This window comes from Melanaphis sacchari, unplaced genomic scaffold (genome assembly GCF_002803265.2).
Source record: "Melanaphis sacchari strain LSU unplaced genomic scaffold, SCAv2.0 Contig40_pilon_pilon, whole genome shotgun sequence".
NCBI lineage: Eukaryota > Metazoa > Arthropoda > Insecta > Hemiptera > Aphididae > Melanaphis > Melanaphis sacchari.
In genome coordinates, this window is record NW_020271264.1 from 2,625,245 (window position 1) to 2,769,423 (window position 144,179).

At 27.9% G+C, this 144,179-nt stretch overlaps 11 protein-coding genes across 20 annotated transcripts; 5 read left to right on the forward strand and 6 right to left on the reverse strand.

The window, feature by feature from the left end:
• Positions 1–6,500: 6,500 nt before the first annotated feature.
• On the reverse strand, positions 6,501–14,249 carry LOC112597318. 7 transcript variants are annotated; one of them, XM_025343306.1, is made up of 19 exons: positions 14,129–14,249; positions 13,454–13,582; positions 12,565–12,664; positions 12,365–12,504; positions 12,011–12,071; positions 11,823–11,953; positions 11,360–11,754; positions 10,518–10,816; positions 10,175–10,359; positions 9,818–10,104; positions 9,647–9,749; positions 9,432–9,522; positions 8,672–8,770; positions 8,198–8,394; positions 7,938–8,137; positions 7,597–7,843; positions 7,311–7,496; positions 6,973–7,186; positions 6,799–6,896 (listed from the first exon to the last, which is right to left on the reverse strand). In XM_025343306.1, the coding sequence occupies exons 3-19, from the start codon at positions 12,626–12,628 to the stop codon at positions 6,799–6,801; spliced, it is 2,997 nt and encodes a 998-aa protein (XP_025199091.1). In that variant the 5' UTR covers positions 12,629–12,664; positions 13,454–13,582; positions 14,129–14,249. The 7 variants fall into 7 exon arrangements, with proteins under 7 accessions (XP_025199094.1, XP_025199095.1, XP_025199097.1 ...); XM_025343310.1 differs by lacking the exons at positions 13,454–13,582; positions 14,129–14,249 and adding an exon at positions 6,502–6,677 and having other exon boundaries at positions 6,774–6,896; positions 12,565–12,628; XM_025343307.1 differs by lacking the exon at positions 13,454–13,582.
• A 1,522-nt stretch (positions 14,250–15,771) lies between these two features.
• LOC112597355 (dynactin subunit 2) lies at positions 15,772–20,165 on the reverse strand. Its single transcript, XM_025343371.1, has 8 exons — positions 19,950–20,165; positions 19,483–19,557; positions 18,950–19,086; positions 18,773–18,881; positions 17,956–18,104; positions 16,957–17,170; positions 16,326–16,611; positions 15,772–16,187 (listed from the first exon to the last, which is right to left on the reverse strand). Exons 1-8 carry the CDS (start codon positions 19,986–19,988, stop codon positions 15,988–15,990), a joined length of 1,209 nt encoding a protein of 402 aa, XP_025199156.1. The 5' UTR covers positions 19,989–20,165; the 3' UTR covers positions 15,772–15,987.
• A 2,887-nt stretch (positions 20,166–23,052) lies between these two features.
• On the forward strand, positions 23,053–25,817 carry LOC112597316 (COP9 signalosome complex subunit 6). The gene is made up of 3 exons (XM_025343304.1): positions 23,053–23,548; positions 23,617–24,056; positions 25,436–25,817. Exons 1-3 carry the CDS (start codon positions 23,240–23,242, stop codon positions 25,644–25,646), a joined length of 960 nt encoding a protein of 319 aa, XP_025199089.1. The 5' UTR covers positions 23,053–23,239; the 3' UTR covers positions 25,647–25,817.
• Positions 25,818–26,094: 277 nt separating this feature from the next.
• On the reverse strand, positions 26,095–35,337 carry LOC112597315 (protein Fe65 homolog). 3 transcript variants are annotated; one of them, XM_025343301.1, is made up of 16 exons: positions 35,136–35,337; positions 32,027–32,170; positions 29,633–29,909; positions 29,380–29,544; positions 29,075–29,259; positions 28,901–29,013; positions 28,535–28,656; positions 28,258–28,450; positions 28,054–28,181; positions 27,947–27,952; positions 27,673–27,839; positions 27,490–27,594; positions 27,224–27,423; positions 26,976–27,155; positions 26,698–26,895; positions 26,095–26,636 (listed from the first exon to the last, which is right to left on the reverse strand). In XM_025343301.1, exons 2-15 carry the CDS (start codon positions 32,136–32,138, stop codon positions 26,719–26,721), a joined length of 2,130 nt encoding a protein of 709 aa, XP_025199086.1. In that variant the 5' UTR covers positions 32,139–32,170; positions 35,136–35,337; the 3' UTR covers positions 26,095–26,636; positions 26,698–26,718. The 3 variants fall into 3 exon arrangements, with proteins under 3 accessions (XP_025199086.1, XP_025199088.1, XP_025199087.1); XM_025343303.1 differs by lacking the exon at positions 35,136–35,337 and adding an exon at positions 34,891–34,918; XM_025343302.1 differs by lacking the exon at positions 35,136–35,337 and adding an exon at positions 34,132–34,453.
• A 9,047-nt stretch (positions 35,338–44,384) lies between these two features.
• On the forward strand, positions 44,385–53,528 carry LOC112597373 (protein kinase C and casein kinase substrate in neurons protein 1). Of its 2 annotated transcripts, XM_025343396.1 has the most exons (9): positions 44,388–44,955; positions 50,863–51,241; positions 51,387–51,575; positions 51,644–51,870; positions 51,930–52,050; positions 52,236–52,349; positions 52,509–52,639; positions 52,972–53,150; positions 53,243–53,528. In XM_025343396.1, exons 2-9 carry the CDS (start codon positions 50,879–50,881, stop codon positions 53,350–53,352), a joined length of 1,434 nt encoding a protein of 477 aa, XP_025199181.1. In that variant the 5' UTR covers positions 44,388–44,955; positions 50,863–50,878; the 3' UTR covers positions 53,353–53,528. The 2 variants fall into 2 exon arrangements, with proteins under 2 accessions (XP_025199182.1, XP_025199181.1); XM_025343397.1 differs by lacking the exon at positions 52,236–52,349 and having other exon boundaries at positions 44,385–44,955.
• Positions 53,529–56,806: 3,278 nt separating this feature from the next.
• Positions 56,807–62,048, reverse strand: LOC112597393 (peroxisomal membrane protein PEX16). The gene is made up of 6 exons (XM_025343430.1): positions 61,777–62,048; positions 61,446–61,716; positions 58,437–58,600; positions 58,237–58,337; positions 57,298–57,401; positions 56,807–57,199 (listed from the first exon to the last, which is right to left on the reverse strand). Exons 1-6 carry the CDS (start codon positions 61,901–61,903, stop codon positions 56,953–56,955), a joined length of 1,014 nt encoding a protein of 337 aa, XP_025199215.1. The 5' UTR covers positions 61,904–62,048; the 3' UTR covers positions 56,807–56,952.
• LOC112597394 (protein Mpv17-like) lies at positions 59,902–61,041 on the forward strand. Its single transcript, XM_025343432.1, has 3 exons — positions 59,902–60,392; positions 60,456–60,790; positions 60,850–61,041. Exons 1-3 carry the CDS (start codon positions 60,320–60,322, stop codon positions 60,985–60,987), a joined length of 546 nt encoding a protein of 181 aa, XP_025199217.1. The 5' UTR covers positions 59,902–60,319; the 3' UTR covers positions 60,988–61,041.
• Positions 62,049–71,741: 9,693 nt separating the features above from the next.
• On the forward strand, positions 71,742–81,882 carry LOC112597387. The gene is made up of 9 exons (XM_025343424.1): positions 71,742–72,031; positions 72,423–72,544; positions 72,622–72,845; positions 73,790–74,055; positions 74,135–74,337; positions 74,409–74,533; positions 77,852–78,018; positions 78,126–78,327; positions 79,693–81,882. The coding sequence occupies exons 1-9, from the start codon at positions 71,953–71,955 to the stop codon at positions 80,036–80,038; spliced, it is 1,734 nt and encodes a 577-aa protein (XP_025199209.1). The 5' UTR covers positions 71,742–71,952; the 3' UTR covers positions 80,039–81,882.
• A 6,438-nt stretch (positions 81,883–88,320) lies between these two features.
• LOC112597405 lies at positions 88,321–97,460 on the reverse strand. Its single transcript, XM_025343449.1, has 2 exons — positions 96,831–97,460; positions 88,321–89,023 (listed from the first exon to the last, which is right to left on the reverse strand). Exons 1-2 carry the CDS (start codon positions 97,114–97,116, stop codon positions 88,878–88,880), a joined length of 432 nt encoding a protein of 143 aa, XP_025199234.1. The 5' UTR covers positions 97,117–97,460; the 3' UTR covers positions 88,321–88,877.
• Positions 97,461–108,043: 10,583 nt separating this feature from the next.
• Positions 108,044–109,163, reverse strand: LOC112597404. Its single transcript, XM_025343448.1, has 2 exons — positions 109,112–109,163; positions 108,044–109,030 (listed from the first exon to the last, which is right to left on the reverse strand). Exons 1-2 carry the CDS (start codon positions 109,113–109,115, stop codon positions 108,438–108,440), a joined length of 597 nt encoding a protein of 198 aa, XP_025199233.1. The 5' UTR covers positions 109,116–109,163; the 3' UTR covers positions 108,044–108,437.
• Positions 109,164–136,658: 27,495 nt separating this feature from the next.
• Positions 136,659–140,330, forward strand: LOC112597402 (cyclin-dependent kinase inhibitor 1B-like). Its single transcript, XM_025343447.1, has 2 exons — positions 136,659–137,653; positions 139,523–140,330. The coding sequence occupies exons 1-2, from the start codon at positions 137,182–137,184 to the stop codon at positions 139,672–139,674; spliced, it is 624 nt and encodes a 207-aa protein (XP_025199232.1). The 5' UTR covers positions 136,659–137,181; the 3' UTR covers positions 139,675–140,330.
• Positions 140,331–144,179: the final 3,849 nt, after the last annotated feature.

Consider the following 144,179-nt stretch of genomic DNA (forward strand, 5'->3'; position numbering starts at 1 on the left):
AATAAATATATATATGTGTGTATACCATTGCAACAACTTATTATATTTTAACATTTCATGAAAAAGTAAATTTATTTGAACATGGATATATAGGTGTATTTAATCCTATGGTCCATAAGTCCTAGTAAGATAGAACAATTGATACCGCACTCCCTAAACCTAATAGAATGCAACTTAATATACAAAGTTTTTTTTCACTTGTTTTGTACTAAAAATTATACTTTCAATTATAAGTTCATGTTTAAAAACGTAGTCATCTAACGTTACACTCGTTAAATTTTACAATAAACATGTCATTCATGCAAAAATTAATCGAAATCGTAATTATAACACTATATTGAAATCAAAGAAAATTGTTCAACGTATGTTTAATGTATAAAACGAATATAATTTATCTTTTTCTGCCAGTAATATTTATATTAACTAATAATTATTGGTTAAGTTTATTATCACTTATAATTATTAATTAACATAAATCATAAATTATGTTCTCTAGATTTAACTATAACAATTTTAGTTGTAAGTAACACATATTTATATATATCTATAAGTTAAAACAGAAAATACCTTCAAAAGAAACTATATACTCGTATATTAAATAATATACGTTATTGAATAAAAAAAAAAAAAAATGAATATTAAAATTCTACAAAATGTTATTAAAAAGACATTCGTATTGTTTGAACTTAATAAAAATAAATAAGTAACTTTATAATTAAATCGAGTTTTTTAATTATACACAGGTGGGTACATTTATATATATGTATTATACAAGAATTAACGATGATTTGACTTAGTAAGTATTAAGAATAGTGACATCCAGAAATTGTTAAACACTGATTTAGAACTAATTGATTACTTTTTCTTTATCTATACAATCTATGAGATTATTTTCTTACTATTTGTAATAAAGCCAAACTATTACAAGACTTTTTGGCCCATATTATTGTTCTAAGATTAGTTTTCAGGCACGGTAAACATAAAATACCCTTTTTAAATGAGGGCTGTTAGTGGGAATTGGTTTAAATGTTAAAGGCTAAAATATAATGTTTAAGACTTTGTTAAATATCAAAAGTTGATTTAACTTCATTACTTGCTATATATAATCACATATTTTGTTAATTTTTTTCATAAAAACTTCATTAAATAGTAATAATTAAAAAATGTTGCATTGCTGCTTATTATTTACTTCTTTACTAGATAATTATATATTATTATAATCTAGTAAATTTAAGTAGTAAGCATTTTGTTAAGTTTAAAAATATATGTCTTATACATATGCAAATAAATATAATAGTATGAACATAGATAAGCATACTTATAATACATAATATTAAACTAATATAGACTTGTTGTCATTATTCTAAATTAATCAATTACATTTCTATTGAAAATAACTAATAAGATTTTTATTATATTGACAATTTACAATATTATAAGTTATAACAAAGTTTATTAAATTTCATAGAAATAAATAATTACATACAAATGTATAATAAATAATTACATGGTTTGAAAAATAGCAGTAAAAAAAAAAAAAATACAATAATATAATGTAAAAAATTCAAAACATTTATAAATATATTATAAAAAAAAATTGATAAAAAATTTCTAAAAAATTGATAGTCATTCGCCTAATGTGCAAAAATATATATTTTAATAAATACAGTCAAAAAATTGTTTGTTATAAAAATTATTTACATTTCATGATTATAAATAACATGATCAATCATATAATACAAAAAATATCTTATAATAGTGGTATAGAAAAAATATATATAATAACAATAAACAAAATCGAAAAAAGCCTATTATAACAATTGTCATAATTATGTGCATTTAATTTATAAAAAAAAAAAAAAAAAAAGTGGTTAAATGAATTCGTTAAGACCATGAAAATTGTTTGTTTTATTTTCAATTGGACTAACGTTTCATAAACATTACATCCAATATCTCTTGAACAACAAATAAAATGCAATATGTTTGAGTTGTTTATTATTTTTTCGGAGAGAATATGTATAAATATTGCATATGAAATTTGTTCGATTTCTACAATTTTTACACTTATAAAACCTACAGATAAATAAAGAGTAAAGAACTATATTATACCACAGAATAATTTCGTCCTTTTATATATGTAGTTTATAATTTTATAAATTTATTTATTTTGTACTCTAAATCACCAAAGTTAGTTATTTAAGCAATTCCTTGTATAGTAATTAATAATATTATGATTTATTGTCATATACAATACCATGTCAATACTACTCACTGCGTCACTACGAATTGGAATACAATTTAGATAGCATTATTGTACAAATTATATATAAAAATGAATGAAAAATGTATTCCTATAGTTTTTTTGTTAATAAACCGTCATCTCTTAAATTCTTCAACAGCGTTTTCTTTGATTGTTAGAACGTTTCCAATTAGCCGGTCTTGAATAAGGAAATTAATAAATCTACTTGATACTATTTACTTCAACGACCAATATGTTTGTTTAGCTTCTATTTCTTTAATAATTGAATAAAATAGTTCACTTTGAGTGTGAAGAAATTGAAACATAAACAAAGGTAAAAGACGGTTTTAAAATATCAGGACATTTGTTATCAGTAGGGCTAGGATTTATATGTATTTATGCTACCAAAATACGTACATAAATATGTGTTAAAACACTCAAAATATGTATTTTACTAATATGATTTATTTATTAATATTTAATTATTTAATATATTCATATGAGTTACTAATGAAACAAATTATATTTTAAATAGTAAAATTATTAAGAAAATGAAAAAAATATAAAAAAAAAAAATTGAAAAAAATTAATTATCTTGATTATATTTATGATCACACGATTTTTTTTAAATTTTCAAATTCATAAGACCTTCGATTTGGTCGTAAAACTGCTTTATAACAACTAAATAATCCTTCGACGTCTACTAATGTTTTGACAGTATTGCATTTTGACTATGTCTGAAAAAGTAAGTTCTACATTCAATGAAAATTCAGGAGAACGTCCATTGCAGAGAATATTTTTAATAGCTATTAATAAATCATAAATGAACAAATTTTCGAAATGTGTAGGAAAAAATGGAATTATTGAGAAATATGTAAAAACATGTACTTATGGCAAAATATGTAAAAATATGTAAAATAAAATATAGTTCATTTTATTGGATATCCATTAAAATGAATTTATCACTTATCTAAATTTATTTTTCAAGTCACAGTAAAAAAAAAGTATTTACATGTAAATCCGACCCCTAGTTATCAGAAAGAAAATATATGACTTTAATATTTTATTCACTGAAACTGTTTTGATTCTACACCTACCTACATAATAAATAAAAGGACGATAAAACAAAATTCAAGACGTTTTTAATATATTTTAATCATTTCACAAGACATCGAACACTTGATGAAAAAACGAGATGTCTAAAAACCCTAGATAAATTGAAAAGGGTAGGTGGGTCAATCAAATTATTCGAACTGCCTATCTCAAATGCAATTGGCGCCACTGACGTCATCTGAGTCCGGAGTCGGCAGGATATGAAGTCTGTCCGTAATTTCTATTTTAGGTAATACTGCTGGGGCGGACTGGGTAGGCACCGGCCCAGTGGGCAAATTTTGGAAAGCAGTCCATAACATAAAAAATAGCTCTCCCTGCATTTGAAAAATGTCCTATACACGTTATAAAAATGTACCTTTATATTAATAAAAACGTATGTCATAAAAAATAGTATATTCTATTAGCTAAAAAAAAAATTCAATTATGATGATTAGATTTATAGTTAGACATATAATCTAATTACAGTGTATTTTAGTGAGCTTTGAAATTAAAATTTTAATGAATTGATGATTAATAAATCTTATGATTGGGAAATAAATTATAGAAAGTAAAAAAAAAAAAAAAAATAAGGAATATTTTAACATGATTTTAAACTAATTTAATTGTATTTGTATTTAAAATATATAATTAATTAATAGTAAGTACAGAATAATTAAAAACTAATAATTACTGTCATAAACTCATAAAAATAACTACACACTGCACAGAACTAAGTACTCAGCTACACAAGATAATTTACATTTACTAAATCTATAGGCCAATTATTTAATAATTATTGCTTATCGAGTCACGAATGAGTGTCATAATATTATAAAAATACATTGGCGGTGTTTTTGACCATCTTTTAGGAAAACCCGTAATTATTGTTTTTAAATTATATAACATGAACAACTACAAATTACCACGAGTTTGTCATTACGGTGTATTTACAAAATGTTGGAGGCCGTCGAATGAAGTAAAGGCCCGCGTTATTTAAGTGACATCTACAAACTTTATTGATTTGTAAATCTACACATATATATATATCTACATATATAATATTGTCATCATCTATAAGCCTAATGCTCTTGTCTAATAATTTTTCCGTAAACTGTACTAAATACCGCAATAAGCGTGCTGTTTATTTATCTTTCACCACTTCCATAATATATCCAATAATAAAAAATACCTACATAATAAATACACAGACCGGCCCAGTCCACCCCTGGGTAATAGTATTCTTATTTACTCTAAATATATTTTATGAAAACATCAAATAAATATGTATATCATTATTGTAAGTAGGACAGGTAGGCACTTAATTAACCAAACAATATTTTAGTATTAAATAGTTTATCATAATTTTTATAATTATATAATTTTGTTTACTATCTAATACTAAAAAAAATTTATATTTAAAGTTTTATAGGATAATCTATGAGATCTTATATTTCTAATAAAATCCAACACACACAAGTCATATCTATTATTATTTTTACGTTTCTAACGAGCAGCGTAGGTATTTAGGAAGTTATAATACTGGTTCTAACTATTTCATTTCAAATAATTACTTCAATAAATACTGAAAGTTAAATGATTTATGTACATAATAACATTCATAATATAATATCGTATCCGTTATCAGAATAATAATACACGGTGTCAGCTTTTCGGTTGTCGAGTTGTTAGACATAGGTTCACTACCTCTATTAATTATTCATCAATTCATCACTGAAATCAAATTGAACACAATATTAATTTTTGTTACCGAACGAACTGAACCAGCAAAGCGATCTTATCGATTATATTTATTTTTACTTAGTAGACAAAGATGAAAGACCGATTTTATCAGGATTTTCCACCTACCCGTGGGCAACAAAATAAAAAATAAAAAATAGTTTTAAAAACAATTTTTATAATAATTACTTATGTATTAATGAATAAGAATTGAAAATTTAAATTTTCCTCTAGGTTTATAATTTTGAGAATTTTTTAATCTTATTACCATAATTGATATTGGAGGTTATCAATTTTGTTGTTTAAAAACAAACTTATGAGTTACATTTATTGCGTTTCTAAATGTTCTAATTTACATGACTAATTTTAGTACCAAATCATAAAACATTAAATTAACTATAGCAAATGAGTTAATTGAGATAGTTGAGTTATGAGAAAAAATATTTTACTATATATCAAGCGTATTAACACAAAGTTCTTCACCTCAATTAATTGTATTTTGTTTGTTTATACCTTCATCATTTAATTCTTGAATTAGGTATAGCATCTTTATCTTAAGAAAAATCAACATATTATTACTAAATTAGTTTCTTTACTTTTTATTGTCATGAATTCCTATTGTATAAGTAACCTAATTATTCACTTTTTTAAGTATTTTACATCTCTGTAATAGTCGAGCTGTCATAGTTGTAAACTAATAGCTAATAAAAATAAAAAAAAGTATTTTACATTTTCCTGTTCAAATCTTATATCCGTGTTTTTACGTCAGTAAGTGTGAGTGTAACATATAACTCATATAAGGTATTATTTATTTTGAGTGTGAATATAGCCAGAGAAATAATGTTTATGACAAGATAGAGCTAAAACACACAACTAAACAATTAAGTCTTGTGGATTAGTTAAATATACAAGAATATTAACTAACCATGTATTATGTATTCAGACAAATATTATCATGTAAACAAAATATATTTAAAATGTTCATACATTAAAAAAAAAATTCAAGTATAATATTTTTTTATTTCCAATTATGTACATGTATAAAAGATAACTTAGTTCAGATTTTATTTTAAAATATTTAGTATAAAATTAAAATAAATATATTTAATTAATAAAATCTAGTCTATATACATGAAAATTTTACATAACTGACTCCATTTGTTAAAATTAATGTATTTTAAATAATAATGGCTTTGATTTTTAAGTAACAACCAAAACCATGGTTATTTACATAAAATCTACAAGTGTTTATTTTTTTTATTTAAACAGGTGATTAAATAAAAAAAACTAATTCACTAAACATATTTCCAAAATAATTTAAAAAAAGACATTTTCATTATTTGTTAAAATAGTATTAACAATGATTAAGTTAAAAATTAAACCAATCAAAGTTAAGAAATGAAAATAAAAAAATGTTAAAGTTATCCTTAATATTGTAATTATACATATTTAATATCCCATTGGAATAATATTAACTTATTATTAGGTAAAATATATATCTAAAGTAGATATAAAGTATTGTTTACAATAACGAAACATTTCTTTGCTTCCTTCAATTTGAATCAGTCATACATAAAAGATTTTAAAAATCTTAAAATATAATGTCATACTGTTAATACAAATAAAATATAACAATGTATATTAATAATTGAGTTATTCAATATTGTTAAAAAATCTAAAAATAAAATTGGTATTGAAGGTTTACCATCAAAAGCATTCTATAATGTATACTATTTATCCATTTCTAAAGCAGCAAACTGCTCTTCGTCCATTTCAGTTACCATTAAATTACCATCAGGTAATTGCAACACAACTCTTCGTGGACCACCTATTTAAAAAAATAATTGTTTATAAGAAAAAAAAAAAATTAATTTCTAGACTAAAATGAAAAAAAAAAAACATGCCTGTAGGATTTGGCTCTCCGGCATCAACAATTTGTGCAACTAATTGATCTGATTCTTCTTGTATAACTTGAGGTTCTTGTGTAAAGTTTTCATTTGTTTGTATAACAACTTGACCTCCTTGTTCTGTTGCTGATACAGGTACATATTGACCGGTTTCATTATCTTTCATATACATATTTCCTGCATCATCAGTCACCAAATTTCCTAAGTCGAGCTAAAAAAATATATTCGTGAAATTATTATAGTATATAATCATGACAAATATTTAAATAAATATGATAATATAATAGATTGCTTCGAAGATCAGAGGATATTTATTTTTGTATGTATACACATACTTGATGTGGCATAAGTTGACCTACGGTATTGCCAAAATCATCCAATGCTAACATCCCTTCTTGATTTTGGTTGGTTTGCATCATACTATTACCATCTTCAGTAAGGTATACACACTGTTGGCCGTCTCCTTCATTTCCAGCTAATAACACTGTACCTCCACTAGCAGCTAACTGGGCAGCAGAAACCTAATAATATTTAAATATTTCAGAAAACCATGTTTAATTTTAACTGAATATTTGCACTAAATTGAATTGAATTATATTACTTTAAATTTAATATTTATACCTGATAGAGCATGCCATCATCTCCTGTTATAGTAATCATACTTTCAGTATCATCAGCAGACAATATTAATCGACCAGATTCATCTGTCAGTATAGCCTGTTGTCCAGGGAAGGGTTGAGAAATTTGTTGTTCATGTTGTTGTTGTTGTTGTTGTTGCTGATGTTGTTTTTGTTGTATTTTTCGAGCTGGAACGTTTAGAGAACTATGGGACTTAGTCATTCCAGAGCTCACATGTAGCGATTTATTACTAAAATGGATTGAAAAATATGTTCAGTTAATACCAACCAATTTATCTAATAGACAAAAGTCATGAATAATGATATACATATAAATAAGCATACCTATTATTATTGGGTCTTGAATTAGTTTTTTTCATACGTAAACCAGAGTTTGAAGCAGCTGGTATGTCTTTATAATTAACAAAACTTTGTCTGGTTTGATGATGTTGCATTTGAGGTGTACGATTTATGTTCACTTTTTCAGGTTCACCAATAGACATCATAGGATTTTGATTTCCTAAATGTCCAGTTCCAGGTTCCAACTAAAAAATAATAACAAATAAATAAATTATTTTTTTAATTAAATTAAAATAAATGCGTACTTTAATTATTGTTGGCAATGAAGAATTGTCATGTTGTCTACTCATTAAAGATGATTCATCAATAGTTATCATTGTTTTAGGGCTTGATGGTGGAGTAGGTTCTGGCGTTTTTTCGCCTTCAGCTTTCATTAATCTTTTTCCAGTTGTAGGACAAAGTGTTAATGGTCTATTTGGACTATTAGGTGGAATTGAAACGTCTGAAATGATTAATAAAATATAAATTTTGACTGTTAGTGTCATGACAAACTTTTGATGACAAACGTCATGATTATGCTTTACATAAAAGCCTATTTTTATATTGCGGCTGATAACCGCTGCTGTCGTGACCATAATGTTGCGTTTTCTAAAACTATTATTTACTAAAAATAAATAAGAATAATAACTATAATTTCTGAATCAAGATGTAAGTCATCAAAAATCTGTCAAAATGATAATGAAAAATTTTTTTAAAAAGAAAATCTAAATGTTAAGAACCTTCTGATGGGAAATGGTCCGACAGGCCGCCGTCATCAGTGTCGGATGCCGTGTCTTCCCAAAATTCTAACTGCTCTAGGGTGTTATAAGCGTAAGCACCTGGAAAATATTGGCCATGAACAGCAGCGATTAATTTCGCATACTTATAATTTGAGACTCCCACTATTTACAATAGCTTTTGTTTTTATGATATATTAATAGATTATATTGTTATCTAAAATAAATTAACATTATTTAATATTTAAGATGTTCAATAATAATAAACAAATGAATTATATACCTTATTAATTTAAATATTAAAAAATAATTAATTTAAATAATTTAGTACATATAACATAGACATTATTTAAAATATGGCCATAGGTACATGCATTAGGGTATAATTTATGGGCAAAATAAATCACATTGACAGGTCTAAGACCTTATTCATAATCCCTAAGGAATTATTTTAAGGAAGACCTACAATTTATTTTTAATTTTTATAACTAAAAAAAAAACATTTAGTTAGATATAATAACTGTCCCAGGTAGCCATAAAATTAAATAATATAGTAAATAATTAAAATCCAAAAATAAAAATTAGCAATTCAAAAATTATAGTACAGTACATAAAATATTTGATATACAACAAATAAAAACAAAAGCAGTCATTATTAATTTTCTTTTTTTTATTTGATAACCAAATCAGTAAATTATAAATAATGACAGTTTTATTTATAGGAAAATAATTATGTCAAATAAAATTAAAAAACAATAAATACCTTGTTGGACTACTCTGTTATTAAGAGTACGCCTAGGAACAAATGTCATATTACTATGATGAGGTTTCATCCCTGGAGAACCTTGGTGTTTCTAGGAAAAAAAATATGCATAGACATATAAATATTTAATATAATCAGGTAAAATGATAAATTTAACAGTATCTAGTATTATTTTTTTTTATCTAGTATTATATCAGTATCAATATCTTCTATACCTGAAGTAATGATTTTTCAATCTCTGGATTAGCAGCAGCAACTTTGTGTAAAAATGGTCTAGGCTTTACGGCGGCTTGGATTTTTGTAGTTGGAACAAACGGTCTAAATAATGTACAATATAATTTTAGTTTTTGATAGTAAATAGTAATTATTGAAAATAATTCACATACTTCTTAGCATAGGATTTCATTAAAGGAGATGACTGGTGTACAGTCTCTCTAGCTTTGGATAGGTCAAGAGTTTTTTTTGGAGGTTGTAGAGCTTGAGCTCCTTCAGCATAAACTACTTTGCCTTTTTTAGGATCATCCCTATTCTTCATCATCATCATCATAGTTTGAGTTTTGTCACTTACATTTAATCTAGTAAATCCTTCATTGTTAGAATATATATAAATGCCTGATTGTGGAACTTGATTAGTTTCTAATTTCATTAAACTCTTCACTGATGCTAAAGTTACCTAAAAATAATAAAATAATACATTTATAACAACTGAGAATTAAACTTAAAGTATTAAATAAATACATTACTTGAGTTAAATGAGGTGAAATTTGTAAGAAACCTACATCAGAATTCCTATGAAAATTATTAAAATGAGCTAGATGTGTTTTAATTTTTTTAACCCTATCTTCTCGTTTTGACACAGGAAATACTGATGTTCTTGTGATACTTCTTGAGACATTATACTTTATGCGCTCTTCCATTGTTAGTTGACCTAAAAATAATGTTAAAGTGAGTATATTATTTCTTAATAAGTAACAAATAATGTGTATACAATTGATAGATTTAGGTAAATATATATATATATATAAAGAAACATAAAAATAGTAGTATATAGTACATGTATAATAAATATTAATAAATTTAACTAACTTCTCATAGTAACTTTTCCATAAATTTGGTTAGGTTCTTCATTTTCACTAACTGATGCATTAGATTTATGCAATGATGGATCATCCCATTCTTCATCCTCAGAATCAGGATGAAAATATTTCTTCTTCAACACCGGAGTATCTTCGTCTTCTTCATCTTCTTCTAACATAATGTAATCACGTTTTAGAATGTTAGGTTGAGTAGATTTACTATCATTAACTTCTTCAGTGGCTTTCATTGTACCACACCAATATTTAACTTGATCCAATGCTTTTTGTTTACTGCTACGAACTGGTCTCCTATAACAAGATAATCAAATTTAATAAAAATAGTAAAAGAAAAGTCAAATCATTATTTTTCAAAAACCTAGAAACTAAAAAAACAATTTTAAACAAAATACTAATATATAGCTGATTCTTAATAAATGTAAACATTATTTAGTTTCAAGTATTTATAGTGAAATACTCGAAGTTTGAATAATAATTATAATAGCAGTTACAAAAACATATTCTGTTCATCATCAGGGTTTCAACAAGCTAACCAAATGATTAAATTTACAATAAAAAAAGAATATTGATTCCAATAATTGTAAACAATGAAAACAATTTAGATTATAATTATTTCAAACAGTTATTAACTTAAATATCTATTCAATTCCACAACTAATTAATTAATGAACAAGTATTAGGTGATATTAATCAATTTAATGGTTCACTCATATTAATGCATCAATCATAGACAACTATATTATGTTTATAAAGCTATTAACTCACAATAGATTAATTGTTTAGATTGATTTTACAACCCTTCATAAGTGAATTAAATAAAACTATTTATCTTACCCTGCTATTCCAATTTGTTCATTTTGTGCTTGTGGAGATACTTTAGGTTTAACAATACCTATATTTTGGATCTGTTCAATCTTTCGTGGGCGTCCAGGTCTCTTTCCTGAGGAAGAATTGGAACCATTTTTAACTAAGGAATCCTCATATTGTTTTATAAGATGGGTACAAGCACTCATATTATCTGCTGGCTCCCAAGTATTTTGCTCAGGAGGATAACCTTCCCACTTTAATAAATATTCAAATTGTCTTTTTTTCTGATTAAAGCGGCGGGCAACAACTCTTTCAACTACAAACTCTTGGCCTGAAGGAAATTCTCCACTAGGTTTCATAACAGCTGCTGGTGGCTGTTCTTCTAAATTGCCATTTGATGGACTTGGATCAAGTTTAATAACCTAAGATTAAACAAAATTATTAAAACACTTAATAAATAAAATAAAGTTAACAAAAAATGTAAGCTTACCTTTTCAGGAATATTTTTAGCTAACTCATCATTAGCATTTATAGTTTTGCCAGCTTGTATCCAACAGTTTTTAACACTTTCAGGTAGAACACACCACATTTGATAAACTTTCCATGCTTCTTGATTTTCTGCTATAAAATAACCAAAAAGCAATTAAACTTATACTATTATATGATGAATGTATATACCTATTTGTTTAGTTTGAGAGTTTTTCCATAATAAAAATCCAAGAATTTGGGGTTTGTTATCCTATAATAAAACATTTTAATTAAAATCATATAATACAAAATTTGTAACATAAAATAATAAAATTGAAGATTATAATTATTAATATTTATAATGATTGAATTATCATTTTTTGTTTTTTAAAAATATAATAATTAAATTAAAAACAAAATAAAACTTCAAAATAGATAATTTCATTCAAAAATTTTAATTTATGTGAAACTAATAAAAAATTTAAATTCATATAAAATATATAAGAAGTTGGTTGTACAACACATAAAAATTAACAATTTTAAATAAATAAATAAAAAAAGTACCGGGGTATTTTGGTCTCGAAATGCAGATATTTTTTTACATCCTCCAAGTTTATGATCTTGAAATTCTTCCACAAAATGAAATCCTATATGGCATAAACCACAAACCAACACGTCTACATTGGTAAGCTCTTGCTTAACAGCTATAAAAAAAAAAAAAAAAATTAATATAAATTAAATATTGTTAAAATGAAATAATTTACCACTTCCATCAGTTTCTACTTCATCGATTTTTGTAACTAGTGCTTCATCTACTTCAGTACTCATTATTGCTGAATGTAATTTCACATAGAAACCAAAATGCTATGCAATTTAAAAGGAATTACATTAAAATTGAATATATATCATAAATAAAAACATTTTAGTATTTAAAAGTTACTTTTATTTATACATATTAATAAGTTAAAAATTTAAATAATTTAAAAATTCAATGTTATTATTAATATAGTTACAAAATTGTTCTTAAAATAAGATAACTTTTTTAATAGTACTATTTGAGACACTAAAAACTTGATTAAATAATACATTTACCAGAATTGCTGGGTATCTTTGTTACAATTTTACCTAGTATCTATTTGTAGTTTAATTATTCATGAAAACATACACACTGAATATTTAAACTACTGTTACTACTACAGAAGAATTGTATTAAAGGTTTGCATATTATCAAACATAGAAATAACTTAAAATTTAAAAACCAACAAACATCAACAACAAAACAGAATATTTTATAACTATAGATTATACTAAAATTCAAAATTAATATAAACAGAATTTTAAATTTAAGTGATAAGATTAAAATAAATAAACGAACTATAAATTAATTTTCCAAAGTCACATTTAATTGTGGAATGACTATAATTTATTTATTAAACAATACATCACATAAAAGAAAAATCTAGAATTTTTTTGTATCATAATATAATATGTTAACTAGAAGATCTCAAAATCAACACCAGACAATATCTTTAACTAATTTTCAGCTGAAATTACGATTTTGAGTATTTATTAGAGAGCGTACAACACAGGAACATAAATAACAGATGGTAAACGATATGAGCAGATGACCGGTTGTCATTATATATTAATTACCTGTTAGAGATTACCGTTTTTCGTTTTGGTTTCCAAAGCGGCGGCGGAAGACGGTAGAGCGGGCTTTAATGTCTATGGATAAATGGCGCCATATTTTTACAACGGCTCTGGAGACTGGTGGTCGAGTTGCTGGGTGAAAAACGTTAAGCGACAACGGACGTTAGTAGTATCCGAATACAAGTTTTGAAATTCGCGCAAAAACACTGTTATCAAAAAAAGCTCGGAAGCTCGGGGGGGGAGAAAAAAAATCAACAAGAACGTCGAAGACTAGGTATCAACAAATTTTATAACCTAAATTTAATCGGAAATCTAAGAAATCCGAATAGAGAACGGGCCCGCGGATGAGAGAGAAAAGCGCGCACTCACGGCAAACGAGACACACGCACGCACGGACATAAGCAACACGCACGCACACACACACAATATCGCGTCCTTTTTTTTTTTTTATATATACACGTTATTATTTACTTGAAATATTTTCCCGGCCACTAAATAGCCGCCGCCGCCGCCGATTGACCAACTATCGTAAAACGGTACGCTCTGTGTTTAAGTTGGTGCCTACTTGTTCGTGGCGGGTAGCGCCCGAGAGGGATGATAAAATATTCCCAGAGATTGACGTGAATAAAAAATTGTCGATCGGCGGCGCTAACGTGCCAATCGATTTTTTGTACTTACTTAACTCGTGCGGGACGCAATTTTCGCAGATAAAAATTTATTCAAAATTCGTGTTGATACGAAACCGACGTCAAAATGGAGGACGAGGCGGTTGCGGTCGTTGTACATAGGTAGCGCCCGCGAGCGGAATGTTGTTCGCGCCGACTGACAAGCCCTCATTGGACTGCCGTGGTCACGTGACCGCTGCATCGATTCCTGGTCGTCGCCGTTTCGTAACGGACCCGCCGTCGCATACGCACGCACACCCTCACGTACATCACACACACGCACACACACATACACTCTAACACAAACGTACCAAACATCATGTCGGCGGCGTATACTATGCAGTATGCCGCGCATTAACGCTCACGCACGCGCACAAGCAAACAATGCACATGCGTTACTCCTCCCGCGACGCTTACCGCCGCCGTTTTGCTCTGTCGCCTTTGTCAATTATTGTCGTCGAGGTCCGCGTTTTATATTTTTACAATAAATTTTTTTTGCGCTCGTACCCACATGCCTACTATATAGTATATGGCACAACTGCTATAACAATAATAATTAGTAATTAGTAATTACTGATTACCGTGCGGCATACCATTATGCCATTATCATTATCGTTCGTCTGTTTTGTTTAAAAAAAAAATTTATCACAATAATAAAAAACGAATCGAAGTATACATTATTAGAATTACATTTCATTATCGTTTACACTTTGCCCAAGTATGCATCACACCCTAAAAAAAAAAATATTGATACACGATTGCTTACAAGTTGTAATTTTATGGATTACCTACTTATTATACCTGCAGCACACCTATAATAGTGTTTTTACTTTGCGTATTGTATCAATTCTTGTACTATCAGACCTGATCGTTTTTACAAAATTCACGACCTTTTAAACTGTACACGAACGCATTTATAATTATACATGACCCGTCATGTCGGCACTACATTTAGTTCAGAATGCGGTAGGGAACTATTTCTCGATGTTATAATAATGTTATTACACGACGTTGCTACTTGTTGATTTCTGTTTTATTTACTTACTATTTTACCATTCATATCCTCCTCAAATCGTAATAATTACAACTGCGGTTAACTCTTATAGTGCCTAATATGCCAGATAATTTTGTGTACCGATAATAATTCATAAAAAAAATTACCACTTGTTCATCATTGAAATTATTAATCATCAATAGTTAATTCTGCATTCATATTCTCTACACTTATTATTCAAGAAAATAATTAACGTACCTACTTAAATTATATTAATTTTTGTCTAGAATAATTAGTAATTGTTTAGGACTTGACAATTTATTAATAAGTAAAAGTATATAGGTACCAATTCATTCGCAGTACATATACCTATATTAAAACTTGTAGTTAACATACATGAAAGAAATTAATTTAAATTGATTCATTGAAACCAGCCTTGACTGCCTACTCTTAGTTCTCTTAAAACCGACTATATTCCATAATTACAACTGATTTTCATTGATCACATTTAAACATTTTAATAACTATTAATCGAATATAAAATAAATAAAGCATACAATATTATGATGATTAAATTATATGAAAACAAAATACATTATTTTTAAATAATTAATTAATTTAAAAAAAAAAACTGATTATACATAAATATTAATATAAAATAACAGCTATGAAATAGTTTATTTATTTTAGGCTTTGTAGTATTAAGAATAATTTTATGGTGTCTATTATTAAGCAAATTGACTATTTTAAAAAGCATACAAATCTGTACATGTTAAATTATACTTTAAAAAATAAAATGTTAATTATATCAATTTATAAAATTTATACTCTGATATAAACTTTATTTAGAAAATATTAAACTAAATTTAGTTTTAAGATTAAACTTCAGATTGCTTCAACTTTTCTGCCACAGCTTCCACTCGTGTGCATAAAGATTTCAAATTAGAATTCATTTTAACCATGTTTTGATTAATGTGAGATTCTATAGTTTTAAGAAACTCTTCGTTTTTTTCAATATTTTGAGCATTTTCTGTATGCTGAGCACTCAGGTTGCTAATTGTCATCACTAATTTTCCAACTGAAATAAAACATGATTTTATAAATATGTTTAAAAAATTGGGTAGTAAAATATTGGTCTATTTACATTAAGATCACAATTAAATATTTTTTAATTAAATAATTTCAGTGCTTCAAATAAACATTGCAATATAATCACCTTTTTGATGCAATGATTCTAATGCTACCATTCTTTGTAAAACTTCTGGTAATAAATGTGATTCTTGAGTTGCTTTTAAAATTATTTCATAAAGTTCATTAATTTTTTTATCTTTTTCAGGATCTTGAGAATCTAGTTTTGCAGCTGTTTGTTCAAGTTTGGGTAGTAAATTCGAGACTCTAGTATCTACTGCATCTAATTGAGTTGAATTAAGAACAGATAGCTGCCCTAATAATAATCGAACAGCCTCAATCAAACCACCACTCTCACAAACGCCTAAACGTTTCTGCAAAAATTTTTAATTAGAATCAGAAATTATCAATAGAACTGCTTAATAATTAAAATAATTATTTTTTTTTTGTATAAGCTATAATTGTCAACCATAAATTTAATTAAATATTTATTGTTAGCTTCAAATAACTTACAATTGATAAGCAATTAACACTCACTAGTCGGTAGTTAATTTAAATAAAAATTGCAAAAAAAACATTACAATTAAGTGACATGTTTTCTTTAGTTTTAGTTATTATAGATGTTATTTATAAAAGATAAAAAATATACGTAGAACTTCAACCACATGAAATGAGATTGACTCTTTAACTATTTTAACCAAAATAAACAATTTTCTTACAAGTGTTAAAGCACCAGTCCCAATTGTCGCTTCCAATTTACGCAAACGTTCTTCCAATCGAGAAATTTGAGAAACTTGATCAAGTTGTGCTCTGTTAGGTCTTATTAGCGCTTGGAAATTTAATGCCTCAGAAACAGTTTCTGTAGCAACTTGCGGTTTATCACTGCTTTCTGGACGTTTATTTAACAATTCAGTAATAGTTTCTACATACTTTCTAAAAGACATATTTAAACATAATTATTAATTAATAATAATGATCAAAGTAAAAAATTATTTATTGAAATGAGTATTAATGGTTAATATTGGAATTATTTTTCTAAAATGTAGTATACTTTTATATGTAATTATAAAAATAAATATTCTAAGTTTCATTGACATTTTTTTAGATACAAAAATCTTATAAATGGAGTTAACATTTTTAAAGACTTATTTTAATTTTAAATTTTTTTACACTTCTTCAATTTGCAAAAAAATTAATTTTCAAACAAAAACAATAATTTTAAATGTCAAACAATATTAATTTTAAGTTGATAAAATTAATGATTAATTTTGTCATTCTGTTTTCATTATGCTCTGTTATTATATTCCTCTACTGTAATTTACAATTTACTTTATTCTGTTTTTTCCTTTAATAAATTACCATAAATAATAATTTAAAAAAAACCCAATTATATTTTAAATGTTTTCTAGAGTTATACCTAAATAATAAAAAAAATTTCATTTTACTAGTAAGATTTTAGAAATAAGATAAAACAAGTTATTATTATTTTTAATGATATGTACAGCAATAAGAGTCTACAATTTAAATTATTATTTTTGTAGTGAATTTTGCTATATATTAATTTTAAAAAAAATAATATTAAAAACTGTAGTTTGCAGTGTTTGCATATTATATTATGAAACATTCATGTTTATTCATTGTTTGAGATTATCTGCATTTCTCTTGGTCTCATCTAATGCAGATAAAAGATGTTTCATTGAATTTTAAATTATACTTACTGTAAATTATTAATTTCAGATGTTCCTAATTTTTCTAATTGTTGTTCAAAAGACTTTTCTATATTTAATGTAGTCAGTTTCAGCATTACATCTTGTACTTGAGACCCTATATTAGTGCATGATTCCTCATCAAGATCGTTTTTATTTTCCTAAAAAAACAAAAAAAAATCTTATTAGTTATTTTCAGATCTATACATAGTAAAATAATAAGCAAAACTAAAAAATTTTTTACCATTAATCACGCAATTACCTACATTTTTTTTTTTAATATGAACACAGTTTTGGTTTAGTTTGGTTATATGATTTATATATATATATATTAATATTTTTTAGTAGAGAATTAGAGAATATATGGTCAGATTATGGAATCTTTATTTAGTGAGTTAATATCAATGGTACACTAAAATCTTTAAGAAAAAGATTTAGTAAGCTTCTTTTTTTAATATGAAATAATATATAGATGTAATTTATCAAGACATATTATGTTTGGAGGTTATTTGTTTTACATCGAATAAACAATAAACAATAACTTATTAATTTTGTATACTATGTTCAATAAATCAAAATAATAAGTTTAATATTTTAATTAACATAGATCTCATACTGATATTTGGACCATTACATTTAACACTTTTGTTTTTAGTATTTTTACTATTATTTTAAACAGCTGATAACAAAACCATAATTTATTAAGGTAAATATAATTATAATAAAAATAATATGATAAATAATTTTATGAACTTCTTAACCATGTGTAAAATGAAATATAATTAAGTAATATATTATATAATTAATGATAGTATAAAATAGAATTAACCTGCAAAGAACTTATTTCTTGAACTAATTCTTCAGTTTCCAACTTTAATCTATAATACTTTTGTAATGGCGTTTCTTTTTCTCCTTGTGCAGCTAATTCCCAAAGTTGACTTTAAATATTTAAAAAAATTGTATTAAATTAAAAGTATAGAGATTAATTAAACTAATAAATACTTACTTTGAATTATATCCTGTTTTTAATGATCTGCCTAATTTATCAGAAAAGTCTATATTATCTGAGTTGACAACTTTATCTTTAAAGTGTTTATAAGCTTCGGTTGGAACCAATTTAATACGTTCAATATCTTCGTTGTCCTTTATTAAATATTAAAGTTATATTAATTAACATGTTGTAATATTAGACTTAAGATTTGAATATATTTGTATATTATTTCTGGTTAATTTTACATGTTTTAATGGGTATTTTTAGACATACTCTTTAAGTCATCTTTTATGTAATTTAAATATTTTTACCCGTAAACATAATTAAAAGACCAATATTTCCTGACATTCATAATATTGTGTAATTTTGCTTATATTTAGAGGTTTTAAAAGGGTTCTTTTCCAAGAAAAATACTTTTTACTTGTATCAAATAAATAATTAAAAAATATAAAAATCATTAAAAATGTACAATAACAGAAAATCTGACTTAAGTTTCTGTCTTTCAATTCACATTCTTATAAATAACAGTATAACATATTAAATCTTACCTCTTCTGCATAATCAAGTTGTTGGTCATCTTCTGGCAATTCAAAAGTTTCATAGACATCAGGTTGGTCATAAGCCTTAAAATAAATAAATAATTTATTGTTTTATCTTGATATTAAAATAGTAATATTAGCGTAGGGAATAGAAAATGTTTGATCATAAATTGTATTTAAACTGTGCACTGATAGTTGTTTCAAGATGTATAATGTAACTTGAAATATTTTAGGTTTTAGTATACATTAAAATCACTCTAATTCTGTATAAAATATTTGAGATATAGCAAGTAATACTCATTAGACATATTTTGTTTTACGTTTAAAACATAAGAAGTAGGTAGCGTCATTTTAAAAATTTAATTTTCATCCAAATATTTATGTTTTTTATTATCTTCACAGATAATAGAATACATATCTAGAGTATTATAATATTGTGAACTGAGGATACAGGAAAATTAAAAATCTATACTTACAATTCCACTTAAATGAGCATATTTTGAATCAACTGCCATCTTTATAAAGTTTATGAAATTATTTAATAGTGACTATCTATTAAATTAGTAGTGACACGTACTACTTAAAACCAAAGTATGTGATACATAGATATAAGGTACTAATAGTTTTATCCATACATTCAATTTTTCAATACACAAGACTTACAATTACAAAGTATCGTAGATGTTATAGATAATGGAATAAGTGTTTTCATTATCTATATCTGTGCAAGGCGTATTGATATCAGTGATATCAATATTCAGGATCAACACACTTTAGGGGCACATTTAAAAAAACGCGCGGGCACAATCTGATATAGATTGCCTCAACGAGCGCTGATCAAGAGCGTACGCAGAAAAACAGTTTTGGAGCGTGTTTTTAAAATTAGTTATTGAAAAGCAAAACTTTTTTTTAATAAATAAAGAAATTACACAATAGGTATAATAGGAAATATGCCAATATAATAACCCGTGTACATCTCTAGCGCTAATTACTGTCTTTTGAAAATGAGCTAAACTCTATTAATTACCTATATTCTATGATACCGAGTGACGTGACATGAAAGTATAAAATTTAAGTAGTATTTCTTAAATAATAAACGAGTATGTATACACCTAAAGTCCTAAAGTATACTGGGTGACAGACATATAGGTACATTGATATGATGTGGAGGTCAGATCCTTCTAGTGTTTTTTACTTTTTAATAATAAGTTCTATAAGAAGTAAGAACGTAAAAAAAAAATGCATACAATATAGCGTTCTAAATGATGGTATAAAAAATAATCACAACAGACTATAGTTACATTTTTTATCTCCAGGCCTAAGGAAACTTGTCTAGTGTTTACGACCATTTGTATAAGTCTTACAGAAACGTTAAATAAATTCTTAAAACTTATTAAACAATATATAAATAAAATATATGTTTGGTCATAATTCCAAAAGAAGGTGCAGGGGTGTCAATAAAATGTCATTTAGAAAAAACTTAAAAATATTATATTACTATTCACATTTATAAGCTAAATATAGTTATTTCATTATGTAACATACGTAATAAATATTTTTCATATTATATGTAAAATATAAATACATAATATATGTATTTGGAAATCGTAAATTGTAATATAACAATTTGATTCAGTATTTATTGGTAGTTTAAGATTTAAGTATTTTAAATTTAATTTATTTCTAAAATATAGATAATAGAAGTAATAGAAATAATCATTGATTAGATATACAGTAAAACGCAATAATTACTAAATCATGTAATGATTAGTATTTAGTTAATATTGCGATAAAATATTAGTAATTTGTGTAAAGTGTAAAAATTTAAAATACCATCACTGTGGTCTGTCAGTCTATGAGAATATTGCAATAACAATATGATATTATGATAGTTAAATAACTATTGCTATCCTCTGACTTCTGTCAGTTAGTCACAACTTTTAATTCACAAGTTAGTAGTTACAATATCGTGATAAAGATTTACCACTGTCAAACACAAAGATAGTCAGATGTATGAAATAATTTATTTCATAACATTTGATTTTGGGAATTGAGTCGCCCAAAATTATTTTGAAATAAATTAATGACTGTTGTTAGGGGAATTATAAGCAGCGCCGGATTGAGAAGAAATTACTTACCGGGCTGTCCACCTAGACCGGCCCAAGTTCCTAAACAATTTTTTTCTTAACCTATCAAATTTTATTAGTATATAACAAGATTTAATTTATAGACCCTTAATGTAAATACAAGCACTACTATTTCTTTCTCTAATTTTAAATCAAACATTTAAACACTAGGTATTATGTTTTTTTATTAGTTTATAGCTGTCATTATATCAAGATAACGATTTTTATCATAGATTACATATTTACATTTTAGAATCACATTTTTGTCTTTTGATGTAAAATAAACTATGGATAAGATATTTCCATTTTCCATTGATTCAAAATATCATCAAACCGGCCCAAATCTTTCGGATTTCTAATGGCCCACCGGGGTTTTCCCGGTAGCCCGTCGGCTCAATCCGGGCCTGATTATAAGTACCTACCTTAAACGCCTAGAAATAAATTCTATGTAAGCTAGAATGTTTGTGTCTACATATAATATTTTATTATTTATAGGACCACTGATTCTTTTCCATGTAAAACTGATGTATCTATACTATAATATAGTACCTATACATCACTGCAGGACTTTCGTGGTTGATCTGTTTCTAAGATTTGTTACACACGTTTTCACAGAGGATCAACTGCGCCACAAAATAGAAACAATTATACAGAATTATAAAAAATTAAATGGTTAACCTAGATTTAAATTAGGTTAAGACTATGAACCTAAGTTTATTATATAGGTAACTATATTCAAAGCCCCTACAAGGGGGATGGTTAGATCTTGGACATAGTATACAGAGGCCCGTTGAAATGAATTTATAATTTTTGAAATTTAGAAATATTTATTTCACTTAACATTTTTTACGATACATGTCATTTTGATATTTTAATCTATGAATAAGTATATATTATTCATATTAATATTTGATCAGGGGCTCAAATTTTGACGTAGCGGATCTGCCTAGTGCCTGTGCCATAATCATAAACATAGAGCATACTCGGCATATTATATGGTATAAGACTATAGTGTTATTAATTATTATAATAGAGACTTCATTATGTACAATGGTCAATAAAATGTGACAATTTTAACACTACGTCACTATTATCTATACCACAGCTATTATCAGTATTATCTACTTTTCTTTGTTACACATTTTTGGTTCTAAATAAAATGTTTGATAATAAATAATTGAATTATTATACATACATCTATATATAATTAGTATAAATTATACAAATAAAAAAGTCAGTTTAGTTTCCGTCGAAATTTTTTTCTCATTTAGCTTCTTGCTAATAATTAAGTAAGAACATTTTGTCTATGATAGGTATAGGTTTGTATATAACATGGAATATAGATTGTGGTTACAAATCCTCCTGCACTGTTAAGTGATAACAAAATTCAATTCGTAATTCGTATTTCATTATCATTACCTGTCCTATTATTAATAAATAATAATTATTATAATATTATTGACTATTGTACATTTTGGGTTTGAAGTGTTTGAACATAGTATTTAGAAGTTTAAAACATTTTGTTCATTTTAGATTTTTAATTAGGTTTTTCTTTTTTAATTTAAAAGTAAATTTTGCGTTGTTTGGTTTGTGATAAATTTTATACTTTTTTATATTCATACAACATAACTTATTCCAATATGGAAAATACAAATTTGGAAATGGAAGTAGACGAACCTCAAAACAATGTTTTAGCCACAAATGTTACGGGCAGTGTATCTATATCTTTACATCCACTAGTCATTCTTAATATATCTGAACACTGGACTCGTTTAACAGCTCAAGTTGGAAATTCAGTTCCTTCAATTGGAGCCTTGATTGGTAAACAAAAGGATCGAACTCTGGAAATAATGAACTCGTTTGAATTGTCATACTCTGTGCTTGAAGATAATGATACAATGATTATTGATAGAGATTACTACAACTCTAAAGAAGAACAGTTCAAGCAGGTAAGATAAATATTACTATTATAGATTAACAATTGGGTCCTTATTTAATTTTATATATATTGAAATAGGTATTTTGTGACTTGGACTTTCTTGGTTGGTATATAACTGGTACTGCTTCTGATAAACCGACAATACAAGATATTGATGTGCATAAGCAAATCATAAATATTGCTGAGAGTCCCATATTTTTAAAAATGGATCCTCATGGTGGACATACTGACCTACCAGTCAAAGTATATGAATCAATTATTGATATAATGAATGGAGTACCAAAAATGTTGTTTGTTGAATTAACATACACCTTATCTACTGAAGACGCAGAACGTATTGGTGTTGATCATGTTGCACGAATGTCAAGTAATGATGCACAAGAAAATAGTTTGGTTGCTGAAACATTAACTGTTCAGTTTAATGCCATTAAGATGCTCCATAGTAGAGTTAAAATGTTGCTACAGTATTTGAAAGAAGTTAAGAACAGTGATCAATCAGTAAACAATGAGTTATTGAGGTGAATAATTTAAATTTAATTTAGAACTTAAGTAAATTTAATAATTATTTATTATTAGCACCTATACTCTGTCCAGCAAAAGAGTTATACTTGCCAAGGTATTATTTGGGGATGTCCAGAAGAACCAATTGTTGTTGAATCACAACATGTTCTCTTACTAGACAAAGAATAAATATTTTTTTTATTTTTCATCAACTATCAATTCATATTCATTATTTTTCAAAAATCTATCTACTTAATCTTTTTAATTAAGAATATTCTGTGTAGGTACTAAATATAGAAGAGAGGAATTATTTTTGAAATCTAATGAATCTAATAGAAAATAAATAAATAAATAATAAATCTAATCCCATGAATAACTTTTAAAAGGTTAGTGTTAGACTTTAAAAATTTGTTGCAATAGGGATTATTGATATTATAACTAATCAAATTATCATGCAAATTAATTAGGTATATATTTATATTTAGTAATTACAGTTTGACTTGTATCAAGGTACTGAGTCTAATATGAGTAAATTATGTTCTCAAATAATCGGTAAATGTAACTTATGAATACCTAATTTTAAATAAATATGTATCAATACAATTAAATATATATAACGGACCTAAATAATTTGTATATTATATATATATTTTAAATTTATGGACAATTTCCTCTGTTATTTATGTTACAATTTAAATAATTAATGATATATGGTTAAGAATATATCATATTTTTTGATTATCAGTTTAAAATTAGAATATAATGGTTTATTCACCAACAATTTTCCTAGTATTATATATTGGAATATAATACTCAAGACTATTCGATTTATGTTTATAAATTAATATTATAAACTATAAAATACCATAAAAATCTTTAAATAATAATTCAGTTTCACTTTTAATCTGAATCTGATTTTCTTCCATTGCTTAATTTGTTTTTCATTCTATTATGTTTAAATGGAATAAAATTAAAATTACGTAGATATAAATAATATATTCTATAATATAATACTTTGATAACTACATAATATTTCATCAGTCCACCACACTTAATAATATCTTTAATTTAAGAACTTTTCTGATATAAAAAGTTATTAATTCTACCATTCTTTTGTTCAAGACAGATTTCTCTTTAAATACAATTAATATAGTACTGGATATATTAATGATCTAGAAATGGCTGTTTTAATAGTTCTATAAAATATTAAGTATAATAAACAAAATCTTATTTTATTTAGTGTTTATTATAAAACTAATAATAATTAGAAATTTTAGCATAAAATAATAATGATAAAAAAAATTACCAATTATGAATCCAATAACAATTAAATAAATTAAGTTATAAATTATTTGTTTAAAAAATATATTATATTTAAACATTTTCTATTTTCTAGGGAATTCGTTTCTTTGTGTCATCGACTACCAGTTATGGAATCTGGAGAATTTTATAGGGATTTGTATACACATTGTAATGATGTAGCGTTGATTGCTTACTTGGGAGTATTGACAAAATGTAGTAATGAAGTAAATGATTATTGTAACAAGTTCAATGCACTTTATGACCGTCAAGTGGTTGGTAGAAAAGTTAAGGCTTTGTTTTTATAAATTTTTTTCCATTTTAAATGTTAAAACTTTATGAATCAATATATAAGAATATACATTTATTAATACATTTTAACTTTTGTAAATCGGTTTAAGTGATATAAACCAATATTGGAAAATAAAAATAAAAACTAAGACTGTCATAATATTGAATAAATGTACAATTTAAATGAACTTGTTAATATTTTTATTTATATTTTTATTTTAACACTTATAAAGCTTAGCTCTAAACTTCACAACATCAATGTAGTTGTGCATATTCTCTAAAAAAGAATAATTTTCAACAAGCTATGTTTAATTTACAAACCCATGTACCAAAATTTTTGAGATCACTCAATCGTAGGAATTTATTATTGTTTTATTTATTAATAGGTTTCAAATAATTATTTTTGGAGAAAAAAAATATCAGTCATAAAAAAAATATATAATAAAGCTTGATATGTGGAGCATTTAAGAAAAATAAAAAAAAGTGCTTTTTAAATATTTATCTACATGCTTGTAAAACTTCAGGTTATTGTCATTTTTATTTTCTAATGATAAAAAGCCTTTGGCTTAATTTAAATGAGATTTTTTTTATATTATAAATTTTAGCAACATTTGAACGCCTAATTTCTATATATAAATATATTTATAAGTATACGTTATTATTTAATAATACATAGCTTTTGAAGGACAAGAAAGATCAAGTCCATAATTAAAATTAATTCCAAGGACCATCCCGTCTTCTATAGTATTCTATACCTATTTAGATAATTAGTATCTCAAAATAAGTAAACTAAAATTATATCATATGCTTCGTTTCCCTAAGTGATTATTATTCACAATTAAGTGTCTTATAAATAATTAGTAAGGGTTATTTATGGTTCGGTTGTCAATGGTTGGTGACAACAACGACTGTAAACTGGTCGATAGAGCATAATATTTTATAGTGTGTGGAGACTGCAAATGTCGATGTGGTATTACTTCACGCACTCCAGGATTTGTCAATTCTTCCTAAAAATTATAAACAAATTTTGTAAAAAGTTTTTGTTAAGTTTTATTTATTAATTTGTACCTGTAGCGTGAAGACTTCTTCTCAGGATTGAGTTAACTTCATTTTACGACCCGTGATGGTGCCCACCAATGATTTTAATGTAGAACTGATACCTTTTCTTGATATGCCATTTACATTTTGACTACTAATATTATGACTTAAGGATGCATTTGGATTCAAACCTTGAGGATGTGCATCTAAACACTTTTGGTATCGTAACTAAAAAAAGTTATAATAAGAATAAAATGTTAGCAACAATTAATTATAGTATATAATTTGTATAATCATATTTGACATACTTTACATGCAGCTTCGATAGTTTTACAAAGTGTTCCGGCGGATGGATCACACTCAAACACATGTGCAATGAACAGATCTTGGGTAGTATGCATTATAAAAGCGCACTGTTTTATGTTTTGACCTATTCCCAAAAATGATAAGTACCTCACTCGACATTCAACCATTTGATCACCTTCATCCTGAAAATCAACAGATATCTATTATGAATAAGTGTGTTTCACGTATTTTTGAACATCTATTGCATTACAGTATCTTGTTGTATGGTAATCATTGAAGGCGCTACAGCTACTGTGACAGTTTGGGGTACTGATGTTGGAGAATTTTCCAAAGCGACAATGGCGTCATTTAGTACATCCATTCCGGATGCCTTGCTTACTTCAATTGAACCTAAGTAAGTGGCTCGAATGACTTTTCGCGGTTCTTCCATCGGCGTAGGGAATGATTGAGCTTTGAAAATTAAATTGCACAATTAGGTACATAATCGAATAATTTATGTAGACGCATTATATATACTTAAGTTAGTGGTTGCAGAGTAACTGCCTCGGTAACTTCTACGTTTGCGATATTCCAATGGAAGGTTCGTCGGTCTAATTGGCTGATTCATTTTCGTTGCAGTATCTACGTAACGGTAGGTACTAATTATTAGTCGCCATTTGAAAAAAATAAATAATAAAAATATGAGAATGATATACGTACTTATGTCTGTAGATCTAGAAATGTTCTGCTGGAGACTGCGCTCGATCATAATTTTTTTACAAATGTCTCTAAGAGTGTTAGCGATTGTACGAGCAGGCATGTCACACCTGAACACATGGCACATGTGTCGGCGGGTTATTCTGTCACGAGCTACGTATGCAAAATCCCTGAAAAATAATTTTATTAGTTCAATGTATCTAATGCCACTAACAAATCACAATACTACTGATATTTTATTATTATTAAATACTAATATACCATATATTAATATTACCTTTCTCTGCAGGTAAAGCATTGAAAAAAAAACAACAATAGGTAGATTATAAAAACAATACATTATTAATATAGACAACAATATAAATATATCAATAGCTAACAAACCTGCCATTGTCTCGTCCAACTCCCCATACTCTAATTGTGTGTATGGGTTGCGTATTCAACATTGTGAGATTTTCTGGATCTATTAATTTCAACGCTCCTTCATCCAAATCCATAAAGAGGTCTTTTCCCTGAAATATTATTATTCATTTAAACGAAATTACTTTTATATAACAGTTATGTACAGGTACTAGTATTGGTACTTACGTCCCCCCATCGTCCGACATTATCAATAAAGTCATTACGCCCAAGCGATAGATCAACAATACACTTGTTCACAGCTTTGCTACTTCTTTCCGGGGTTAAATCGTCTTCGCAAATTTCTACCCACCCCAAAGAACGTACAGCAAATCGTATACCTTTGTTTTCGTTTTCGATTTGAGCTGGATAACTTCTTCGTCTAAAGCATAGTATAATGTTTGGTAAGATCATTGTTGGTAGATATGTTTTAAAAGCTCTACTAATTTATCTAATACTATTTTACTTATAAGCCATGTCTTCTTTTCTATTCTTTTGGTAACAAAGATTTTCAAGAGCTGAACTCGTTGTACTTCTAGTCACTGAACTTACTAACCCCCCGGTGTTATTTTGAAAACTATTCAATACCTTAAACAAATATTGATATCTACATTATATTATATACTTATAGTTCTAATAAATATTTTTAAATTGTATTATTTTTAAAAGTTAATACAATTTTTATACGAAAATTATATATTTCAAGTCGACATGTAAACAAGTTATAATTCAAATATTTTTTAACGATTTTATCTATTGCAATTTAATAGTAATTTGATTGATTAAAGTATAACTAATATGCATTTAATATTTTAATTTATTTTGTCATTACCGATTCTGCATCTTTGACCAATGGTGTTTTTGGTTCATTTTTACCACTGTATTCAGGAAGTTCCCTTTGAATTGTCCCGCTTTTAATATGCCAATAATAAGGACCATCGTTATCTGAAATTAAATTAATTTAATATAGATTATTAAAATAAAAATTTTATATAATTGTACGTACCCTCGTGTTTTTCCCACCCGGCTGGCAATTCATCGATGCATTCGTGTGAATTATTTTTCATCGGTACTGCATATAAATCATTATTCAAATCACCTTTTATATGTTGTATATCCAGATTGATATTAGATGTATCTTTTTGTTTGTTCAAAGATAGGGTATTGGGTGGTGTGCGCTTTTCGTTTATACTATAATATATAGGTTATTGGTAAGGTATATATAGTTTATTTAAACATAAATAAATATAATATATAACATGCAATGGTATTAAACGTGTATAATTAATTTAATTGATCAAATAAACTTACTTCCCGCTTTTACATTTTGTTTGCTCCGATTCTTCGATTAAATCTGGTTTTACGTACGATACTTGCATTTGGTTGCTTTGGTGGTTTTGGTTGCTAACATTTGTTAAATCATGTTGATTTGTAACATTCATGTCTCTTGTTACGTTACGATTCAAATTTGTATTCCTGTAAAATAATCACATGATTTTCTGCAGATTTAAACTTTGATTTTAATGTGATTAATTTATTATATGGACTTTATTAAATATATTACCAATTTTTTCCCGTCTGTCCCAACACGTCCACACCCATTGATCCCAAGTCTAATGATTTGTAGCGTTTTCTGTTAATGTTGTCTGTGTTAATATTACATACTGTATCAAATTCACGACATAAAAGTTCTGAATATAATATACAATCATCATTTAAATTGAACCCAGCTGGAGAATCTGTAGCTGATGTTAAATTTGAGTTCAATGCATCATCCAGAGCTAAGTGGCCAGTGCCAGCAAGATGATAGTTTGGATTTTCGTAACTCAAACGACCATTTTCTAAAAAAACATTTGATATTTTTGTGAAAATTTTTAGGTAATAGTAATTATTATTTGTTTGTTAAGGATATCATTATAAATATATCATAATAGTATTAAAGTTATAATTTGAAATAGTCATAATTCACAAAACATATTTATTTTTTTAATACATCTTTAGCAAAATACTTATTAGCTATAACATAATAAAATATTAAAAATTAAGATAAATATTCATATTGTACAGTCCTAGACTATTATCTTTATGACAAATTATAATATAATATATGTTCTGTTCTCTTGAAATGTTTATTTTAAAATGAGTTATAGGTACTATAAGTAGTTAAGTAATTTATTTTTCAAATGTTTGTAGGTACCTCATTTAAATAAATATTTAAAAAAAAACCTTTATTTGGATATAGCCTTAAGTTTAAATTCGTTCTAAATTAATTCGATGATATGTAAATTTGCTATGATATTAATTATAAATAAACTGTAGACAGAATCCAGTACGTAGATTTTCTATGTTATGTCTGTAATAGAGACAAGCATACAGGTGGAGCATCCTTTTAACCATTAATTTAAATATAGGTACATATTTACACATATTATGTAGGTACTAGGTATCTATACATAAATGTTTATTCATTAGTAAATACTTCATATCAAATATTGTATAATACTAAAAAGTAAATAATTATTTATAGTGATAAATGGGTACATTTGAGAGCGTATGAATAATTTGAAAAATTAATTGAATGAAATAACTATATAAATCTATTAAATAATTAAAAATAATATTTTATTATGCCTCGTAATAGCTATTCGCTAATTAGTAGGTACAAGGTAGTTTCCTTAAAATATTCAACAAAAGCTCATTAATTATTGCAGGTTGAAGGTTTATTATTCGAAAATATTTTTAATCGTTGAATTGTGATGTCTTTACAAAAATAACCATCTATTATTCAAAAAAAAAAAAGAATATAAAATAAACATATCTGTTTTAAAAATATAAAAATACTGCTTTAAAATAAAAACAAGCCATAATTATTTTTTTGAGTTTATATCGATTTTATAAATTGTTTATTAATTTATTGAATATTTTATAAAACAAAAAATACGCACCCAAAATTATTTCAATATGGTCCATTAATAAAAACATAATAAATTATATTGTTATAGTAAACTAAATAAAGAAAACGTATTATGTGTAGCCTACAACTGTAGTCATGTGTAGTAATCATGCGCATAACAAACTAATAGCCGGCTCGCCGCTATACAGTAGAGATGACTCATAACGCTCGAATAAAAAAATCGATATAAATATGAGGTACCTACTCCCGGATGAATAATATACAGTTTCTCAAAAAAAAGTGCTACTGATATACATAAGTACGAAGTTTTTTATACACTATGATAAAAAAATTATTACTTAATCTTTTTTTAAATGAATACAACGAATTTATTTTATTTGAATCCAACTGCGTTTACATGAATGCGATTAATTTTTAATTTCAAGAAACATGCGCGTTGTATCAAAGTAGAAATAACTGAGTACAAAACGTCAATGTATAATATGAGTAATTTGAATATTTTGAAATTCGATCGATGTGCAGAAATGTTTTTATTATGCATTTTTAATTTTTACTATTTTGGTAGATATTTAATAATGTTATATAAAATTAGTTATATACTTTTTACTTTTAAGACCAAACATAGTTTTCTTTTTATAACCTACTAAAAGAAGTAAATAGTTTCCGTTTGTGAGTAAATTAAAAGTTTGTTTAGCATATTTTTCCCAAAAACACTGATCGCATATATATGACGTAATATACTTAATATACTATAATAATGATATTTTTTAGACTTTATTTAAACAACTTATATCCCTCAAAAAATGTCAAAATATTGAGTCTATTTACTTAATTACTTACTACATAATATATATACCGTAATAGTATAAATTACAATAATCAAATAGAAAAGAAAATGTCAGCAATTATTTTTTTGAATAATAATTGATAAAATGTATGATTAAAAATTAATAATAATACTTTTTAAATGCATTTCATATACTACTACCGATTCATTAAAAAAAAATATAACTAAATAATGCGATGAAAGTATAAAATAATTACCAAGCAAATTGTCGTCTTCAACAACTGCAGCAGTCATCATCGGATATAGAGACGACAACAACGTAGCGTATGGACTTCGATTTGGGGATCTAATTATTTCACCACACAACATACCATACGTGTTCTGATTTCAAATTACGTACCCTAAGTAACACAAATTATTAAATGAGTAATTAACATAATATATAAATAATAAATTAACTAATACTATTTAGCATTCTTAAACAATTTTATTTTAAATACTTCGTGTAGACATAAAGTTGTAGTTGTTACATATGTCAAATTTTCTATTGAAATGAGTTAACAGATAATATTTCTAATTTGTGTTTGAGTCAATATTATATGTTTTTAATAAATAAAATTAACTATAGTAATGTTTTTTCGTTTGTATCTATAATTAATTTACAATGTACCTAATTAAATTAAAAATAGATTTATTTAATATTCGATGCTTAATAGTTTTATTAAACAGAATAATTACATATATCTACTATAAAATGATATGATGATTTTTTTATTTTTTTTGGGAAAATTTGAACGTTAGATGAATATATTATAAAATATGAGAAACTTTTCACAATAATTTATATTACATTATATTTCGAATAACTTTTGAAAAAGTTATAAACGTTTATTGAATATTTGACGGATAAAATAACTATACTAACTTTAAGTTTCAACAATCTATTATAAAATAATTAATTTTTATATTTTATTTTTACCGTACTATTGATACCTATGTATTATATAAATACTATTTAGTCAAACATAATCATACATTTCAAAAACAATTTTTTTATAAATTTAATTATGAAAAAAATCATAAAATCACAATGTCCAGTACAATGACGATTGTAGCTCAGAAACGAGTTAACAGGGCTAGGGCGTGAAATGTGTGAAATGTTGAGACGGCCAACGGGACGTATTCATTTCCTCCATTCTGCCGGCAATATTGATTGGGTCTGAGCGACCATTTTTGGCGCCACAAAGGCTGCACTTTATTATACTCGTATTGCGTGGCGGTCCGAAATTAAAAAAGACATATAGACTTGTAGGAGCCAAGTGCATTATTCAAATCAGTGAACTAAAATTAATAGGATATTTGTATTTTGTGGAATCCGTCAAATATGCACACTTTTATTACTAAGTTAGCAATTATTATTATAAACATTTTTCATTTCTTATTATGTGTTGAATACTTGATAATTTTGTGCTATATACGCGTCTAAGGCATCGAAATGTATATATTTAATATTTTTTAATATACTTAATATACCAAATACATCATAATAATATCATACATAGTAATGTATTCAGAATAATATTTATGATACATTTTGTCTTATTTTTAATTTTATTGTATTATAATTTGTGTTGAAAAAATTAAATAAGTATGCAAATAGCATCGTGTCTATTGGTATTTATTAGTCTGCAAATGTATATACATTTAATGATATTTAGTTAAAAAAAAAAATAAAAATAAATATTAATATAAATATTTATTACCAATTATAATTATAAAATAAGATTATTATAACGAAATTAAGTCATATAGACAACTTAGTAATTTTAAAAGTAATACGATTTAAATATTAAATCTATTTCTAATATTAAAAATATCTAAGTATCATTTATCCCATTAATTACAAATATTAAATTGATACAAAGAAATTTAATGAAATATTATAGGTACACAGTTATGATAGATTTAATGTAGATAATTATATAACTATTTTTAAAATGATTTTGTACAGAATACATATGAATGAAGGTTATTGAAATATTAAGTTTTAGATATTATGCCGAGTTGCATAAACAATCACTAACAATTAAATGAATTAATAATGAGCTCATGGTCTCTTAAAATGATTTAGTGGTTCATTAAATGTTAGTGAGCTATAAAATAAATAACTATGTTATGGAACTCAGCACTAGAATATTTAAAACAAATAAAAATGACAAAAATAAACTACGATAGTAGAATATAACACTTTGATGAAGAGCTTAAAACCAATATAAGTATTGTCTATTGGATATAAATATAATATAATATTCATACTTGTATTGCATATCCACGAAAGTTACTATTTACGTATTATACTTACAAAATATATATCTTTCGACAGGAATCGGATTTTGGATGATTTATAGCCTTGAAATAAAAGTTACAACTAGCGTTCGACTGACACCGCAGCGCCGAAATGACAAACAAAGTAAGAAACAAGAACCCAGCTGTTGGTCATTAAAGGTTAGTCAGGCGCAGGACGCAACAATACAAACATGGCCGACACTAGAGGTTATCGATTATTTTTCCTGCGCTTGCATATAGACTGTACACACATACACACACACACATACGGCAATATTCGACATGAAATTAATTTTAAAACGGAATCGAACTAGGTTTCAACACGTTTAAATATCTAGACAAATAAAGAGTACGATTTGGATAGTCATTCGAAACATCTTTGAATAATATCGTAGAACTGTGTACTATAGGTATAAAATTAGGACTAAAAGCATTACGAAAAACGATTTTAGCGCCCTTCCAAGTTTCCCTTAAGTAAAAACGACGCGTTCTAAAACACGAAAAGTCTAAAAAATATCTACAATACCACTTCATTTTACTTATATTATTTACTTACCACCATAATGATCCATTTTTAATAATCATATATTATTTTTAATAACTTACACGACGCACACACACACACACTCATATATACATCTAACTACAACCACACCTAGTTTGACTGATTTATAAACATTTCGTATTGTTTTGTCTGCTGCAATAGATCGAGTATTTCAAAAAGCGCATTTAGATCGAAAAAGCTTTTAGCAATTAAACAAACAATCATACTTACGCAAATAGGTTAGTATAATATTTACTTCCGTATTATGATAATGTTATAATTATATCTGGCGTGTAGTGTTTATATAGATGTATATTATCATTATTTTTTTTATTTACTAAAATTTCAACGCAATACTGTCTTTTTTTATAATTATGGTTGTACCGTTACAATGAGAATTATCCAAAAGTGTAGTTATTACCCAAGTACAAGACACCTATGTATACTGTATACATAATAATATGTATGGAACTTACGGCTTTGGAAAATACTTTTGTAAGGAAAATGAATTTTGACACATTGGAGCTAAAGGCAGTATTCGTATCGCACTGAACATAAAAAAGAAAAGAAAAAAAGTTGCACAGCAGAAAAAATTAACCGCGTAGAACTCACAACATTTAATCCAGAATCGAATTGGCGAATGACGAGACCATTGGAATAAAAGACCGCGCGCACTCGGTCTCCTGATAAGGAAATAACGACCCGGCCACTGCGACGCTGTACATGATAACGGTACCCTGGATGACCTCGTGTGTCTGTCAACTTATTGTGTGTATACAATATAATGTGCCTACAAATGTAGTCTATATAGGTGGAGTGTAGTCAGTGTAGACTCACCACCTTTATTCGTTTGAAACAACGAAATCACTTGTAAGAAACAATAGTGTGAATCCGATTATTGCAATTGACTTGCGAACAGGATAAAATATACCTGTTTGTATTAAATGTAGGTATAATGAAATAATATTAAACATTTCATTGTCATTTGAAGAATATTCACGTTATCGTAATATTATACTTGAACCGGAGAATTAAAAAAAAAAAGAGTTCAAACGCATTTGAATAAATTATTTGGAAAATTCTTTTTTATAAGCTTTTTTTTTTAAACTAATTACTAAATATTTTCGTCAATTTATATTGAAAAATGAATTCAATATTTTTATCTTTATAAATTATTTTAAAAGTTTATTTGACGAGTACTAAAAAATTATTTACATAAGTGTAGTTAGTACATATACCTAAACCTTATAAATTAAATTTATATTACTGGAAGATTTAGCATTAGGATCTAATTAATAATAAATATCGAATAAAATGATTAATACTCGTATGTAATATAGACTATGGTTAATAGTTATGTACTATGTAATATTGGCTTCATTGGTATTTATATACACCACTGTCCTTGATATACATTATACATTATATAATATACTTGTAATATCATGTATTGTATTGGGTGATTATGTTAACATTCTTTATTTTGAAAAGTATATTTATCCTCAAAATTTTAAGTGTAGCATTCAATTATCCATTTATTATAATAAATAATAATTATACAGTGAAACCGTTAAATACTCCTGCTATAAGATACTCTCAGTCGTTGACATTTTGTCAGCAATTTGATGGTTTTCGCTATTTTGACGTGTTCCTAAAGGGAAGTTTTACCGGTTGTATACAAATAAATAGCTTTGAGTGGCAAGTTTCTAGGAACGCATGCAAACGTTTCCGTTGGCAAAGTTCAGCAGTGATTTTCAGGACATGACTTACTACAATAATATTTAAAACTTTTTTATTAAGTGTATTTGGATATATAACAATCTTCATACATATTATACAGATTGATTTTTTAAACTTTAAAGATAAACATTTGTTTATTTTAAAAGCATTAATTATGAACGATAGTAGTTAAATAACACACAGCACCTTGCACAGTTGCACGTACATTTTGGAATTTTTTTTTTTATAAGGACTAAAAATATTTAGGAATTATACAGATGTAGAATTGTATAAAATATACAATAAGTATGTGCATAATAGGTTTGTCATGCTGGAATAATGAAGTTGAACTGCATAGTAAAGTACTTAAGATTTTTTAGAGGGGTATCCAAAAAACTAATTTAAAATATTTCTATAAAAATATTATCGTTTCTTACATAAGTTTTTCAAATGTTTATGATAATCAATTCAATTTGTTTTTTTTTCTATACTAATATACAAGAATAACAATAGGTTGAATAATATTACAAAAATTATACTTATTAAATAAATAATAATATTTTGAAAAAATAGCTCTGAATGATGATACTCATATATCACGACCAGTTAAATGCCACTGGTACTTTATACAATTTAGTGTGTATTCATTTGGATGTTATTATTGTATATAAACCAATCAATTATTATCATTGGTTAGTTCTTATTATATAATATTTATCTATGAATAGATAGTTTGATGGAAAATACTACGTAGTTGTGTTAGCTTACATTAGGTACAATTGACTGAAAATGTAGTAATTTTATGGGAAAGGCAAGGGGAGATCTCATTCAAAATTTGGATTAGGTATATTCAAAATTATTTTTATTACAAATTCATACGAATTATACGTTTCAATAAAGATTGTATTTATGATGTTTTTTTGTTCATAAATTCAAATTAACTTCACATAACTTATTTTTGTACCCCTTCTCCCTGATAACTACTGGAAACAGAATATTTTTATAATCAATTATACGTTCATATTATCTGTAGATAAATGCACTAAACGCAGTAAATGTATTAATTTTAGATTTTGAGTGAAGCGATGAATCATGAATAAATTTATTTTATAGTTCATACATCATCATTATTTATTAGAATCACTCTGTACGATTGTACTGTTAGGTCTTCATAAAACTACATAATATAGTATAATAATTAGTAATCATTATATTGTATTACAAGGTAGATACAATAGGTATGTATTGTATATTGTTTATTACATATTTTAGAATTTTAGATATTGATAATTTGTGGAATTTATAGGCATTTAGGTACCTTACTTTCCTTATTATTTGATAATTTTCTTACATTTGTACAATGGGAAATTTACACGGATTTTGTATAATTTTATAAAAAACGACTTTTTTTTAATAATAACCAACAATTAACAAACTTATACCTTATTCATTACCTAATCAGACACGGATGATTAAATTTTTAAGTATGTAGTATAATTAGAATATGCACAATTTATTTATACAAACATGTGGTCGATTATATTATGAGTAACTATATACAAGTATGCGAGTCTGAAGTATTTATTTAAAATAATAGTGTTCCAAATGTATTGTAATAGATGAAAATAGGCTGTATAGTGTATAATATGTGAAAATATTATCCGCGCACTTGAAAGTACATTATACTAATATTATTTCAACAACTCGCATGAATTTATCATTATCTTTTCGATTACTTTATTTTATTAATTATTTTTTTATTTAAAGAACGATATAAATAATTTATTTTAATATAACATAACAATAAATTGTAAGGCGTAAGCATACATTTATATTGGTATCGTTGCGCATAATAATATTATAATTTTATAAGATATTTCGTGAAATGTTGTCATTGCACGTTTCAAATAATTCATATCTATAATCAAATTTTAATTTAATTAGTGTTATGAAATATAATACATAATATTTTTTGTTTTACATTGAGTTTTATGAGCGTAAATATGTATGTACATGTACAATTTTTAAAAAAATATACATATATTGCTGTATAGATAACTAAAAGGTTTTGTATTTGCTTTTATTTGATTTGTATAACTATTCTGAGTATTCATGTAGCTTAAATAACAAAAATAACCAGAAAACTTGCTTTTGCTTCATAGATTGTGTCTTTAATAAATACCTCGTTATTAAGATCATCTAAGGACCTATATAGGCCACTTCAATGAATATTTAACACTTAAACTCAATGATTATCTATTGAACAAGAAGACGAGTGAATCACTATCTATTTCTAAGGATATAGTTTATTTTTTTAAATTAATATCGTATTTTCTTAATTAGATAGATTGAACTAATTTTTAATAAAAACACGTGTTATTTAACATATTATTTATTCGTAATTACAATAATGATGGATATATGAATATATTAGTGATATATAAATAGTAAAAATTAGTCTAAATATTTTGAAAATTAAATTGTGAAGGAAAATTATAATTTATAGTAATAGTGGAGAGTTTAAAGTCTCTAGGATTGATATTTTTCAAATTAGAACCAAATAATTAAATGCGTTCATGAAAAATTGTTTCTTTTTTCATTGAAATAATTAAAATATATGATTAAAATTTGCACCTTTTACTCAATTATTAAACTTTTTGATCAATAACATACACATACATACAATTTTAAAATAAATTTTTTTTCTTCACTAAGAATCTAAAGTACAGATGTTATAAGTGTTCATAAAAATGAATTTTATATTTAAAAAAAAAAAACAAAAAATAAATAAATAAGAATCATAACAAAATTTTATAGAAATAAATATTCTATTTTATAAGGAGTGTTAGCTGTAATTAAACTGCATTATTAAAATTGGAGGAAGAAAATGGGATTAGGAAATAGGTGTAGATGATTCAATAACTAATAAGTAATTTCAAACTTAATGTTAATCTAGCTAATAAAAAAGAGCAATCGTACAGTCACGTCAGACAGGATGTCTACATAGTCCATTTGCAATCTATTAAGCTATAACTAAAAAATAGTATACTAAAGAATACAGGAGTTTATTTTTATAAAAGTATATATATAGGCAGTCAATTTTACGAACATTGAAAAGAAACGTGATAACAACCGCGAAAAAATGTAAAATGAGAATTTTTATATTCAGCTATCATAAATTGATTAGGTAGAGTAAGATTCCAAATTATATATTTTCTTACATATATTTGAGATTTTTTCGGTCATTGCGTTTCTAGAGAATAAATTTTAGATGTTTATTATATGACAGTATGCTGGTTTTAAATACATAAACATTTATAACATAATATATTCATACACATTTACACATACTCAGACATATACATTAAATAATAAGGTGTACTCAAAAAGTAATTTATGGTTTTAATAATGAGCAGAGTTCAATATAATATGAACGTTTACCTAGCTAATACCTACAATTTATACAGTATCACGTTTCCATATCAAGGATGTTTCATCCTTATGCGTAATAACTTAATACTAATAAGCAAAACACTAAGGTTTAAATATCACGTTATAGTTGCTTAAAAATACAAAACAAAAATGTATTCTATATTTTATAATTCATTACAAGCAGTCTGTTTTTTAAATCAATATTTTGTCTTTTTTTTCTCATAACGTTTTTATAATTAGGTTTTTTTATACCTATGAAATTACAAATAAATAGGTACATTTTTAATTTTCGCAAATAATTTGTGTCCCTTTATTATTATAAATTATAGTTTATTAACATCTCGTTTGATGTTAAATATTTTTTATTAAATTAACGTGTTCATGACTGAATAATCAAATAGCGTTTAGCCGTTGGGGCTATGTCCTGTATGATTGTATATTATGTTCTATAAGTCGTTAAATTGATTTATTCCGTCTTTAATAATAACAACTATTATCATTATAGTCACTGTGTTGTTTATTTAACTAATCTAATTCAAATTATTTAGTTTATTTAGCGTTGCCTATGTAGAAAATTGAATTAAGTTTTTTTTAATTATTTTACTGTATAAGAGTTAAAACAGAGGAAAAAGTGATTTTTTATTGTAATTTGTAAAGTTGTAAGACATATATTGAAACGGCAAAAATGTTTTAAGTATAATTTATATTATTTTAAAATTTTTTATACTGTTTGTAAAGAAAAAAAAGTAAACTTTGAAACTTAAAGTTTAATAGATCCATGTTTTATTAGTTTGTTAAGAGTCCTCAAGAGTTCTTATTAAAATAAAAATACCTATATAAATAACTGCTTCTAAATAATATCGATAAATTCAAAAATTTGAATAACAAAATGTTATATCTTATATATTATGTATGTCAGTTGAACAAAGTATTTTAAACTTGTTAATGTTTACATAAAAGTATCAGCTATAATAATAAATAATAATATTTATATACATGTTTTATACACAACTATATAAAATATTTATATAATAGGTATGTGCTAGGTATATTTTATTCGCACGTATGTCACATTGTCACATTTGACGTTAGTTTAGATTATGAATATATTAACATATAGTATAGGCGCAAATAGGAGTGGTTATTATAGTAACTCGGGAGTTGGGAGAACAGTATTCCCCTAATAATTTGGCCAATCGAGTGAGTAGCTACTACATATAAATTTAATTTCTTATAATCTAGTTATATTATTTACTATAAGCACTACAAATTTTTTCTGGTAATGAAAGAACGTGCGTGTCTTAGATAAAAACTAAAAAGTCAATAAACATGTGGAATATTTGAATAGGTTTTGGTATTTGGTTTTTTTTATAGGTCTATTTAGTTTATAACATATTATGTGATTTTTAAGTGAGTGCGTTAACATAATAATAACTAAACTATATAACTATTTTTTTTTTTTTGTGAATGAATATTAATAAAATATTAACCTTTAATCGTCTAAACCGAGTAAACTGTCGATATTTTCTTAAGTTGTTATAATTTGACGTTTATATATTACAGTGATGCTATTATTTTTAAGAATATATAAACCTACATTATAGATATACTTATTTCAAAAAATGGCCTGGGCATCCAGTATTTAACAACCATAGTAAGTATTATTTTCAATTATGCACCAACCTATTAAAGTACAAATTAAACAATATAGGTCATTTTATTTATTATTCATTTATATATGCTAATAAACACTCGTATAATTCTATAAAATAAAAATATAAATTTTTGGTTGTTAAAACAATAACCTAGTAATAAATATCATATTAATAAATATAATTAATCTACGTTTTACAAGAATTGTTCTAATTTTCAAATTCCTACAAGTTTATACTAGCGATAATATACTACATGATTAAATTAGTTGAAGTATTAGTAACTTAACTGCAGTTATAAATGTATTGACATATAAATATATTGGAATACAGTTGTATATTTGTAATATTTTGTATAGTGCTTATATTATTAGACATTAGTTGTTATTTAGTATGGATAAATATAAGTTTTTATAGGTAACTTATATCGAATATATTAACTACCTATATAATATGTCATCGTAATTTAGTTACGATGACATATTTTTTGTATATACCTATAAAAATTATATAAGACCTATATAAGATAATATTATGATTATTTGTTATTTTTTCTCACTGATAGATGATTAGTAAAATGTTCTTAAGTGTGTTTATGCGTTTAATGAGATTTACTGTCATTGAAAAAAAAAACAAAATTTAAAATAATTCTTAAATTTGTAATAGCTATCTCCTCTAATCATACAATTCATATAAAATTATAAAAATAAATAACGTTCTAAAATTTTAATTAAAAAATATAAAATTATAATGTTTTACATGATATACTATACTTAAAGAAAAAATGTTCCCTACGATAGCTGTTAAATGTCAGTAAACATAGGTTACCTTAATTATAATTTTTAAGATTTTTTGGTAGGTATAAAATTGCTATGGAATAAAATGATAGAAGAAAAAAGAAAAATTTAAAAATTTTATGATATAGTTTTCTAAAAATATTTCATTTAGGTTTGGTATGTTAAACGCCACTCATTACACCTTTATATTCACTATATAGGAAATTTTAACTATAAATAATGTACACAATACTATATACAGTACACCCACCTATGTGGTAGTCAATACATATTAGGTAGTAGGACTAGTGACTAGTTGGAGTACTTACGGCACCAATGTGTATCTACTTTGGTTTTCAAGACTGGTTAAGTTATTTAGAAACTAGTTTGAATTTAACTAATTAGAAAGAAGAATAAGATGGATTAAAAAATAACATTAACTTCTTTATAAGCGGGCCTAGGAGTGTACTGTTAAGCAACAATGAGACGTGTTTTAAAATAAATATTATTTTGATCTGCATATTATATTGTTTTCTTTTATAGAGGAACAAAAGATATGTTCTAAAAGTTTTAAATAACTTAATTTATTGATTAAAAATGTCATCTAATTGGTATTTTAAACACAGTATTTTTTTGATAAGTTTTCTATGGGGAAAACTGTTGAACAATAAACATAATCAAGTCTGCATTTTTTTTTAAATAGAGTTTTCAATAAATTCGACAATAATTATTTTGTACAAATTTAATAAGTAGATCACATAGTTTGGTTGGATAAAATGTAAAATCGGTTGTTTTATTTAATAAGGTGCCTGCTAAGGATTAAGGTCTACGGTCTAACAATTATTAGGTACAAGTGACAAATCTAACGATATAGTTTTATATTATTCCAAGTATAAGAAAAACATTGTCAAAAATAGTTGGAATTCCCAATTTATGGTACTAGAAAATTTGAAATAAATTTGAAAATATTAGATATTTGTTTAGTTGAGATTTACATGTAATTTTTTTTATGAAATACGTAAAATTCGTGAAACGTCAAAATCAGTTAACAAATCTTAAAAAGAAAACTGTGACCGATTCAAGTCTTAATAATATTTAACTATAAGTACATAATAATGCAAGAGTTAGTTATACCTACTTACCGGCCGGATACCAAGGTTATCTACACCTTGCTGGATATCTAATAATAATATACAAGTATACAACTAAGTAACTTCCAATTTCACTCGTATATAATTCATCCCGCGCGGTATAGAAAATATTTATGCCATATTTATATTGTGTGCAACCTTGCAGCGGTTTCTAGTATTCAGGCGTCACTTCGCCACAACCACATTGTATTTTAATATACCATCGCGGGATGATGGAAATATCGGTGATTTGTTCTAGTACATGAAAACTCATAATATTATAATATAGTAGGCCTAATCTAAGGAATATTACCAAAAGATAGAAATATTTTTTTTTTTAGGACCTACCTATTTTAGTTTTACTTTTCACAAATATATTTGGTATTTTGTGAACTATTTTTATTCTACAAAAATAGAACAAAGTTTCATAAAATAGGTATCTGATCTCTTCGGCAACTAATGGTGTGTAGAATATATTTTAGAGAGGTAATTTTTTAATTTTTTTCATATATCCACGTTGGAACGTTCCAAAAATATAATATGATATCAACTATCAATGGTAGCATAATATTATAATTTATAATCTGACTAATAATTAAATACAACTAATAATAGGAAATAATTGAATTTGATGACATGGTGATTCTATCTATTATCTATGATCTTTTATTATAATTTATCGTACAAATTTCCATTATTTGAAAACTTATTAAACATATAATGTATAAATTTATATTATAAATTCCGGATGTAGAAGAAAAAGGCTCGGGTCAGAAGAAAAATTCTCTCATTTTAATTATACGGATAGTTTATGTCGAGACACCTGCCGAGAGGCGAGAATTACTCAACCTAAGTACTAAAACTCAACTACAGTCGTTTTTATTGTTTGTAACGCATATGCCGCGTAGTTCACATTTTCAAAAGTCCGTCAGTAGATGGCGCGCGCGATTGGCAAAGACGTCGGAATCAAGTCGACCGGCAGAGCAAGGAATGAAGGAAATGAAAATGTTTTAAAAAATACCTCCGTACCTTGCGAACGTGTCCACGCATCATCATCCATCCGCTGTCCGACCGCCGTCCGTTCGTTCAGTTTCGGCACTACTCGGCGTCACCACAGTCGGACCGGTACGTCCGTCGTCGTGCTTCGTACCTCGAATTATTATTATTAATAAACTAATAAATAAATTACAATTAATTTGTAACTGCCGAATGTTTTTATTCTTCGTCGCGCCGATCGTGTTGGTTGTCGTTTTTCGCTTTTTTTCTGGTAAAAAGACTCGAGAATGTGTTAAAAATTTTAGCTAAGTATTTAATATTTATAACAATGCCATAAAATAACATATGCCGTGATGACGTGAGGAGGTACCCCACACCTGTGCCATGTCAATAATATTGATAACGGTTTGATAGAGAATAGTATCGGAATGTCGAATATTTTTATGACCGTTTTACTGTCGTGCTGAGAACTGTGTTGTTTCCAAATAAAATATCATAATCCCGATCAACTGTCCCGGATCCCTGACGCTGAACAATCGAGTCATCTGCAAAGCCGCCACGGTCATTGCTCAACGACGCTTAGCGTACCAGGTAATAATGATATCTTCGACTAATCTATCTGCTGCCCATAAACCAGCTAGGTGTGTTTTTCGACGTATTTACCTAACACAATATACGCCACTGTGTAATATTTATCAATGAATGTTGAGACACGATTTCGGTATATAATCCCGTGTGCGAACACACACTACTATTAATATTTGGCTAGGTGCTATAGTTTTTTTTTTTATTGGACGACCCCACAAAACGATAACGATTTATTATTGTAAATACCCGGCAACTGATTTATAGACGGAAAACTCAAATCATTTTAACAATGGGAAATCAGCTTAAAAATTATAGATAGTACTATCTTATTGGTAATTTTCGTAGTCACTAGAGAATAATATTTGTTGCTATTAACAATGATAATAATAATAGTAGAATTATAATATCCTGTATTGTCCATTTGAGAATATATTATATTAATAAATGTAACTATGTTAGAAATTAGATTGCTCGTTTAATTATGAAGAAATTTTTTTTATCTAAATATGTATGCATTATTATATTTGCACTGTTATTCCATTTTGTAAATCAATAATATACCTCGACTTGCTAAAAGAACACTACCTGGTAGTTCAGTCAAAATATAAAAAGTAATTGTTTGTATTTATGTGTAAATTCATTACCTTCATAATTTTGTATAAGATTTTATTTCAATGAAACTGATTATAAATGTGCTATTGTGAATTTATTTTGGAAAATAATTTTCTCTTTTTTACTTAGAGTATAATATGATTTGACATTTTAATTTGATATTTTTTCATTACTTATCGATAATATTAAGTAATAGATCTTGATTTAGTTAAATTTAGGTTAATATAAATTAGATAGACACTTAATATTCTAATATGTATTTTAATAACTTAACATTTTAAATTTTATCTTTTTTGTGAGTGCTATAATTAGGTACCTACCTCAAAATCTCCAAAAACTTATTTACACTGGAATGTTTACACAAGTGTACATTGAGTAAATAATTGAAGTTTAACTAAGTAAGAATGTATAAAGAAGAGTGTGCTTGTTTTATAGTAGGTATAAATAGTATATTGTTAATCATTTGATATTTGTATTTTAATATTATTTATTTAAGTACCCATTTTTATACTATTATACTTAGTGTGATGTATCATTTATATTTTATTAACTATTTTTGAATTTTATTGGAGAAAAAAACAACCTGTTTACCTGTATAATATTTAATTATTATTAAAACTATTCTAGATTTGTATTAATGATACGTAATTTTGATAAATTATTCTCTATCTAACAAAAGTTGTAGTTAGTTATTTTATAAAACATATAGGTAATCATAATTTATACTGAATTTAAATATTATAAATTATATTTAATTTATTACCTAGTACCTATCTAAAAAATATTATATTGTTTAAACTTAATATTATATAACTAAAATTAATTGTACTTATATTTATGATTTATGAATCTATTATTATTTATTTTCTGTATAGTTATAATAATTAATATATTGCATAAATATTAAATAAAATGATTAAAAATTAAACTAAATCATAATTGGTTAAATTTTAATAACTGTTCATAATAAGTTTCAAATAAATTAATTTGTAAATTTTACAGTTATGATTTCTTAATAATTAGTTAAAACTAGCTATAACATTAATTATGTGTATAATATTGGTTTAACTTCTATTAGGTTTATTTAAAATTTAAATAATCACTATTATGTGTATGCTTTTAAAAACAATCAATAAGGTCAACACTAGTTTGTAAAAAGAAGACCTACAAAACTTTTGCCAATTGAAAGGATATCCTATATTAATAGTTGACTCGTGTAAGACCATACTTAAAGTACCTAGGCTGATAAAAAAAAAAAAAAAATGCATATGACTGCCATATCACATTAACCCTAGTTACTTGTATTAGCTATTTCTGATGAAGACTTAGTGTTTTAGTCCAAATGTTATAGGTAGGTGGTTATTGAAACAAAAATGAACATTGTTATCATTAATTAGTATCCTGGTACCAATATAGATATTAACACTCGTGTGATATCATTATTAAATTAATCTGTATTAGCACATTTTTTTTTATACATTGATATAAGAAGAGGCCTCTTTATATGCACTAGACTGGGTGTGGCCTAGAGGGTCAAGGACCAAATATGCTGCAAGCTAATCAACATTCCATCGAGGATCATATATGATAATATTCTTCCTAAAATACTATTGATGCTATCCAATATCTAATAAATTAATCTAATTATTAAGTTAAACGTTTATTTAATTAATCAGTAGTATTAATTATTAATTATTTTATTTATCTAGGAAAGTACTACTTATTTATTTTTCATTCACGTTTATGACTTAACTATTTAGTAATCATAAAAAATAATTATTTTAATATTAGGATATATAGGTAAATTATTTTTAATTATTTACTCGATTTTAATTCAATAAAAATAAAAGTTTAAATTTTAAGTTCCAAAAAATTGGTATTTTATGCTTAAGATTAGCATAAAAATATATGTATATTATTATAATATATATTTATTAGTTAATAAAAATATAATTTGTGTTTCTAAATAAATAGCTTTATAAGTTCATGACTTATAAATCATGTGTTCGTGTATGTAGAATTTTATTCTATTATTTTTGGTGGTCAAGACCCAAGATATAATTAGTTTTTGAAATCAATATTTGTTATAATGTTTTTATAGCTTTTTACCATTACACATTTTAATTTTTTTATATGTTTAATAATATTTATAATCGATATATTATCATATTACAACATATTTTGTTTTACAAAAATTTTAATGTATTTCAATTAGGGTTATTATAATAAATTAATATTATTATTATTTTTACTCCTGTTTTCCTATGTTACGAGTACGATTTCATTCCCCCTACTTTTGTAATCATGAAAATCAAAAAGTACATGTCCTTACGTGATATTATATATTAATATATAATATTAATAAATAATAAGTAATAACTAATATATTAGGTTTGGTTGGGAATCTTTATTTTATTTTTTTTTGCTATTGTTTCTTACAGTTTACAATTATTATGTTAGTTCTTCTTATGTAATTACATTATTTTCGTAAAATTGTTTATTGTCTTTAGATTTCCATAAATGAATGGTTTTATCTTTCGAAGAAATGTCATTTTTATTTGTAAAAATTAGAAAAATACTTCTTAATACGTTTAATGATAATCTTACATGAATTAGAACATTTATTATAATTTATAAGACAAATAACTCCATTATTTTTATTTTTTTTTTTTTTACTGTACAATTTATCATAATTTTGCTAATGTTGGTGTATGTTGCTTTTTAAATTTTAAAATAGGTAAATTAATTTTGCATTATGTATAAGCTTTAATTATAAATCAAAAATCTTCATTTATACGAGAAGTATAATTTATTCTAGGGTACTACGTTTACATTTCCGTTATTATTTATATTTTATTATGAATTATATGATATAGGTGTATATTCTATTGTATAATACCGGTATACTTAATAAACATTTCGATTTTCGTAGTATATTTAACTACGGTTTGTTTGTTTTCTCACGGTGCATTCCATTCCGTTGAGTTTCTTTTAATGTCTAATGTCTATCCAATGAGTTATTAATTAAAGATGTTTATCTGAACTTGACGGCAAAAAATATTGAGTTTTAGTTATGCTACAAAATTAAATTTTTATTTTTTGTGGTTTAATTAAATTCATATAATATTTAACATAGATACTAATGTACTATATATAAATATTTTTTTTCAATTTATAATTTTCATGGAGTTATGATCATTTACTGTATTGTTATTATATCATAGTTAAAGAGAATAAACTTTTACGGCGTCATCGACTGTATTTTATGTTTAAAAATATTAAAAAGCGTTGGTCCTAGGTTGTCATTGTATTTATATATATATATAATATATATATATTAACAATACATTTCAGCTTTTCGTATTTACATTAACCTATATTTCAGCTGCAATGTAAACATTAATATGTATGTATATTATGTATATATATATATATATTACATAACATTTAATAACAGATTTTGCAAGAGTTCAATGTTAGTGTACATCCCAATAATATTTAACACTGACCTACGTAAATGAACCGGAATATAAATAATGGCTGGAATAGAATGGTTTAGTGGTCAGTTATCTGTATGTTAATTTATATTAGTAAATTCACTAAAATCGTTTTCAATAAACTCATTATATAAATAGCTGTTGTTGCACCTATGTACTATAGCTATAGGTACCTAATAATACTAAATGTAGGATGGTGATGACTTTTCGACTTAAACAAAGTTATAATTTATTCATGAATTTACTATTGTATAAAATATATAGGTGCGAGAATTGTTATAATCGTATGAACAACTGTACGAGTATTAAGTATTACCTATAGTAGTAGGTGGCGTCACATAGTTTGTGAAATATATAGGCATTAGTAGTTAGTACATTACTATTATGATATTGTGTTCTAGTAATGCAACGCTACCAGTACTAATACGTAAACAAGTATCGCATAACACGCATACGCGTAACATGCTGACGGTGAACGGTATATCTAAATTGGCCGTAAAATTTTTTCATAAATTGATTATAATATAATATTATGTTAAGAGGTTGTTATGTCATTTTGGTTTGGTTTATTTTTGATACAATCACGAGTGTCTATGTTTAAACGTTATTAATGATAATAGTTGCTCGTTTTGATTATTTTGAACTCTGGCGTTCAATTTTATTCCGATACCTATTTCATATTATGTACAAACGCGTGTATGTACATAATAATTATTATATTATGTGATAGTGTCCAGAAAACGTACATTTCACAACGTTATATAGGTAGGTAACCTCCCGTCTGTCCGGTCGTCAACATTGATATCGTATTAAATAATATTAAATATTAATAAAAAAAAACTTATTATTCTTGTGCCGTTGAGTATTATATTAAAAACGTATCAACAATATCGTTAAGTTACGAACGTTATTACTATATTGTGATCGTCCTACCGCAATGTCTCCGGTCATCGTTTTCGCGCTTGGCGGGGACGAATGAATAGAATGAAATACGCGATCACAATATTTCGTGCAGAGAAAAGCTACCGTACCCGTACTGCATAATAATATTAACGGTCTAATTGCCAAATGACATCATTCGTCATGATGATATTGTGTGTTATGTACTTTGTATTTATGTATTACCATTTACAGTAGAGGAAAACGATTTGATACTTGAGCGGCCAAGAATATTTTTACACACGTGTATCAATAATGAATAATACCTATTAATTTCTTTAAGGTGTTCGTCATAACTCATAAGTTACAACTATACTAATAAGTAATATTATACGTTATTAATGTTATTATGTTCACCGTTGTATATAAGTAAACAGCGAACTGTGAACAATAATATCTATGGTATATTACAAAGGTTACATCTTCGGTTTATGTATTTCCATGTTTTTTTTTTTTTTAATATTTCTTAAATTTATACTAATAAAATTCGAACACATACAATAAAATCATAAATAAAAAATAATTTCATAAAACACTTAATAACTGCAAGATTTGAATAAATGTTGTAAACATTTTAAAATTTAAAACTGATAATTTCACATTGAATCCAATATCTACTTATAATATATTTACTCCACTTCACCGTTAAAACTTTAGATTTAAATTTGTCATATTTATAAAATTTATTATCATAAGTGGTTATTAATTGCATAATTATTTATTCCTCATTGTATATATGTATGTAGTATGTTCTTTGGAAATAATTTTATAGTGAACTAATGATGACTTGCTATCAGTTTCAAGTACTCTGAATCATTTGTTATTTAGATAATACACTAATTAAAACTATTTTTATGTCTAGATAAATACCAATAAAAATGTCACATCACAGTGATGACAATATGTTGATTGCAAGTAGTGATTCGTTTTGGGAACCTGGCAATCACAAACGTACTACTAAACGTATTGAAGATGGCTATCGATTATGTAATGATCTTATTACCCTCATACAAGAAAGATCAGATATTGAAAAAGCATACTCCAAGAGCTTAAAAGGATGGTCGAAAAAATGGAATGAAATTATTGAAAAAGGTCCAGAATATGGAACGACAGAAGCAGCTTGGAAGGGTGTACTAGTTGAAGCTGATAGACTATGTGATTTGCACTTAAGAGTCAAAGATGACTTATGTAACGATATAATGCAACAAGTAAAAACGTGGCAAAAAGACAATTATCATAAGGTTTGCACATAAGTAAATTTTTATCATACATATAATTAGTTTTTCCTACTCGATCGTATTAGTCATATTAACTTAATACCAAAATAAAATATGATTGTAATTTTTCATGCGCTTTAACTCATTCAATTTATTTTGTTTACTTTAGACTGTTTTACACATAAAAGAACGAAAAGAAATGGAAGAATCATTTAAAAAAGCTCAAAAACCTTGGTGTAAATTATTGACCAAAGTTAACAAAACAAAAAATGAATACCATATTGCATGTAAAGCAGAAAAATCAGCATCAAATCAAGAACGAAATGCATCTGCCGACAGTTCCTTATCGATGGATCAAGTGAAAATATATCTATTAATATCTTACTATTCAATTAAAACTCAAAACCTGACTTTATAATTATTTAGGTGAAAAAAATGCAAGATCGTGTAGCCAAATCGAAAGAAGAAGTGCAAAAAGCCAAAGAAAAGTATGAAATGGCTCTACAAGAATTAAATGCATACAATCCAAAATATATGGAAGATATGACAGTTGTATTTGACCGATGCCAAGAAACGGAAGCTAGAAGATTGCAGTTTTTCAAAGATACCTTGTTTACAATACACAAGTGTCTAAATATTTCTCAAGACCCCGTGTAAGATATGATAAATGTATTAATTACAAATTTAGTGAATTTTTTTATTTATTTATTAGTTTGCCACAAATTTATGAAGAGTTTTATCATACAATCAATAATGCTGATCATGAGAAAGATTTGCGGTGGTGGTCAAATAACCATGGTGTCAATATGGCTATGAATTGGCCCTTATTTGAGGTTTGTAAAATTATAAAGCAATTAGTATTATTGTTTGTTTATTTTAACTGTAGAAAGTCATTTGTGATTTATTTACTAGATGTATTTATTTTTGGTTTTGCTTAGATTTAATTTTCAATAATAATTGTAGTTAAGTCAAAAAACTAATTTGTGTGCATGTGTGTTGTCGTGTTATTTTTCTATAGGATTATATAGAAGAATTCCGGGATATATCCAAGGGAAAAATCAAAGAATCCATACCTGCTGGAACAATAACATTAATCAATCAACGATCAGTTGGCGAAGATTTGCATGTAAATGTTAGTGTGCATTTTTTTCAATTTTTAGTTTACTTATTATGTGTTAGTTAGAAAGATTGTTATTAGTGTATGATATTAATCTTTTATTATTAACTTAGTTTTTTTTTTTTGTTAATGTATTTAATTATTAACATTTTTGTTTATTTATTATCTTTTTAGGATTTACATTCAACTCATCCAAAGATAAACAGCAAAAAGCATACTGTTGCAATATCACAATCAGATGATAGTACTGATAATCATAAGCAATCTACAGAAAAATCAAATGGAACAAAATCACATCCAATAACGTGAGTTACTTTATAAAAAATATATATCAGTTAAGCATAAAAATTATTATTCTTTATAAATTACACCTAAACGTCATGCCATTTAGATTCCTAATGAAGGGGCCGTGCACCGGACCTTACATACCTGTGTTAATCGGTAAGATCGATTACACATGTTCCATATTTCCTTTTGTATTTAGAAATTCCTTTTAATTTATGGTATCATTAGATATAATTAAAAAATCCAACATTTTATGTTATTGATATAATTCTATTTTTTGTTAGATTAATTATTACTCTCCTGATTATTATTATTTTTATTTTTATAATGATTTTTTTTATATATTCAATAGCAATGGAGCGTCAAACAGCCAAACACCGGACTCAAACCCATTTGAGGAGGAGGAATGGGATGAGGAAGAAGGAGTTGGTCCCGATGGTGCGCTTGTGGACAACGGCGAACCCGGTGTACCTGTAAAAGCACTATATGATTATGAGGGTGCCGAAGCTGATGAGCTCAGTTTTAAACAAGGTAAGAAAAAATTTCTTTTAAAACAAATTGAATAGATTATTTCATTAAAACAAATTAGTTATTTATTATTTAAAAAAATTTTAATTTTGTAGGAGAGTTATTTGAAAAATTAGAAGATGAAGATGAACAAGGCTGGTGCAAGGGACGTAAGGATGGTCGAGTTGGATTATACCCAGCCAATTATGTAGAATCAGTATCATAAACAGAATGATTAATTTTAAATATTAAATAGTATGTATAATATTTAAAAATGAAAACAATGACGTATGTAGACTACTATGTACTGTCTGTTCCTCTGCCAAAAAAAAGATGTTGTGATCCAATTAATATTTTTGGAGTATTGGTTGTTTTTAATTTAAATTGTTTGTTTATTTATATTTATTTAATGAAAAAAAAAAATTATTGTTATTTTGAGGGAACAATTGGTAGATAGAAAGTTATTTTTATTTGAAACAATTTTTTTCTTAATACTCCATTAATTTTAATAATAATTTATATACTGGCATTATCTACTCTATCAAATGTATACTAGAGAAATGTGTAGATAGTTTATATCTACTTGAACAGCATTTAATTAAATTCAGTAATTAATTATTATTATTATTATTATTATTATATTATAATTATTAATTACACAAAGGAGTAATCAACGTGTTGAGTATTGAAAGTATGTTTTGAATCAAGATTTAATGGATCAAATCAAAATTTGAAACAATATAATGAATAAAATGAATAGGACAAACAATTTTACTTGATACTTTTTAGTATAATGCATAAAGAACAATTAAACAATTGAAAATGTTTAATTATTTTATTAATGAGCCAGATAAAACATGTAGTTGAAAATAGTCAATATTTAACTTGATTTTCAATTAAATTATTTATTTCCATTTTGTTATGTTACTAATTAAAATACAATAGTATCTGTTACTATGTAAATGGTAAGCTATTGTTATTTTTTAATGGAAATGTATTATTGGTAATAAATTGTTGTTAATTGTATTTTGTAAGGAAACATTTACTAATAATATTTATTAATTATTATTATACAAATATTAATTTTGCCATTAGATTGTAAAAAAAAAAAAAAAAATACTCTGTTAACTATTTAATATTTTTTTTAGTTATGTTTTGTACATAGAATATAATATTAAATACAATATTAATAGCATTGGTTCATGTATGATTTATTCAATTTTAATTAATTAAATTTTATTGCATGTATTAATGTAAAATTGATTAAAAGTTATACTAAAGGTGATTTAAGAAAGTGTTAAGATCAAAGACAAAATATAATACAAATAAATACTGAAAAACTTATTGGAATTCTAAACTTTACAGTATTTATTTTCGATAATGAAAACTTACAATAAAAAGCGCATATAACTGTTTAAATTTAAAAAAAAAGGTCATTTTGTCCTGGATTCAAAAATATTATATAAAAACATATTTCTTTAGTATTTTATTTTAATAATTTGCTTTTTGATTGTGTATTTGGAAATAGAAATAATTCTTGCTATATCTTTCTTTTTTATAAGTAGGTATATCATGTATTTTGTAGTGCTGTTCATATTTTATTTTACTATCATAGTAGCTGTTTACTTTACAAATATTAAAACCAAACAATTTTGATTATTATCTTTTTATCTTTTCAAAATTTAAACCTCACTAAAGTAATTATTTTATTTTTAACATACATAATAACAAAACTAAATTCAGAGAATTTGCAAAAATAAATAGTTTTGGCAAAACTAATTATAAATATTATGTATACATTTATTTAACTAAATATGTGGACATAAAATAGTTTACCTTTCAATAATGTTTTTATACACCAGAATGTATTAAAATATTTTTAATGTCACTCATAATAATTTTTTTTTTTAGTGCATTAGTGCAATTAATTTAAAATTAATTTGATTGAAAGTAAATTACTGCTGTTGTTCTATCTTTACTTTAAGTAAAAATGTATAAACATTATTGGTAAATGATAATGTTTACTTTGACCTACATATTAATGAAAATTGACTAGTTTTGAAATTAAATGATTGTCTAGAATTATTAAGAAGACCAAGTACCCGCATTTGTTGTTTTGCTCACACATAACATACAAATCTACGTACCAGATTTTTACTACCATTAATTATTTATCATTAATATTATTTTCAAATTAACATATCATCAAATTTGTAAGAGAGTATAATATACACTGTGCCCATATAGGCACAATTAATATCTCGTAAGTTTATTCTAATATTCATTATTAATAAACTGTAGTAATAATTAGTTAAATATTATGTAGTCTTGCTGTTATATTCATGCAAAGTTTAGTTTTAGTTAATTTTTTAAATAATTTAAGAACCTTACTACATATACTACATAGTTTAATGGTTATTGACATAACTTTAATTTTTCAGTTTTATAGTTTTATTCATTAATTACTTTGTTTTCATGGATTTATGTAAGAAATAATCTAATACTTAAGTGTTAGTTAAAATATTATTCCGAGGTCATAGGTAAAACTTGGTTATAAAAAAAATGGTAGCAATGTAGTTCAATCACATTATAAATTCATTACCTATGATTTTTTTTTTTTATTATTTGCCCATAGTATAATTTAGATTAGATAAAACCTTATAGCGGATACACACAAACACAATTCAACTTACTTATTTAGTAATTGCTATTTTAAGACCATCCCAACCACAATCAGTTGTATGTCTAAGTTTCTCAAGATCTGAAATTGGTGTCCAACACTTAAGTACTTAAAATGATAAAAATTATTATTTAAAATTGTAGGGAAAAATAAAGATGTTATGTTCTGGATTATAATTAATAATGAAATTATTTTATTTTATTTTTTGTTAATATTTTTGTAATTTATCAGTTAAAGCATATACACCAACGTCTCACCAACAATTTCTTTATTTTTTAAATTGATTTTTAAATGTATTAAATGAACAAATATTTTTAATAGCAAAAGAGATATTATGAGGGCTATTTCCTCCCTTAATTCAATCACTGCTCATCATTTATGTTCATGTTGCTCACTCTTAAACATAATAGTGGAAAGTATGCAATATTTTACAAAGTTTATTTGAAATTCAAATATTACTTTATATATTATACATATATACATAATTCATGTGCTTAATAAATTTATAACACACCATTGAAATCAAAATCAAGTATAATTCTATTTTATTAACAATATCATATAATTATATTATTTTATAGTACCAATCCATACAAACTTATAACTACTCATCATGAATTAAGATATACTTAATTCGTGTTTTTTTAATAATACACCTTTAAAATAATAGTATAATAATGGAATATTTATGTTTAGCTGATCTATAGAAAAATAACAGTTATTATATGATATTTCATTATACAATTATAATAGGATTTATTTTCTTATCTCGATTAATTACATGAAGAAATTCAATAAATTAATACATTTTGTTTTCTAGTTTTACTGAATACTCAAAATATTATATAAAGCACTTAAACCCTGTCAATGAAAATAGTAAGTACCTATAAAATATAAATAATAAATAATTACAAAACTTAAATGAATAAATTACATTGTAATTGAGCATTTCCTACAAAACATTTATATTGTAGTACAAATATAAAAAAAAAAAATCACCGTGTACAACAATGCATATAAAAACAATTATACCAATAATAATAAAAAAAAAAAACAATTAGTTTAATAGTTACCCCAAAACATTGCTTTTTTTTTAAATTTATAAAAATGTGTAAAACTGAGTAACATAAATTCTCCAACAACATGTTAGACAGACCAAAGGTAAAAATATGTTTCCTGCCATTGTTTCATGTATTCTAGGAAAGGACGCATTAATGGACCAACCAATGGCACTGAGTTAACAAACCAATGTAAAAATAAACGGATGTGTTTTTCTGAATAGTTTTCAAAGAATGGTGATCTGACCATATACATGGCCAAATTTAGCGATCGTTTTGACAACACCAAACGTTGTTGAGGTGTTAGATTTTGAATTGACTTTAATCTATGCAGACTAAAACAGAAAAATAATAATTAAAATCAAAAAAAATTAAGATTAATTCAAATATTTACAAGCATTATTCATCAATCATCAGTTTACACAACTATTACCTTATATATTCAATTGTTATGGAAATCAACCAAGGCTTCCACGATTTCTCACCAAAAACGCACATACTGCCCAAGTGAACAATTGGTTTCATTATATACATTGTCTAAAATAATAAACAATACAACATTTAAAAGCTTTAATATTACTAAAGATTATCAGAGAAGTTTTTTAAATAAAAATTAATTTGATTGACTTATAATTAACAATGAATCGAATCATAAAAAACAATTTTATCAGAGTATGAAAATAAGTATTAAGTTATTTTTATAGAGTTTAAGCTTTATTAAACTAAAATATGATTTAATTTCAACCATGCATACTAACTTATTTAAAAGTCACCCTTGACTAAGCTGCAATATAGAAATTATCCTCCAGTTAGCTACACTCAAATACTTAACACCTATTACACAGCCGAGTAAATTAAAACCAGTGTAATTTACTACAATTATTTTAAATATTTTATTCTTGATGTTTCCAATATTGTTTATTCAAAACATGGATGTAAATAAAATAATGTCAAGCAATAAAATCTATTTCAGTGGATTCCAAACTGTTATTAAGTGACTTTATAATTTAGATTTTTTTATGGAATCTACCCAATTTTTTTAATTCTAACATTAAACATAAACATTATTATTAATTGGTATTTTTAGGTATAAATACAATTGAACATTAATTTTATATAATGTATGTTTTACATATTTTCTATTTTCGGACGCACAAGCATTTCATATTTTATTGCATTAAAAAATCACAGCTCTGATGACAATTATAATAAATCCACGTTGACGATTGAAATAAGTAATAGTTAAAAGCTGTACGAGACTAAACTCTAAGCTCTAAGGCATCTTTCTTCGAATCGATTCTACGTCAGATTATCATAACAACTAATGACGATAAATGATAATAATATAATAATTATGTGTTGAGCGTTGTACCTCCGCCACGACGTGTTTGTCACTCAGAGTCTTGCCGGGAATGCCGCCGAGCTTATTTGCCCTCGGAGGGGCTTCCCACGTGCGTCGGTTCATCGGAGGGGCTGAAAATGGAAACGGAAAACGGTCAAGTATTGAGGGCGTTATCGAGAATTAATAATAATAATATTATGATTCGACAACGGCGTATTTTATTGTATTACCATGGTCCAGTTTGCGAATGGTCCGTCCTGACGGTAGCGTTATGACATCGTCGAGGGTGTCATTATGTTTGAGTCCCACAGATTTTCGATCCAAAGGTTGTATGGGGGGCGATTCGAGTATGTGGAGCTTGTGCACGTGCAATAGGTACAGGCGTGCCATGCATCTGTAAAATTTAGTCGTCGCGAAAAGCGTTAGTAAGACTAGTAAAACGACTAAAACGTATACAAAAATAAAATATTTTTTATACATGAATTATTAATTAATATTGTAATTATTATGTACAGCGCGACTTGCAAAGATACAATACTAAACTGTTTCGATATGGTTCGATTTTCTATATTTTTATAAAATTGTTTAAATGTTTAATTAAGTGTACCTATCTTGCCTAATAATTATTGTATTGTTTTGGCGTTTGCGTTTCCAATGACATTTCATAACGAAACAATAAATAATAATTGAAAGCTATTAGTTACAGCAATACAATTGTAATATGACATTGGGAATTTGAGTAATATTGAGCTATATATTTTCTAGTGAGAACTATTAATCGAAATATACCTAAAACAGAGATACTTGCTTACCGAGTAAGCACATACGCGGAAAGTCGAAATACCATTTCAAGGATGAGTGAGGTATTTACAAATGTTAACAAATATACATAAATTAAAATTTACAAGTTTAAAGTTATAACGTATAAACTTAATATGCTTATGTAAAACATTTCTTTTTTTTGTTTTTGAAGGAGCGATAAGTAGCCCTAGAAACTTTCGATACGCACGTGCAGCTCAGTGCATTTACTGTTTTTGCATACACACTATGGTAAGATATTACGGAGACTGTAATGATTTAAAAATAGCAGACTAATAACTGATGTCGTAACATAAATACTATTAAATAATATTTAAATATTAACACAAGGTATACGTCAAAGTCAATATATCCCTAACTAAATAAAACTATGAACTGCAATACAAATGATAATATAGGTCAAAGGTATGAATATCGAGTCAATTTTGAACCATCTTTGACATTTTTATGAAAGCTATTTGTTAATAATTTAAACACGTTAAGAACGTATTGATATAACATGTAGACATGTAGTAGGTAGGTATGTAAAGAAATTGAATAATATGCTAGGCGTGAGTGTAAGAACGAATATATTATTATCGAACAGATAATGAAAAATAAGCATTCATAACATTTGGTATCTACACCTACCTGTTTAGTTACGATTTAGCACCAAAACGACTACCTACAATATTATTGTACAGTAAAATTGTACAATGTACAATAACTGAGAATCCTTCAAAAACAATACGTTTTTAAAACAAAATTTGGCAACATTCAAACATAGTATATTTATATACAAATATTAAATAATAATCAATATCCATCCCACGTTACGAGACGATTATAACATTTATAACCATAAGTGAACAGTGTTGTTATGTGAGTTACAAGTGGTAGTATACTAATATCATTCGGAACGCTCTGTACACAGTGCGCGCTGACAACGTTTTAGATAAGACGAAACAATTTAATCAACCGGTTACAACTAACAAGTTGCAATCAGAACAGTTTTGAATACAATTAACTACATAGTGAATATTGAATTTTGATTAATAGGCAAGTTATCGAATTAAAAAAATTTAAGGAGGCTATGTGATAATGGCCTACTACATGACCATACATTGTTTTAATCGACTAACGAATAAATTAAAATAAAAAATTTGAAAACTATAAACGTTTAACTTTGATCTACACAGGTGATTTGGCCATTAAAATCATAAGCAAAATAAAACCAAACGTAACGCAGTGAAAACCGACAGTAATCATTCATATTGGTAGAATACAAAATCATAGTCAACATCAAACACTAAAAATGGCATCTTTTTTTAAGTGGTACAGATTTTACAGCCACACATATCCAGTAAGGACCAATCTCGTTCAAACGGGTATGTAACCGGTGTAACACTGAGTATAAATATAATCATTATAGATATTATAATTTATTTTAGGTCTATTGTTCGGCGTCGGGGATTTAATGGCCCAGAGCGCAGTAGAAAAACGTAAACCCGATGAAATCGATTGGTTACGTACAGTTCGTTATGCATCTATTGGGTGTGCGGTCGGACCAACACTTACTATGTGGTATAAAACATTGGATAGATTAGGAACTAAAAACACAATACCAATAATAGCTAAAAAAATATTAGTTGACCAAACGATTGCATCACCAATTATTAATGGAGCTGTGATGATAATGAGTAGAGTGTTCAGTGGTGACGAATGGCCACAAATACAAGATAAATTAAAAGACAACTATGTGAAAGTTATGCTTACTAGTTACTTGGTAAATACATTTAATGCAATTTTTTTTCAATTTCTTATCTTACGATTTTGTTTTTTTAGATTTGGCCAGCTGTACAGACATTTAATTTCACTATTGTTCCACTACAATACAGGGTCTTAACAGTACAAGTAGTATCATTAGCATGGAATACATATCTTTCATTTATGAGCGTTGGTGGTGGAGAAAAATCAAAATAAGCATCATATTAAAAATTATTTGTCAATGCATCTAAGGATGTATAATTTTGTTAATTGATTTAAATTTCTAAGTTTATTTTATGTATTATCATTTTAAATATATATATATATATATTTGTTAATAATTTTCTTTTAATATGAATCTAATATTTTCTTATATTCTTTATATGAAAAACTATGAACGTATAATTGTAATAAAATATGTTGTAATATTATCATATATGTTATTAATAAAATTGGTTGATCTTTCATTTTTGTTTGCGTACAAATAAAATTGAATTAATGCATAGAAATGTGAAGTAATTTTAACGTGGACTGTACAGCTAAGAACGCAGCGCATCTACAGAAAACCATAACAATCACATAGGCATCCATAATTATTTGTAGACCTTAGCTGATATGGAGTATGTCTAAGAGGTAAATAAAAAAAAGAGAAAGTTTAATAATCGAATAATTACTTTACAGTCTGCAAGAGCACAATTATAATCCATCGTCCTTTGTTACCCCATAGTTTTTTAGCAGATACTTCTATGAACACTTCAATATAATCCACAGTGGTAATGAAACGCTTGATATTTTCAGAGCTAAATATTTTTTTCTTTCCTTTATCACCGACCGTTACAGAGTTCGTTTTGGCAGTGCTTAGTATAATTTGATCATTAAATAACATCATGAAGTTGGACATGGAATATATGAGCTCGGACAGTAATGTCGAGTTGTTGATACGACCTGCAATAACGTGCTAAGCTATAGTGAATAATTGGAATACATGGTTTATAAACAAAATACCAGCTAGAAAGTATGATATCCATTTTATTGAAGCTTCTAGATCAGTTGTCCGATCTGGATTTGCACTGACCCAGTTCACATAATGTTTATACAGTACTCTTAACGTAGGTATAGATAAATTTTCCATTTTATATTAATTATTAAGTCGTTCGCAGCCGATTGTTTTGGCAAAAATTTAATCAGCAAAAACAAAAGAATGTAAAGTGTAATTCACAGTACGAATTGTGTGTTGTTATTGTACATTTTTTTGAATCTATGTGGTCGACGACCGACGTTGTTGATTATACAGTACGTGCGTGAAGTTAGCAATAATGTCAGTTATTGATAAGGAAATCTCATATCAGCCATGGCCGATTGGTACGATGAGTTGCCTATAGTATGCCCCTAGCCAAAATAATGCACACGCATTATAGAAATCCCGACTAAATAATTATTGTTATTCAATTGTAATACTTTATCCTAGTCCCTAGACAGAATTATGGCCTTTAAATTATAAAATAAATATTGTTATTAAATATATAATATCTTATAAATCAAGTTCAAACTAATACTTATCCATTTTTTTTTTTTTTTTTTTTTTTTAAGTGAAGTAAATAAATACAAAAAAAAAAAAAGAGAAAAAGTGTTAGTGTTTTATTTAATTTTCAAACTTAGGTAGGTACTTAATATAGATTCGTGTTACAATGAATTAAGTTATTTTTACTTAAAAAAAAGGTCATTTTATATTGTATGTTAACATGCATTGATGTCACGAAATTACCTGTATACAATTTTGTATTTATACTAGAATAACAAACCTTTATGGTTAATATTAAGTTTTATTAATTGTGTAATGTGTCTTCAAATTTAATATTTTATTTTATTTATAGTAATTAAATTTAATGAAATTTTGTTTCTTAGAAACACTGCCAAAATTTGACTAAAGATCTACACGCGTATTAAAGGAGATATGTTTTTATATAAAATCGTACTATAATAATGTATAATTAGAGAAATAAAAGATTTTTATTATTTTGATTTCAGTTACGTCAATGCAAAGTATGTATTTAAAATCAAGCTATCCCAATCATCTATGGGTAACGACCGATTAACTATTACTGATTGAATTAGATATATTGAAAAATAAATTGAATAAATTATCAGATGGTAAACGGCCATTGGTAGACTAGAAAGATGTTGAACTTGATACCATTCTTGTAAGATGTGGAAATGTTCAAGAGCGCTTAAAATATGTCGAACATCAACGTATTGCAGAACCTTGAAAAATAATTAATTTTCTTGGAAAATAATATATTATAATATAATCACTTTTTTTCATAAAAAAAAAGTTTAAAATGTGGGTTACTCGTTTTCGTTTGTCTAAAAAACATAGAAAGGTTAGTAAAAAACATGGAGCGTTCAAGATCAAAATGGGACTTCTTGAAAGTAATAAGAATAAACGATTTTATGTAGTATTATACATTAGTATGAATTTAAATTTTACTAAACACGTGTTTGTGTGTTTGCGTATGTGCTGGAGAGCTAATGAATAACTTAATGTTAATTATTGAAATGGATGAAATATCGGACGTTGGAACTAGCGAGGCTATAAAGTTGCGGATCTGCAATTTACTCGTGATTCAACCAGTTTGGATTTGCCATCCAAAAGTTACCCACTGCTTCATGTTCACCGACGTTGGTCAGTGTGTCACATAAGAAATTGGACTCTTCTCCAGTCTCAAACAATGAACAAATCTATTATCGTATTTCGAGAACAACTTATTTATTGAAAAAAACTGTCGTCTTGAAGCTACTCGGAGAGTAGAAAGGTAAGAAAACCGATCTTTGCTTCAAAACAAAAGTTAAAATGAGTTATAAGACATAAGAAGAATGTCATTATATTTATAGTAAATAACTCTTGTATTTTAATATAAGCTATTTTATTTGTGTATAACTATAATAATTATCGAATTTTATAGAATATTCACAAAAATTGTATCGTAATAAAGTCTTTGAATTTAGTATTTATCCTGATAAATGTTTAAAGAGTTCAAAAATCCCGGAAAAAATAAAATTGTATAATTTCGATGGTTTTGCAAAGTATCTTTCTACGTTTCTAAGTTTATTTATTAAAATTGTTTTAAACGTACGCATTAACAATCAACCTCATCATGAGGTCCTGATTTCTTCAAAACAAATTAGTTGAAAATTATGGAAATATTTAGCTACTGTCATATAGTTTTTCATGATTACCATAACCTGCAATTGTGGTTTTGTGTAAGTATTCTCATTTTGTATAAAGTTTTTTTTCTTATTCTCAATTATTTTGCTAAGTATCAAAGAAATTTATATTTATTCATTCAAATAATAAATATACGTCAGTTGATATAATAAGAAATTAAACCTAAATACGAGTATACATGTATAATTGATGGTCGTAAGCTTTAAATTACATCAGTTACATGGACTGTGCCTAATCCCATAATTGCGCAGTGCGTAATATTGAATCATATAATAAATAAATACGAAAAAAATGATTAGATTGTATCCGTCATTCAAACGGTTAAAGACAACTAACAAAATCAGTAATTAATGACATAAAATTAGAAACGAGCAAATGAAATGAAAAAATCTTAAAACAAACACTCGTAAATAAAGAGACATTGGCCATTGGCCATGCTTATTGTTAATTAGGAGGTGGACAGCAACATACGTGTTGTGTTTCAATACATACTAATATAATATGCATAATGCATATATATTGACACTATTAACAAACACTATGAATAAATCACGTTTAAGGTCCGAACATACCTCACCCTCTTGACTTGAAAGGAGCAGGACTATCAAGACAATTATGGTACTAAAACGTATTTGACTTGATTTTATCAAGTTCGATATCCAATATTACTGTTAAGGAATAAGGATAAATATTAATTTAGATATTGCATTTAATACTATCATAATGAATATATAAATGAAAAAAAAAAAAATTCAATTTTTGAAGTAATGATTGATATTTATTATAAGAAGCAAAACTTACCAAATAAAAAAACTGTCCCTCTTTTTTTTTTCGTGTGATTAGGTATATCTTATTATATTTTATGAAAATACAAGAATTACTGGCTTATTCGGCGCAACGTATAGGCAATTTGGCTACATTGCTGCGCAGATCAACAAAATAATTTTAAAATGTATTGTCGACGTGTAATAACTTAATATTATAATATTATGATTAATAATAAGTGCAATAATTTTGCTTTTTGATATTATTACGTACTATGTCTTTTCGATTAATGGTTTCAAATTTTGACATAACGTCAGAATGATTTGATCAAATTTCGATCAAAATAAAGTTACGTGTATTTATTTCTCGAACTAGTTTGCATAATATACATCATAACCTGTAATAGTGACTCACGATGAGGGTTATAGTTTATGGCGGTAATGAAAATTAATAAAACACAAATAAATATTTTCTATAGATAGGATAATATTGAAATTTATGTAATTTAAAATCGTGGTAGTGTAATAATAAATTATTCTCATTCACATTGGCTCATTGCGTTGCACATTGCATTTAAGTATTCACTTTTCAAAATAGGAATTCATGAATAAAAATCAGTGCATTTTTATAATATTTTTTATGTTTTACTTGAGAAGATACAGTTGAGTACTTATTACAGACTTTTAATTAAAAATGCATCCTGAAATTTAGGAAATATTTTCTTGAATTCCAAGAGAAACTTCGTTCTATATTTGTCGAACAGTTGAAGACAAGTATGCAAGACACTTTTTACAAATTTTTTCCGTTATCGAAGTAATCAAATGATGAAATTTTACACACATAACATAATATATGTTAGTAAAAGAGTTTTTTCGCAATAATGGGAATAAAATAACTAAATTTGCATGCGCACCAATGGGTCAAATGTCATATTACTCATTCTTGCAACACATTCTATGTATTTGTGTAAATATGGTCGTCTTTATCGACTTCGTACAACGATAGAAGTATTGAACGATTCCCGAACTACTAAAAAATGTGCCGTAAATCACGTCACTATGTAGGAGACAATAATGTTATTTTTATTTTTATGAAAAATATTATTTAAAATAAATTAAAAATATACAAATTATAGAAAGCATCTTAAATAAAAGAGTGGTATTGTAAGAAAATAGTATTATTACTGTAGAAAGTGGAGTGGCATATAATAATAATATCTTCCTGTGCACGATTCATCACTAGCCATTAAGTCATAAAATAGGGTCTATTTTTTTGTCATTTTTCGTACTACACATTTTTGTACAATATAAAGCACCAGCCACCAAGGTGTACCCCGGTGTGAACTTTTACATCTTTTCAAACACAGCAGTTTATGTTTTGACTCATCCCATAATCAGAATTAAAAAAGATAAATACATACATTTTTAATAATGAATATTTTATTACTTACTGACTTTTATTTTTCTAGGTAAAAATCCATTTACTATCTACGAATTCTAGAGTGTTTTTTATTTTTACGCTGCTACTACAGACACGTAAAGAGAAAAAAGAAGTTTGTCCATTTTTTTCAAATAAAAATGAATATAGGTCATTAAATAGTGTGTTTTTAAACATATGGGTTATGTACAGTTATTGAAATGTTTATGCATAGATATAATTTAAATATACCATTTACCTAAAAGATAATAGGTTATTGTGGTCTTAAAAGTCTACAGGAAACTATTTTATTTTCCAATTTAGTTTTATGTTTAATCATTGTAGACAGACATACATTTATTTTGCATAATTATTTTTATTTGTACGTGGTTTTTATCGATTAATAATATTGTATTCGTCATAATTTTTTGGGAATTTTTACTTCTTAAGTAACCAAAGTATCAACTAGATCTGATTTAGATCAGAAACCTTCTTCAGACTTTAAGAATAAAACATTTTTCTAGAATAAAAAGTAGCTTTCAACACGTCATATAAATATATGATAAAAATATATACATAACTGTAAAAACAATTCATTTATCGTTCTGCTGAGAATCTAAAAACATTATAAATATTATTAATTAAAATACAATTTTAAAATAGATAATTCAAATGATGTGCTATATATTCTAAAATCAGGTTAAGTACAGGCATTGAATAAGCTTTAGATTTCGAATAAAAAATCGTAGTATGAATAGTACCTATAAAAAATTTGAGTATTTATTGAATAATTTCATGTTATTCCGCTATCCCGTGAAAGTATTTTAACTATTATACGTGTATTGTATAATAGTTGATCGTATACAGACCTAAAAGTAGACAAAATAACCACTCATCGTTATTGCCATATCAAGCTAAAGCTTAAGCAAAAAAACGATTCTTATGTGGCGTGTTGGTTTTTATAGGCGTAGGTTTATACGAATCTATTTATTATCTGGTATTTATTTGTGTTAACTATCAGCTATAGCAATATAACTGTTAATTTAGGTCGAAAGTACATTTAATCATTGTAACACGAGTGTAAAATTTACCATGAATACGTAAATATGAGTAAAATTATACTAGCAATAGCTAATTAACATTGGGCATTACTACTGAGATTACCTTTTCAGCTTTCAGATATTTTAAAGAAAATATGCAACGTTATAACTAAAAAATATATCAGTAAGAATATTCAGAATATTCAAGATAGATGATAATAATAAACAAATAATAAATAGAATATATTTTAAAATATATCGAAAATGTAATATACCATAAAAGTAATACATTTTTTGTTCCATAGTAAATAATTGTATGATGACTAAATGAACGGACTAAATTCAATTATCATATCGTTATAGTCTCATTTATATGTAGAGACTTGTTAATCGCTATGTAATTTACATTAATGGTTCTTTCAATTTTATATTGAACTTAATTCATAATTGTTTAAACGGGAAGAATTTTATTTATCTATATATTTATATAGGTTTTTTAATTCTTTTCAGATAGTTAATAATCTATGATACCTATTTTTAAATTATATACACATTAAATATACACTAGACATGAGATTCGTCAAGCATTTAGATATTGAATACTTAAATTCGATTATAAATTACGAGGATATAATAACTTATATTATTTTCATATTATTATATTGCTGGTTTGATGTAGTAAAATGATTGTGAATAAATTGATTATAATTATCTTCAATATTAGAGTCCAAAAATGTAGTAAGTATACTATATAATGAATTTATACGTTTCTTTAGAACTAAATCGTGGTTAACACATATATTGTCCTTTACTAACATCTCCCCTATATGATTAAAAAAGTTTTAATCCCACACAAATTATAGCATAATGGATAATATATTGTGTTTTGAGTTGAATGAAAAATGATTTATCATTGAATTCAAATAATTTAATTCGTTTATTAAATAGCAACCAACTCAATGGTGATGAAAACTTATACATTTGAAATCTTATACATTAGAAATTAAATTTTTCGTTTTTTGATAAAAAATAAAAGAATTCTAAAACGCTAGGTATTAATCAAAATGAATAAAATCACTAAGAACTAAAAAAAAACTCTAGATAATTACTAGTATTTGAAATTTATTAAAGCATCACATTGAAATACCAAATTCTCTTATATACCTAACAATATAATATTTAAAAGAAACAAAAATTTAATTGGAAAAATATGCACAATGTAGAAATAGTCATGACAGTAAAAAACGTTATTCTTATAGGATTGTGTTTTTAGACTTTTTTTTTATGAAGAAATTTGAAATTCAACTGCAATGTATCTTTAGTAATATAATGATATGTAGTAATATAGATAGGGTTAATTTATCGCTTTAAAAACCACTATAAAGATTTTTGAAATTTCCTTTTTTTTTATTTATCAAGCAATATATATGGCTATATTAGTTAATTTATTGCTTTATATATTCTTCATTCAGAATTTTCCAGACTTCAGTATCCCCTTGGAATGATTAATTAAATCATTATAGATAATACGTGCATTATAAATTTAAGTATTTATACCTTATTAAGAATTATTTTATCGTATGGTGTCAATCGAATACAATACGGTAAATTATTTATGCATTGTTTATTCATGCAGCGTATAAATTTTCAATAAAACAACTTTTATTACAAACATAACTTTTAAACAATACATTTTTAAATTCATTTTTTATTTGTCTTTTATTAATAAAAAATAGGCCACCGTCAACAGACATTTGACAGGATAAACTACTTAAGAAATATTGATTTCGATTTTATTGCTTTATGTTTTCGAAAATGAATAGCAGTACCATAGAAAGCATTTATTGAAAATAGTAGGCACGATTTTGACATCGCGTGACTTTATGAGTATTGCTTTATTGCAATAATTGTAATAGGAATGCCAAATGGTTTTAATCTAAAAAAGACTGCCTATTCGTATACATTCAATAACTTTATTTATTATCTTATATTAGAATTTCTTAAACATTAAATATTTTTAAAAACAATTTTGGGGTTCTTATTATTAATTAAAAATTGTATTTACTATATTATTACATTACGTTAATTGAATATTATTGTAATAAATCTTCTTTTTAAATTTAATTTTTCTAAAAATTAATAAATTACTATTAGAAATGATTTTTATAGTATGGTATAACTTAGTTATTTTTGGTTTTTGGATTAAATATCTACCATCTAGAGTCTAGACTTCTAAAGTTTTGAACCATTTAAGGTAATTTACTTCATGAGAGAAGATTTATTATAATGAATAGATTTAAGATAATTCATATAATGGTTTTTACTTTATTTTGAACATATTTTTCCATTTTAAGGAAGATTTGGATATGCGATAAAAGTGATAAAAGGGTGGGTCGGTAGACGATATACTACATACTCATAGATGCTTATTTTGAAAGATGTTAAAACTTACTATGCTATTAGCTTCAATAATAATGTTAATATAATACCATACATTTTTATGAAATAAAAATCATAATAATATATTAATATAATTTTAATTGTATTTATGATTTTAGTATGATAAGTTTTTAATTTTTATAAATATAAATTAAATAATTTGTACACACAAAAACAGATAATTCAAATAAGTTATCTAAATAAAGATTTATTTTGTTGTTTATTTATTAAGTATATTGTTTTTTGACGGAAAGAATAAATAAGAAACATTCATACTATCGTCAATACATTTGTATATTAGTTAACATTTTGAAAATGTAATATATTAGTTGCATTATCATTTATCTCGTTTAAAAATATATAAGATAAAAAGAAACAATACCTAGTTTAAGAATATAGTGATTGATAGTACCTATACTGTATGTTATATAAAACAGTAAACCTTAAACAGTTAAACATTAAGATCTCTTATTTTATCTAATTAGACACATTTTATCAGTTATTCTACTAACGTTTAATAGTGTACACGACCTTTTAAACAAAGAAAGTTATCATTTATAGGTAGCCTATCACAAGGTTTAATAATTTAATACTTGAATATTGTATATGATACAGTGTGTTTAAAAATATAGGCGCCTATCTTAACTTAACGAATATGCACATGGATTGGCTATATTTAATTAATACATAGCTTTTTAACAATATGTTGATTTATTTAAATATATGGAAATTTTATCAGGGCACCGAACCATTTACTACCAAAAAACATTATTTTAGTAAGTATTGAATTCAATAACACAGTATAATCAAAATTCAACATAAATCATTAAAATCTATTGTGTATCGATAGTCGATAATAAAATTGTGTGATTTTATAAAAAATTAATGTTCATTATATAAACAAAATTATTTTTTTTAAACGTTGACCTATAGTATAACATGTTCTTATAAAAATAATTTATTAAATTTATTATTTTCTTGCTTCTTTATGTTTTAATTCATAAAAAAATCGTTTAAAAGTTTTAAATTTCAATCTGTATAAGAAATTAAATATGTATATAAATATGAATTAGTTAATATTAATTAAATATGTATGTATATTGTAAATTAATTGAGTATTAACATAATATGAATTTTTCCAATTATATTTGTTATGATAATTTGCGAGTAAATGATTTTTTTATAGTTATTACTATTATTATGACTATTTTTGTGAAATATTAGGAATAGAAAATAAATTATTGTTTTTGTAAAAAGTATTATATTAATAATTATAGAAACGTAGCTAGGTTTTAATAAAAGCTTATATTATGTCGTTGGCACTCAATTAATTGGTTATAATTTCGGAAGTAAGTAGTACATATATCGGTTATATTAGCATATTAGTTGTTTAAACTTTTTTTTAATCTTTTTCTTTGGTCTTAGATTATAAAGAATATTTTAGATAAATAATTTTAAAGAATAGATCTAATAATGGATATAGTATTAATTATAATATGCTGATAATACATATTAATTACTAAAATGTCTAAATCATCACAGTATTTATAATTACTAGATCTACCAAGCTCATAATCATGGAATTATTATCGTTGATACAGTGATATACAAAGTTAAATAATTTAAAAACTACTTGTTTGAATTTCGGTTTAGATGCATCGAACTTATCAAAAAATATATTACTTAACAATAACTAATAAGGGTGAATTTTATTTGGAAAAAAACTTTAGATCGCTATTGGATACTCTTTAAATTGTATATCAAAAAAAAAACTTTAAGTGTTTAAAAATATATTTTTTAATAGGTATATTTTTAAAATTAACAAATATTAGAATATGGATAAATGTATTATTAAGGGTAAAAATGAGGGTGAATACATTCTTGGTGAATCAGCCTGTATATAGATATATATATATTATATTATGATTTATGACGTAAATTGTGATTTTAGTTTTAATGACCACTGATCCACAGTTTTCATTTATAACGTTATGTGTACAAAACACACTGTCTAGTGACTAAACTATATACTACAGTCGTGCGGAAGTCTATTTCCTATATGCACATTAATTATTATTATTTGGGTGTGTTGCCCATGGATACTCTACTTCACGCATTGCACACATATGTGCGCACGCGCATATGCTGGTATACTTGTTTCATTTTTACTAAGTATAAATGGTTGAAATGTCAATCAAACCGAACGTTTCCTGCAAAAACTTCAATCCTGGATAATACAATGGAGGTTGATGAGACTGCCTGTCCAAATGCAAACAATTGTCTTGGAATGTATACATGGATATAAGGTGGTTAGGTTTGGTGTACATAATAATGTTATCTAGCTGCAATTTACAGAGTGTTGAACAAGAAGAAGGTGAGTGAACGTTTAAGTAATATGCTAATATTTTGTATTACTAATATTAACCTACAACGTTCAAAACAAAAACATACATGAATTCATTGAATTCAATGTTACATACCTGACATTTGTCAAGTTCTTAATATTTCTAAAGTAAAAGATAAAATGTTATTTATAATTATTATGTATGATATATTATAGAGTTTTAGATGATTATAGTTATTTTATATTTTATTAAAAAAACAAAAGTACCTTATATTATAGTGTAATATAGTGATTTCATGTGTTGTTTTTTATTTATTGTTATTATTATTAATATTATTTTATTTTGATGTTGTCAAAATTTAAATCATTATTAATTTTTGTTATGATATATTACATTAAATACTTATTTATTATTTTTCAGATAATTTAATAGACTCCATGCACAACTATACAAATTTGAAAATATTTTTGTGGTCCGGTTCCGGAGATGGTTCAAATGAACCAACAGAAATATCAACCACTAAAAAAGTTCCAATTTATTCTGTAAATTAATTGACTTATATTTATGGTGACTTTTTTAGTATAATAAAAACATAAATTAATGAAATATAATATTTCAGGAAAATCCCGAGGATTGTATAGGCGGACAAGATTGTAATATTCAACCTACGACGTCTATTACGCCACAACTCGGGGTTATTGACATCCCACAAACTGCCGAAATACCAAACAAAGAATATTGGATAGTAACAGAATTAAATTTTAACTCGCCAACGGATGTTCATATTTCCATACCAGTCATAAAAGAAAAATTGGCCATCCTCTACACGATTGCTTTTACAAGGTATTTTACGTCATATTTAAATTATTTATACGCTCACTTTTTAAACAAGGAACATACTAAAATATATGAAAGTTGTACGTACAGCATCCGTTAATACGCTTGGACAATAGAAATACCACGCGTTGTGTATTATGTACCTGTATAAAACAATAAATACATGTATGTGAAACTCAAAATAATTGAGATAATTAAAAGCTAGTATGATAATGGATTATTCAAATATTAGTTATTAACTTTGATAGAACAAATCATTATTATCAAGACTAATAATATTATTTTTTTGTAGTCGAAAAACATGAGATAATTTTAAATCAAATAAAGTTTTTTTTTTCTCAATTTATGAATACCTTATATACCATAAATACATATATGATATATTTTATTTATATAATATAATCTAGACTCTAATTTTCCGAGACAATATGTTTTAATTTGTCAGATACATATTTCAAATGTTCGATATAAATGTTAATTTGTTTATTCAGTGCTTTTACAGTGTAAGAGTAGAAACATTCAACATAAGTTTCCATGATAATCGTAACTATGTGTACACAAAGTAACTGAATATAATTAATATTATCTATATATACCATATACGTATAATTTTAAAATACTTCGTAATCTATGTATAAATTATGCATTAAGTCATATAAACAATAGTTATAGAGCAGTTACTACGCTTAATATATACTTATATACTTAAAAAAAAAAAAAAAATGATTCAATTTTAAGTCATAGTGGCTGATACCCGATTGACACCAGATATGAAATGAAGTTTCTATAATGTATCGTTACGAAGCGGACGTTTGATCAATAAAATAATATCCTATACTTAAAATACGTATATCCGAAATAGTTGTCCATGGAATTACAGGCGATTTAATTCTATTCGTGTAATATATCTACTATAATTACTTATCACTTTAATTTTGTTCATACATTAGACAACAGGCTCGGCATCTCGGACTAAACTCAAATTGGACCGAGGATGAAGTAAATTCTGATCGGAATCGAAGATGGGATACAAACGAAAAACCAATTAAAGTCAGAGTAGACGTTCTATCCGTATTGAACAAATTGGATTTGGTTTATTTTGTTAGCGTAAATGACCATCCCGTGTCTGCTGCAACGGCAGTACGTGACATGAGCCTTGTTACGACACGGGAAGCTACAGATCATTTGGGATATGCTGTAAAAATCAAAGCCCGCCGTGAGTAAAACAATAGTATATATATTAAACAAAATATTTTTTTAGTTTTCAAAATTCAAAACTCGGTATTCTTATATAGCTTACCTGGATGGATTACAGTTTCAAAGAGTGCAAGGTCTAAGCTATGGCGAGATTTGGGTTTTCATTACCGCAACATGTATAATTGTACTAGTACTTGTAACTGGCATAGTCGTAGCACATAAGAAAAAAAGAAGAAAAAATAGCATTAGCTCCAACAGGACTAACATGGCGTTTTGTGAAGATCAAACACCTCATCACGATGTATTTATTTATTTTGTAACATGTTACTAAAAACAAAACTGCGCAGCTAAGAAATAAAAACTATTTTTCAGGTAAAAACAGAAGCTACGTCTACTGAAGATATTGGTGCTCTTCACACGCCCGAACCAAAGCCAAGAAATAGAAATAAAATTTCAAATTCATTGCTTTCAATGCAAGCAGTTAATAAATTTCAAAAGTTAGTAAGTCAATTTAGTATGGAATAAAATTATGTCTCTACTCTAAAAAAAATCAAATAAAAATAATTAATAAAAAAGTTGATATATTTTCTTGTGTAAAAATTCTATCTCTCTCTCTCTATATATATATATATATAATATATGTATAAAATAAAACTAAAATCTAGTATAAGTGTAATTTGTATTTATTATCATATTTAGTAAAAATGTTTATTCATTAGAAAAATCTAATAATTTAAAACTTGACGAACACCTTTAGATGGGTAGATCGATTGTATCTTAACGTGAAAAATTCCTGGGGCGTTTTATTTTAGTGAGAAATAAGTAGCCATTGAGATGAAACTAACATGATAAAAAAAAAAAAACTAAACGGTTAGGTTGCTTGATAGATACGATCCTGGTATCCCGGGGTGAATCATCTCAGAAGTAATATTATACTAATATGATCAACCGTTAGTTTTATGGACGGATTACACAGTAATAATTTAATAACAACAGATGATAATTTATTGTTTAGTTCATGAGTGGTATTTTTTTTTTTAATGAATAATCATTGCCCATAGAATTATACCACATAATAAAAAACATTACAATACTTACAACAAATACGACTATACACAAATTAATAACTTCACGCAACATTATCGCATGATCACGCTCTTACATAAAATAATTAGGAGTGAATAAAAGTTTTAACTAGGTACCTATAAAAAAAAAGTCATCCAAAACTACGTTTGTTTTAGTGCGATGAAATTATTAATAACTTTAAAAAAAATATAAAACTTACATTTTATATTGAAATTGTATACTTATTTACTTGTTGATATACATTTCTTTAACGTAAAAACAGTTTCAACTGTAATCAACAATTATAATTTATAAAAAGTCCATCTACGTATACTCATAGATTATTCTTATTTCTTACTTAAATTGGTTAAAAAAAATAGGTTAATGCACTAATATATATTAATTATTATAGTAAAAGTCAAGGTCATGTATTATTACGGAGTAATAATAAATATAGGTAATATAATATAATAATTATTTTTAAAATAATTTTATGTAGTAAAATTTGAACTCGCTTAATCATCATCAGATATATTTTTTTTAAAACATGGTACCAAATGTTAAGCTACAGCATATTATAAATATTTTTTTCATTAAAGTCTATTAAAAATAATAAAAATTTAATCAATTTAAAAATGTCCGTTTTAAATGTTAATATATGATAATATAAAATATTAATATGTGTTATTTTAAAAAAAATTAACACAACACATAATATGGCTTTAAATATAGTATTACTAATATAACATAAAATATGAAATAAGTATAAATAATTAGTAATATTGTAGGTATATTGTATGACCAATATCCGAATTCCAGATATTTATATCCGGATATTTGTTTACCTATTTTTAGTATTTTACCAGATTACATAGGATATTTCAAATTATATTTTTTATAGCCATAGTATTAGGCGTGTCCGTTAAAAGTAATTATTTTTAAATTTTAATCTTAAATTTGTATCCAACTAGAAAATGTTTACTATTATAATTTGATTACTGTTTAACTACAACTTGAGTTATTTTAAATGCGCTTAACAAATATAAAAAGTGAATTAAAAATTATTATTATATTATAATTAATTTTCGAATTTAATTGAAATATAATTATTATTAGTTTAACAATATGCTCCTATATGAAAGCAATTATAGAAGCCATCTATCAAATAATAATGTAATATATATTTAATTAATTTAATTTTGTAATTTGACATTAAACTGTAGCATAAAAAATACATTAAATACTAGTATTTTTTTAAAAACCGTTTAAAATATTTATAACATTTTAACTAAGAATAATTTGCCACTTTATTTGAACGAATGGAATGCCATCATTATTAATGAAGTTTTATTTCTAGTAAAAATTATGCTATGTGTATACTATATTTTACTTATCCTTACTACGCTATTTTGTGTTTTTTTTATTACTACAGTTTTTCAGTTTAATTTATTGTAAGTTACATACACACGTAAATTATAGACATTTGTATATATAATTCTGCTAATATAATAGTAGTATTATACATCTGACTATGTATCCTTTATAAGCTGTCTATCTGGTCATCTTAATTTTTTAAATTATAACTTATTGAACATCATAAATTATACTACACAATATACGGGTACAATAATTGTTTTATAGAGATCAAATATTTACATATGAATTTATTATTACATTGGGCTATTACAACTGTTATTACAGTTTATACGGGTACTTCTCGCAGACGTATCATAAAAATGTTGTAAAACTGTACAAATCATTAAAATATCAAGATTATGTAGACGCGGTTTTAAAAATAGAGTATTTATATGTTAATACATTTTCAATTAATTATTAAGCTATACAGTAACTAAAGTAGTTGTCCATCACGATCTATATAAAGAGTTGAAACAGAATTATAAATGAACCAGTTACAGTAGGTTTGTAATTTGTATTTATATCCTTTTAGACAGAAAATATTACAGTAGAATTTAAATACCTGAAAAAATATTTTTACAACATTTCAACTTTTTTGATACGCTTAATTTTTGCACAGTTAATAATTTTTATTTATTTATCGTAAAAATATCAATTGGACCACTTCTTATTATTCGAGTTTATATTTTTAAAATAAATCATAAATATATAATTAGGTATATTATATAATGCATCATGTCGAATAAAGATTTAAATAAAATTTAAACCATGCTATACTTAGTTCTTGATATTATCCATTAATACTCAGAATAAAATAATTAAAAGTTATAATATAATCATAGTAGTTTAGTTGTCTTGTTTAGTTGCATATGTCAAACACTCACTACGAGAAAAGTTCATCAAACAAAAATCAATTAAATAGTTATTTGTTTGATATATTTTAATATCTTTTTGTATATACCTACGTTATAAAAGTTATATGGTATAATTGCATGATTCGGCTTATTTTATTCGTGTATCATTATAATTTTGTGCTAGCCAGTTGCTCAGCAACTATTTATTTTATTATTCAATTTAATTAAATAACTTAATACAATAATAATAGAAACGAATTTATTTGCAACAGCTGTGGGTATCATAAAGGGTTTTTGATAACAGTAATAAAAACCAATGCCATATTGTTTCAAAATAACTAGGTATACATATTAAACACTAAACAATTAGAAAAAAGTCCCCGAGTAAATATATCAATCTAAAGAATATAGTAATAATTATAAATTTAATTCGTGAAGTGTTGATATATTTGTCAATTAGTATGTATTTCTTTTTTTTAGAGATTCAATACCTGGGCCGTTAACAGATGTACTAGATGGACTTAAAGTAAATGAAAATAAAAATGTACGCACAATGACAAGGCACGAGAGTATTGGTGGTCAAGATCCTGGAGTGGTTGGACCTATAGTTTGGGATTTACATTGTAAACAAATGAAAGTGAAAAGTAGTAAGTTTCAATGAAAAAAGTTGTACTTTGCATACACATAAAATAATTATCATGAATAGCATTTAACGTTGTTTAATATGATTAAATAACATTTTAAACAATTACAGATGAACAGGATGACGATTCGTGTTCAAGCTTTGACGCTTTCAACGCCATGGATACTAACGTCACAAAAATGCGACAAAAATTTCATGAATTACTTGACGATGCATTCACGTTGTTCGGTAGTCGAAACTCGAGTTTGAACAGCGACGAAAGTAACCCGTCGATAAGTAACCATGAACAGAGATCAAAATCAGCTCCATTTAGGTGAGTATATATGTGAACATACAAGGGTGGAAACAAAGTGGTTGAGCTATAGAAACTAAAGACCACTCCTTCCCTTGGATAGAAATCTAAAGATTCCTTTTCGATTAGATTATTAAAAGTACAAAACGGTGTAATACTTTATGAATTATGATCGCTAACAGTACCAATCACAAAAATGCATATATGTTAATGGCTTATCGATTTTTTTTAAATTATTTACCTATTAGACATTAGTATTATTAAAACTTGAGCATATACCGTTCAATACTACACACATTATACTAATATGTATTAATAATGAACGCATTTAGTTAAAATCATATCCTTTAGATCTGTACACCATTAAGTTAATCGCATTTAATTAAAACCACAAAATCATAAGTAATGAAATTAATTTAATAGAATACTTAAAAAAAACTAGAATGTACGTGTATTCCAATCTACATAATTTTCACACGATTTATCTTATCTTATAACATATTGCGTTATTTTTAATTAATATTAAAATTATTTAATCTCGTATATTAAATTATTTTTATGGCAGTTTGTTTATGTTCAGTCAATGTTTAATTTTTAACTATAAATCAAGTATGTGCGTTTTGAATTATCGATCTCCCAAATTTTCGTTTTTAACAATAGAAAATAGGTGCGGTTTCGAACGTCACCCATATTTGAAATTATTTAGATTTGTATATGATTTAAAATGTATTCTGACTATTTTATCTTCTTCACGAGAAAATTTTTTATTGGAAATTTTTCAGAAGATAATTTTTTCGATTACGTTCATGTATTTAAATTAAAGTTCGAAGTAATAGTTTCTGAGTTATAAAATGTTAATACTTATATGAATTTATGATAATAGTTTTTAGAATAAAAATATTATGTATTTATGTCTATTATCGTCTAGAATTACAATTTTCAAATTACCATCATCATAGCTTCCGTACCGTCCAAGCTCATTTTTCTTAGTGTTTCACTTGAAATTCAAAAAACTCAAAATACATTCGTCCGAATATCGATTTAGACGCATCGGCATTTTCGAAAAAGTAGTTTGCCCGACAACGGCGCACGTCTCTAATGGTATACACCACGGACGATCTAAGCGTCTGAAATCATGGCCCTGCACTATAGTGTATATAGGCACTTTACTCGTAAATGTTAAAAATCAGAACATCTGAATTGACCCGTCACTTAAAGGGTATGTGTAAACATATTGTGACGTGGTGACCTTCGAAATCGGCGAATTGCGCTGCACATGTGATAAGTAATACATAAAAAACAACAGGAATGATATTATGCACGCTATTGCATGCGTACACGAATACGGTGACTAATGGTTATGTAATACGACGTTTACCATTGCAGGTGTTCCGCCGCTTCCAGCGGACGTCCGACCGGCCGGCCAAAGACGTCGGCGGAGTCGAGCGGCCGGGCCGCGGACGACGACCAACACGCGGCGTCGGCGGCGGCGGTGTCGGCGACGAGCCCGTGCTGGGCGCTGTCGCCGGGCGAGGCGTGGGCCGGTTCGGACCAGTCTGTGTTCGTGCCGCGGCCGCTGAGCGCGGGCCCGTTCCACCGGCCGGCCGTGCGCGCCGAGTTCATCAGCTCGGACGCCAATCTGTCCCCCCAGGACCCCGCCGTGCCGCTCATCGAGGCCATACGAAAGGAACTGGACAGATTCCCTTCGCCGCACGCCGACTCGTCTCGGTGACTCATACCTATGTCATATTATACACACGCGCGCCCCGCCGCCGCGTACGATTCTGTGCCGATCAATTATTATTATTATTATTATTATTATTATCGCCTGTGCGCGCACGTACACAATATTATACTTGTTCGATGTGGATTAATCCGCTTCGACTGCACCCGTGCGACGAACCCCTCGTGTCGTCGCCGCCGCCACTGCCGCCACCACACGCAGAGACGATGATTCATCGCCGCTTGACGATCGATGATAATACGATTATTATTACCTATATGATTTCATATTATTATTATTATTATTATTATTGGCCTTGGACCTCCTTCGACAGTTTTACGCGGTGACGTATACGTGTAGCGTGTAATTTTTTTTTACCCCGTACTACGTGAACGCCTGTACGTTGGTTCCCGTCAATTACCAAATCGGTTCCCGGACAGTTTTCCGGTGACATACGAATCCGTTCCGAAAATCTTACGTTATGGATTACGAAACCGCGTCGAACTTGACTTTTTCAATCGTAACTGCGTAGTTCTATATTATAGATCTTCATGACTACATATAGACTTAAGCCCAGAACACTAGGCTGCGGGTCTAGCCGATCAAACGTGTTACTTAAGTCAGTCCATATAATACCTATATAGGTACAATATAAGAACGATTTATAAACTATATTTTCCGTATTTGTCGGAATAACGATAACATAGGTATGTAAAATAATTTGAACATAATTTAAATAAATATTGATAAAAAAATAACGTTGCTCACATTATTTACGAATTGTTCGAATAATTATAGTATAAGCTTGACATCGTTTGGCAGTCATTCAATTTTCACATCTGTTCGTCGATTGACTTTTCCGATTTCTGCTATTTTTCTTGAATTTAAGTGTGGTCTTTTTGTCTTTGGTCCGTTTCACATTGAATTTATTTTCAATAAAAAAAAAAACACATTTGAGCGGAGGAATAAAATTCTAAATCAAATTTTCCGTCTAACAATACGTAAATGTTTGTAATTTGTTTTGGAGTAAATAAAAATTCAGCTCACTTGTTTAATGGAAAATCACAACCATTACATCTATATTTACGCGATGGTATTCTTTTAATTTCAAAATCTATTTCTATTTTATTTTAAATAGGTGATTGCAGTAATAAATTCCAAATAGTTCTATTCTACTAACGGAGGTTCGCGAAGCTTACAACTTTACTATAATATTATACAATATATTTAGTTTAAAATATGTTGCAACAAACATAAATTATTCTAATTTCTAATGAAAAATATGGTCAACCCGACTCACTGGGTCAAGTAATTTCTATATAACGTAATATTATCGTTTGGCACTAACTTAATTTCAAACCAGTTTAAGTTTTATTTAGAAGTTTGCTTAAGTCAATAATAGTCGTGTTTTTTAAATTTGGTCACATTGCTCATTTGAATATAATAAATTAAATTTTTTTCAATTTAATTTTAGTTATTGAACTCTTGTTGTGCGCGTTTTAGCATAAGTTTAAACAAATCAAATACATATTTTTAAAAACTCTTCAAAAAATTTACCCATATACGCTAAGTACATTTATATAATGTAAATTTAAACGGAGTCAAGAGCAATAAAATTAGTATACATTTTAAATTATATGAAAATAATTTAAATTTTAAATATTAAAAAAATCAGCGATTCATCTGATTTCCTCATTTGCAAGTTTTATTTGACAAAATATAAGATGGATAGAGAGGAAGTTAAAAGAGGAGAAATCTTGTATAATTCATACATACGAAATGTGTTATGTAAAAAATTCCAATAGTATTAACATTTTAAAAGAACAATTCCAAGATTCGTATAAAAAATAGGTACCTATTAAAGAAACAATAATAATTATTATCATATAAAACTATTTTGTTATACTATAAATTAAACTTTTAATAATAGGTCAATCTATATGATAGGACAATTAAAAGCAAATAGATGATGCAAATTTGATCAACTAAGAAATGTTTTTTTTTTTTTTTAACATTTATTAAAAAATATACAATCTGTAATAGTAGTTACAATAAGCATATGGGCTGGATTATACATGTTGATTGTAAAAGCGTGAAGTGAGTAGTTGCCCAGCAGTAACACTCAACATGATATTTATTAAGCTATTTTACAATATAAGAAATGTAAAATGAATTGAGGGATAAATATGTCCTTTATCAGTATAAATCACTAAATATTTATTCATTTCAAACCCATGGTTTTGTTTAACCACTAAACCGTTTAATTATATTGTTTTTATTAATTTTATAACTTTTACTAATAAAATAACTGTATATAAATGTAATACTTTATACTTTTATCTACATGTATAATAAATAATAATAAATGTAATTTACACTTATGTCACACATTAAATCACACTGCACATGTATTGTCAGGAGAATAATCTCGACTCATCGTTCTCTTACAATCTATACTTTTGCAGTGGCTTGTTGCAAGAACGCTGATGTCAAAATCGTTTATTTTTGGAGAATAAATACCAAAACACTAATAAAAATAAAAAATATGCCCTTAAGTACATTCTACGTGCTTCAGCAGTACATAAATATATAAGGTTGTTAAAACATTAAAAATTATCTACAGATATTGGTGAGACATTTTTTTATAAGCTTTAATTTGAAAACGATATCAGTCTTTTTGCAATTAACCACAGATATATTCAACAATTCAACATTGTATATAAATTGTTTTTAATGTATAAATATAATTTAATGTATGTATATGTGCTCATTTATTATTTATGCGCGAATCGTTAACAAATTCCATTAAACTTTTTTCTTCGTATGTACAGTAGTTGTTGGACGCTCAGAATATCAAGCAAAAACTATACGTTTTTAATATTGTATAATCGTGCCTACAATCTATTCGTTGGTAATAAAGGCTATAACGCTCACGTGCCTAATATTTAAGTCTCTGTAATGTACTAATGCCCCATACTTTCATGTACCTACAAGTACAATGTATGATCATAAATTAATTAATTTAATGATATTATGCTGAAAACATTATAAATATTTATATTGTTTTTAAGCGAAGCGTGATCAATGATAAAATTAAAATGTTATATATTATAAATGTACACGTACACACATTATACATTTATGCATTTATATATACATGTGTAATTATAATAGGCATTTATAGACAATCATCAAATAATTCATAATCAAATACGTTGGTTTGTAATCGAAATTATATTTTTGTCTAAAATTCTGTAATGTCTTGTGTTATATGGATTTTATTTTGAATATAGATTTTTAACTTTAATCTATATTTATATAATATAATTTGTAATACAATTTTAATATTATGTGCTTGATTTTACTATTTCTGTAAATATTAAATAAACATTAATGTACGTTAAAAATTTACTGTAGTATGAACTATGTAATGTGACAATATGCTTAATAAAGGAGCGATTATAAAATAAAACAATACAGCCCAAAAATTATGTACCTACATAAATTTGCTACCTTATAAGTTGTTACTCCTTGAAATAAAAAATGACAATACAATAATTTGATGTAATATAAACGAATATTTTACTTATTTAATTTAATTTTTTTATACATTTAGAAAATTATTAATTTAATTCAAAACTTATATGTTATATAATATTATAGTCGTGTGATAAAAAAAAAAAGGTGAATAAATTGTACTGATTGTACTGAACCAGTTTAATAGTAGATAGAGAATACTTATGAAATGCTAATCGATTTGAATACAAAAATGCAACTCTATGATTGTGATTTATTATTAATATAAATTTAAACTTTTATTTTAATTTAATGCATACGTGTAATAATATCGACGTTACGCATACAATATTGAACATAGTAATTCATTTAAAATATTAGATATGATTAATGTTTATAAACTCGTCCGTATACGTAAATTCTATTGTAGTGCCCATTCTTTGTAAAACATACGCAGTGACGAGGTAAACTCGATAATAATAAAAAATTGTTTACGATATTTTATCCAACAACATCTATAGGTAGGTACCTTTTTTATCTACCCTTTTTACAAACGACAGGCACATTCGTTATTATGATGCTTTATAAATGTATTTCAAAATAATCAAATCTGTTGTTTAAATGACAAATTAAATACCATGTTAATATGAATAACAATTATTATTTACAAAAGGTAGTACTTACCTAACCAGGTTAACCATATGGAATGAAATAATAATAAATAATAATATACATGATAATAAATTAATATGAATGTACGTAAGAATGTAAGATACTATACAGTTAAACAAATAAAATTAATTACAACTATGTACAAAGAGAATTGCAATATGGAATAAAGAAGTATGTTTTTACAGAAATCATGAGGATTATTTAAATAACAATTATACGGTAACAATAAATAAATAATAAGAGTAAACTATTTGAAGTCGAATCTCTATTAAACTGTGATACCGTGGTTGTCTTTGCCGGCAAATATTCGGTGACGTTCTAAATATGTATTCGACAGCGGTATAAGCTCAACTGATTTTAAACATGTATCTATACAACCATAAAACAGCGACATTAGTGGACAAGTAATCAGTAATCATTAACCGCAATATTTTCTATCGGTCAGTTTTGAAATACGGAAAACCCGACAATGCTCGACATAATATTCAGGTGTTTGTTCAATTCACAATCAAAATGTTTTTTCATTGTAACCCGTGAAAAAATCGTTGTGGAACGAACGTGTCAATTCGCAAACATCAATACTTCTGAATTTCAGATACATTTCTTCCGTCTTCCAAAGATCACGTGAGTTGAGTGCATATTTTCATCCCTATTCTGATAAAAATTAAGATTTTTTAATTTTTTTTTACAAATTTAATGTAATTTGTGTTACTTTATACATGAACTATACGGAGTACGTACAAAAACCTGATCAAATGTGGTACTTTAGGTACTTATATCAATATATGTTTGTGTAATCACTTAACAGTTATCAGCTGCTTCAAACGGTATCTATACGTTTTCCCTGAAGTAGTGTTAACATCGATCCAAGACATAAAATTTATATAATCGATGTTAATTTACTGGAACTGTTTGAATATGTAAGAAAAACGTACCTTAAAACCTAGGCATATGCCATATATTATACTACATACTTACTATGTATAAAACCTTGTTATTTACGTCTAATTCTGTTCCCGCCAATTCGCTGTATTATATGATTATTTTTAAAATAATAGCCTTTCTCATTAAATATTCCTGGTAATGGTCAGTGCTCACTGGGTTTCGCTTCGCTTATGCCTTATATTCATTTAACGAATTCCCGCTAGGTACACGTATATAATAATATTATGCTCTCAAACGATAATCGTTTTCTGCTTGTTATCCAATATCTATGCAGGGCTGTATTTAAAGTTTTGAGATCCCTGGATATATAATTTATATCACCTCTTCTCATAATTAACAAAATTAATATTATATTAATATGGTATATCTATAATAGAGATTCTTTAATATTTTCTATATATTTAATATTTATAATAATATGTATTTAATATTAAATCTAGAAAATATTATCAATTGAAATAAACAAAGTTAAAATCCTTTTTTAATTTACAAATTAATATAATCAAACACATAATTTTTTTTTAAATGTAATTTTTTCCTTGCTTGATTATTGTTAAAATCTTCAATTATGTTTAAATATTTTGCATGTGTTCATCCGTGCCGTCCCTAAATACGGGTCTGAATCTATGGTTATTGTTTTTATTAATTTATTAAATAATGTAATTTCAGCTTATTTTTTTTTTATATATTATATATTTATACATGATTGTAAAACGAATGAATGCTGAATGCACTCATAATTCATAATATGTATCTATAAGTACTAATTCAATAATAATCAATATCGAAAATATTTAATAATGTTGCCAATTTTAATGTTTACTTATATAACGTGCAGAAGACATCTAAAGTGAAAACAATTTTTATTTAAGTTTCTCCTGTTCTATCATTAAACAGGTTGATAAAAAATACGCATTTTTAAATTCATACAGCAGTTGCACAACATTTTATCGTAGATACAAATAGTAACGTCTTTTACCGGTTTTAATTTTTATAAAATTTGAAATTTATTATTTATGAAAATTGAATACACTAGTAGGTACAAGGCTATGTATGTGTTAATAATTGAGTAATATTATTTAAATGCGTAACAATTGAGTAGGTATCTATTTTATGTATTATAAGCACATTTTTCTAGAACTAGGTGTGTATTAGAAAAATTCCACCCGTGAGCCCTATACAGTTACACTGCAGTTCATAGCTGCAAATTACAATACAAAACCGTTCAAAAGTAATGATTTACCTACTCGTGATATAAACGATATATCACATGCATGACGTATACGGTATACAAACATAATATTATAACAAAAATTCGTGTCCTAAATACAATTCACAGCGACCGAAATGTATTGTGCGGTTACGTACGACTGACACGCACACCAGGAGTAGGTACCATACACGTGTGCGACTTACACGAAGGGAACTTAAGTAATATTATTTTTTGATTATAATTAATGGGACGCAACAACGAAGATTTATTTCGCGGCGGACGTCGTACGGTCGAAGACGACGATGTCATCGCAAACCGCAAAACCGGATACGTGCGCCCAGTCTATACACTATAATACCTAAATACACACGCACCGTGTGACTTACCGTCAACGGCTGGCATGTATTACACAGTACACACACATAACGGGCGTGCGTACGACCGGATGCAGACGTCATGTGTTTTGTCATCTCCCCGAATGCACACGGATAGAGAAGGCGACCCATTGTAGTCGGTTTATATACTTCTTTAACTTATACGTTTATTATTATTTTCACAAACGTGCACTGCACGTGTATATACACCTAGTATATACTATATACGCCGCGTCCGCACTTCCTCCTTTGACGTAAAAAATAAAAATAAAAATGATAAAATACGGGCGTGAAGGTGTTTTTTCTTTTGTGTACACACGTTGAGCGATGAGCCTCGCACGCCGCGTACCCGCTGCTGCTTCTCCTTTTTCTTATAGCCTATACTCGCGGAAACGCATCCGACCCTCGATTAACAACACACACATACACACATGTATAACACTGTTTTTTATCTTCTTCACAAACGCAACTAGTGAGTCACACGGTCACGCGATCGGAAAAAAACGTCAGTACAGCAACTAATTTTAGGCGGGAAAATTACTCTCTCTAGGGAAACGTCTTCGACGATAGTACAACGTATTGTAATAATGTATTTAACAAAACGAACAATTAAAAACACAAAATTTTTTTAATATATTTTGTCGTCAAACACCAACGTATGTAATATATAATATAATTTTCAATGACACTTTCCGCGTGTTATATTGTTTTTCTACACACTACTTTCTATAAATATATACTACTTACAATCTAAATATATCATCATTAATATCGATCTAAGTTTTAATAATAATTTAAATAATTAAAAATAATAATAGTAATAATAATAGTTATTGTGTCACAAACACAAATCAGTGTTCATGTCTTATAAAAAATGTCTATTATGGCCGTATATGATATTAATACATCAAGCAAATAACCATATAAAATAATAATAGTTCTATATAAATATATGCATATTAAAATCGCTAATTCATTAATTAGAAAAAAAATATAATATATAATAATTAAATAATAATAATAATAATAATATTTGTAAATAAATATATAATAATCTCATTAATAATATAATGTATAATATACATTACTTTAATAACGCATAAATATTTTTTTTTCACCGTAACAAATTGGACTAGCATTTATATTGCATATAATATTTCTTTAACAGCTAATATATATATATAGTCATATATAGCTGCAATTGAGTATCTGGTGATGAATACATTTTAAAAGAGAAAAAAAGGGGTATATGTGTTTAAAAAAATTATATAAATTAAATATATATATATATGTAAAGTCTTAGCGTTTTCGGCCTAACGATGACAGTACATGAAGACCAGACGATAAAAAAAAAAAAAAAAGAGTACAACGTAATAAAATTAAATGATTTTACGATTATTATTTGAATATATAGTTGAGCCGAGTTGTTTGTTATAGTTTTATTGACCTCTTCTATCTAAGTTCGTGTAGATGCAGGGAGTAAATAATTATTACGTACGTTGTTATACACACACACTACTGAGGACGATAATTAAGTTGTAAAAATATTCATGTATCGAATGTGATTCCTTTTTTTTTCTTAATCTCGCATTAATATAACATAATATTTTATTTACATGCAAACTCAAGCATCACAATATGTTTAATAGTGTTGGTGTAAAACTTTAACAACAATACGTAAATAATATTATATGATAAAAATAAAAATAATATGTGTATTGTTACAATAAATTACGTTGTGAACCCGTAGTAAGCGTCATGTTTTAATAAGTTTAAATAATATTATTATAGGTAGTAAAATATAAAAGGTACAAAGTGGTCGTTGGCAAATGCGAAACGACCATACGCCACAAAAACTTTGAACGGAACGAAAATGAAATAAAAAATTAATAACCCGATTATACACCCAAAAACCTTAATTATGCGCGGATTTCGTGTAACAAATAAGACGATTCATAACGTAGACAGACGTAGAAGAAAACGAACAAATGGTCTTTTCTGTAAAGTTGTACGAGTTGGGGGGCTAGAGATCGTTGCAATTTAGGTACAATGCTACACAATATATTATAATATCGATTACGATTTATAATACGTCCCCCGTCCCGTACATAGTTGGTCAATTTCGTAGTCAATTTCTTTCGTCGTCGGGTGGTTGATTGAAACTATTGTTCTTTTGCTGGTAATAGTGATGATGGTGCTGCTGCTGCTGCTGTTGTTGTTGCTGTTGGTAGTAGTAGTTGCGATTATCGGCTTTCAAATTTTTTGTACTATGTTCTGAAATCAAAAATCACATTACATTTACTTAAAAACAACAATTTATTTTTAGCATATGTTATGGGTACAATTTGTAATGTATGTAAGTGAGGAGTGGAATATACACGAAATAATTTTGCTATTACGCCTATAACATAATAACCTGCACTCTTTTTACAGAATTTTGTACAAACAGATGGTTTGTTATTTTTTAAATTTAATTGAACAGTAATTAAAAAATATACCGCGACGGATCAATACATTCGATAAATTTCGGATAAAAATATAATTATAATATGCACGCTTCATTGTTTGGGTTTAGAGTTTCAATTGATCTAACAAATCAGAGTAATTTATAATTTATATTTTTAAAACAAATTATTTAGTTCAATGGAGCACTGATGTGAACTGCGTACGATTATTCTTTTTATAATTAAATAATTTACATGCCACGCGCGCGTTAGAAGAACGTTATTTATGCTCGGCGTTTATAATTTCCGGACTTCACCTCAGAAGACAATAAACCGATTTGCCGTCAGACACGGTTTTGAAATTATTATTAATAAATAATAGGAAATAAGATTTGATTATTTGCGAATGATAAATACGTGCACTTTATACTTTTGGACTTAGAACACTGCCGAAATCTAGTTGTGCAGTTGAATAATAGCGAGGCGACAACGGCGAATCAAGGTTAATATTTTAACCGCTTTATAAACGCGAACGAAAAATAAATAAATATGTACTCAATTACCGCGTCTAAATTTACGGCTCTGTTTAATTTTTTTTAAACAGCGGATGATGAAAAATCAGAGTTTAAGTCATTTATGTTTTAGCCGTAATAGGGATATATTATAATATAGTTTATGACTTGATATTTGTAATATGATGAGTAATTGTCAAAATATATACATATATAGTTGGTATTATCAATAGATCTTATATTGTCGTTATGCAGAATAATTCACGATGATATAATAATATATAGTAAAATATAATATATCATTGAGCGGATGACAACAGTTGCGTAACGCATTAGTCGGGCCTATATATAATAGTTTATCGTATTATTATTATAATTAATTTTGTATAAACATTCATTGGGTACCGTAAGTTACAACATATTATTTAAACGCCAGCGGAATCATCGATAAACCACAAAATTAGCGATTTCCGTGTTAGGGCACGCCGTTAGATCATTTTAGACAACTTAAACCTTGACATTACAATATTTGGAACGTATGCTCGTGCGATTTAAACATCAGAACGATCTGATGTATTTACGATACATGTTTACGGCGATTCCCCGTTATTGAAATATCACGTACTTTGGACTTGGAACGTTTTACCAGTCCATCGATATTAATATATAGTAATAAATTATATGATATATTTTTATGTAGGAAATATTTTTTTTTCTCCAATGATACGTATATTATAATATTATTAAGTTATTATATATATATATGGGTATGCTTATGCATATATAGGTTTATCTCTGCTCTTTTTCGATAAGAAGTTATTATAATTGTACAACGTTATTATAATAATGCGTATAATAATAATAATAATAATAATAATAATAATAATAATATGTAAAACCGTATTTACGTTTATAGATAATATGGAGAGAAAAAATGTGCGTGATATGTTGTTACAAGAGTTATTGTTATTATGATGCACACGACTTGTTGACGTTTTGAACGTTACAAAGACTTTTTTTTTAAATACTTTAAAAATAATATACTGTATACATAATATCACTTTTTTAACATTCAGTTAGATGTTATAATAATAATGTTAGAGAAAAAACACAATTATTTACATTCGATTATTATTATTATTATTATATTAACAAAGTTATAAAATGACTATCATAAATTTACTTTCCAAGTGGCGGAACCTCTGCATAGTAAAAAATTAAACTGTCTAAATTTATTATACATTTAATATTTATAGTCACAATAATAATAATATATTGAATAAATTATTTATTTTACGGAAAATTGAAACTTTTCACTGATGCCTAAAGAAATTGTTAAAAAAAATAAAACACGTCAAAACGTTAATATTTAAATTGTATACACGACTAATAAAAAAAAACCTTTAACGGCTCTGATATGTAGATATGTTAAATTTAAACAGTGAAACAAACACTTGTATGTTATATCGGTATATAGGTGCATAGTACAGTTAGGTTAGTTATATACTTATATAGAACCCGGGACATGAAGTCAACTTATACATGTATAAAACTATAAATTATTCATCGATATCATATATCTATACTATAATATTATTTTATACATAATTGCATAATGTTTTTACAGTCGTCAAAAATGATCTATAAAGTGTAAGTATATAGGTACATATTAAGTTATAACTAAAAGTTATAAGTAGGTATTATTACACAGAGGTGGTAACGTTAATCACTCTTTCAATATTACAAGTGTTAGATACAACAATTGATTATGTTGTTGCAATCCTGTTTTAATAAAAACAAGAGCAGCAAAAACTAACAAAATCGATCGTCTCGTTTTAAAAATCTACGAAGAATTTCAAATGTCGAATTCATTACAACAGACTAAGATTTCCGCGATCTGCTGCAATCAACTGCGTGGAGTATGGAAAATTTACTACAGGAGTATGGGACGGACAGATAAAACAATTTAAAATTTAATAAATTACATGAGATCGATGTATCGTCAAGCGCATTTTATTAAACAACCCCGAAGACTTTAACACTCAAACACAATCCCTGCAATACAACTTGCAAAGCTATGAGGACAAACCATTGATGTTTAACGCTCATTATATAGCCCATATAGGTACTTGTAATATACATAAATATTTATTGGATTAGGTTAGTGTATAAAAATTATATTGTTTCGCGATATAACACGCGTGTAATCTTATTGTACGAAACTGAACGGACAAGAGGTTTAAAAATATAACTTAACGGAAATATGAAAAACTATACGCGTGTGTAATGTAACAGGAATCGCAAAGATGATCTAATCCTAATGACGCGTGTTCTGCGGTGAGCACATCCGCAAACGCAGGAAACACTCTTTACATTATATATCATGATATATATGTGCAGTGCACGCGTAACATACGACGGAAAAGAAACGGTGGGCGAGAAAAAAAATCTACTCGTTTTTAACGTCCTCCGCGGCAGCAGCAGCTGCTCGACTGCAAATTAACCACCTGTTGTACGATATGTGCGCGTGTGTGTGTGTGTATACGTTCACCATCTGCAATTTTTTTTCTTCAACTAAATCCTTGTGAGAAGGATATGGATGTTTACTTATTTTTTTTTTTTTAATCTTTTGTCCTCTGTGGCAACAGGTTATATGCGCGAGTGTGTGTATATTTTATCTAATACACACACACACTGCACTTGCAGTATACACTGTTAGGGAACGACATGCATTTAGCTATTGTGTTTCTGAACGAAACGCATAAACGGGGATGGATATATACATCAATTCGCAGACGTGGTACGTCTCGCTGGTATGGGACAGTTAAAATAAAATAGCCTCGCAAACACTTTTCCCCTCACCACCAACCCTCTCAGGAGGTTCACGATTTGTTTTTTTCCTTGGAGTAATCGCATCACGTTTTACATTGGCTCATAATAAAATATAATATGATATGATATGTATATCATAAACATATTATATTACACCCAAGTACCCAACGGATTATAGAGACGTTAAATGATATATTATATCTACCGAATCCGCAGAAAGGAAACTGGAGCAGTTGTACGCAGCATTGGCGTTCGGAGCAACAACAAAACGTTTATCTGTGACCTAGACCTTTGCAACGGCTATAACCTTTTGTCTATCTTTTTTTTCTTGTTTCGTCCGGCCAATAAGAGAAGAAACTGCGGTAACCGTTCAAACGCGATTGTGTGTGAAGACAAAAGAAAACCCATCGAAACGAATGATTCGGCATTCAGGTCTGGCGGTCCGTGTTTTCTCGTATCCTACTCTTATTGTTGTTGGCACACATCATATTACACGATTGCCAGCGATTATCGACAATATCGATTGCGTTACAGGAGACGATGAGAATATTTGTTATATTACCATAACTAATGCACGTCGTACGACGCGTACATTAGATGATTTCGGGTGCATGAGTAGGAAGAATTGCGCGTGTAAAGCGGTATAATTATGTGGAGAATAAAAACACCATGGAAATTCAGTGCGCCAGAAATCAGAACGATAATATTATCAAAATATGGTCGTGGAGAAAGAGCACAGCGAAAACTATAATAATATAAATTATAATATATATATTACGTGCTCACGCAAGTCGTAATGTGCGGCGGTCGGTCGAAATTTTAACGTTTTATTGTAATATGATATTATGATGGTGGTGTGCACGGTGACAAAACGTTGTAATATGGGTGAGAGGATGGCGGAGCGCGGAAACGAACGTTTTCTAGAACAAGCTACAAAGACCGCGGTTCTAAACGGGCCATTATGTTGTATTATTGTTTTTCAAGGTTAAACGACCAATTATTATTTTGTCTATGATAAAAAAAAAGTAACAATAACACACAACAGACCGATAGGTCGTCGTCGTCGACCGTCCGATTCCGAGAACCCAAATCGGATTGTTTATCTGGAAAACGACAACGTGTTAACAACCGGATAAAAAAAAAAAAAAAAAAACGTATCATTGTGAAAAAAAAATTGTACATTATACAAGTATAACACGAGCATAATTAATATTAGTATAATATACTATTACAATACATGTAAAATATAAATATATATATTAGACGTAAAAACTAATAATAATCGGCGGAGAACGGCCACGGCTACTGCAGATAACGACAACGACGACGCGCAAACGGAATAATAAAAAATATGTTATCATGTGCGCGTTGCAACACCACGTCAAGTCGCGTACGCGAAGAGAAGAGAGAACTGCTCGATAACAGTATCACATAATAATAGTTATAATATTATCGTAAAATAATAAAATAACGTACGTTATTATTTTATACACTATGTACATTATTATAATAATATTATAATGGCAGTCGTGCGCGATACGAGGAAATCCGCCGCTGATCGAGTATTCCGATTGCGCTGAAACCCAACAGTTGGTTTCGTCACCGCGACGCAGCCATAGTATAATATTCATAATCATTATTAGTTTGCACACATTGGTAAAGAGCGCATATTAACATGATAAATGATAATGTTTTTATATTATTTTCGTTTTCCATAAAACGTAAACCGGTTGACGTTTTTTTTCGCATCTCGTCGAACAGAATGAAAAAAAAAAAATTCGAAATTCGTAAAATTAAAACGATAATTCAAACATGCGAGCGCGCACGCGCTCCGTCACTCACTCTCTCTCTCTCTCTCTCTCTTGTACTCGCTGTAATATAGACGAGACGGTGCGCGCGGGACACGGCGAGGGAGGCGTAGGTCGGCGGCAGGTAGGAAAAAAAACTCGTAGCAAATAATAGTAATAATCATAATACGTTTTATTATTATGAGCTGCGTCGATCGGGTAGAGAAGAGGTGTATACGCGACGACCGATCATAAAACATAATAATATTCTACGCGAGCGTACGTCGAGTTTTTCCCGCCCAATTTATATTTACGAGCGCGCGCGCACCGACGAAACGGTAGCTGCCGTGTCGCTCGCTGGCGCATTATTAAACGGCCTTGGCGGAGACATTCTCCGCACGCGGCCGCGTGTGATATCGGCGACGGGACAGGGACACACAGCTCTGTCGATTTGTGTTTTTTGGCCGCGCGCCGTCTAAAACCCGTTTCAGTGTACCTACGATTGTTTTTTTCTCCACATTTTTTCCCTTTCGTCGTCCGCGGACGACGCTTTATATTCCTTCGACATCTCGCCGTTGTTATAATATTGGCGTTCGGTGTTTTACGCGGAGCGCGTGCTACGGACACGTTTCCCGCCAATTTTTTGTCACCGCGTAAGACGTTCCATTCGCTTTCGCGCCGAATCGATAATTTATACATATATATATATATATATCATTCGTGATCACTACCCCGCCAGTGACGGCGACCTTGAATTTCTCTCTGTTCGCCGTACAAGTCGTTCGGGTTTTTTTTTTCGAAAAACGCAACACACATGCATCGCGGACACACGTTATGTGAACAGTGTGCGTGCTTTTTATAATGTTATTCCGGTGACTCGGACACGAGGAAACCCATCGGGGTGTACGATAAAAATGACGATGGCATATATGTATTGTTGTATGTATATAGAAATGGATTTAGGAGAGAAAAAACTCCAGCCGTCCGTTTACGGACACGATGACACGTCGTCTCGTCGCCGTATGTTTTTTCGAAAAAAATACCGGTTTTCAAAAGTGTCACGTTCGATTTCGGCCGAGCGCGAAGAATAAAAAACGCGCGCTATTATACCGGTCGTATATTATATCGATCGTCGTTGTACGCGCGGCGCACGTCTCGTGCATTTTAAAATTTCAACCGACCCTCGCCCCCGCTGCACCCCCGACCGTCATGCCGACACCGACCTACCGACACACACATTATTATACCTAACCTAAAATCATAAAAAAGGATTTTTTTTTTACTTCGATCCCGACGGAGATCGTATTGTATACAACATGTATAATTTATAATATAATATATTATCATGTCGGATTACCGAGCCGGGCAGATGTAGCAGGGCGACTACTGTAGAGGTTTTGGCGGCAAAATACGCGCGTACGCCTTACAGTCCTTATACACGCTACCACCGATGTACGGCGTACGCGGACTTGCCGCGGGGCCGACGCCCGTGGTTCGTTCAGACGAGTACAACCGCAATCTCCCTCCATTTTTATAACAATTTTTTTTCCGACCTGTCGTTTCCAACTTCAACCATACACACGACTCGATGCGCTTTGCGAGTGTGATTTATTGATAATTTATTATTATATTTTGTGGTTATTGAGATTATTATGCCGTCAAAAGTTCACCTCGCGCGTGCTCGCACACACACACACACGCAATCGGATGTAATACTCCAGTAAAATACTTTTAAAATTAATAACAAAAATGACATTAGAATCGACGTCGCGATACGTGTGTTAACCGTTTATTGGGCTGTTTATGTAGTACGACGACAACGACACCTAACCTCGCGACTCCGTAACGAGAGCTTTTTATTTACACACATACTACCTATAGTCTGAGCACAAAAAATAAACCACTATACGATCCGACACGAACGAGATCCCAAAACGGTTTTTGGAGGGACAAGAACGACATGCAGCAACAGGTGTGTAGGGACCGAGAGCACGTGTTTGGTGGAGCGGCCGAACCGATGATAAATATTTTTTGTCGTTGTAAACATTCAATTGTTAATTAAATCGTTTTGTAATCCGCAGCGACTGATCGCAACGATTAATAATTATAAAAAATTCGTTTGTTCGTGTCTACTAAAATGCACACGAAATCGAAAAAACCACCGAACGGCTACGGCGGGTGGATGAACGAGTCGTGATCAATATGTATTTTATCATTGTCGATCGATACGATATTTTGTGTCACGAATAATAAGCATCATCTCATAAAATACACATTAAAAATAAAACCGCGCGCCTTTCGTCGACGACGGGTCCCGTCGAGCACGATCCGATTTTTCCCGCGCATTTGGCTATCCGCCCGAACGATCGGGAAAATAACGGACCGCGCTTACGCGCGCCCATAACTCGGCGCAAACAACTGATACGCGCCAACGTTTATAGCTCCGATCGCGCGGCGGCCATATTATCGCGCCAACCATTGCAGTGCCCAACGGCCGTCTACTTACCGTTGTTGTAATGGTGATGCGACGACGTCGGCGGCGATTTGATCAGTCCCGCGAAGAAGTTGCGCCGCTCGCTCGGCGACATGCCCACCGGCTCGTACCGGGCCGCGAACTCGATCCGCTTCCGTTCCATTTCCGCCTCGTTGCGCATGATCACCATGAGATGGGCCCGCTTCTCGGGCGGCCCGAATATGCACCGGACAGCCGACGCCCGCTGTCCGTTGCGCTGTCTCAGCCATCGTTCGGCCGCCGACTTCTTACCGTTTCCGTTGACGTCCGACAACACCATGGCCGAAAGTCTGTGTGCTTGGTTGTTTTGTGCTGCTTACCTGCGCCCCGGTGACGACGACGAAGTCCGCGCGTTAATGTGTTTCGTGTGCCGGTGGATGGACGGCGGCGGCGACAGCAGCAAAAAACTTCGGTTTGAAAATATTTATTTCAAAAGAACAAAAAAAAAAATGTGAGTTGTTCGGTTTTCGCGCGGACTGGGACGGCGAGACGGCGGCTGCTGCTCGACGGTCGTTGATGATTTTGAATTTGAAATTCGGTCGGTTGGATAACGGTCGCGCGCGCGGTCGACTGTGTCGATCGTTCCCGGGGGCGGACCGGCGGGGCAGGCGGCCGGCGCACAGTGTTGCCCCGACCGGTTTTGCGCGGGAAATCGACGACCGACACGCGCTCTGCAGGCGTCGTGCACACCACCACCGCACCGTAACTGTTCGCCGACCGCGTCACAGCACTATAATAAAATATACTGTGACAGTACAATTATTACTATTACTACTACACTAATACTACTACTAATACTACTACTACTACTACTACTACTACTACTACTATTACTACTACTACGTCTACTATTACTACTACTACTTCTACCGTACTGTTACCTACGATGCATTTTCGCGGGTTGCAGTCATTGTCGAGTTTTGCATTCACCGCCGCGAGATCAGTCACTACATATTAGTTATAATAATAATAATATAATATATTATACGACGGCCGTTAAAGATGTGACGCATTTTGAGACGTTGTCAGGTCGCAATTTCCGTTCACCTTTTGGTCGTTTTTGTTTTCATCGTCATCGTCCATTATTGATATTGTTGTAATTATTATTATTATTAATATTATTTTTATTTCTCTATTCACTTTACAACATACAGTATTGCAATAAAATAAAAAATAAATTCTCCATTATGTGTCTAGACTTTCGGAGGGTAGTGGATATACGATGACACGAATCGTGTGTAGTCTATTAACATATAAATTATTCCTTTAAGATTTCTGTCGGTGTACCCATCTAATCTAATCCCAGTGTATGGGTAAACACGTTTATACAAAACCTTAATCTGGATTTTAAATATTACTCTGCAAACGGTTTTCGTGTTTAGTGTCATCCTCACGATCAATAAATAATAAATATATAATATTATCACGTCATTCTTGTCATTCTATGTTCTGAAAATTTTTTATTTCTTTTCACAAAATGTCTTGGATAATCGGTTTAATTGCGGTCTAATACCAATCCACTGCAATATGTCATAACCATTATATTGTATGATGTTTGAATGTATTTATAATTTATGCAGATTACACGCAAATAGAATTTTATTATATTTAAAAATTTATCACACGAGAGTTTAGGTGTAGTTGTGCATATACCGTACAGTGTATACATATAGAAGTCGGTATATCTTCTACATAATATTTATAAAATAACATTTTTAACGGACTAATTCATTATTACCTAGCCAGAACCGCTGAACCTATGAGTATAGAATTTGGTCAGTAGTTTTATTTTATGGCGTGAAGATCCACTAAGAAAGGATTTTCCAAAATTCATTCGAGGAAGTTAAAAGCTGTAAAAAGGGATATTAATGGAAAGAGTTATTTCTTAGTCGGTTATTTTTTTGAATTATAAATTTACGCTATTGCATACATACTCTATAATAATAAACATTATAATAATATATAATTTTAGATCTGTATTTTATAATTGAACACTCAAATTATTGATAAAAGTGTGTGTAGGTTTCATTTAACAGAGTTTATAAGACAGAGTGAATCGATTGGCATACATTATTTAATTTGTCACAGGTAATGTATAGCACGGGATCTTCTAAATATAATATATGTATGAAAGACACCTACTGACTAAATTCGATCGAACTTCTTTAAAATTATTGTATGATCATATTGTTTAAAATTATAATTTGAAACGATAGTGTTATTTTAAAAACGTTTTTACGAATAATTTGTACAAATCGCTGTTTAAAGAGAGGGACGGTGAATTGTTTAAGTCTTAGGTATTTAGGGTAAACGCTATATGATATAAATGATATAATAGGACAGCCCTACAATGACCGTATTTATACTACACTACAACTATTACAAATCGGTCGTTTTGCAATAACGCATCGGTCGTATATATAGGTGTTAACTACACAATAAATGATTAAAATTTAAATTCACTGCGGCAACATTATTGTTGTACAAGACGCCGCGGTGCGGGTAATATGCATAACGCTACTACTATATATTTTTATTATAATAATAATTTATGACACGTGTTTTCTTGTTCGGTCTCTATCGCGGCGTTCGTCGGTGAATCACGAGTGTACAAGAGTAACGCGATGCCGCCGTAACATAATAAGTCGTACTTACCCGCGTAATACAATCATACTGTGAAAATTGTACACCATCAAATACCTATACATATATATTATTAATATTATACTTACGTTCGAGACTCTGTAGAGTGTGGTTTGATACCACCATAGATCCCGTGATAGATATAGGTCGAGACTTATTATATTTCAATAATTCAATATAAAATAAAATTTTAACATTTTCCCCAATCGTAATTCGATTAATCCCTAACACAGACATATTGAATTCAAGTTATTTACAAATTCAATTGAATAATTGTATAAGTTAGCAAATGGTCGATAATATATACACGCATTTTAACCGAATTTAATGTATTAAATATATTTTTAAAATCTCAATTTTGTTTCTCTAGTAGAACTTTATAGTAGGTATCGTAATTGTTAAATTTTAGATAAATATATATATTCTTGTTTCTTGGTACCTTACAGTCTTTAATGAAAAAGGTTTCATCTTAGTAGAGATCAGTGCTGGATTTCCTATTTTATCAATATTTTACTATGTAAGTTATTTAACTCTAGCAATAAAGAATAATTATACGTACATTATTTTCTTAGATTCGTTTTATTTGTATCAATTACGTCATGATTCCACCCCGTCATAGATTTAATCTGCAGATGCAGACGGGCGCCCATGTTTATTGCTGTTACACCTGGACCTAACCTATACGCGCACCTATATATAAATATTATTTTCGTGTATAACAATTATTAAAAATTAATCGTTCGTAGATCTCATAAATCTCATTCAGTGTAAAAAGATTATATGACCGTGGGCGTAAACAAATATATAGGTAACCGCAGGCTGCTACAGGATATAATAATCCAGGTGCAGGAACCCGTGGTCGATCATATATCAGTTTGGTTCTCGCGACTATCACAATTCCTCTGGTTATAAGTACAGTGGTAAATTTATTTAAAATTATATTTATATATATTTAAATGTAATGATTTTTTTAAACGTACCTACTTAAGACTCATTATTTCAAAAAAAAAAAAACAACGTATTTAAAAAATATTATATTTTATCGTTATTCAAAGCTTATTTTTTAAGTGATAAGGTAGGAACATTTTTAATTTTATATTCCGAAACAGAATATTTTTCAGAAAATCAGAAAATTTACTAAAAATCGAAATTCTAACGGTTTTATACTCGTATTGTTTAAGATGTGGATGTCAGTAGAATAGTAAACCAAGATTTTTACACATCAAATTACTTAGGAAATATGCTGCTTAGGAATAAAAAATTAAAATTATATAATGTTTTCAATCAGAAAATGTTGTAATGACTTCAATTTATGTAAAAAAAATATTTAAAAAACATTTATAGTTTTCGAACTAATGAATATTAATGTATGTGGTATATTTTATGTTAAAATAATTATATGCTGTGGTCTAAATATAATTACGTAATTAAATTGTTGCATACTTTCCGTTACCTACATGTATGAGATTGAAACCATCATTATGATGTACAATTATATTTTATGAAAAAATTAAAAATTAAAATATGGAATGGTTATTATGACTATACAATTATTTTAGAAAAACCATACAACTAAAATCGAGTAATTATATTATCATATATATAGTCATATTACTGTTTCAACGAATCGTAGCTTATTATAATTTGTATAATATTCATTATTTACTGGTTTACTGCCACTCGACAACCATCATAATATATTGTATACAATTTATAACAATAAAAATTAATTTAAAACACATTAACGTATCGTAGTATATTATAATATAATGGTATATGATATACTGAAGGATACCGCGGAAGTACACGTGCAGGCTAAATAAGTATAGTAGTTGGGGCTTTTTAAGACTATCCGGGACAGGATGATTGAGGTAGCGGGGTAACGACTGCTGCAGATGGAGTTTCGTGCAATGCTATCGGTTAAAAAAAGTTTTAACGCTAGCAGGGCACCCTATATCCGGATAACACGTGTACCGCACATATATGTGAACATTTTATTATAACTTATGTTTAAGTACATTATAATTTATAGATAATATATCACGTAAATATAATTTTAAATATCTTTTCGTTTACATGGTCCATTGTTGATTATGAATATTATATTATGACATATAATATATGTATAATAATATTATTAATATACTAAATAGGTACTAAAAAATAATTTGACAAGTTTCTATCTAAAAAGTTATTTAATTAGTAAATTATGAAAAATAGTGTAATATTATAACAGTTTTAAGTTTTTTTACAAAACTTTTATACTTTAGTTGGTTAGGTATCAATAAACTAAGTTTTGCCAATGTTGTTAATATGTAATTATTAAGATATAAAAATTTTCAAAATAGATTTTTTTTGTTTATAATAACATAAAAACTTAAATATTTCTACAATGTAAAAAAACAAATATTTTTAATAAACTCACAATCTTATTACTTTGTCTAATTAAAAATTATAATTTTATTTTGTCGTGTTATATTTCAAACCGTATAGTGTCTGTTGTTTATGGAATTCATGTAATTCACTGTATGTAATATTGGACAAAATGTCATATATTTTTCAAAGTACCAAAAAAACATTTTTTATGAAAAAAGTTAAAATTTAAAATTTAATTTTCTAAAAAGTATAAAAATGATATACGCATCATATAATTATTTATTTCAATATTTTAATTTAATATATATCTATGGACAGATTAAAAACCAATTTATCACGTACATTAAAAATAAATATGTTTTCAAAATTTCAATTATACTTTAATACGTTGCTGAAGTATTATAAATATTTAAAGAAAAATAGATTGGTTTCGAATAATCTTTTAATAGTTTTATAAATACATCTTTATAAATTTATTATTTATAAATTATAAAACATTAGTTAAAAATGAAAATACCTACTGGCTACTAAATTATGGTTATAAATAATATAAACGTATTTTACTTATATACATATAATATACGTATTTTTGTAAAATTATAAATATTAATGTGTTTTTAAAACGAATTCTATAGAAATGCATTGCAATAATTTATTCTATAGTAAAAAAATAATTGTACATATTAATAACCAGAAGTATGAAAAATAAAACCATGTAAGGTACTGAAATGGTTATTTGAATCTGATTGATATCTTATCTAAAACATTTTCCGAGTAAAATTAATCGATATGCAAAGTCATGAAATGTATCTGGTTATAGCAGTTGGCATTAGAGCTGCTTATAATAAATAAATAAAAAAAATGTATTATATTATTTTAAGAATAATGCTTTTTTTTTATTACTATTATTTAACATCGTATTGTTTGCGTTTTTTTACCCTCTTCTTGTTAAATTTGACAATACTTGTATTATGTTGACTATCTCGATTCTTGAGTCAAAAAAAATAAATAACTCTTGAAAATAATTTGTTTAGCCAAAAGCCTTTTGGTGTGCATATTACGTCAAGTGTTTTATGTCAACGTTTTAAAAACAATTCAAGTTCACCCTACACTCTATTATTAGTTCTTGTACATAATGCAATCGTTAGAAATATTTATAAAAATCATTATAGACCATGGGAGTTTATTTACAATATAATTTTACACAAACACTTCTGCTATAAAAAAAAACACATATACTTATTAGTGTTCGTGAAACTTAACTCTTTAACTTATTATACATATTACTTTTTACTTATATATATATATATTTATTATTACCTTTTATATTCCTGTATCAGATATCAGTCATATATAGTCCATATAGGATTTATACGTTATAAGGTTTTTTAAATTTATTAGAGTCTATATCATGGGTGGCCAATTTGCAGCTCGCGAGCCACATGCGGCTCTAGTCATTGTTAGATGTGGCTCGTGTCTTATTTATAAAATAAAAATTTACTTAATATTACTATGAATTTTAATTTTTTAGGCAATAGATTATAAAAAAATTAACAAATTATGTAAAATGTGTCTAAAAACATTTTGGCTCTTGGTATTGTATTGGTCTATGTGGCTCGCGAACCTAATCATGTTGGCTACTCCTGGTCTATACGATTTATGACAAATTTATGAATTTATGATTAAAATTTGTAATAATCGAAGTATATAGATATTATCTGTAAATTGAGAGATTACTGTCTACTTTGAATGATTTTTAAAAAGTATTAAGTATAATATATTTTGAAAGATTTGTGTATATAATTTATATATTGTATAATATATAGAAACCACGAATAAAAGTTAACATTTAAGAAGTTTTTAACATGTTACAATAAACATTTTTTCATATAAGCAGTCTTTTATCTCTCACAAATAGGTATTTCGTTTTATCTCTATTTTCTAAATTAAGCTTTCTTATTTGTTTCTATATCGTTTTACACTATTAATACCTACAGCAAAAGTGGTAAAATATTATTTTATCCTTTTAAATATAATTGTTCGCCGCATAGTAACATTGATAAAAATAGAATGTATATAATTTAACCTATAATATTATAAAATTTTAAAGTATAAATTTTTAATTAGTTAATTATCCAGCAATCTTTTTGTAAAAATTAGTCTTACCTGTTATTAAGGTTTGCAAACAAAAAGTCAACCGTGGACTACTAGATGACGAATATGTACAGTGTATACAAAAACATGTTGTGTCGCTAAATTAAAAAAAGTCGTGAAATTGTTTAATTTCTTATTTGTGGAAAAATGACATGTTGTTATTTTGGTTGCGTGGTGTAAACCCGACATAAAATAATATACCATGTGGTTTATGTTCTCGGCTATTTAACGAAATAAATAAAAATTCAAAAATAGACCCTACTTGCACGTAAAGTATTATTATTTCGTATTGGGGGGTTCTTATATATTTATTTAATTTGATAAAAATCTATAACCGACTTTATATACTATATTATGACGGTTAAAATGTTATAAAGGCATAAATGTTGAACTGTAAGGATTTGTATTAAACACAAAAACCAAACGAATTTTTAAGAGTACCTACATCGATTGTTTACCCACCTACGTGATACGAATAATAAAAGTATATAATAGCCATGATCCCGTTTCCGCTTGATTTACCCCGATATGGCTACCAAATTTATTTGTCGAGCCAACTGTAGTACCTATGTATATACATAATACAATTATATTATTATATTATATGTAGCTAGTAAACGATCACTACTGAAACTGAAAAGGGTTCTGTTTAAAAACCAAAATTACGGGTTTATATACGATAAAAATTACTTTTTTTACCACTTTAACGCGCTCTTACGGTTAAAAAAAAAATCCAGTCAAGGTGTAATTTACCGGAAACCACAAAACAATATCGTTGTGTACCTACCTACCTATGTATAATAAACGTAGTGCTACTATATGTTATACATAGGTGCACTTTCAAACAATAGAGTTAATATATTATTATTATACATATAATACACATATTATATATTTCAAACATCAATACTATTATTATTAAATTGTTTTGTCCAAAACGAGATTGGTGATGTGTGTGTTGTATAAACCGCAAAGTCCAGCTGCAGGTTTCGATAGTCTCGACTTATTGGGCGTACACTTCCGACGTGACCGCAAAAAAAAAAAATAAAAACGTATAAAACGAAAATCATATATGCGGGTAAAACATATTATACGTTTAGAAAAACAATAATTAATAATTGACCAGATAGCACGATGTAGGCATATAACTCTTTTGTGCCAACCCTCGGAAATAAAAAGGGTAGGTGAGTATACATTATATTTATATATATAATTTTTTTTTATATACGCGTCGTGTTATTAACTTCCACCACGTGCCCGAATCGAACAATAAAACGCTTTGTTATAATAATATATATATAGGCACCCATATATAGGACTCATAGAATAATAAAAAATAATTATCGGTATTATCGAAATTGTGATTGACAGCTGATGATAATCACCGCCGAGTGTAGGTATATTATTATTATACACGGACAGTATACTACGTATACATATATACACATGAGCGTATATGGAAAACCAAACACCTGGGCCGATGCCCGACGATTACATAGGTAATTTTGAAAATTATTATTTCTTGGACCAATCAAGCGTCACGTCTGCCGCGCGCGCATATACTTCAATGAGATAGAGAGAGGGGAAGGTGGTTCGCGACAGGGACTCTTCGTAGTCCATACACCGAACAAAAACAATAGTAAATCTGTTGAAATTTTTAATTTTAAACGTCAATTGTGGTTTATGTAGCATACTTGCAGTTCAAATGTACACGCATAATTGCATAAATACAGTAAAGGTATTAGGTACTTCTTCATAGTATTACAATATGTATTGATCCATATTTACGGTGTACGCCTTAGCGTCTTATGAATAAATAAATAAACTTACCGTATACATAGGTACAATTTTATTTGTCATTGATTTTTGATATATCTATTTAAACTTTAAACTATTGCTAATATTTAAATCGGACAAATGTTTCTACCTGCCATTAACTGATACCACCGTATTATTATTACATATTATGTTTCCTTTAGTGTATCTAATACCTATATTTAGTGCTCATCAATATAAACCATAAGGATTAAACAGTAGACACAATAGAAACTAGGGTTTTCACCTTGGATTTTTGTATTGTTTAAAATACGGTATATTAACCCAATTGTATGCCAGGTCAAAAAGTTCAGTGTATATGTAGGTACAGAAAAATTTATTACAACCCGTGATGTCATCTAAATTCCAATAGTTTGGTAATAGTCAAAGATTTTTTTTAAAAGCACAGGCTATTTCACGCGTTAAAAAAAATAATAATTGCAGGAGTTCTAATCGCCAATTTTTTCTAAATAATTTTTCAATTCAATACAAATTTATAATTTATAATTTGACATAATATTAATAGTACTTTATGCATCACCTACTCGTAATTTTAAATGCACTTGTATTTAAATTTTAATATACGAGTATTTTTCGTCAAAAATACTTTAAGAGTGAATTGAATTTGATTATGCGTCAAAATTAATTCAATCAAAAAAACATAATAAACCTTTTCAAGTTTAATATTTATACATTGTCTTATTATTAAAACTCCTATAAAATATTAGATTTATATAATATATAAATATTTTGACGGTTAATTATAAATAATATTATTCTGAACTTTAAATAATTACATTTAATAATTGATAATATACACAAACTATATTGTTATAATGTAACCTTTAATTTATGTGATTCATATGATTTTAATAACTGTAATTAAAAAAAAAAAAGTATTTTTGTATTTATTTAGTATTTCAATGAAAATCCTCATTATTCTATAGAATGACTGGGTTTTTATTACATGCGTGTGTATAGAAAACCACAATTTATTTCAAACATTGACAATAGCATATATTATAATATATTGTATGAATGTATGATATATAATACGTATACTAAGTATCTAACTATTCAAGTATAATATATAAATTGTATATGTAATATGCACGAGTGGTACGTCGCAGCATCAGCTTTATTGAGTTAAACGAATAAAATTATTACGCGTACGAGTGGACAATATAGTGGTCACGGTTATGTGAAATAAACATCATAATTATTATACGCGTGCATATAAATACGTTACATAAGTACATTTTCGACGAAACGAACGCGCATTTATGATATTTGTTTAATAAAATTCAATGGTATCATAGTAATTGAAAGTAGATATGTATACATAAATATATGAAAACGAAAGGTATTTTGAGTAATATTCATGACGGTGCACGTTAAACACCGGTTTCTGTTTAGCGTATATACGAGTGTATGTGTACGTAAACGGAACTCGTGTAAATAATATTATAATCGGAAAGGGGATCCTTTACGAGGCGCACGCGTGCCAAAAACGTGTCTGCCGTTTGCCCCGTGCCCGAAAGACACTATTTGTATTAAATTTATACATTATAATTTATATATCTTGCATAATTATCATCAAACCAGCCGTTTGGACGATATTTTTTTGGAAACTGTACGCGCCGCTGTTTACTTTATATTTTCCGGTCCGTTATACTGCAGTATGTATAATTTAATGAAACGAACTACCGTGTAATTTTATACATTACGGGCCATCCTATATCGATATGAGATCAAGATAGTACGATATAGTTGAACAAATAATTAATGACAAACCATTCGGTCTTGCATAACACCCATATGGTCCGGGGATCTATATATAATATATTAAATTTATATATATATATATATATATATATATAGAGAGAGAGAGAGAGGGTGAATATTGCGGCCGGCATGAGGCAAGTATATTTTATATATTTAGATAAAAAAAAAAAAAAAAAAATGAATAACCATCAGTAACGCCTTAACGACCAACAGAGTAATATTGTTAGTGTGCCAATTTCGAACGAGACCACCAAGATGCTATGTGTATTCAATATGTGACTATTTATAAATGTGTAGTGATATATATTATTCTGTATATTATCTATCCATTGAAAAATTATCGACATGATAAATCGTTATCCTCTGTAGATAAGATTATTAAAAATAATAACAAACGTATCGCGATTGTCATTTGAACCTTCGACCATATAAGCTAATAGACGCGGCATACGGTAAATATCTTGACGCCAACATCATGTAGCGTGTGACGTCACGTTTGGGCAATAACGCCGGCCGGCGGCCGGACTATAGATAGTATTCCAGCTATCCCAATAGAATATTTTTGATTAATAGCTTACTTACAAATTTTTAATTCTTAATTTCTTATTTCCTTAGTATTATACTATCATTTATCTATCTATTTGTCTATCTCGGTTTTTCTCCTAGTTAACGAGTTATTTATTAATTAAAACATAATTATTATTAAATTTAATTTACCAAAATGATATATTTAGAACTAGTATATTGTTACCTCATTGTAGACTCTCAGATTTATATACGCTTAAAATCATAAAATAGTACAATTTTATTATTCTGTGATTTTGAATCTTATTGATTTGAAAATAAAATCTGTTTAGTTAATACACTACGAACACGTTTATTATTTCGTACGTCATTAATCGAATCTGCTTTATGATGAAGTCTTAATTTTAAATAATTGGCAATAATAATTTTGACTAATGATATTATATGATTTCCTTGAGCATCTTCATCAAACATATGATCATGTAAACTTTTAAAAACTGATTTGTTCATATTTCGTAAACATTTAATGACTAATACCTCCATAATGTTTTTTTTATTCAAATTGTTAGTTTGTTCAATTATTCTAAATTCTGATTCAGCTAGTTTACACAAATAAATAACATCAGGTGATGCATTTATGAGTCCACCCTTTGTGTTTGAAGAATATTGTTTTAGATTTACAAGTCGAGATGTATGTTCAGTTGAAGTTAAAGCGCTAATACAAACATTACATTTAACAATTTTTTTAACTTTCTTTACTACAAATCCAGATTTATAGCTTACAACATCTACAACGTAATGTGAAAGTGTTTCAAATTCTGGAAGCTTATAATAATCATGTTCGTTTAAGTAAATCTGATTTTCAAAAATATCGTTTTCGTCATTGAAATTGACATCTAAAGATTGAATACCTGATGGTATTATTTAAATTATAAAAAATGTTATTATAAATAAATATATTTTTTAAATATGCTTACCCATGAAATGAAATTCCTTTAGTATATCTTTAAGTACAATTATATGCTGAACATGAAATTACCATTTTTTTTATATAATATAATATTATATAGAAAATATGAATAATAAATATTAAATAATAATATGCTTAATTATAATAATTATATTAATAATTAATTAGCCAATAAGATAATAAAAATGTGTTCCAAACTTCCAAATGGCAAAGGGCAAACGCTGTGAACGAGTGAACGCCAAATAAACGAACTAATAATAACACGAAATTGTTTTGCCCAAACGTGACGTCATATCATTAAATATGATGGCTACATAATTGTGCCTATACAAGCATATAATAAGGCGCGTCTATTAGCTTATATGGTCGAAGATTTGAACCATACATATTATAAATATAACACATGATAAAGTGATTAAGTGTGTGTTTAAAAAATAAAACTTTTCAGAAAATATTTACGCTATGATAATATATGTATGAGGTATGTGATGTAAATACATTTCTAAATTGTAACTTGTATTGAAATATGCACTGAACTTATATACAATCCATTTCTACGTCATCCATACATACATATGTCATATTGTCATCAAACAAAATGTAATATTATTTGCTTTGTAGCAAAAAAATCAAAAACATTTTTTGTCTATTGCTATTTATAACGATATATAGGTACAACAAGAAAATCACAAAAAAAAAAAAGAAAAGATGTTAATACGTCAAAAAAAGTTTGTAACTATAAGCACATCTGTATGATTATTGATTAACCTTACCTAGTGTATTATAATTATATTATAATACCTAATTACATATTATTATGCACACACTTTACGTCCAAATAAAAATATAAATGTTTTGATTTATTGAAGGAAAAAATGTATATTTTATCGTAAGCATTATGTTGACGACACGGTATAGAACTCAAGCGTACCCAACCTTTTTCAACTTGCGGGCCATATTCAAATTTATATTTATATTGCGGGCCGTATATATTTTTTGTTTATTTCGATAAAATGTACAATATAATGGATATTATATCCATATTCTATAATTTTATATTATAATTATTGTACATTTTATATGATATAATATTATTTTTATTCATTAATCGAATTTATGACTCTAATTGTGTGTGTTTAAACGTTAAAGTACCTTAGGGCGCCCATAGAAAAATTCTTAAGGGGGGGACAAAATTTTAATTATGTCCATGAGATAGTAAGGGGCTTACAATTTAACATTATACTATTATATTTTGTATATCAAACTGGAAAATTGTGTAATAATAATTATTAACCAATTAACCATAAAAATTATTTATTGAATTTTTATTTGATTAATAACACAAATTTATTAAAATATTAATTTGCAAATAAAAATTGTAAATTAATTTTTTTAACACCAAATATATTCATTACTTGTTCTATGTATTCATTCGTTTTATCATCAATTTTTTTCCCCATGTACGCTTATTATGCATAATCCATCAAGTCTATCTTCGCTAATTGTAGATCTTGTGTAAACAATTTTTCAACATTTTCCAGGGGAGGTATATGTCCCTCCCTTACCCCCCCCCCCATATGGGCGCTCTTGAAAGTACTTACTGAATTTTTAAAAAAATAAAAGAATTATCAATGCGTACATTTACATTATTTGATTTTACTTATACATATTTGCGAACAAACATTTTTACACATGAATTACACAAAACGTTCAGAAAGATTTCGTTTGATTGATGAACACTTATACTTCTTGTTAAGAATTGGTGTTACACATTTCATTTTGAGTATTGAAAGATTGGTTAAAGAAAAACAAGACCAAATTTCACACTAATTTATTTCTATTAATATTCTAAAATCCAATACATTTTTTTTTTAAGTTAAAATTAAAAAGCTTATTAAAATAAAATTTTTATAAATTATAATTTTTATTTTTTTTACACCTATACAAATTTTTAATTTTTATAAATTGTACACAGGCTGGTTGGAATACTACCGCGGGTTAGGCACGCCTGGACTAGAGGTAATAGTGTCGAATAAAATAAGTACACTGCATGGGTCATGGACAACGGATTATAATATTTGTGTAATGAAAATCTATACGGTCTTTGTTATATTATTACTTTGTTTAAATAGTCAATTTTCAATTATAACGCCACCCTAGTATATTTATATACGTCTACTGGCAGCTGCCACTTGCTCATTTCTCAGGCCACCCAACGACAGTAATTTTCCAAATTATCAACGTTTTATTATTTCTTATACAATGATATGGTAATGAATTATGAATTAAACAATTTTTGCAAACGGTGTTTGTCATTACGTTTTATTTGTCTGCAACGTGTGTACGTACTATAGCCACCCACGTTGACAACATGGGACACGGATGTTAAATATTTGGATGATCGGGTTCGCAAATATTACGAAGATTTAACAATTTTCTCCATCATATCGAAGAAGTGCTGATTCAACGAGTTTAAACTTATTTTTAAACAGATCAAAAGCCATTTGTATTAATATGTAGATATAATGTGGTATCTATGTTGGAAATTAACCTGCAGTACGATGAACATTGTGTATATGAAGTTAGTCCCCCCCCCACTTCGTCCGACCGACTTCAAAATACCACCAAACAATTGCAAATAATTGCAAATCCACGCGGAAAAAAATAGTAGTTGTTACAACCACAAAAATGATTAACCCAACCATAATCTCAGGTTAATGTAGTGACACAATAAATGTATAGTTGGGAGTATACTAAAATGAATTATTTGAATCTATATAGTTGGAATAACTATAATGAATAGTAGAATTAATTAGTTATTAAAGTTAAAATAACTATTTTTTTGTGGTTAAAAATGTCTGAAAAAAATAAAATATGAAAAAAATAACCTATCAGGTCGGGATCGAGAACCTAGACTAAGTACCTCTAATGAATTTAATGTCCTAACGGTCTAACTTACTTAGCTACCTATCATAATACATGAATAGTCACAAAAATGATTATATTTTATACAAATTAATTTTTTTGAAAAGTCTAAATATTTTTATTTTATCATTCAATTTTTGATTTGTCTTTGTGTTTAAGATTTAATAATAATGGTTAAAAGTATAAATAGTATGTATTAGGCAGTTAATTTAATATTAAATGTATGAAGAAATAAATATATTAATAATAAAAGATACTATTATAGGTAATATATATCTAATAGATAGCATTTTACCAATATTAATATAATATAATGTAATATAGGTTAATGCATTCATCTTCATAAAGGAATACAATACAGTATGCACCATACCATACCATGATAATAATATAAGCATTAGCCACCACTTACCAGGTATTAAAATCATCAGAAAAAATTATAAGTATTAATTTTAATTGATAACAATGATTAAAAATAATCAAATTTTTACTTTGATGAATAATAAATATTAAAAATAGGTAAGTATTACGTTAAATCATTATTCATACTAAATTCCATTTATATTTTTACAAATGAAAAAGTTATACAATGTAATAAATATATTCATTCATCTGGTCGCAAAAACAGATGCAGATGCAGACACAGGTCATAAACAAATAACGATGGTAATTTTGTAAACTTATAATAAAGCTTATAAGTTGCAATAATGCAGCATGTCCTGGAATTTCTTTAAACATGTCATATATATTTAAACAACCATGATTATTGGGAATATTGTAAAATCATGGAATTCGATTTAATAGCGAGTACCTACTCTAGTTTATTTGAAATTACATATTAATCTATACGTGTAAACAATTAACCCTTTTTTGCGAATATCATTTAATATGCCATTTAGATACTATAATATAATTATGAGGTACATATCGTGGAATGTGCAGTCTATTCTTTCTTGAACTAGCTATCGCACGTGTAATGTAACAAAAGTCATTTGAAGTGTTCATATGTTTTTAATTGTATTTAAACCAAATTTTAATCTTAAATTATTAAATTAGTATTACTTAGTACAAAATTCCAACTTTTGAATTAGGCGGGAAAGTTGTGCCATGGTTATGGTTGCTATAACTGTTTAATATTTGTACACCAATCATTTTACATGGTTATATTTGAATTACTAGTTTATATAGTTGCAATAACTATAAAGCAAGTTGTTCAACTAATTCATTTTAGTATTTTTAACTAAACACATCGTTTGGCACAACTAAAATATTTATTACATCAACTAAAAACTATCCAATTATTTACTATAACCAATTTTTTTTTTCCGTGCAGTTTTCCTAATTGCAAACTCTTTTTTTTATATTTTTTTAAAATTCGTAAAAATATTAAGGTTTGGAATTAGGGAAACTGGATTTGTAATTATTTGCAATTGTTTGGTAGTATTTTGAAGTCGATCGAACAAAGTGGAGGGCTACGTGAATTTGCCCCCCCCCCCCCCAATATGGAATTTGATTTTACTTAAAATTGAATGATTATTGATTTGCAATTAGGGAAACTGGATTTGCAATTATTTGCAATTAATTGGCAATTTTATTGGTTGGTGGTATTTTGAAATCAATCGGACAAAGTGGAGGGGGGCTAACTTCATGTATATATGAACATCATCAATTTTTTTTTTAAATAAAACTATGTTTTATATCTACTGGCTACTCGTAGTTATTTTGGGCGATATCGAAATAAGTTTGCTACAAAACTTATTATAATAACGATCAAAGGCCTACTTTGTTTTTGCCGATAATTAGTCATCTGATAATTTTACATTAAATAATACTATACATAAATATATTACGTAGTATACTATGTAATATATAGTATTATATAACAGGTATTATTCTTATATAGTACCTATATAATAATTAATAGATATCTACTACTTATTAATTTATTGTATAATGATGTCTGAATAAAACTCTGATTTTATATGATAACATTCTAAAAATATTTCCAACTGTGATAAGTACTTACTCACATGTGTAGTTATGTACGTTGTATAATTTATCTCCGTGGATAGCGATACCAAATATTATTGAAAAAAAAAAAAAAATAAATAAACACGACTTTTTTATTTCAAGTTCTTATACGTCAAAAAAAGTTTGAATTGTCTTTTGTCGTTATCTATTACAGTTACATTTTTTTAATGTTTTTGACTGTATGGTATGCAGAATCGTAGAATAAGCAGGACTATAATATAATAAATTACACAGGCCTATCTGTATACTCAAGTATCTTAATATACTCGAATATTAATCGGCGTCATCACGATAAGCGACATTCAGAAGGAAGAAGATAATACTATTCTACATTATCATAATACATTTAAATTTTAATTGAACTACCGCGTTTTTGTCGGATGATGCGATACGCTTTAGCTTATAATAATGTATGTACAGAGATAAACCATTTCGTGAATACGCTGTGTCTATATGCACCTTTTATATGCCTATCACACGGTAAATCATGATTTATCGTCGATAAAATGTACATATATGGCGTTCCTATACGCTATATACTGTATGTATGTATAATGTATACACTAACGACCAGTAGATTATCATTTTTATTATAATATAAATATATTATTTATTGTTTACCTATGCACAAGATACGATTGTCCGAATTTATCTGTTTTCTTTTCCTATATCTATGTGTATATATATATATATATATATGCTCCGGTGTAAAAAAGTACCCCATTCGAATGTAAATGTGACAGTAACAATAATAATCATAATATAAACGTTAACGAAAAGAAGAAGAAGATAAAGGAACAGAAGAATAAGAAAAATAACCCTATCTATATAGTCGCCGGTCCAGTACAATATATGGTCCTGTATAAAATACATAGTTGCATATCGATCGGCAATGATTGGCGGGTCAAAAGAACTGTTATACCCATGAGGTAGGTTATGCACCCCACAACATAATATAGTATCTATACGTTTGATATCTTCGGGTACCATAGTTGACGAGCAAGTCAGAAGAAAAACTTATTATTATTGTCGTCATCGTCATTCCCAAAGAATATTATATTGTTGTACGATATATTATTATTATTATTATTATCATCCGTCAAAATAATAATGCTGTCGTGTCGTCGACGAATGTTTTATTCGATTTTAATATGTGCGTCGCTGCATTTGTTTAGTCCTTTCACGTCTATAAAATAATATATTATAAAATTGTTCGATGTTTATTATATATTATAAGAATCGTACCGTAAACCGTCTCATTGGTTGTGCGACGACACGTTCGGTGGTGTTGTATAGAATGGGCATTGTAAATATATAGTGTGTTATAATAGTTTCGTATCGTTCATCAATATTTTCAAAATCAGTTTTCATCGTCAAAAGACAGTGTTTTTGCTATGTATATATATATATATATATATATATATATATATATATATTTGTAATACATAAAAGTTCAAATATTCAATCTAAAAATTAAGCATTATTCAATTTTTGATAACCTACAGTAGAACAAATAGTTATTATATAGATCAATATCGTATATGGTATATTCCCAGATAATTTGTTTTATTATGGTAATAATAGGCAAGATGTTAAAAAAATTTCAATTTATTAAATAAATCAACATTTCAAGACTGCAATAATTTTTAATTAAATACTTAAATTTAAAACCATAGAGATAGTATATATACTTAAAGTATAATACTTTTAAAGTTAATTAAAAAAATTAACATTGAATTTGAATTTGTTTAAAAAAAACTCGGCCAGATTTTGTTTTTATGTTTTTATTAAACGTTATATATTGATTTTGACAGTAGAATACATTTATGATATACTTTTAGACAATTCATATTATATTGACACATCACCTATAACCTACCCCGCACTACTGAAAAATCATGAGTTATCGAAAAATCCACTCACCTCATAAATAAATAATTATGACAATATGCAATATGCAAGACACGGACTTACGGAACATCCTGTGTATGTTTAATATAATAAAATATTATAATATGAATGTACCTAGGGATCGTACACATTTTATATGATTTAAGATATAACACGTCGATCGAACGCCACCGGTTTAAGGACGGATCGCGTTGTGGGTTATCGGGACGACCGATCTGGGGCGCATTATGCAAACGCGCGACACACGACGTGGACAGAGACCGGTTAGGTCCTCAGCCGCCACCACTGCCACCAATCGTATTTTATTTTATCACGGATACTATAATATATTATTTATATATTGTATTATTATATTTATATTATGTTATAATATTATGCGTGTGCGTATATACAAAATATGCGTTCGTTATCTTATCGCATCACATCTGTTACGTGTGCACTAGTGTATACGGAGAGAAAAACGAGAGAGAGGACGAAAAACCTACCCGAAGAGAATATTTAATATTATTACATAGAGATACGCCCGCGTCACACACATAATATGCACTTATTACAGAGATATTATATACGGGAGGTCTGCATCTGTCGTTTTCGACGGATGGCCCCGGAGATCGGTCGGCTGTATCATTTTACACGGTTCGTTGGGCTTTTCTGTTCTCGAGACTATGTATGGGCTGGCAGTAGGTGGTTTTTGTCGCATAATATGACGTATACTATACTTGCAGGACCTTAGAATGATAATGTACGCAATGCGATAAAGGCCTAATCAAGGGCTTGAGTGGTGAAGCCCTCTTTGAAAAAAATTCTATGAGGGTTATTTAAACATCTATTTATACATCTTGATGTTTAATAAAATACTATAATCATAGTATATACAATTTAATATTGTCAGAGACATTATTTTTCATAGTATAATAACTTGAAAAATGTTTACAAAAAAATATTTGATAATATATCTCAAATGGTAAATCTTATAGATAAATTAATTGTGTATTAAAAGATATTAAAACTATAACCTAACGAAGTAAAACTTTTATGTTTTTACTTTAATTTTTATGTAGGTAATAATTATTTGAAAGAGTGATTATGTCAAAGGAGAAAATGACATTCTCTAGGTGGATATTTTGAGAAGCTTCAACTTTTCCTCCTCAAAGTTATCCTAAATAAGTACTGACTAGTAGCATCTAGGTGGCTGATAGCTATAATAAGAAGATGTTGTAATGCATTAGAAGTTAGAGACACCAAATCTATTATTGTCTTATAATGTAAAATGTCATAAACAAAATAAGTGGATGTTACCTAGTGAGTAGTAAATATAATGAAATATTGTAAAAGTGATAAATATGGTTTTTAAATAGGTTCTGAAGTCATACATGAGTAGTTTGGGAAGTTGAATCCCACTTACTACTTAGATTTTTTGGGTAAATGTGTGTATACGCTATTATTAACTATTTTTTTTATTATTTTTTTTTTTTTGGCTTATAATTTTAAAAATACTCACTTATTGTGTAAATGAATACAATAAATATTCAAGTGATATAATTTTATATGTTGATGACTATACCTACACTATATTTCTTTCAAAAAATGTCAGGAAACCAGCCCCCTAAACTTAAAACCCTAGTTACACCTACGTCTGGAATAGCGTGGATTGGGAGATAATACATTAAAAGATCTCTGTAATGATTTATAATATATATTCAAAATAAAATAAGACTACATAACATATTTTTATTTTTAGTATAATATTCAAGAGATGATGTTAATTTAACAAGCTTTTGTTCTTAATATCATAGACGAATTTTTAATATTGTTGTCTCTGAAGTACCAGTTATATTCTTTACTTCACGAGAATAATACATTTATTTTACATATTTAAAGTACCTTCTACAAACACACACACTACAGTGTTGTTAAGATTAATTTTTTTTATTATTATTTTGTAAGTTTGTAATTAACGTATAAGCATAAACTAGTATTTGATTATTAAAATTATTTTTTGCATTCTAGAATTATAATTTTTTTTACTTATCATCAGTCATGATTTTCTTTTTTTTTGTCACAGTCTTTCCGCTTCTATAGAAAATACAATTTTTTTAAAGTGGTAAATAAAATTTTTCAAACCTAAATTTTTCGAAATATTTATTAGTATACGATATAAAAAAATATTTAAATATACTGCTACTTAAATACTTCAAACTATATACACACATATAAATAGCTAGTATTGATTATTGACTAGCACGTTATAGTGATCGTTATAAAATCGAAAAATATTTTTTTGATACATGCCTATACATTTGCTGAAATGGTGAATCTAGAGATCGAGAGTGTATTTGACGATTAATTATTGTATTTTAACTGTTTTAAATTGCCCCGTGTTGTAAGCAGATGGCTTATATTAACTAATTGTTCGTTTTTAACACTTAACATATTTACAGTTGCTGAACATTTTTAGAAAATTCCATTTATTTACCGTTGCATTAAAAATAAAACTCTAAAAGTATTGTAGAAATAAATATTCATTTTCTAACGTATACATAAAATCTTGACTATAATATGTTAAATAATTCTTTTGAAAATCAAATAATTATAAGTATCTATAAATGATATTTCCTGTTCAAAAATCTATATTTAGACAATTATTATTCTAAAAAATTTTAACATAAATTACTAGTTAGTAATATATTATTGCTAATGACTCCAAAGTTGCAGAAATTAACATAAAATTCAAAAATATTATTTGATCTGTCTCCAATTATAATAATTTAATCTGATAATCATAATAAAAACGGTCGTATTTTTGAGTTTTAGATTTTTAGTGGGTGAAACATTTAATTATCAACAAAAAAAATGTTACGAACAATATTTAATGAATTTAAATATATAATAGGAAATCTGTATGAATTTTTAGATTATCGAAATGCATTTTTGACATTTGCCGTATTCAGTCCCTAATAAATATTATAAAAATAGGCAATACATTGTCATTTACAATGTAAGGTACTGAAAAATAAATACCAACGGAATCATAGGTAATGTAAAAACATAGGTTTATGCTTAGGCCATTCCGATGTTTCGAGTAAAAGTGGGCACATAACGCCAAATGTGTTTCAGTTAATATAATATAGTCATTGTTCCTGTAATTTTTCCAAAAACAGGCATCATGAATTAGTCGGTTAAGACAATCCAATCGGAGAGTTATACACCGCAAAACACAATACCCCAGTAAATATGATTCATACCTTTTGGAGACAATTTTCCATCATCAACTATAAGAACATCGGAAACAAACTCACGGAGGGAATATTCTTGATCGATACGTACATTTTGGAAAAGGGTATAGCGTAAACAGAGCCACAGAGGCCGTGTACGTTATATCTTATAAATTATAATATATAAACACGCATTTTTGTACACGTGAATGCTATTCTCGATTACGATATATTTCCATCAAAATTCAAGAATATGTCGGTATGATGGATTAATATTTAATAATTATACCTATATTTCGAAAATATTTCCATTAATTTACTAATATATTACCATGTATTTATAAGGGTAATATATTATCACAGTTTATAAAGTTATTGATAATCATTACCGTAGAATGATGTGAATAATTTAGTGGTATAAATAAGGAGTAGTAAAATATAATTTATCTAAGTGTTTTAAAAATGTCATTGTAACATTTTTGTATATAAAATTTAATAATGTGCGTAAACGTTTCAAGTCCATAATGATCACTATAATAATATTTTGTTATTACTAAAATCGTTATTCTTCGTTTAAATATGTAATTTCATCCAAAATTGTATTTCAATTTGTGGTTTTATATTTTTATATTTTTGCTTACAGTATGGAATATTATAGAATAACCTTGTATTTAATTTTTAAATTTTAAGTATAAGTATAAAAAAAATGTATAGAAAATTAACTATAAAATAATTTGCAAATTTTTGTGATGTGACAAATTTTGCGAAATTTAAAATTAAAATAATTACAAACATTTTACGTACATTTTTTTGTCATTAATATTTTTAATGACTATATATAAAAAAAAAAATCACAATTAAAAAAAAAAAAATGGTTATAAGTAACAGGTTCTAGTGTATTTCATTAAAAAAAAATTAATGTTTTAATTTAGTTTGTATGTAGTAAAAAGTTAATAACTAAGTGGGATCATGGATTTTATATATTATTAAAATAATATTTTATATATTAAAGAAGTTGAAGTATTGCTGGTTGTACAGTTTTAAAGCCTACAATATAACTGCTTGTTGTCTCGATGTTTGAAACCATTTCCTGTCAAGTTATAAATACGTACTAATAATTTGTATTTGAGTATGTAAAGAAACAAATAACGTAACTACATTAAACAGTAAGCACATTTTAATTCTGGCTTATCAACCATGACACCATATTTTGTATCCTTTTATGCTGGTAATTATTTAAATACTAAATGTGAAAATAAATTATATGATTTCCAAAATTAATTTTACAATCGTTAATAATTTATTGGTTTTAAGCTAATCTTTTATAGATATAGTCATATATATGCACATAAAAATACTATACTTATATTCGTATTTCTTTTATTTATTTTAAAAGATAAAACTATACGAATCCTTTATCTCGACGCAGCTGGTCGTTGTTGATTTTATGGTAAGTATACATATATAATATACATATATATCAATATATACTTTAAAATTAGGAAAGCAAAAGAACGCAAACACACAGATGTTTTGCTCGAGTTAAAAATAAAGCAGGTCTCCACAGGAGATTATCGTATTATGATTACCACCATAAAGCCGTATTGGTTAATAATAATTGATTTGTACATGAAAACACATAAACACTAGAGTGGAGAGCCTTTGCATTTACACTCGAAATGTTTTTAATGGTCGGATATTATATAAACACAATCGATATATGACTATACTATGTATAAGCCGATGATATACGGTTCATTGACTCGGACGATAATTTTCCTTTTTTTTTATAATACGTATACAGACAATGAACTGCAAGCGTTGGACTTCCGTGTCTATCGGAAGTGCACATTAGAAAATAACTAGGAATTAACTAGACATCTAAACATAATAGTATAATACTATAATTTTTTTCTAACTGAATTCAGAACCACATTATGGTATAAAATACGCATGTCTTGTGTATACCACAATTTGACGTATAAATAAATAATAACAAATACGATGACAAATATGTATATGAATGATAAAATTAATTAAACAGTTTGCACTTTGCAATTTTATTATTATGTACAATGTACATATAGAAGGCAGACATACAAAATGTAATTGCGAAAACCCATTCATCATATTATTATTTTACTATAGAGTAAACGTAGACACTGGTAGGTATAGGTTTTTTTTTTTGTTTAAAGAACTGTTGTCAACGGCAATCGGATATAATTGCAACTCATTGAAAATATTTTAGTAAAAAAAAATAAATTTAATATTAGGTTTATATTATATAGTTGTATCGTAATATTTTATTGTTCAACATTCAACATTGCTTTATTATTTTTTCATTTTTCATTTTCAACTTTTTTTTTACTGACCCATTACTTTGTAATGTTGTCCACCGTATGTAATAACATTAATACTGTGTGACAATAATTATGAGTTCTGTTATAATAATTATTTTCTTTTAAATCATTCTTTTATTTTAAAAATATTTTTTTTTTTACTGGTGCATTTTTTAAATTATGAAGAACATTGGAATCTTGTATTATACCATACTTATATATTATAGTAAATGATGAGTTTATTATTTATTTATTTTTTGTTTTCTTGAACATTTACATACAATTTATGAATATTGGATAACAATTATTTTAAAAAGTTTGATCCTATCACGCCATTATTACAATAACGAGTTTTCAAAAGAATATTATGTACGATGCACTTATATGCAATCTTCACCCTTGTTTTGTACTGCATTATAATATTATAACAAACATAGTACCTATGTAGCTGATTGTAACGACAACATTGATGGAAATGGCACATGCCATGGCCGCATTGTTATAATATATGCTTGTAACACTACACTTTATAAACTCGTATAAACTGACGCCTGGTGTAATTTTTAAAATCCATCTGTAGTTTTCAAGATAAAAACATATCATATTATATACGCATATTTTATAACTACGATAAGCGTCCTAGTGCATAAGGTCCTTTTATATATATATATATATACACGTACTGAATTGCACACTGTCTTTTAAAACTATATACTATGTACCTACGCTTGTGTGTTTAAATAGAAATCTTGTATAGCGATTACATGGTACTTTCTATACACGCAGACTATGTAAAATATCATTACAATTACTTATACATATAGAATAAAAAAGATAAAAACTGAATTTATTGTTCATCCAGTTATCCAAATAGTATTAGTAAAATATAATTTATTTCTAGACTACTGCAACCTCAGTATGGTATTTAATTAAAATGAGAATTTTAAATTTCAGAATTTAGGATTTTATATATACGAGTATGTTACAAATACCTATACATTATAAATGAGTATATTTATTAGAAGTAGTGGCTTAGAAGAATTCTATGAGATTTTATTTGTTAAAATGTTAGCTATTTCAAATTTTTCAAAATGGCCTCGATAATTTCAACTTCTTAAAATAATTTCTTAAGCAAGTGATCATACTTCATTTTTGTACGATAAAAGTATTAAAAGTAAAAATTAGACATATTATTACTCCGTTTAGGGCTTCTAAAAAATATCTGTTAAGATTCAAGGCTCATTGGTTTCCGGTTGACAAAAACAATAAGCATACTGAAACTTTTTAATCAATCCCACTACCGTAAAAAACATTTACAGTAAAATAAAATTTATAAACTAATAAATACATATCTATATATCTTTACTGATATACATACTTTATATATATCTACCACAATCCCCTTGAAAATAATTATATCTTATTTATCATACTAAAAGATCGACAAATAAACCTATTATTTTGAGTATGAAGTATTATTATATTGAGTAAATAGTACTCATTTGTACTTTATAAAACGGCGAACATTTTAGCTTAACATATAAGTATTCTAATTTAAACCATTTATACATTAGATTCTATGAAGTGACTATATTTTTTTATTAATAATATCAAGTTTCTCTAAAAATTATCATTTCATAAAACGTCATTTATGATACCAAAAGGGTGGGTAAACGTAAAAAGCATTTGCAGGCCTCGCTGACTGAACTCAAAAGAGTAGAATATTTACAAAATGACAAGAAATAGAATAATAGAATCTTAGTTTTTATTTGTTGCATTAATTTTTTTCACATAATTATTCCGCTTAATAGTAAAGAAAAGTAGTTCTTCGAACGATAATATAGTAGTTAACGTTAGTTGGAGTCATGATCAAAAGCTATATATAAAAACTATTTGTTTTTTTTTTTTTTTTTACTACAGATAAAGAAAGAGGAATCTTTTAAAATGTTTACACCTCCTAAACAAAAGGCTACCTTTAGTTGAAAATAGAAAAAGACATGTGGGGATCAAACTCCCACTCCCACTATATGTTGTATACGTCCTTGCTAAATATTACAATAGAAAATGTGCATTTAATGATATCACAACATAATAGTATCTTATAAGTAGTTATATTGATTTCGTTACAATGATAGAGAAAACTTAAATTTTCATTCTAAAATCTAAAGATTTTACTAAAATAAATTAAATTGGCAAAAATCGACAAAAATAGCATGTGCTAAACATTAATATTTAACTAAAGTTTTAGAAACAATTTATATAAGCGAAATACAGTAATATAATATAGTTTGACAAAGATAACCCTAGAGCTTTACTATTGTTTTAAGGCTACATACATATTTAATATAATATGTTCAGTCCATTAACTCTGTTCAATAGGTACGTGGTGCAGTTTTTTAATTTATTTGTTAGACTTTAAACAATGACATAATGACCCATACTATACATAATATAATAATACACCGACGACTATTTGCACGTTTTTTGTTTCTTTTTTTTGTACATACGTACATGTATAATACGCATACGTAAATGTAATGTACACTATATGCGTATACATAATACAATAGTGAACCCTTGGCGTAATTAAAATTAACTGTTGGCCCTTTAACGATATATATATACATACACACATACACGCGCAAACACCTTTCGTCGATATACCACCAGTTTTTCACGACTGGGTTATTATTAACCGACCCTCATGACTGGGTGTTTTTTTGGTCTTATTTTTAAAACAGCCACATGTTCATTCTCCGGTCTCCGGTGCACACACAGGCCACTTGAGACGCACGTCAAAATCTCGAACCACATTTTGCTATTGAAGGGGAAAAATTATAATGCCGAGTTTAATTAGACGACCCACGCATGAAGTGTGCACTTACATACACACCAAACACACACATACACCTTATGGTTTATAAGTACAAATGTAATATATAAAAATTGTATATAATGCTCTAAGTCTATATGTGTATGTAATATACTAATATATATATAAACATAGCCAGACTCGACTCCAGAAACGTATTTTCAACTATTTTCTGGGGTTCAACAATTTTTTAAAAATCTAACATTTCATAGATCAGAATAGTAATAGAAAATAGTCATTAATAGATAAGTTATTTAGAGATATTAAAAATTGTGTGGTTGATTTAAAAAAAATAAATATCTATGACACCTAATTTTTTTACTAAACCAATTTAACATTTTAACAGCTTAAATAACAAATACCTACCTAATCATAATTAAAATCGTTATGATCATTTCTTGTTATCGTTAGAAAATTATTACACATGATATAGACAATGATACAGTTTCCTTCTCTTATTAAGAATTATCATCATTTCCTGAGTGTCAAAAAGTCTGGTACCATTTTTAAAAATATGAATGTATTATTTAAGATATTTGCATTCAATTTACCTTATATATTTATAGAGTAGGTACTAAAATAGTGACAGCTTTTTTTATTTTTATTTTTTATTATATTTGATGTGTACTGTGTACAATGTACATAATATAAAGAAAATGATAACATAAATGCAATGTAATATTATTGAAAGTACCTAATATTCGTTTTCATATTTTATGTCTTTGGTGAGAGAAGAGGTAGCTCCAAGGCTCGGCTCATACTTTTGACCATAAAAATTCGTATTTTGTAATCGTATTAGTATAAGTGTTGATTGTTAATTTTTTTTTTTTATTTTAAATATAACGATTAATGATTGCATTGTGGTTTATAAAGTGCAATATGTATATTTTTTGATAAAAATAAATTATTTATGAAGTAAGATACAATATTTTTTCAAATTCATATTTCTAAAAAGTAAATAGTATTTTTGTGGTAATTTAAATACTTTATTTGAAAAGTATTCATGATTAATTACTTTAAAAAGTTATATTTATAACATTGTCCGCGTTCAGAATTTTCGCCGTATATGCTGCATACAAATATAATATTATAATATTATACATACGTAATTACAACTATAAGTATAATATACGACGTCTTTGTGAGCATATATTTTATATATTATACATTTCAGCTGACGTTTTATTTAAAAATTTTTTTTTTGGTGTACCTACTCCTTTCACTGCACCCCATTAATACTAATCTGCCCCTTTTAAGAATATGCAGACATGCAGCATGTATAGGAAAAAAAACAAGAGTACGTGCGTTTACATATATCGAGTGCGGTAAAATAAAGTACTGACCCTCCGAAGTCCGGTGCAGTATATTTTATTATTATTAATATGTGTATAGTTCATTAATACCGATTCACGATTTTTCGTTACCCTAAAAAAGTGTATATTATACAGAAATTTTTGACGGTTATTAGACACGGTCTCCCAACCCTTTATGTAGAAGAACCTAAAAAATATAATACCCCCGTATATTACAATGTACCTCTATGCGTTTCGAATCATTGTCCCCCGTTGCAAACACTGGCCACGCTCGGACATCAGGCTCGCGTCCTCTGATGAACAATAAAATAATAATAACCAGATAGCTGGTAGTCGGTATAGGTATTAGGTAGGTCGGTAGGTACCTATACACACTGCACGTACATCTAATAAATGCCGTGGACACCATTATGACATTATACATACAATAAAATGTGTATTATAATAAAGTTGCAGTGAATAACTCAATTAAGAGGTCTATGTATACGGTGTATAATAATGTACATAGTACATAAGTATGCATGATGCATATTATAATAATCTCAGTACAGCACAATAAAACATAATGTCCACGTGTTCGGTGTTCAGAGTATGTACAAATTTATAATAATATTATAAAAACGGCGTTATCGGTGTAGCAGCAGATGCAATTTGCATTTGCCTATTACCTTAGTACTATATTGTTGTAATATTATTATTTATTTTATTGTTATTATTACGCATGTCATATGTATGTAATACAACACGTTTGGTTTTTACTTTTTACAATATTATACATTTTTATCGCCAGCAGTGGAACGTTTTAATTATAAATAATGCGTTCAGCACGCTTTATTATATAAATAAATTTCTATATTTTATACACAATAAGTATAACAAGTAATAATATAATATGATATTCGCATCGTTTATAATATATACGTATTTTATCATCGTTGTTTATGTTGTAACAATAATATGATATTTGTATTGCGTTTCGCGTTGTTATCGTATGACCGTTAATAAAACAAAACAAAATTTACATTTGTCCTATTTATGAAATACTGATTTAATTTATCACATATTTTTACGTTAGCTATACATGAATAAAATTGTTAAGCTCATTATTAAATCCGAAAATGTATATAATATTCATATTTTGTTTACTTAAGACCAGCTACACGAGTACAAACGATAAATATATTAAGCCCACGGGACTAAACAACTTTTGCGCTTTAGTTTTTTTTATCGTTTTAAAAAAAAATACTTAAATAATTGAGAATAATATATTTATATTTTAATAAAACAGTTAAAATAAGTAAAAACATTAAAACTAATCAAATTCCAGATATATTAAAACACTTAAAAATATTTCAAAATTTTGAGCATTTATTAATAAAATATAATATAATATATGTATATTATACAATTTATGTATCGATAGAATAAAAAAATTTAGCTAGCATAAATGGGGGTAAAATTTGCTCCCTTCCCAAAATTGACAAATGTTTAAAGCCTTTCAAAAATAATTTAGAACTAAATAAAAAAGAAAAATCGAAAGGAAAATACAAGTGTAAGTGCGTTTGAGTTAACCTACATAATATTATAATAATATATAATAAATTTAGTTTATTGACAGCAAATATATTAAAATATATTCCGAGCGTAAAAAAGTACATTTTTTCAAATCTTTGTTGCTTGTATATGAAACTGCGTTAAACTCAAGCTCTTTAAAATTTGAAAGATTATTTTCACCATTTACGGACACTACAATTAAACACAAGTCTACACAATCACTTGTATGATCACGTCAGTGGAACATGCCTCCGGTGTTAATGTATAAATTTTATGATTAAATCTCATTTTTTACACATTACTGGTTTTGTTACATTATACGCGAACCCTTTTGCTTATAGACGAATACATTGTGCACTGAATTAAGTAAATAATAGAAAAAAGTTGAATAATTATATATTAGCAGCTCTACAGTTTATATACCTACACCAATAAGTATACTTAACGTATTATACATATATATAGTCTATACTAATAATGAAACTGTTCTTGATCGTTTATAATAAGGTATTTAACTTGTCGGATATCACGACTTGGTGGGCTCATTATGTCGTACAGGAATTATTTCACGCTCAGATGTAACATTAATACCATTATATTATATACCAGTCACCAAGTACTCCCCGCTGCCACGAATAAAAGATGCGCGTTGTGTACTTGACAATGCGACACTTAAAAAATAACCGCCGTGGGAATGTAGAACACTTATCATTTATTTATTATAGTTTCAGCTGTTCAAGTCCATGTGTATCATGTTGATATTGAAGGAAATAACAGAATACTATAAATAGACGTAGGCACCTAAAAAGTAAAATATGAAAGTGTTAACAAAATAGTGATTTAGTCCTTTATATAAATATATAAACATGTACTATATACACTCAAATATACCTACTTATAAATTGTATATGGATGTGTGTGTGTATGCGTATAAATAGTATATATGTAAAAAGTTTTCCCACGTAAAAGATGTCCTTCGACTTCCTTTATCCAAGAAAGAGGTGCGGCCAATCACTGCGCAGCAATCGTGCTGTATTATTAGAAACTTCAACGCCCAATTATTAGAAGTGGAACCGACTGAAGTCATCTAAAGTGTTCATAGTGGCGGGGGCATTGATCTATTGCGCTATATATATTCTGAGGAAATTCTATAGTCTTGTGAATATCTTACAAAGATAACTATCTTTTCGGTCTGTTGTGCTCAATTATTACAAAAGTGTGATTATTATGTAATATATATTTAATAATACATATTTTTATATATTATAAAAAATGATATGATTGCGTAAATATTGTTGGTACTAAAATGTATATACTTTTTACTACCCCTCAAAACAATATAGTACTAATATAAATCTTATGGTTAATTAGTAGTTAATAATTATATTTACTGATTTATACAATCATCTACTCATAAGAAAAACACCCAAATAAATTTAAGGAAAATTTAAAGTTCGATTCATGTATGTACTTAAGTCTTCAATATATAAATATACCTATTACCTATATATATTCCTATATTATATATAAATAGTTGGATTTAGATTTCAAGTTGTTAATTTAGTATATTCGACTGTCCGTATTATACATAATTTGTTAACTATTAATAACCAAATACCAATAATATTTTATTTTAACATCAATAACAAAAAAAAAAAAAATAATGTGAATATACATATACTATATTACTGCAGGATCATGAAAAATTTAAGTTAAAAAACCAGGGCAATCATGTATAAATTAAATTATTGTAATGAATACATAATTCGTTTTTGAGTATCCGCTTATAACATGACATAATATATACTGCTCATATTGTACGCGTCAACCTCTGTTGCGGCGTGTGTCCGGCGAAGCGCTAGAAAGGTATATTATGTTATATTGTATAGATATAGGTAGGTACAGCCAAAAAACTGCACACCGGATATCCTGTCCAACAAACCGAAAACAATATTTTTTTTTCGGACGCGTATACATAAACACACATAGCTTAAACTATCAATCCGATTCAACATAAACGTTGGATAATGATCCAATACATGTATACATAATATATAAAGCATAACTATAGTAGAATGAAACCTGTTGATTACTTTTATGCATTATAGGTGTGTTTTCATTGTCATGGGGCTAAAAAATCACAAAACGATTCGGTCTCTGGGAAAATAAATAGGAAATGTTGACTACGTTTGTCGGACCATGACTTATGTTTTTATGCATGAGAGAAAATTACGTTATGAGAGTGTTGGGAAAAAACTTTTTTTTTTTTTAATTGTCCTTACTAGCTAGGTGATGTAGATTTTTAATATTTCCTGTCCAATAAATCCGTTCATGTACACTTAGTCTTTAATAGTTTAACACTGATGGATAATGTTGAATATACATAGTTTAAATTATCTAATTCCTATATTATGTATAGTGATTTACCTATAAAATATATAATATAATATATTTAATAATAGGTATATATATAACATTGAGAGGGCGTAATATCGCATGTATTGTCTCTGTATTACTAAAGCACACATGCAAATTTCAATAAAATCAATTTTAAAATTTACAAATTTAAAATGTTTATAATTATTCATAAACTAAAATATAAAAATTAAATAAATACCTATATAGGAAACTGTAGGATAATATTAACCTTTAAATTTTATATTATAATGATAAATATATACTCTCCTGGACATAAAAGTTAGTTATACCTTATTAAGATATAGACAACTCACGCGGTTAATGCCTTCTTAATACAGTTATGAATATAGAGTAATTATTTTTATAAATATATTGTATCTACCTACAGAAATAACGAAAAAATAACCATCATCTCGACGTTGTTACTAATTTACCTAATAAACCAAAGTACAAGATTGCGAATGAAAATTGGTTCAAACTGTTTATTACGCTTTATCGCTACACAATTAAACCAATGTGTATTATTTTATACCACAAGACACAAGGTTATTTAGGAATAGCGAAAATAACTGATAAAAAATGCTACCTAGTGTGTAATATTATAAACGTTTTACTTGGATAAGCCAGGTTACGCAAAAACATAGAGGTATACACTTAATTTAATTGAGAATTTAGTTTACTTACGTGATAATATTATTATTATGGTAGGTATATACAGAACACTTCTAGAATAATTTAAATATCTAATATCAGTTTAAATATTTTTGCCGTATGACAATAGGTGTAATATATATACATATATGCATTATATTATAGTACCAACATGTCAAACTGACAAACTGGACTCAAATAATGTGACGTCAAAATAATTCCATAAAATGGATTCTTAGACGGCTAAACTCTTGCAATAAAATCTAAAGATATAAGCAACCATATTATACAGTTATGTTATCAAATTAATAATGTTGTTTATATCTACGTTTTGTATCAAAAAATCGTACATGAGTGCCTTTTAAACATATAGTTTTTTATACAAAGACTTCTAATGATGAATATAATATTATATTTATTATTATAGTAAATATTTTATAACTTGCCGACTATACACGTAGCAACATGATTAGCTAAATTAATTTTGATATGGTAAATGTTAATTACATGATAATGTTATATTATTGCCTAACGCGGTTAGGTTAGGTATGTTGTTCATTAGTTATTGTTTTTTAGTTATTAGTTATATTATTAATATTATAATATATTTCATTGTAATCTATACCTATCTAATATTTAAATAATACAATTATGTTATGTAAACATCAATTTAATACGTATATTTTACCACGCGTGCAATCGCACTGCTTATATATATATATATATATATATATATTATCGCGAATATTATGTAAAAGTGAGAATATATTATAAGCATATACTATACATTACAGATTTTAACGTAGAATTTTATAATCATATTATAATATTTAACAATAGTAAATTTATCCTCAAACTTGTAGTCGACGTTCGTCGTCCTCGACATCGACGACTATGCAACAATGATATCCCATTGCCAATTATTATTACTAAGTCCGTCCACTACCGGTGTACCGCTGAGGAAATCGAAATTCCATTGGTCTTGTTTTCGAGCCAGCAGCTCCCGTTCAATTGTCATAGCCACTTTCAAAGCCGCGTTATTATCATTGCAGGCTGCGAGTTGTCGACGATCATCTTGAAAAAGACACCTCTTGGCAGCAGCTGCGATGACCGGTGGTGGGCGGTTCAACATCACGGAATTTTTATTTTCGACAGACACTCTGAAAACACAACATCAAACTTATCAATTATGTTATAATATATAGTGAAACGGTGTTATTCCGTAATTGTTTGCAAATTGAATTTTGAAAGCGTTTTGTCGTGTAAAGTACGCATCGTAACAACAAAGTTAAATTATAATAATACACGGCAATTCTAAACCGACTTATCACGTACGTCGAGATTTTGGTTCCACGGTCGAATGCGTATAATTCTATCGCGGAACATAAACGTTTTTTTTTCGGATCGCCCACAGTGTCTAGTCATAAATGATTGTAGAACGTATTTATTTATTTAATAATAAAGTACAAGAACATTAAAAATCATGAACCTTATACGCATTTACCAAATTAGGAAAACTTTAATAAAATAAAAAAAAAGAGATACCGTCATCAGTAGGCGGAAAATTATATAGTATATTATAAAATGTGTTGTGTCGTGTAGGTAGTTTAACCTTCATTTATTTAATATTAAAAAGTAAATCTTTCGATATCTTTTTAAAAACAAAAACAACAATAAAAATGTTCTTTTTGTCTATATTGTACTATTCGTTCTAAATACGTTTTATACACCTGTCAAGTTATCGTAGAAATATATAATAGTGCGCGGTTAACGCTGTGTTTATAATTAAATATACTGTTCAATAGCTCTGTACAATACAATATATACAAATACAATAATATACTACGTTGGATTGACAGCTGCGTGCGTTATTTAGTATAAACGGGAATTTTTAAAACTATTTTCCACCACAATGATTGAGACAATACGCATCAATTTTTCTACTACAATTTAAGAAATCAATAACACATGTTATTAAAATCCAAATAAAACAGCGTTTTTCAAACGAGTTCTAAAACCGAATTACTATTGCTCGCACGACTCAATATAAACACTATAAAAAAAAAATAAAAAATACGCGTCATACGAACGAACCACACGATCATCTTTATACTACATAAATTGTGTATGTATATAGTGGTTATATTAGGTATATATATATGTGTGTGTGTATGTGTGTGTGCGCGTGTGTATGTATGTATTCAAAAAGTAAATACTTTACACGTGAAAAACGCTATACATGTATCAGCAATTACAATTATAACGACCTACTGACGTTGTACTGTATATACGATCGATGTTCGTATATTATTGTATAGACTGTTCGCCATCACTCATCACTTATCAATTATATCAATCACCATATTATACGCATTGTATGTTACAGGACAAAAATACCACTTAAGATTATAGCCAATACACACTCACTCACATAACATATAATACACAGGGACTCAAGTATAGGTCGCAAACGGAGAAAAATGACGCCACTAGGTATTTTTGACCCGAACTGCTGGGACAAGCAGACCTTGTTCCGATCGTCTATCGTTAATAATATCAAACATCGTATTCGGCGCTCCGATCTCCGATGGTATCGGTTATTTATTTTTACGATATAAATATTTTAAAATAAAACGGCCCAAAGATATAACAACTATATACTCATAATATATACCGTCTATATACACCTATGCGACTATCCACGATAAATCACGGTATAATGCCGCGTGCCTCGAATATTGTTCGTTGTGATAATAATATTTATAACGACACACATGCGTCGTACTATAATTCATAAGATGTAATATTTTATATGTAGGGTAGTACACACTATATACGCATTGTTGTATCACAAATTTGTGTCTTGTATTTCTCGGGGAAATCCGTTCGAAAAAGGATTTCACGCGCGTTAAAAAATGTACGTGACATTAACGATGGTTTCGGAGCGATGACGATAGCCAGGATTACGTCGAAAATGACCGTTTAATTGAAATTCCTGCAGACCCTAGGATTATTCCCATAATGTACTAGGCTGATGACAAAAACACCACCCTTCTATAATAATATTATATATTATATTAAAGTATTATTACGATCATATATATACATTCACACACATACAAACCGTGACTTCTAACAGATTTATTTAAACACCGCGATTATACACAATATGTGTCGTGGTATATAGGAGAGTATAATTACGTTTATTCGTTCGCCTTCCACGTACACGGCGGACAGCGCGCCGGCCAGTCATCCGTGGAAATCCTTGGGTACTTCCTTTTGGTAACCATCCACACAGAACGAAACCTTACAAGGTAATGCACCAGCGCAGCTCTGCCTCTCGCAGTCACTGCGTCGCCGCTATCTGTTTCTCTCGTTTTCTCTGCAGTATAGGTACAGCATACGAAATTTTTAGACCCGGGTAGCGGTTACTAACCGCGAGCGACGTACATTGCCACGTTCAAGCAACCCTCTCCAGTGGCGGCTGGTTAAACGTCAAGACGACGCGACCGCTAGTCACCGCACAGCTGTGTACTTATCCTGCAATATTAACATCCGAATAAATTACACGCGCATGAGCACACGCGTATAATGTTCCAATCACGGAAACACGACAGATACGTTCGGATTCATATAATTAATACTTTGCATACATCATCGTGTGTGTAGAGGTACACATGTGCCGTACGTCTATATCGGTAGTATAGGTATACCTACACAGTTATAACGTATACCGATTCTTTCCTTAAATTTTGATTCGTTCATGTTTAGTCGGCTATCGAGAAAAAAAGTGACTATAATACGTCATACGCGTAACGATCGCAATAAATAATTATGTTCGGTGCCAAACTCACTATTGTTATCATAATAATTATTACTGCAATATTGTGCTGTGAACCTATATACATATTACGTGCATATTAGTTATACACATGCTACTGAGTACTGAATAGGAAATACGTGAATGGGATCATTATCTTAATAGGTGGTCGTGTTATTCGTTGATTACAAATTATTGTTACAGTCGATATAGTAGATCAGTAGATGAGCATTATTATGATTTTTATATTCCAGCATTATACTATATTATAGGTACACGATTACAATATATATAATATCAATATACGCATTAGTGGTTATTTTAAAAATGTTCACGTGCACATAAGCTTATACGATTTTTTAATTACTTTATCAGTTATCAGTATTATATGTTTTTACCAATATTAAAATAATTAATTTACCTACCAATCGATTCAAACAGCTATAAAATTATTATTTATCTATATATTTTTTAATTTAAACCAATGCTATGAGATAATAATATTTCTTTATTAAAATTTTATGGGTATAAATCGAGTTGTTAATTTAAGTTGGAAATAAGTATTTTTATTATTTTATTTTTTGATGTTTACGAGTAATGCAAATCGTAATAAGCTATTTTTTTATAATCAAATTAAATGCTTACAACAATAAACGTGTGAACAAGATTAGGTAAGGTTAGGTAACAATTTAAGTTTTTCAATCATTTGAATATTATAGATACATTTTTTTTTTTTTTTTTTATTATTACAAAAAGTATACAAAGATTCAGTTGTTCATTAACTTTGATCTATGGGATGAACTCATTAATGGTAATGATAATATTATTACTAATGAAACAAAACTCTAACAATCGTACTAATTAATTATACACTCGAGTAATATATTCGAGATAACAATTTTATATTAAATTGTGTCATAATCGACATAATCTATCTATGTAATATGTTTCAAGGTAATTAAAACAAGTTTGTTCGAAATTCGAAATGAATAATACGCGTTTATTCATTGTATAAATGACTGTACATAAAATATTAATATAAACCATACAATTAATAAAAATAAAAATAAGAAAAGTACTTGAGTACCTATAAATTGTGTAAGTACATACAGTAAATCGAAAAACTAATAATTTTGTATCAGGCTTTTGGTGATACATGACGTGTGCTGTGTTGAGAAGAGTGTTTAATCAACGGTTATATGTGAGGGTAAACAGTACACGACGACCGGACTTCTACGATCACTCAGTCGGACTCACGAATTGTACATAAAAAAAATCCAAGTAATTGCTACGCGTGAGAAAATTTTGTTTGACTGTTGTTACTGACGGATCTGAGATTCAGAGATTGTGGAAAAAAATACACGGTATACGTATTATTATGTTGTCGTACGTCAATGAAGTTACCGCATACAGCATAGGCATATAATGTACGCAAACAATAACAGGGTTCTGTTAGCGAAAAGATTTCCATGTGTGACGGAAAAGAATAATGCTGAAAAGGGTTTCGGTGCGCTGCGATTTTGATATTACCTGTAAAATATATTATATTATATTGTGAAAAAGGTCGAATTTGATTTAAAATATTATTTATAATATATCATGACGATGGTGAAATCCCATTCGGCAAACCGCGGTGGTATTGAGTTATCATCACAATAATAATATATCTGATATATTGTATTATAATTTATACGGTTTACGATTCGTGTTTTCGGTAAATATTTAGACGACATGTGGGCACGATGACCGGACACTGGTCGGTTTGGATCCGAGCGCGTAATCCGTGACGAGGGGATTTAAACGAAGAAATCGGCACGACGTCGTGAATCTTATTGTATACACACATCACACACGCACACACACACACACACACATACATGCATTACATCTATTATAATATTATAAAGACACTGTGTATGTGTGTGTGTGAAAGAGGCAATAATAATATTATCGTCGTCGTGCCGCGACGCGCCGGGACTCGCCGTCTGTACATAATAATAATAATAATAATAATAATATTATACGCATTACACACACGTCGGCGGCCGAGCACATGGCTGGGGTTTTATTATTATTTCTTTTTCTTTCGTTTTTATTTTTTCTTCTCCTCTCGCCGTGATTATTACTATTATTATTATTACTAGCGTGTGTTTCGTAGGTACGGCGGCGGGGGCGGCGGGTTATAGTAAAAACTGGCGCACGCGCAGTCGTGCTCGGCGGAAAAACAAACGCGCGGGCAACGGCGCACCGTCATCGGCGTCGTAACGAACCGGTGAGCGCGCGGGAGCAAAGGAGGCGACGATGACGACGACAACAACAACAACGGTCGACGAGCGCCGCGCCGGTGGCGGTGCGTTCGCGCACTACGCCGCCGCCGCGGCCGTTGCGCGCGCGCGAGGCGGTGATAGGCCGGAGCTGGTGCGCATGCGCGCGCGCGTCCGTGGATGACGTGCCGCCGCTGCCGCCCTTCCCCACCGACAACCATCCGTAATATAGTATACGTGACCTCGGCGCAGCGGTGACGCTCTTACCCGACTTACCCGCCGGACCCGATTCATTCTCTCGCCGTTCGCCGTACACTTTACACTCGCGACGCTCCGTTACGCGCTCGTCGTCCATTTTTTTGTTTCTGTACGTTTTTGTGACTGTGTGTGTGTGTGTGTGCCGCTTTCGACGCGACTTAATCATCGCTGTTTACGACGTCGTCGACCAACGGTACCCGGTGTGATTTTTTGATAATAGTTTATTTATTTGAAAAAATAATTTTTTTCGTCTCGCGTCCGCTGTGCGCCGACGTCAGCCCGTTTCAAGTTAGAACTCAAGTGAACTTTACCTCCGTCTGAACAGCAGCAGAGCTGCAGTGTGACGGATTAAAGTGCGCCCAACCTGCGAGCCAAATCGGTGACGGACGAGAAGGAGTAAACTTGAGCTAAGCGTCTATCAGGAAGACCATTATAACCGTCGTCCGACGTTAAAACTTTTACGGTACGTTCGTGTGCATTCGTTTGATTTAAACCCGTCGATCACCATGACCGTTACGTATGGCGTGACGGGAACGACCACCGACGGAGGAGGAGCCGTTAACAACGGCAGGAGAGTGCTTATGGCCAAAACCGATTCCCTGAGCAACGTCAACAACAACAACAACAACAGCACCAGCGTCAACAACAACAACAACGGATCTACGTCGATCACGGGCAAAGCGTCCGTGTTGAGCGTAAGGCGCGTGCTGTTCGGTCCGCCGGCCGATCCCGCAGAGACCCGGGCGTGGCTGGACAGACAATTGTACGCGGCCACCGCGGCCGATTCGCGATCGTGGAACTTTGATTTCGTCAACGAACGCCCGCTGCGCGACAGCCCGGCCGACCGTTACGCGTGGGAACGCGTCTGTCCGCCGAAGCGTCGCGACGAGGTGGCCGCAACGGACTCTACGACCACTGCGACAGCACAACAACAAAGCCGAATGGCTGGCAAGCAGCAGCGACAATCTAAAGTCACAGGTAATAAAAATAAATCATGATAAAGATAACAATATAATATTATCATCCTTTCTTTTTCTCCCGAACGAGGACGCGGGGTCCATGTAACGTTGAGACGGTTTTTTTTTTTTTTTTTGCAACGGTGGTTTCAGTTCGGATACTTTCTCTCTACCGCGTAACATAACGACCGTTGTCTCTTTCCTTTCCCGTGGGCGTATATTATATTAAATTATTCGTTTTTAACCGGCATTTGTGTGTGTGTGAAGTTTGAGCTCCCCCATCCGAGAACACAATAGGTGGCACCTGCGCGGTACGTTTGGGGTGCAGTGAACCTAAGGGTGCCACGCTACTGTGGGAAAAACGTAATAAAAGTCTCCAGCGGGATGGATAATATTGTTCGTTGGGGAGAAGAGACTACTTTTAATATTGCTTTTCGGAATAATTGTGCTTTTTTCCCCGATGTTTTTAACGTAGGGTATTATTTTTATTATTGGTTCTTTTATGGTCTGTAAACCCTTTTTTAAAAAAAATCGGTAAATCGCGTTACGAGCAATCCGAAGAAAATTCGCGAGATTGATGTGCTGCCGCCCACCGATTGGTTTCAGTCTATAAAATTCTTGATTACCATCCTTTTTGTTTGACTCGTCAAAAGGGTTATGTGGGGGGAAGGGTAGCCGTTATTATTTTGATAAACGGTAACGAATTAAGAAAAAAATATACATATATATATATATATATATTTGAAACTCACGGATAGAACTTGTATGTACGCGCGAAATGAATATTAATTATTATTACGGCGGCGACTGCAGCGGTATAGGTAGTAGTAGTACTGATGTATGATTGTGAAATGGCGCGAAAACGATTTCAGCGTCGAAAGACCTTGAATTTTTTTTTCGTAGGAACCGCGCATATTTTTTTTTTTTTTAGGTTATGTAAATTCATTATTATTAATATTGTGTTTGTGTTCGATTGTATACGACGTACGAGCGCGTACGAGGACATAATATTATTATTTTTTTTTTTCGACCCGAGAGAGGAGTGTCACTATACACTGTATATTTATACATACATACATACATACATGCTACATGGATCTGCCCATAGTAATATTAATAATAATAAGCTCGCGTTGCATATGTGCACACGTGTTCGGGAGACCGGTTTTTTTTTCGTCCCACACACTCGTACAAATACACATCACACTCACACACATATACGCCAACGCGCACATAAACATATTATACTATTATTATTATATATATATCTGTATATGCGCGTATTATTGTTGTTGTTGTTGTTGTACTTTGGGTGGGGAGAAGAACACGCGTATAACGACCGCTCTCGGGACGCGATGTGTAAATTGATGAAAAAAAAAAAGTATAAAATAAATGGCTATTGCTATAATATTATTATCGTCATCATATAGGTGTACCCCCTCTGCCGCTGCTCCGCGTACGCACGTACATAAGTGCACTACGCCAAATGGGCGTGGTCCAGAGAGCTGTGCTCGGTAATAATAATATTATACTATCGTTATTATCATTAGCGGCCGAGTTGTTATCTGTTTTATTTTTTATTTTTTTGTATATTGTATTTTTTTCGTCCCCCTCTTCCTCGGTTCCCCTCGCAACCACTGTTTGAGGTCGCTGCCCTCGGCCCGCTACGATGCTCGAGTAAAATTAGATCACCCCCCTCTCCTCCGCTCGCACTTGCGGCCCTACAGCCGTTGTCGTCGTAATGACGTGCACGATCCTGATTCGTATTTGTGTCGTACCAATATTATATTTTAAAATAATAAATTTAATAATAATAATTTTAGGTACTGATAATATTACTATAATATGTTTACTTATGCATACCTTTGTTTTTTTTGTTTGTTTCGTTTAGATTTCATGAGCAAAACCAAGAAACGACCGTTGAGTGTTGCCGACAGGACACTGCGCTCTAACAACAAAGTCTTGGACGAATCCGAGTCGGCAAACAAGAGGAGTCGCCGATCCGTCACGACGACGACGACGACGACGATGATGGCTATCTAAATCGAAATAGGGAATTAATGGCAGCACAGCTGAGTAAATATATGAAAACAAAAATTGATATAAGAATTAAAAAAAGAAAAAAAAATAAAATTTGATTACCCAAAAGTTTTTCACATTTTCGACGCAAAATTTCGAGATCTCCCAAGTATAGATAGTCTATAATAACTATAATATAATAATGATAATTTATATTTATATATAATCTTCTTCTCCAGGATTCTTCCTGATATCGCGCGTTCTTATATGACATTATTTTATGTGTATATTTTTTTTTTTTTAACAAACCCCATCGTTATTGTACAGATGTTTTTAAATTTTAAAAATTTTAAAAATTATGTATTTTTTTTTTTAAACAATTAATATTTATACTGTTTTGTTTTTTGATCTCCTTCACGAATATTGTTCGGTTTTTATCCACCGCCTATGCGCAGACCAATTTTGTTGTTTTATTTGTCTACGTTATAATACAAATTTAATGAAAAACTTATCTATTAGATGAAAGTTTTAAAAAAAAAACTTTTATCCACAATAATATAATTATAATACTACGTTAAGCATATTATAGCTTAATGTCTGTACGTTTAGTATTAGCTCTAGATTTTAATGTTAACGTGCAATTATACATTTAGCTTTTTAATTTTAGCTTGTTGAAAAAATCATAAAAAGAGTGGTAAGAAAAAAAACATCACCAAAGTGAAGGAAAAATTAAAAAGTTTTTCGTCAGACAATTTTTTTTATTCGTTTTTTTTTTTTTTTAATATGACGATCTTTTTCCATGATTTAATGTATTTCAATTTTCGAGAAGATCTCAATTTTAATGATAAAAATCCAAAGATTCAGTGGTCTCTTTATATCTAATTTTACAATGTCCAAAGAAATATCTGTCAAAATTTAATTCGCGAATCAAAATTTAATCCAAAGGTGATGTGTATTACAATCGGGTCTTCTACGCAGGTATGATATTAGCGATATTATTTATTATTTGATTCGTTTAACGGGCGTTGGTGATTTGCAGGGGGAGGGTATATCAGTGTAGATTATTCGCAGTATACATACATCACCTTAATTTATATTATCATATTATAACGTTTAATTCAAGCACGCCAAGAATTAATTTCAAATTTATGCACATCATAAGATAATAATTATAAAAACGAAATAATAATCTTTAAACAGAATTTTTTTTCAATATGGGACTGAAACGATCTCATTGTTTTAACTATTTTTTTACACAAGGTTATTTTGAACAAAAAATTTTCTCTTCTTTGTTGTGAAAATATCTTGTATAGACTAATTGTTTTTCTTGTTAGTAAAAAAAAAAAAAAAAAAAAAAAAAAAATGAAAAATAATAGCTCAAAAAATTGTTCCGCTCCGACTAGTTAGGGTGGATTTTGTTCTTTATTGTTAAAATTGTTTCTCTGCGTAGTTCGACCTGTGATGTATTATTTGTCTGATCTCATGAGGATGGATGGAAAAATTGATATTTTTCGTAGGTGCGAATGAATCCATTTTGTATAATATATTATTATTATTATTATTATTATTATATAATATGTTGTGTTGTAAGAGAAATGCATTTTTTTCAATTTAGATCGAATAACAATTTTTTTTATTTTATATACACATATATATATATATATATCTAATATATAATCGGTCGTTTTAATAAAAAATTTATATTTTATAAAAAAAAATTGTATATACAGTTTATATATATAGGACCGTGTTGTTTTTTTTTTAATCGACAGTTTTTTTTCTTTAGTTTTAGATAGACATTAGACGATACTTTAAACGTAGAAACTATTTGTCTTTAAGTTTTAGAATTGACATAATTATATTATATTATTATTTATTATATATGTAAAAAATATAATATATTATATATTTATGTAAAAAATATATACATATATAGTAAGAATTGAATTACTTATTTTAGTTTAAAAAAATATATAATAATATTTAAATATTTAATTTTTGTTTTATTCTATTTATACCGACCAATCACAGACGTCCAATTGAAAACGTTTTATCCTAACCTATCATATTTATAATCCATAACTCTGGTTCTTGTTTGTATTCCACAGCAGCTTATAACAGTCCTGGTGTAACATTGCCGTTTAATTTCGCCATTTCAACAGGTATTGGAAACACACATTTCACATTCCGTATGTCTTATGTATAAAAAAAGGAAATCTTTTCAATAGTGTGCAACGCCAATAAGTACGTTTTTTGTAGGTTTTGAATCGCCATCGATTTGCAGTAGCGTAGTGCAACTCAATGGATAAATCCACTTGATCACTATAACTTAATACTACAGCCTATAAAGTTTAAACAATGTATAAATAATTTGAGAGTTTTGTCTTATTCCACACCTCACAACATCGACTGTACAAATGAAAAAGTTGATAGTAAAACGCTAGTGGTTTGTATTAATTTTATATTATTATTTTACCTTAGTTTTGGTATCTACCACAGTACTTTAATAATTATGTTTTACAACATTTAATTTATAAGATGGATAGAAAATGTTATTTTTAATAAACTTCATTTACGTTTCACGTTTTTAAAAATAACAAAATAAAAATGATGTTAAGTACATATTTTACTCATCAAGTAAACACTTGATTAATTCTTAGAAAATTTTAAATTAAAATTATTATGTTTATTTTAATCTGTATAAAAATAAAGTCGTATAACAGCTTTATATTAAATACCAGCAATTATTATCAGGATTACCGTCTTTGATAACAACATTATTATTATTTTAATTTGTATATTAGACTAAGAAAATATGGGTTTTGATAAGAAAAGATTTAACATTAGGTACATAATCTGTTTTTATTTCTTTTTTCGTTATTTTATGTCTGTACTCGTAAAATTAATTTAATCAATTTAAAATGTTAACATCATTGACATTTAGCATACTTATACCAAACGTGGAAAATTATGCCTCAATAAAGTATGTATCATGAGATTCTGAACTCATGATAAGTAAGTATTTGTATTTTTATGTTTAACAATTGAAACTTGTGATTTATTTTAATAGTTCAAATCATGTTTGTCTTACTTGAAGAGTGATCAAATATAACAACTATGTGTAATAATTTTTTTGAAGAAAATTAAATATTATTTAATGATATTTATGTATCAGTTATTACAATTTTATTTTCTGTATGATTTCCCGATTAACTCTGCAATTCTATTATTACATCTACCGCAGGTCAACACTGCTATTATATTATTTCACGACAAATTTTCCTTCTATGAGACAAACATATAAACAGGTCTGCCTGAGAAAAATTCATTAGCTTAAAGTATAATAATAATAATGAAGAAGCGATACGGCTGCAACCCATATTACCTGCTTTCATCCATTTTTATTTTGTTTAGGGGGATTTGTCATTTAATTTCCTTGATATCTGTTGCTGAGTATACTTGTTTAGAAATACCTGGAGAATATTATTATAATTGCCTCTGATAAAATACTTACCATTATAGTCAATATTCATACCCTCTATAGACGTTTGAGGTTGAAAATAAAATTATAAAAATTATTCGTGATGACAATAACCGATTATAATTCATACCTAACTATGCTTAATATAACATTATAGTTGATCGTGTGTTAACGGTGAGGCTTAAAGGGCATTTTGAGCGCTTAATTCCCCCTGCTGCTGAAGATCACCTCAATCTCTACCAGTCCCGTAGCCAGACCAAATTTTCAGGTGGGGCAAAAAAAATTTTTTTAGAGGGAGGGCATTATATATAAAAACAATATTACTGCAGTTTTTAATTTATTTACACTGATATCTCATTAAATTAATATAACTGTAATTTTCCATTTAATACCCATTTATATAATAGAATATTTTGGGAATTTACAATGAAACATTTATTTTAAAAATGCAAGACGAATAATACTTATAAATAATAAAAATAAAACTTAAATTAAAGTTTACGTAAATAATTAAATATTACACTGATGTCACATTGTTAAATTTTTATGGTAATATTTGTAGGAGGCAATGCCCCTTTGCCTCCCTTCCCCCAGTGGCTACGGGCATGTCTTTTACCCGTGTCCGGATCATATATCTCTATGATACGAGAGAGCCCGTGGCAATCAATGGTATTATAATAATATGTAGAAAATGTTGTCGGTACGTTTCCGCTGGTCATATTATATTATATACGAATTCTATTCAACTTGTTACAATCGTTGTCATTGATCGACAATCGGCGTACATTAATACAGTCAATTTATCACAATAAAATTACGTGGGCGTTGATTATACACATATTGTAGCTCTCTGATTTAATAATATAATCGACGACTGTTGAACACATACGATACAACGAAAACAATTGCGACATTCAAAATAATATTATTTTATAGTATTATATATTAAGTTCAAGTGTTTCCACGGCAAATATTTAAACGTGCGAGTTTTTCAATAACAATAAGTTTTAATTTATAAAAAACAACAATTCATTACATTATATAATAT

Coding starts and splice junctions, on each gene's coding strand:
- LOC112597394 (XM_025343432.1), top strand. CDS start 60,320: ATGGCATCTTTTTTTAAGTGGTACAGATTTTACAGCCACACATATCCA. Junction 60,393..60,455: donor GACCAATCTCGTTCAAACGG/GTATGTAACCGG, acceptor AATTTATTTTAG/GTCTATTGTTCGGCGTCGGG. Junction 60,791..60,849: donor TTATGCTTACTAGTTACTTG/GTAAATACATTT, acceptor TTGTTTTTTTAG/ATTTGGCCAGCTGTACAGAC.
- LOC112597405 (XM_025343449.1), bottom strand. CDS start 97,116: ATGGTGTTGTCGGACGTCAACGGAAACGGTAAGAAGTCGGCGGCCGAA. Junction 89,024..96,830: donor GCATCACCATTACAACAACG/GTAAGTAGACGG, acceptor TTTTGATTTCAG/AACATAGTACAAAAAATTTG.
- LOC112597393 (XM_025343430.1), bottom strand. CDS start 61,903: ATGGAAAATTTATCTATACCTACGTTAAGAGTACTGTATAAACATTAT. Junction 61,717..61,776: donor GATATCATACTTTCTAGCTG/GTATTTTGTTTA, acceptor ACGTTATTGCAG/GTCGTATCAACAACTCGACA. Junction 58,601..61,445: donor GTGCTCTTGCAGACTGTAAA/GTAATTATTCGA, acceptor TAAATTTTACAG/ATGCATGGCACGCCTGTACC.
- LOC112597402 (XM_025343447.1), top strand. CDS start 137,182: ATGACCGTTACGTATGGCGTGACGGGAACGACCACCGACGGAGGAGGA. Junction 137,654..139,522: donor GCGACAATCTAAAGTCACAG/GTAATAAAAATA, acceptor TGTTTCGTTTAG/ATTTCATGAGCAAAACCAAG.
- LOC112597316 (XM_025343304.1), top strand. CDS start 23,240: ATGGAAAATACAAATTTGGAAATGGAAGTAGACGAACCTCAAAACAAT. Junction 23,549..23,616: donor AAGAAGAACAGTTCAAGCAG/GTAAGATAAATA, acceptor ATATTGAAATAG/GTATTTTGTGACTTGGACTT. Junction 24,057..25,435: donor GTAAACAATGAGTTATTGAG/GTGAATAATTTA, acceptor TCTATTTTCTAG/GGAATTCGTTTCTTTGTGTC.
- LOC112597318 (XM_025343309.1), bottom strand. CDS start 12,628: ATGAGTACTGAAGTAGATGAAGCACTAGTTACAAAAATCGATGAAGTA. Junction 11,755..11,822: donor CTAAAAATATTCCTGAAAAG/GTAAGCTTACAT, acceptor GTTTAATCTTAG/GTTATTAAACTTGATCCAAG. Junction 8,138..8,197: donor CATTGCCAACAATAATTAAA/GTACGCATTTAT, acceptor ATTATTTTTTAG/TTGGAACCTGGAACTGGACA.
- LOC112597315 (XM_025343301.1), bottom strand. CDS start 32,138: ATGTTGTGTGGTGAAATAATTAGATCCCCAAATCGAAGTCCATACGCT. Junction 29,014..29,074: donor CGGGTGGGAAAAACACGAGG/GTACGTACAATT, acceptor ATTTAATTTCAG/ATAACGATGGTCCTTATTAT. Junction 28,657..28,900: donor TGGTCAAAGATGCAGAATCG/GTAATGACAAAA, acceptor TATTTGTTTAAG/GTATTGAATAGTTTTCAAAA.
- LOC112597373 (XM_025343396.1), top strand. CDS start 50,879: ATGTCACATCACAGTGATGACAATATGTTGATTGCAAGTAGTGATTCG. Junction 51,242..51,386: donor AAAAAGACAATTATCATAAG/GTTTGCACATAA, acceptor TGTTTACTTTAG/ACTGTTTTACACATAAAAGA. Junction 51,871..51,929: donor AATATTTCTCAAGACCCCGT/GTAAGATATGAT, acceptor TTTATTTATTAG/TTTGCCACAAATTTATGAAG.
- LOC112597355 (XM_025343371.1), bottom strand. CDS start 19,988: ATGGCAGTTGATTCAAAATATGCTCATTTAAGTGGAATT. Junction 19,558..19,949: donor ATGCTCATTTAAGTGGAATT/GTAAGTATAGAT, acceptor ATTTATTTTAAG/GCTTATGACCAACCTGATGT. Junction 19,087..19,482: donor AACTTGATTATGCAGAAGAG/GTAAGATTTAAT, acceptor TATTTAATAAAG/GACAACGAAGATATTGAACG.
- LOC112597387 (XM_025343424.1), top strand. CDS start 71,953: ATGGATATAAGGTGGTTAGGTTTGGTGTACATAATAATGTTATCTAGC. Junction 74,534..77,851: donor GCAGTTAATAAATTTCAAAA/GTTAGTAAGTCA, acceptor TCTTTTTTTTAG/AGATTCAATACCTGGGCCGT. Junction 78,328..79,692: donor TCAAAATCAGCTCCATTTAG/GTGAGTATATAT, acceptor TTACCATTGCAG/GTGTTCCGCCGCTTCCAGCG.